Genomic DNA, 122684 nt, shown 5'->3' with positions numbered 1-122684 from the left:
TGTACCACAGCTGATCCTCCTGCCCTGAACCGCTTGATTCATTTGTCCATCTACACGGAGGATCCTTAAAGCATGGTCCCTATCAGCGTATCCTGGAGCCTGTTAGAAATGCAAAATCTGAGCCCCACCCCAACCTACAGGCACAGAAACTCTGGGCGTGGGGCCCACCTGGGTTTTCACAAGCTCTGCGGTCCTCAGTAGAGTGGGAACCACTGCCCGGCAGGACTTCAATCTCCCCCTCCCTGTGTTTGACAGCCAGTAGAGGACATACTTGATGCTTCTGTGAATTTTGAGCTGTCTTCACTGAAGGAGCTTCTCTGTTGCTGCTGCCTGTTGTTGTTGTTGTTTTAATGTTTATTTATTTTGAGGGGGGTGAGGGGTAGACAGAGAATTCCAAGCAGGCTCCACACCGTCAGCACGAAGCCCAATGCGGGACTCAAACTCACAAACCTGAGCCGAAACTAAGAGCTGGACGTGTAACTAACTGAGTCAGGTGCCCCTGCTGCTGCCAGTTTTTTTTTTTTTTTTTTTCAACGTTTTTTATTTATTTTTGGGACAGAGAGAAACAGAGCATGAACGGGGGAGGGGCAGAGAGAGAGGGAGACACAGAATCAGGAACAGGCTCCAGGCTCTGAGCCATCAGCCCAGAGCCTGACGCGGGGCTCGAACTCACGGACCGCGAGATCGTGACCTGGCCGAAGTCGGACGCTTAACGGACTGCGCCACCCAGGCGCCCCCGCCAGTTTTTGATGATAATCTTTCTCCTCCACTCTGCTTCCTCCCCTCTGCACAGGCACGTACACCCTCAGGCACGCTCACACACACACACACACATATATCCAGCAGGACCGAAATATCAATGGGTAAATAATGATAGTAAATTGGGGATTTCGATAGAAACTGACAATATGTAGACAAAATGTTCCAACCACTGGGATAGAGTTCTCACGTTTCCAGACTTGCAGTGATAAATTCAGTTGCTGCTAGCCATATTGTACTGTTTTCTTCCGCTTGTTACTTGATTCATTCAAAATTTTAGTACTTTCTATTTGCATGACATATGTTAAATGTGAGGGGAAAATGTATTTGGGTTTATAGTTTATCAGGAAGTAGAGAATATGTGCAGAAATAACAATACAAGCCAGCCAGTGATAAATACATGAGAATCATCTCTAGTAAAAGGTTATGGAAGCCTGAAGATGGTGGGCAGCATGTATTAGGGAGGAGGACATCACAGAGGACTTCATGGAGGAGGTAGCATTTGAATGAGTCTTACAAGGAGGCAGGGTTTTGACGTGGGGGGTAGAAGGGAGTAAAGAACATTCTAGGCAGAAGTGGGGAAAAGATAAAGGCGTGGCAGGGACTCTCAGTGCATTTTGTTTGGGCCAGGGGTTATTTGAAGGTGATTAGAAGGAAATGAGGCTACACAAGTAGGTCAGGGCCAAAAGGAGAAGGATCTTCAAACACCCGCTAGGAGTTTGTTCTTTATCCTGAAGGCAATGGGGAGCCACTGAAGGGTTTTGAATGAGGGCAAGGCTTGAGCAGGGCTGTGCTTTGAGTAAAATTAATCTGCCATCAGAGTAGGAAGCAGATTGAAGGGGAGGTGGGGAGGCTTTGTTTTTATTTTGTAACTATTTCGCAGTGGTATGTTGATACATTGACCAATCATCTTAATGTTCAATTAGGAAGGAATTGCTTTTCTTATGGTGGTCATTGGGTTTTGAAATAAGCTTCCAGGGCATAGATTATTGTCCAGGGGAACACAGTTCTAATTTTATAACGAGGAATCTGCAAGAAAATGGAAATTGCTTAACAGAAGGGCTTTATAGGAAACTTCCAGAACTCCTCCCTTCTTTGTTTTTCTTTTCTAACATTGTCTTTTAAACAAAATGGATCTGTATTCATTTTACTCAGGAATGACCTGGTAATGTCAGGTCACATAAAATCTGAATATCAAGCACCTGAAATGTGGATCTTCCATGCTGCTTTTTTCTCCTCCAAGCTGTTTTCCCTCTCAGTCACTGACTTACTTTGTTAGAACACCTGAATCTAAGTCAAGGATCTGCCTTCTTCCAGTGGTGGCTCTCGTGGGAATAGTTGTAGCAAATTGGAATGTCATGAACTTATAGATGTGCTGTGACATCTAGTATTTGTAGCAGGAGATTGGTAGGAGTCAAGGCGAAAGCAGGGAGAGCAAGTGCTGTGTGGCCACATAAGATCACGCACATAAGAGCCTGAACGTGGGGGCGCCTGGGTGGCTCAGTCGGTTAAGTGTCCGACTTTGGCTCAGGTCATGATTTCATAGTTTGTGGGTTCTAGCCCTGCGTCGGGCTCTGTGCTGACAGCTCAGAGCCCGGAGCCTGCTTCAGATTCTGTGTCTCTCTCTGTCCCTCCCCCACTTGTGCTCTGTCTCAAAAATAAACACACACAAAGAGAGCCTGAACATGTGTGATGGCAGTGGAGACGGAAGAGGAAACACAGGAGATGTTTGGGGGTCACAGTAGCAGGGGCTGAGAGTGGTTGGGTTCGAAGGGAGGGTACAGAGACTCTCCAATGCCCGGGTTCCGGGCCTGGGAAGATGGGGGATGGGGGCAGTGGGCATTCATGGTGCTCCTGATGTCCATGCCACGGACGCCCCAAGGTGAGCTGCTTCGTGTCTGTCCCAGGAGAGCCGACAAGACCTCTGAGCCCTCTGCCAGCTGCAGACACGGAGTCCAAGGTCAGACCTTTGAGACTTTCCAGATGTGCAGGGGGGAGTGAGGGTGGTGGGGGGACAAGGGGCAGGGCTGCTGGTGGCCGGGGGCTCACCACCGTGCCATCCCCCTGGGAGCCTGTGCTCCATCCCTCAGAGCTTGGATTCTCTTCTCAGAGCCTGTCTCTCTGATCCTAACACAGGTGTCGTTGTGCACAGACAGAAATAATGGGGACTTAAAAAGAGATGAATTCAGTTTACTCCCTAAACCCGGTATCTGGCGGATCAGACCTGTCGTTTTGAGTCTCCTGCCTGTCTGTGCCCAGCGGCCCTTTACACTTGTGCCCAGAGCGCAGAGATGGCTTTATCGCCTATGGTTTATGCCTTACATTAAACCAACTGCTTTTCCTGGAATGTTCGATGGTTTCTTAGCATATTCCGAGGGTTCCAGAAAGAGGATGAGCTGTAACTTACCCATTCTCTGGGTCTGTTGTTTGTTCCCCGACCTCAGAGATGGTGCCGCACCGAGTGTCTGCGGCCTCTGCTTCTCCTCCTCCCCTCAGGCAAAGCTCGGGCCAGGGTGGTTTCTGTGTCCTTTCAGAGCGGGGTGATCCCAGCCGGCCCTTCTCTGTGAGGTCAGGGACAGGAGGCAGAATGCTTCCTGAGGGCGGAATGTCTGGTTTCTGGGCCCCGCGGTTTTCAGTGACCTACGTCTGAGCCGAGGTGGCAGTCGTTGACCGTTGTCGACACCACTGCCCGCAGCTGCCATCCCCCGACAGCTGACCCGGTTCCCTGCATGTCGTGCTGTGAGCTGGGCTATTCTACAGGGGGGAGGAGAGGTTTCCGGGCACAATGCCTAACTGGGGCTTAATTAAGCCAGCCAGGAGGTCCGTCGGTTTGAACCCTCACACGGGGTCCCGACTGGCGGGGGGCGCCTGGCGCTCTGGACTCCCTGACAGCCGTCAGCCATCCCCAAGCCCCGTGCAGCCATCAGCAGGACACATGCTGCCCTGCTGGCTGGCAGGAGCTGTTTTGTAGACTCTCTGGAGCATTTCAGATGTCCCTTTCCTGTGGGCCCCACACTCTGCCTTGGACTGGCCGGCAGTTATTTATCCACACGCCTTGCCGTCTCTCTCACACTGTGAACTGTCCCAGGGCGGGGACCGTGTCTGATTAACCTCAGTCTCTTCTACCACGGCCAGCACAAGGCCCAGCTGACAGAGGTGCTTGATTTGAATGAAGGGCATTGATTTGGGACCAAATCTCCTGACTTGAGACGGTTGCAGACCCTTCAGACTGGAGTCTGAAGATCCGGGGACAAGACTTGAAAAATGCAGAGACCGGGGCCAGCAGTCCATGGCCAGTGCCGAGTCTGTGGGAGGACGAGGACTTTCAGGGAAGACTCAAGACCTCTGTGGCCAGGAAAGAGCCTGATGTCCCAGGTCACTGAGGCCGGAGTCCTGTGAAGTGTGTTGTGCCCAGCTCTGGAAGCCGTTCCGTTTCTGTGCTGCAGTGGCGGTGGCCGCTGTTTTCCAGTGTGATGGATTGGGGGTCCCGCCTTCCTTCCCCAGCACAGACCATGGAGTCCAATCCAGCTGCTTCCTTTGAGCAGCTGCGGGAGTCCTTGGACTGAATTTCCCAAGCACTGCTCTTGCTGTGGGTTTTGTTGGTGGTGCCTGTGGTCTCAGACATGCCCGGAAGCTACTGAAAATTAGTTGGCGTGTTAACGACATTTGATGCATCAGTTGATAGTAAAGTAAAAACTAAGTCTCGGCTTTGAGTTTATGTTCTGCAGTTTTGTTGAATTATGTCCAGATGGTTGTCGAGAGAATTTTTCTCAACAGATGAGGGCATTTGCAAAAACCAACAAGTCTATGGGGAGACAAAGAACTTCACGCTAAGGACTGTGGGACATGATGGCATCTGAGCTGGAAAGGCCCTCAGTGGCTTCGAGGCCAGCCCTGGATCCTTCTGTGGCTGTGCAGGAGCAGGGGGTATGTATTATCATGAAAGTGCCAGCGGCCAAGTCTGTGATCCCTTTCAGGGTGGATCCTTTGGCTGTCTTTGTCATGGGTTGGCCGCATATTCTTTTGGTAAAATGTAGACACATAAATTTTACCTTTTAAAAGCCATTTAAGGGGCACCTGGGTGGCTCAGTCGATTAAGCATCTGACTCTTGGTTTCGGCTCAGGTCATGATCTCACTGTTCATGAATCTGAGCCTCGCGTTGGGCCCTGCGCTGTCAGCCTCCCTCCCTCTCTCTCTGCCTCTCCCTGCTTGCACCCTCTCTCAAAATAAATAAAGAAAAACCCAAAAAAAAACTAAAAAACAAAAACCATTTAAAAATGCACAAGTCAGTGGCATTAAGTACATTCACAATGTTGTGCAACCCTGTCCTCCATCCAGTTCCTGAACTTTTTCATCACCCCTAGAGGAAACCCTGTGCCCATTAAAAAGAAACACCCTACTCCATCCTCCCCTGAGTGAGCGGCAACCACTAATCTGTCTTCTGTTCCTATGGATTTACCTTGATATTAATGTAAATGAAATTGCACATCATGTTTTCCTCTGTGTTTGGCTTCTTTCACTTGGCACAAGTTTCTGAGGTTTATCCATGCATGTGACAGTACACCTGACCGTGTGTAACTTTTGACACCCCCAAAACTTAACTACTAATAGTCTACTGTTGACTGGGAAGCCTTACTTTGAACATAAACAGGCAATGAGCGTATTTTATATATGTATTATATAGAGTATTCTCACAATAAAGTAAGCTAGAGAAAAAATGTTTTTAAGAAAATTATATGAAAGTACATTTACAACAATGCACTATATTTGTTGGAAATAAGCATGCGTGAGTGGAGCTGTGCAGCTCAAATCCATGTTGTTCGTGGCTCAACGGTCCACACATAGGAACCTAATTTGCATCTAGAACCCTAGCAGAAATGGAGTCTGGAAATCGGTGTCTGCTCTCCAGCCTCTAGTTCCTGGAAAGCACCCCAGGAGACCGGAGTGGAGGCTGGCCGTTGCCCAACCTTACCTGCCACTGGGGTGGTGGAGTCGGCATCTGGAGGGGCGATATGTGGAACAGGAATGAGACTCAGAGAGACTTAGGTCCGTGCCTAGTGCTCAAAGTTAGATCTGGGGAGCCAGGACAAGTGACGGAGGGGAGATGAAATCCAGTTCTCCCTGGAAACGCGACAGGAGGAAGTTCACACGGCAGCTGGGTCATCCATGAGGGAAGACACAGTGGAAAGGAGTCTCGGGTGATTCATTTGGGACAGGCCATCCTTGTATTTCTTCGTGTTCTGGGATGTGGTTTTCAGGCTGCTTCTGAGGTGAGGCCATGCCTGCAGTGCATGTTTCCAGGTGGCTGTGGTTTGTCTCGTTTGTTTCCAGTCCTCGGTAGTGGGTGTCAGTACATCCTTGTCTCCCTCCAGCAGAGGGGTGAGCAGGAAATCTAAACACCTCGTTTTTCTTTAAGCTGTTGTGAAAATCAAGCGTGTGACTCTGCACCAGGAAAAAGAAGATCCTTACGGATCTCTGGGAAGCGAACTAGTGGCTCATAGGGTAGACTGTGTTTTCATGAATACATTTAGGTTCTGATGGGTTGGACACTGTGAGACTTAATTTCCAGGAATGGTCGGCTCCTAGCATGTGAGCAGGATTCTGAACCACCTCTGTGCGAGTAAGAGAGCAGCCCGTCTTCAGTCACTCAGACAGAGGCATGATACTGACAAGAAGTCTGGGATGACAAATAAATACTTGGCTTGGCTGACCACAGGTGTACCTTGCTAAATGTAGGGGGTGCGTTCTCAGGGGCGAGCTGAAAAGCACATTTCTGTACATCAAAGGGTCTGTGGATCAAAAGGCTCAAAAGGGGGGCCCTTGTTCCACCTGAACAAGTCTTGTGAGAGAGAACCTAGCCCAGTACCTGGCGTAAAGCAATCAGTGTCTGTTAAATGAGTCATAATACGTGAACTGCGCCTTCTCTTCATGGCAGGGATTTTAGGCAGTAACACTTGTGAAATAATAGAATCGTACTAGGTTTTTTCCTTCTAGCTCTAAAAACCCATTTATTTACTAATACATTCACAGAGGATACCTTAATCCCACAAAGTTTTTTTTGTCAAAATGTCTCCTCATGTCTTTTCTTTTTTTTCCTAAATGTTTATTTTGAGAGAGAGAAAGACAGAGTGCAAGCCAGGGAGGGGCAGGGAGGGGGTGGGGGATCAGAGAGGGACTGAGGATCTGAAGCGGGCTCTGCGCTGACGGGCTCAAATTCATGAACCATGAGATCATGATCTGAGCCCAAGCCCTTAACTGACTGAGCCACCCAGGTGCCCCAGATGTCCTTTTTGAAGAAAGGAAGACCATGGGCTGGATGCTTGTACCGTTAGGGGGATTTTCAGTTTGTGGAATAATCTCAACTTTTGGGTGTTGGCTAGCGAAGTGAAGTCTCTTCCCGGGAGGGGAGTCTCTGCCTGTGGCATGGACCCACTGGACACTGGAACAGTGATGAGGTCAAAGAAGTTATGTGTAACACACTTATAGGGGACCCCAACTGGAAAAAGCTAATCAGATAAAATTCTTTAAAGTGTCCTCTTTAAAAAGCTTCTGTTTTTACATAATATCCTTGTTAGAAAACAGTTGTGAGAATAGTGCAAAGAACTGTATATCCTTTACCTGGATTCTCGTGCTGCTGAAGTGTTGTATTTATTATTTGTTTATACATTTATAGATTTCTTTTTGTGCCTTTTGAGAAAATTTGAGAAAAGCATCCCACCCTTTTACCTGTAAGAACTGTAGTGTGTATGTCTTTTTTTAAAAGTTTGTTTATATATATGATATATATATATATATCTCATATATATAACATATAAAATGTTATAACATGTTTATAACATACATATAAATATATATAAACATATTTATAACACATAAATGTTTATAACAAAATATATGTAACATATAAAAATACATATTACTGTTTAATATTTACTAATTTAATTTATGTTTAATATCTAATTTATTTTACTTAATTTAATGTTTATTTTTGAGAGACAGAGACAGAGAGTGAGCAGGGGAGGGGCAGAGAGACAGGGAGATACAGAATCTGAAGCAGGCTCCAGGCTCAGAGCTATCAGCACAGAGCCCGATGCAGGGCTCAAACCTACAAACCATGTGATCGTGACCTGAGCCAAAGCCAGACGCTCAGCTGACTGAGCCACATAGGCACCCCATTTATTTAAAATTTTTAATGTTTACTTTTGAGAGAGAGAGAGCGAGTGAGTGAGCATGTGCAGGGGAGGGGCAGAGAGAGAGAGAGGGAAGGAGATGCAGAATCTGAAACAGGCTCCAGGCTCTGAGCTGCCAGCACAGAGCCTGATGTGGGGCTTGAACTTGGGAACAGCAAGATCATGACCTGAGGTGAAGTCAGACGCTCAACCTACTGAGCCACCCAGGTGCCCCAAGTTTATTTACTTATTTTGAGAGAGAGCGAGTGAGCACACAACCATGAGCAGGGGAGGGGCAGAGTGAGAGAGGGAGAGAGAATCTCAAGCAGACTCTCTGCTGTCAGCACAGAGCCTGACGTGGGGCTCAATCTCCCAAACTGTGAAATCATGACCTGAGCCAGAAATCAAGGGCGGGACACTGAACCGATTGAACCACCCAGGCGCCCCCTGCACTGTGCATGTCTTAGGAACAAGGCCTTTCTCTTATAGCTACAGCACATTCATCAATAGTGGGGAGACAGAAACAATACTAGCAACTAGTCCTCAGTTCATATTCAAATTTTGCCCACCACACTTCTTTGGTTTTGTTTAATCTATCTGAATCAAGAGTAAGGTCATTTATTGTGTGGGGTGTCCGTCAAGTTGGGTTTGTCTGGTGTTTCCTTGGGTTTAGATTCTGGATATACATTTTGGGCAGGAAAATCAGACATGGTGCTGTGTTCTAAGTGCATCACAGTAGAGGCACATGATGTTTGTCCTGTACTTGTGATGTTAACTTTCATTATTTGATTAGGTTGTGTTCTCTCCATCATGAAGGCACCATGAGTTTTAGCCCTAGTTGATTCTTGTTGAATAAGTTACCAAGATGGTTGCAGTATGGTGATTTTCTAACCCTATCATTCATTTCTTACACAGAGGAAGCCCTATTTTCCCTCCTGTTAAAATGTTTTTGTTCACTTAGTTATCAGGATAGACACGCCGATTCTTATTCTATGAACGTTGTTACTATCCTTTATTTTGAGGCTCAGATTGTACCACATTTGGCCAATTCGGGTTTCTTCGAACTAGCTCCTGTATCCCCATCATTTTAAGGAGGTTCCTTCCTTTCTGGACCAAGATAGTCCAGCCATCTTGTACTTTCCCTGCTCTAGCCCTGGAATCAGCTTTTTACCCAAGGAGCCCAGAGGGCATGAATAGTGGGCCAAAACCAAGAAGTGAGACACAATCCTGACAATTAGGATCTTTAGCTGCACTCAGGCAAGAACAATGTTTCAAGAAGATGTTGACAGTTGTGAGTTTCTCTGTACTAGCAGGGCCATAGCTAGGCTTGACTTCATTTAAAAAGAATGCTAATCACGGTGGAGGGGTTCTGGAGCCCCATGGTCATAAATGCACTGTACAAAGCTCAGGACAGGGAGAAAGAGCTAATGGGATGAGCATGTTCAAATAGGAAGAAACTGCTTAGGGTTGGAACAAGCCCATCAGGCCTCATGGGAGAGGAGACTTCGGAGAGGAGACTTTCTTTGTGCTGTCGGAAGGAAGGAGTGGCAAGGTGGACCCAGGGCTGCTGAGGACCGTGTAGGGTTATTGCTGTTCTAAGACACAACTAGCTCTTGTCTGGTCTGGCCGTACTATGTCTACCATTCCCTGTACTCAGGATCTCCTTTGGACACCAAGGCAGTGGCCTCAACAGGATTTGGAGACCTGGGTGAAGCTGTGTTGGTCTTTGTTGTGTTTGCACACTCCTATCAGAAGGCATCAATGTTTGGGCCTGGCTGGCCAGCAGGAAAGCCCAGGGAGGCCACAGTATAAGCTGTTGACCTGATGGGGGCAGCTGACCTGTTGCATTCCGTACCAGGGTTAAGCCTTCACCAGTGACAACTCAGTGAAGGGGGCCCTTAGCTACTGCAGGCTGAAAGCAAATGATCCAGGGAAACACAGTGACCTTAGAGAATCCTATCTTCAGATCTAATTGCTATGCACAGAGCTGGGACATACCTCCTGAGATGCAGGATAGGATTCTTACGTGCTGCCTTTGGGCTCTCCCAGACACACCCAGACTACTGGAGTGGGTCTCGAGAAATGACCAGGATGGGGAGAACAGTCTGCAAAGTGGCATGTATGAGAGGTGGCCAAGAGCAGAGCAGACCCCAGAGGCATAAGGATGTTGTCTGTAAATCTCTGGAGAGTTGTCAGGGAAGAGATGCCCTTTGGGGGCTCTAGAAGGTAGAGATGCTAGGAGTGGTGCTGGGTTTATTTCTTCATCCATCTGTCCATTTACCCATACATCTACCCCTGCATCCAACACTGAGTGTTGGTCTACGTTGGGCATAGAGGATCAATTGAGCATGACTTCACAGAGCATGGGGTAGGGGATCAGACAAATCAACAGAGTTTTTTAATACAGAAGATTCAGTGCCACCATGAGAATAACCTGGGGTGGGGGTGGGGCATGGGCATGAGAGCAAGGGTTGGGGAAGGACTTAAGGGAGATTGAAGGGATTGGTGTTCTGTGAAGTGATAATGAAGTAGGATCCTGAAGTATGGGTAGGATTTAGCCAGGGAGATAAGATTTTGGCTCACTTAAGGACAAATAATCAGAATGGGTTCTCTTGGGCGGGTCTGCCCAGCTGTGTAGGACAGCAAGCCCTGCCCACTCAACTGTGGTGTGCAGGCCCTGCAGGGCAGCGCCCTCCTCACTCTACTCCAGCCACAGGAGGGCACGGATGGGTGTCTCACCTCCAAGTGACTTGGCGGAGATGGGCACTGTGTGTGTGCGCGTGTCTCCACTGTTCCTTTTTCTGCCAAAGCTTTATGCAACAGCCCTATCTACCCCTCTCCTGCCTACAAGTTCTTAACATTTGACAGTGAACTTTCACCTGCTGGACCTTTACAGGCATTACTATTCAGAGCCTCAATTCCTTCTGTGAAAAATAGGGCAATGACCTCACCGAGTATTAGGCATACTATGGATGGAACACAATTTTAGCGTATCAAAATACATGAGGTTCTGCTGGCCAGGATAAAGTGCAGTAACAATTCTCCCCAAATGTATCATTTCAACAAAGGCTTATTTGCTTGTGGTATCACGAATATTTTCATTTTAATAGTTTCGATGTGTATTAGAAAACCCTAACTTTGAATTTATAGTAGTGATGTAAATATGTCTTTTTAGTTCAGCAAAGTTAAATGTCCTGGATAGGGTCCTGGAATGGAAAAAGAATACTGGATAACAACTACAGACTTTAGTTACTAACAGTGAGGCAGTATTGGTTGATTGTGACAAATGTACCACCCTACTGTAAGACGTTAGTAAGGGGGAGACTCAGGGTGGGGGTGGGGGATATGGGAACACTGTACTATGTATGTGCTTATTGTGCTGTAAATCTAACACTCTTCTATAAAATAAAGTATTAATTTAAGGAAAAATATTAAGTATTAACTTTCTCCTTAGGTGGCATGCAGATACGGCAAAAACGAAGATGCTGAAGCTGGGAAAATGTGGTTCCTGATCTCGAAACCGTTTGCAAACTGTCCAGTCCGCTACACCGGGTACTGTTATTGCTGATCTCCACAGCCCACGGGGTGGGGAGGGCCACAGTATAACCCCCGACACATGGGAACCCAGACCCTGGAGCCCGGAATCGGAACCTGCTGAATGGACAGGACATTCAGAGCATCTGTCTCTTTCAGCGGAAGAAACAGCAGTGCCTCAGGAAGGTGAAGCAGGGAACTGCATCCAGCTGCCCAGGAACCCTAGCATGTACCCAGACCGAGGCAAGTCCCCCGAAAGGGCTTCTTTTAAAATATAAAACTTTATTGTGGTTGCAGAGATTTTCATAAGCATTTGGTTCACAGAAAAGTCATTACAAAATAATAAAGGCAGCATTTTGTACAGCGACTCACATTGGGGCCACCAGAGAAGTGCAAAGGACAGTGCTGGGGACAGGAGGGGCCCGTGTCTTGTGCCCAAAGTCCTCGGGGAGAAGCCAGCTACTACCATCTCCAGCTACCCCTCCACCCCACCCAGGTGAGCAGCACCGAGGGCCCGGTGGAACCAGCCTGGGAAGCGAGTGGCAAAGTGTACCACAGCACCCCCTATAGGCTGGCGAAGGCCCCACATGAAAGGCCGAGTGGGAGGGGGTTGTCCAGGCTGAGCTGCTCAGTGCTGCATTCAGCCCCCGTCCTCAAGCAGGTGGGATCTGAGCCCACCTGGCTCTGGAACCTAGACACATTCACAGTACAGTTCAGTAAAGCCCTTTAGGAGGCCCTTCCTCCCCTCCCTCAGGCTACTGACCCCACGGCAACCCTGGGTTGGGAACTGGGGACAGACTGAGGCCAGGTCCTGCCCTCAGGGAGCTCACAGGCAGGGGCCTAGAAAACTCCAAAGCAAGGCAGAAAGTGCTCCATACCTGAGAGGGGGCAGAGAAAGGGCGGTGGAGCCTCAGAGCGGGAAGGGCGGAAGGCGCGGTCACTGCAGGGAGGGGAGCTCTGCGGAGAAGGCAGTGTCTCAGCTAAACCCCCGAAGACTAGGTGGGGTGTGGACAAGTGCAGATGGTGAGAAGGGCATGCCAAGAAGAGGACAGAGCATGAGCCAAGGCACAGAGTGGGGAACCGTGGTAGGGTCAGTAAAGGCAGGCAGTCATCCATGAGAGAACATGGACACAGACAAGGGGCCCTGGGCACCTCCATCTCCACCAGTCCGGTGCCCAGGAGGGCGGCTGGTGTGGGTACACGCAGGGCCTCGAGCCAGTATCCTCCTGAGTTTGGGAGCTCCCTGAGGGCAGAGTGGGGTCTCGTGCATCCCTGCCCCACCCAGCCGGGCACCTGGGCTGCTGAAAGGAGGACTTCTCCACACGGCCTTCCTCTTTTCAGCAAGTCCCTTGTCATTGTAGGGCAGCCTTTCCAGAGGGCTCCCTGTCCCCCTCACAGTTCATGTTCAAGTTGAAGGGAACCAAGCTCAACTCCTCCAGCCTCTGCAGATAGCCAGGAGCGTGTGGCCACGTGCTTGTAGGGATCGAGAGAGGTCCAGGAAAGGGGAAAATTCTGGGGCAGCTATCTCTCTCCACCTTACTAGAATCACCTCCTCCCTCAGGAGTAAATGCTCTTCCCTGACAAGAGTCTGGGTTTGGTGTGTGTAAAACAACACTTCCCTGTCATTCAGAGACCTGACCAAAGCTTTAGTATCGTTTTTCCCCAACTCTTCATAACTTCTATAAGAGCTTGAGTGACAGGAAACCCACCAATCTGTTTCTTTTCTCAGTCCCCAGGAAGCCCGGAAGCCTGTTTTCTCCAGGGTGCAGTGAGTAGGAGGACTGAGAGAGGCCCGGAGCCCCTCAGCTGCTGCTGCTGCTTTCATCCCGATGCTGCCTTGACCTCCTAGCTCGGCTGAACACCCATCAGAGCCCGAGCCTGAGCTTGGGTATGGGGTTGTTGCTCCTGGAGTCTTTGCACCGCCCTCAGCCGCCCCACGCCGCGGCTCCCCTTCCTTACAGAATGGTGCAGAAGACGCTACGATTGCTGTGGTAACCACCTTCCACGCGGGCAGTGATCCTGGTCGCCATGGCCGTCACCTTCTGTCCACTGTGGGCTGTAGAGGGGCCTCGGAGAGAACTTTCAAGGTGAGGCCGTGCTGGTGGGTTCACCAGGCGCCACGTATCAGACCTAGAGGTGCAAAACGACAGTCTGTGAACTGTGAGAGTCTGGAGCATTTGCTGAATGCCCCACACCATCTCACCTTAGGCTCGAGATCCAGGTGTTCAAAATCTGGGTGTCGGTTCTGCCTCCAAATCAGTGATAGCTCAAGGAGGTGGGATGTGTGGGAAGCTAGGGGGCAAAAGTCCTGCATTCTAGTTCCAGCTCTGCATGTAACCTTGGACAAGTAAGCCTCAACTTCCCCATCTCTATAAGGCTCTGGAGAAGGTCGGTGACTTTTTCTATTTCCCTCCTAGGTGTATGACCTGCGTGTATACAGAAGCTTTAGTCATAATCACCTAAAATTAGGAACTACATACCCTTCAGCTGACAAATGGATAAACAGTGTGGTCCATCCATACAACGGAACGCCACTTGGCAACAAAAAGAATGAACATGTGACACCACGGACAAATCTCAGGTGAATTAGGCTAAGTGAGAGCAGCCAGGCTCCAAAGACTACATACCGTGCGATTTCCTTAAATGACATTTTGGAAACTGCTATAGGGGACAGGAATGGGTAGGTTTCCAGTCCCTCAGGCTCTTACAGAGATTTTGAAGGGTCAGGGAAAGCTTTGGTCGGGGCTTTCTGTCATTTGAGTTACAAGGGACCACCTCTTGCCCCAAATCCTAAGTTGCTTAAGCCAGTAACCATATGTTCTGTGCATTTTTATGGTGATTCTGTAACAATGAGTAGGACTGTAAAGGTGTGGATGGTGAGGAGCTAGCTACTGTGTTCAAAGATTTGCCAGCATTTGAGTCTGGCAGCAGACAGCAAGCTTGGACAGGAAAATTAGGACTCAACAGTGCATGGTGGATGATGCAGGCTGCCAGGTCCATGCTATCTGTATCCTGGGGTCTCCAAAGGGACAGGAGGAAGCAGACCCCAGGGAGTCCACGATATGATCTGCTGGGATCATATCTGCTTTTCTGTCCAGAAAAGATTAGAATTCCTACTTTTTTTTTTTATAAGTTATGACTGTATAAAACATATATGAGGTTTCCTCAATATTTTTGCTGAGCGTGTGTAGAATTAAAAAAGGAATAGAGATCATTACTACAGGAAAAGGGGACCCATCAAAGGTTTCTGACCAGGGCTGTGACATGAGCAGAGCCGATTTAGACGGATGCATCTGGCAGCCAGGGCTGTCACCAGTGCAAGAGGAATGTGGCAGCGGTGGTGTAACAGTTATTACCTGTATAACCAGTGTAGCAAAGCACCAACCAAGCAGAACAGAGTCCATCCGTTCACCAGCAGAACAGCACCTTGGCAACAGGGGCCAGAGGTCAGGGTGAAGGGTGCTGAGATGTGAGCAAGGGTGATGGCAGTTGGGGAGAAAAGGTGCCAGGTACAGGCACATTTCAGAAGCGGAATCAAGAGGACCTAGTAATGACTGACTGAACTCTGATGTTAGGGAGAGATCGGTCACAGAGGTTTTGCTGCCAGAATAGATCAGAGGGTGAGGTCACTGAAATGGGGAGCAGGGAGGGACAGGGAGGTTCAGGGAAGATAAGTGTGAAGCAGTTGTACACAGAGGCAGAGGTATCATAAATAAGTGACAGCAGCAGCAATGAACGTCTTTGTAATACCTCAGATCTTGTGCTAGGTCGCGTGATTTGACTGTATCTTAAATTGGTGCTACAAAGCAGACGTTGTTAACTGGATTTTACTAAGACTCAAGGTGTTGAGTGCCTTGCGCAAGAAACTGGCAGAGCTGAGATTTAAAATCACACCCCCCTGACTCTTAAAGCCTGTTCTCTCCCAAGGAGGCAGACGCAGGTCCTCAGCACCGGCCTGACTAAAGTCCAAGCACGGGCCTTTATCTGACCAGAGCCAGAAGCTGGCAGGACTGCAGGGAGCAAGGACAGCCAGCATCACCGGGCCTGGCTTCTCTAGTCGCCTCCCTGTGGTTCTAGAAGATTGGTTTAGGCAGATCCCAGACACTTACTTCTTCTTGAACACCAAGAACTTGTTGTTTTGCATGATACATTCTCGGTTGTTTGAGATCTGCTGAAAGATCGTCTTGCTGGTCTTGCCCTGGAAGATGATGTTCTCCTGCACCAGGGCCTTGGCGCGGCCCCGCACTGCAATGCCGTAGGCCCGGAATGAATGGATCCGGTTCTTTATTACCTGGGAGAGACAGCCAGAGCTTGTCACACCCTGGGGACTTCCAGACTGGTTGGGGAGCCAGGTAAGTGAAATACCAGTTATAAACCTGAGGGGTAAGACACTGCTAAGGTAGGTCAGCATTGAGCCATGGGAGCTCAGGGAAGGGATATTGAGATCAGGTAGGAGAACCAGGGAAGGCTTCCCGAAGGAGGTGATGGGTAAGTGGTAGAAGTTTACCAGGTGCAGAGCAGGGAATGGCTGCTCCAGGAAGAAGGAACAACGTACAAAGGCCTGGCAGAGAGGAGAGACTGTACCAGTGGCAAGGACCACTGGCACCTCGACTGAGGCAGGAGCGTGTCCCTGCTCCCTTCCTCTGCTTCCATAGCGCCCAGATGCAGAGCCCAGGAAATTCTTTACTCCTTGCCGGAGTCACTACTCATGAAGCTGCAGAGCCAAAAAGAGGCCTCGGGATGGTAATTTCTCAAGTGTGGGGACTGGGTCAGATTGGCACCCAGTGCAGTGCTTTGCATAAAAAGGGAGCTCAGAGCTCATCTCTTGGGGGGGGGGGGGGGGGGACAAAGAGGCAGAGGAGCATATAGGAAGTGCTGTGTGAGGTGGGGTGGGGGGGAGGTGGGAAACAATAGTACCTCCGGTGTCCAGACAAGGGGTACCTCAGACAGGCTGGGGGTCAGGGAAGGCTTCCTGAGAAAGTGACAGCCCAGCTGTGGGACTGAGGCAGACAAGGGGGAGGGTACCGCAGGGACGCAGGGAATAGTGTGCACGCAGGCCCCCTCATGAAGCACCCAGCGCATACTAGGTCCTGTGGGAGATTGTTCTGTTAGGGGGAGGGGCTGAAATAGCCCTGAGCTGGACCTGGAGACCACAAAGATACCCCTGGACACACCCCCATCCTAGTTCTCTGCTGGTTATCTCCTGTCCATCCTTCAGGGCTCAGTTCACATTGTGCCCCTTCCTGTGTGAAGCCCCACCTGTGTCTACCAGGCTGGGTTTGCACAGGAGGAATGATGTCCCTTGCAGTGCCAGGTGCCTCGGGCTTCTCAGTAGAGAGGGTGCAAGGGCTGTCCTAGGGCTGGGCCCTGTGCTGGCACATGCAGCGCGCGCACGCACACACACACACACACACACACACACACACACACACACACACCTTCGTGTCGGACCTGGGCAACAGCTGCAGCCCACTGCCCCGGTTGCCAATGATGTCATTTTCGATGACCACGGTGCTGTCGCCCTTGGTGATGATGCCATGGCCTCTGTTGTCATAGATACCGTTGCCCCGGAGCTCCACCTTGCACTGGGCCTCGACCTTGACCCCACTCTGCCGGTTGCAGGAGATGCTGTTGCTGGCCACACGGGTGAGCTGGCTGCTCTGGGCTACAGTGATGCCTCTGTCTCCGTTAGCATGGATCACGTTGGTGAGGACGTGCAGCGCCTCGCTGCTCTGGACGTACAGTCCTGAGGCTGCGGGTGGAGGGGTTAGGGAGCAGGGTCAGTCCTGACAAGGGCAGTCAGGAAAAACCCTGGTGGAATTGTGCATCCCGGGAGAGAGGTGGGGCAGAAGAGGCAGCAACACTCGGAACCAGCCCTTGGGAGTCACATCTTTCAGGATGGATGACAAACCCAGCAGGAAGAAACCCTGGAGCATCAGGGAAATTCTGTTCCTTCTGAACTAAGTCCTCAGTAAACAGGAAAAGGTGATGAAGGCTGCTTTGGCTCAGCTGCCCATGCGGCTCTCCTGTGCTCGCCTGCTCCTACGATATTGTCATCTGTGATGGGGCGCTCACTCCCTGCTTAAGGCTGCCTGTTCCTCCTCCAGACAGGTCCACCTGCTGGACAGCTGTTCTGCATGTTTCTCTTCTTGTACTGAGATGGCATCTGCCTCCCTATTGTTTTGGGAAATTTTCTTTACAAGGGAAATTCTGTAATTTTATTAAGCTAAGTATCTAAAATGTTCGAAATTTGGGAAAGAAAATGATGTTTGGGGTTGTATATGCTTAGAGACACTACATGGTTATAGAAAAAAAACCCCACAAAATCAGCAGGCTTAGAGCCACGTGGCTTGGTCAAAAAGAGACAGCATGGCAGGGGGACCTGGAGGTGAAGAGGAGGAGGACTCCCCAGTGGTGATATCCACCCACAAGAGCAAGAGGCATCGGGAGGAGGTTGTGGGGAGGAGGACACCAGGGGTCACATGGGAGTCTGCAAATTCCAACCTCTCATGCCACCTGCCTGTTGCTTCTGCCTGGTGGAGAAGAGCAAATATAAATCAAATATCTGTGAATTTATGTGGCTTTGCCTGTCCTACTGGACAGCATGGCCATGTGGAGAAAGCCCTGAACTAGGAGTGGACAGAACTCATCTTCTGCTGGCTCCCACTCTCCCTGCCCTCTGCCTTCCCCAGGACAAGAGCTCGCTAGTGTCCAAGAGCCTTCTTTTAACAAGACTTCCTTCATCAGCCCTCTACAGTGGCTCTAATCATCCTTCAGGTTTGGGAGCCCTGGAGTTAGATCAACTCTGTAAGTTGGTTTTTTTTTTTCTTTCCAAATTTAAGATAACCTGTGGATTTAAAACCCACTCTTACTCTCTGTACAAGAAAGAAAAACCGCCAATTAAACCACGATATGCCATCAATTGGAAATGCACATTATTAGATGCTAAGATGTGGGGAACGTGTCTCAGATTGGAAATATATATGCCAGGTGTGGGATATGGGATCTGCTGGGGCAGGGGTGCTGACAGACTGGGATTCAGCTCCGTGCCTCAAGTTCATAGCCTGTCGGAGTTGACAAAACAGCCACAGAAACATATCCAGTCCCAGGCCCCCAGGAAGTGCCAGTGGGGTGAGAGGGTAAGGGTGCATTCATAGTGGGCCTTGAACTTCAAGTTGTTTGGGATGTGTGGATGGGGGAAAGGAGATTTCAGGGAAGAGAAACAGCATGAGCAAAGTGAGATAGGGTGGATTTAAGTTCAGGGAAGGTGATGGCCAGAGGTCCGGGGTACTGGGTAAGTGGCCAAAAGCAGTAGCCAACCAAGCGGGAAGGGTCCTTAAGACAGTGTGAGGACGGAAGGCTCTGGAGCAGGGGATACTCACCTCCGTTGTGATTAATACTGTTGGACTCCACGAGAGCTATGGCGATGGGCCGGCGCAGTGGGTCATCGTCCTTCTCCAGCTCTGTCTCCCAAAGGATGGCGTCCCCATCCTCGCTGAAGTTCTCCTGGGCCCCGTGACCTCCAGGGAACTCACCAGAACCCTCCTTCTGACTAAACACTGCCACTCCATACAGGCCATTGTAGCTGACGTGGTTGCTGGTGACGTGGGGCAGGCTGGACGACATCATCCACACACCACAGCCCTTATTAGCTGGGATGGTGAAAGGGGCTGGTCATGGACACTGAGCAGCGGGTGAGGCAGCACCCAGTGTCTCCCCAAGAGGTGAAGCAAAGATGGCACTGGCCTGGGAGACAAGAGTCCCTGGCGTGCTAATGGCCTTGGACAAATCACTTTATGGCTGGAGGCTTCACCTTCATACAAGAGGGTAACAACCAGGTCAGTCTCACAACCAGGATACTTCCATGGGGTGTAAAAGTGCTCTGAGAACTGTCAAGGCCACAGTTCCAGAGCACAGAAGCCCAGAGTGACACTGCCAGAGGGTCCTCAGAGTTCACCCAGCCCAACCCCTTCCTGCATAGAGATGAAGGTGGCCTCAGTTTGAATGCCAGCCCTATCACTTCCTAGCTGTGTGACCTTCAGCAGGTTATTGAACCTCTCTGTGTCTCAGTTTCCTTATCTTTAAAATGGGGTAAATAACAATAATTAGAGATATGGTCCAGAGAGTAAGGCTCTGCTCAAAGTCACAGCATGAGCAAGAACAGTTTCTTTTTTAGGACTATCCTATTTCTCCCATTCTATTTCTAGTTCTCTAGATCAAAAGAAAGGGGTAAGAGGAGTCAGATGCCCACATCAGTGCCTAAATGGCTCCATCCTTACACAACTCCTGACTTTTGTGATTTTAGATGGGGATGAAGCTCTCTGTTTCACCGATCCCGTGGGTTACAAGGTGATTTATGAGAGGCTCTTGTACTCTGAGAGGGACTGTGTGGCTGTGGCCTGAGATCAACCTGTTCTTCAGGACGTCTTTGAGGCCCAGGGAAGACTGTAACTTTCTCAGGACCCACAAGGTAAGGATGGAATCTGGGCTTCCTGCCTCCCTGGCTGGGCTAGACCCAAGATCCCTTCCCCCAGGAACATGCGCCTCACCATAGATGGTGTTTCCTTCTATCAGTCCTTTGCCTTCATCTCCCACGACCACACCATCTGAGTAGCCGAAGCAGATGAGGTTGCTCCTGAGGACGGGGACTCCTCCTCGACGGATGTCTACACCTCCCCACTGATTCTCACGGATGACATTTTCTACGGAGAGGCAGAAGAGAGGGTCAAGACCCAAGGACCACCCACACTGGCCATGAGGACTTGGACAGCTGAGAGAAAGGACCTTCTGGACCAGGACACCAGGCCTTGCCTTGTCGACAATCAGCATCCTGAATCTTGCTTGGTATTTGGCTTTTCAGGGACTTGAGTGCTGTCTTCTTTCCTCAAGGGCAAGGTTTATATCTTTCTTGTGCTCTCTTATATTCCTAATACCCGCTGTACCCAGTGGCCTTAAGGAACAACAACTAAGAATAAACTGGCTTTAGAGTCTCTGGACCAAGGCCAGGCAGGGCTGCCTGTTCTGGGGCTGTTTCTAGGAGGGCTGAGGCAGAATGCAGCCATTCCCCCACCAGCCTGGGGAGGCACAAGCTGGTCCTTCTCAGGCTCAGCTCTGGACTGACCACAGCCTTCCTCTCCTCATCCACTACCTCTCTGGGAGTGGGCCGAAGAGTCACAAGTCAGGGGGTTGGTGCTGGGATACTGATATTCCCAATACTACGCTGGGCAGACTCTCAGTCTCCTGAGACTGGAGTGCAAAGGCCCAGGAGACCCTGTGTAACTGGCCCCTTCCCGCCTCTGTGACCCTGTCTGACTTGTGACTCCCTGCTCCTCCTTCACCACACCCAGTCACACCAGTAACCTCCCTACTCCCCAGGCATGCCAACTGTGTTTCACAGGTGGCCCTGCTTAGAATTCCGGTTCTTTTCTCAGGCTTTGTCCTGTCACCCAGGTCTGGCCTTCTCAGAAATGCCTGCCCTGACCACACAATCCTAAATACCCACATAGTCCCTCTATCACTATATTTTAATTAATTTCAATAAATTATTTCAATTATTGCATATAAACATAACATTTTACATATTATATATTTACATATAATATACATTTATGTAAATATATCAGTTAATAATATATAATTATCTCTAGAGCACTTATCACTCACAGATACGCCTCTTGTGTGTGTGTGTGTGTGTGTGTGTGTGTGTGTGTACATGTTTATTTTCCCCTAAAATGTCAGGAACCCAAGGGTTACTGTTCACAGAACTGTTCTGTTCACTGATGTATCCCCATCTCCTGCATACCTTGTGTGTTCAATAAACATCTGATGAATGAAGGCAGGATTCAGTCAGAGGGATTTACTGGAGCAACCTCTTTTTATGTCCCAGGTATGGCTATGCTCCGTGCTGAGGCTACAGTGATGTACCACACCGACTTGATCCTTGTCTTAGCGAACTTACCGCCTTATATTAAAGGAGACTGACCTTACACAGATCCCTAAGAAATTAAGTAAGACATCCCACAGAGCATGCCTGCTGGGTACAGCGAGTATTTATGTGTACAGTGGGAGGTCTGGGCAGGCTTCCCTGAGGAAGTGACATTTAGGCTGAGACCCAAAGGATCTGCTCGGCAGGTGTTGGCCAGGTGGAGGGGAAATGAGGATGGGTTTCCTGAGCAGGCATAAGCCCATACAAAAGCCAAGAGGAAGGATTCAGTTTGTGTGCCATAAATGTTTCTGACAGTGTTATGTGAGCCTTCCAGTGAGATCCTGTAAGCAGCGGGCCTGGCAAAGAACAGACACTCCCTCCCTGTTAGCCCTCCTTGAGGCTGGCATGGCCAGTGTACAGAACAGCAACGAAGACAGAAGGTGGCCAGGCTGTCGAGGTAAAGAACTGGGCAGGGACAAGGCTGGGGATGTTGGCTCAGCTGCTGCTTGCCTGGTTGGCCACGGCTCTAGGCATTTCCCACCCTTACCTGTGATGAGGCCTTTGCCATTCTCGTTCACTGCTATGCCAGCTGCACGGCCCTTAAAAATGTGGTTCCCGCTAAAATGCAAGGAAAAAGAGTAAGATGAGACCACTATCATATGTCAAAGCCAATGCCTGCTCAAGGTGACTACCTTCTTTTGTGGCCTTCCCCAAACAACGCGAGTCCACAGGGGCATAAAGCATTTCTGCAGTCCTAGAAGCCATTTATAAATCTTTAGTGAACTTGCAGACAACTTGATCCAGAACTAAATCAATAACTATGCCATACAATCACAATGCTACTCGAGTTTCTGTGGCCTCTCTTGACTGTCGCTCACATGCAAGCTGTTTGAAACGCATGCCATCGTGGTGCACAGGTGACAAGTCCACAACTGGTCATGTCAAGAATTCCTAGGAAGCTGTGTTAAGCTGCTTTGGGCATGATTTGTGCCCAAAGCTGAGTCAGAGTCTCTGCCTGTAATAAGCCTACAATCCCTGTTCATATCCAACAGCTACTCTTTATCTTATTTTCTGTTAATCACCTATCCCCTGAAAGACAACATAAAATAATGACATGCCTTAAAAAAAGAAAACCAGATTTTTTAAAAGGGGGTTTTGAGAGTATCAGAGGATGTGTATGTGAGACCTCATGGGCTGGCTGAGCCACATGTGGACGATACAGGAAAACATGCTCCTGCTCAGAGAAACACGCAGCCCTTACTGCCATGGAAAGGCCTTGCGAATTAAACACCAGACGCCTGAGCATGTTAAGGACATGCATTGTCTCTGCACCTCAGTTTCCCGCCTGTTAAAACAAAGCCAGTCACACCTGGACATTAGCACAATTGGGTTATCCCTGGAGGACACACATTTGCTGTTTGTTATTTTTACTAACAGGAATGCTGTGACCTCCTTTCTTCTTAGAAGGGCACCCGCCTCCTCTCTTAGGAGACAACCCTCCTACTTGCTTCCATGTGGCTGAGGGATTTAGGTCCAGTATTCAACCGGCTCTTTAGAGCCTAACTCAGGGCCTGGCATCCAACAGAACATTACTGAGTAGGAGCTGGCTAAGTTTTCCCATCTCCTAGGGCAGGGTCCAAATGGTTTACATCTTTGGGGAAAAAACCCGGCAAAGTATGTTGATGCTGGGGAAGCCAAATGTCAACTGCACCTACCTATGCATTTGAGTGGAACAAGAGAAATCATTTGTTAAAGACATCCCCATTTTTGCCCTCAGATCTAAAGAGTCTGTTTTGATCTGGTTACATACAATTCAGTCAGCAGATGGTTACTGTGGGTTTCTAGAATTCACGGTCGGACATAGTCCCTGGGCTAGGGCATCCATATTTATGAGAGCTGTGCCACAGCAGCAAATGCATGGCTGGTATAGTTTAATACAAATCTCACCTCCAGAAGAGACCCATGGGCACTTGGAGAGTGTATGTACGCAGGGAGAGCAAAACAAAGATAAAAGAGGGATCAGAAAACATTTAGGAAAAGGGGACAGATCATTGTTCCAAGAACCAATGGTAGGATGTTTATGGCAGATGAGACAGTTTGAACCCTGTGCTTCCTTGAAGCCAAGGCAAAAAGAGAAACACAAAGGGTTATAAATCTGTCACTGGCAAAAAGACTGCCATGGCCTTATCCAGGCTACTTCGGGGATTTCAAAATTCATTCTGTACCCTCCCCCAGATACCTACCTTCCATCACAAAGAAACATAAAGGGAAAAAACACAACCTATTCTCTCAAAGAAATTCTGGTTTTTTGTTTTTAAAGATTTTAAGTAATCTCTACACCCAACATGGGGCTTCAACTCACAACCCCGAGATCAAGAGCCGCACATTCCACTGACTGAGCCAGCCAGGAGGAGCCCCTCAAAGAGATTCTGTTTTAAAAACCAGGACACTGATCTGACTGTAACAGTCCTTGCTCAGAACTCTTCAACAGTTCCCTAGCACCCACAGGGTAAAGTCCAAACTTCCCAGATTTGGTGTGTGACTGCTATGACAAATTACCATACACACAGTGCCTTAACACAAATTTACTACCTTCTTGTTTAGGAGGTCTGAAGTCCAAAATGGGTCCTACAGGACTAAATCAAGGTGGCAGCAGATTTATGTCCCTTCTGGAAGGTCTATGGGGAATCTATTTCTTGTCCTTTCCAGCTTCTACCGGTCACCCATACTTCTTGGCCTACAGTCTCATTACTCTGACCTCTGCTTACTACTGTCACATTTCCTCCTCCCGACTGATTCTCTTGCTTCCCTCTAAGGATCTTTATGATTTATAGAAGAGCCTACCTGGATAATCCATGATGGTCTCCCCATTTTAAGGTTATTAATTTAATCACATCTTCAACATCTCTTTTTCCATGAAAGATAACATATTTGCACGTTCCAAGGATTAGGAAGTGGATTGATCTGGAGAGTCATTATTTTGCAGATCATACTCGGTATCAGAGGTTCTGTGTTCCAGCATCAACCTGCCTTCATAGGCTGCTCTTCTACTCAATCTTCTGGGCCTCTTGTGGCAGATGCACCACATTTAATACCATTTTTCCAAGACACATCCTGGAATTTCACTGCCCCTGAGCCCAGAATGCCATCTCCCTGGCCACAAAATCCTACCTATCCTTTACACACAACTCGTGCCTTCTTCCCCTGACTCGCTCAGCTGAAACTATGGCTGGCTCCTCTGTCATTCTGTCACTTACACAAAGACCTATTAAAGCACTTGTTTTGATGAGTCTCCCTCATGGTTGTGTGTCCATCTCCAGCATGAGACTGTAAACACCATGGAGCAGAGACTGTTCTTACACACTTTTTATATCACTGTCCCCTTACATAGACAGTAAACACTTACATGTGTGTTAAATCTATAGCAAGCATATGTATAAACACATACTCTTAAGGTAATAATGCAAAAGACGGAGAAAGAACTCTGTGACCACTAACTGTTTTCAGTAAGATGTCTGTAACAGTCAAAAATAGATGCCTAACTAGGGCGCCTGGGTGGCTCAGTCAGTTGAGCCTCTGACTTCGGCTCAGGTCATGATCTTATGGTTCGTGAGAGCTGCGTTGGGCTCTGTGCTGACAGCTCAGAGCCTGGAGCCTGCTTCAGATTCTTGGAAGAATGTCTCCCTCTCCAAAGAGGGATGTCTCCCTCTCTCTGCCCTTTCCCCGCTCATGCTCTCTGTCTCTCAAAGATGAATAAACGTTAAAAAAAAAAAAAAATAGATGCCTAACAGTAATAGGACTGGTTCAAAAATTATGGAATACCAAAAAGATGGAATGTTCTGAAACTTTCCAAAACTGATAAACGCCATGCAACAATATGGAAAAGCACATCTGGAATAATCAAGGGGAAAAAACACTTCAGAATATATTTGCTGCACATTTGTTCCAGTTATTTTCCTAAAGCAAGACATAACTGTGTGAGTCTTCTGTTTAAAAATTTTTAAACGCCACCTTCCTCAGCTGGGTCCACATAAGGCTTCCTCCTCCGGCCCTGAGCTTTCTTCTCATCACCCCTTCCACTCTGCCACAGAGATATAGATCATGCTGCAGCAGCCACAGGACCCACAATTTTCTGGGGTAGTCCCAATTTAAAACATTTTATACCAACATCACAACTTGTGTCAGACATGTTCTCAAGCCACAGTGGACTATTAGCCAACCCCTGAATCTGCCGTGTTCTGCTGCCTTTGTTCATGCTGTTTCTTTTACTAGGAATGCCCACTCCCATATCCATGACAGTCCATGTTCTACCCACAGTTCAAAGTCCAACTCTAACGCCCCTTTGTAAGGAGGCCTTCCCACATCCCCCCAGTAGAATGGTTGTCTCCCTTGGGAGCACTTCAGTAGCATTTATCAGCCTGCCCCATTCGAGAGCTGGGATGGCAGCCCCATGCTCCTGGCAATGCCACTGCCCCTTCTCGCCCAACAACTCGCATGGCTGATCCATCACAGCACGCTTTTGTGCTGAGGCCAGATGCAGCCCCTGGATCTTAACACAGCATCTTAGGTAGCTGCTTTCAACCGAACAGAGTTGTCAGGTAAGTGGAAATCTTTATGCCGTCTCTGTCTTAGAGTTATTTCTGGTCACGTATGTCTTCCATGCTAGAGTGAGCTCTGGGGGAGCAGAGTGCTCCTCTGTTATCATTATTAGAGGTGCTCAGTAACGTCTGCTGAGGAGAACTGGTAGGAAATGCAAACAAAAGCGCCTGTGTTACTACAGTGGGATCGGGGTGGAGTTTCCTTTGCTTGCTTTGCTATACTGTTGTTTCAGTAAACAAAAATGTTTTCAAATGGAGGACAGTCACAGTGTAGGAAGCAGAGATCAGGGAGGAAAGAAGGGACCATGGCTGAGGATGGTCTGGGTACAGCACACATACCTCACGACTGGATTTCCGTGGTACAGGATATAAATACCAGCCTCCTTATTTGAAAAGATTTGATTGTTCCGGATGACGCCTTTCCCATTGCCAAGGACAACAATGCCAGAACGAAGGCCGTGGTGGATCTGGTTACACTGCAAGGGAACAGGAGACACCACAGAAGACAGATCAGACCTGCCAGCAAGAAACCGAGTGCTCAACTGCCAGCCCACAGCAGGGCCGGGGTGAACACAGTGGAGAAAGTGCCCCTGAAGCCCCTGCCTAGCACATGACGAAGTGAATGGGCCACGCTGCTGCCCTGGTGCACACATGCGAAGCTGTAAGTAAGAATCCAGAGAGAGGAGTCTTCAGTGCCCCGCCTCTTGCTCTCCATCTGCAAGGCATGCTACTGAACACTGCTGAGCCTCCAGAGTCCTCCAAACACAATACTCCAGCCAGGCCACACGGTCCAGGGTCCAGGGAGCTCAGCACCCCACTACATGACAATGTTGGCCACGTGCAGTCCCAAGCGGGCCTTGGGAAGAGTGAGAGCCATTTGGCTCCTACTCCCCACTTCCCATTCAGGGAAGGCCTGTGGAAAGGTGTGGCTCTGGGGAGCCTGATTGTTCCATGGGGCATGAGATCACAGAAGCTGTATGTGCTACAAACAAAGACCCTTAGATTTATTTCGAATATCTCTTTGTACGCATGGGGATGCTGGCCGAAGGCCATACGGTATGCAGCAGAGCCAGATCTGAAACCTAGTTCTCCTGCTTCCCAGTTAGCTGCTTTTGTGCAGCGACATTTTCAGGTCATAATAAATGATAATAAAATTGTTTCACTCTGTTAATTTAGAGCCTAAATACATTCCTATACTTAAACCAGGAAGTTAGCTGTTTCTCTTCCAAAACGATTTCACAGAAGCAAAGTTCTAGTTTGCTTTAAAACGTTCCACGCTGTAAGCAATCCTATTCTTACTCACTTTCCAGATTTTCTCCTGAAGGATTTGGCAGACTCACCAGGGCAACAACTGCCTAACACAAGTCCCTCACACGGTTGTGAAAAGCAAAAAGCTTGGAGAGAGAAGCGTAAGCAGTGGCATTTCCATCCCCACACCCTTTCACGAAGCCAGGACAGAAACATAACGCCCCCTTCCCCTCCACCTGCTAAACTGGCCTGTCCCCTCTGTCCCTGGGAAAGCAAACTCCTCTCATTTCTCTGGCAACAGTGGCATTCATTTCCTCAGGCAAGGCCGTGCATCAGACGCCAGCTACATGGCAGAAATACAGTGAGAGGAAGGGGCTGAAAGAGGACGCTGGCTAGGCGTGTCTTTTTAAATATAGTTAGGAACTTTCCTTCATCTGCATTGGCGAGGGTGGATTTTTTTTTTTTTTAATGTTTATTTAGTTTTGAGAGAGAGATAAGGAGCACATGGGGGGTGGTGGGATAGAAAGAGAAGGCGACAGAGGGTCCGAAGCAGGCTCTGTGCTGACAGTGGTGAGCCCAACGTGGGTTTAGAACTTACAAACTGTGAGATCGTGACCTGAGCCAAAGTTGAATGCTCAACTGACTGAGCCACCCTAGGCACCCCAAGGGCAGTCTAATATAATGGGTTAAGAACATCGATCCTGAGTCAGGACGGCCTGGATTCAAATCCCAGCTCTGTCACTAGTTGTATGATTTGGGGAGGCATCTTTAGTGTCTCTTTATGCCTCAATGTCTTTATCCATAAAATGGAATATTAATTCTACCACACAGGGTTGTGTAAAGATTAAACCACAAATAAATACATACATACAAAGTGATAAGCACTAGGCATAAAGGCAGATATTATTTTTTCAAGGCCATAAGAAGTCTGGGCCATTCCTTAGGTCCTGGAATATGTGTCTCTAAGGGAAGGCCTGAGCAGAAAAAGGCCTCTCATGTCACTGGTCCTATCTTCTACCATTTCAAGTGGCTTTCACATTGGTGTAAAATCAAATCCACATGGCTTCCCAACATTCATGAGACAAATAAATCTTCAGAACTAAACATCATAAATGTCCTTTTTATAGTGAAGAATGATCTAACGTTTTAGTTAGATCCAGGTATCTTGCAGGGCAGATACAGTATCTTTATTCTTCTCAAACTCAAAGCCAACCAGAACCTACCAGAGCTGAGGAAGTGCTCTGTGACATTTCCCTGTCTATCTGGTCCTCTTTTTTCCTGACAAGGAGACTGTAGGGAGGTGATTTATTCAAAGCCATTCCTATTACGTGAAGAAAGAAGACAGAGAGTCACAAGGACACACAGAGAAAAGGCCAGGAACCACTTGCAAACAGGAAGCAATATAAATTCAAGGTGGCAACACTTATTTAAATAATCTCAGAAAAGGCTTCTGAAAAGAAGCTACTCTGAAAAGAGCATGAAGACAGAGAAAAGTACCAGTATGAGTGGGTTGGACTTTTTCCGGATGTCTACTCCTGCCTCCGCATTGTGGTAAATGTTGTTGCCAGCGATCAAGCCTCCGCCCTCCAAGCGAAGAAAGATGCCTGACGCTCTGCAGCGGTGAATGTCATTCCTGAGCATGACGATCTAGGCAGAAAAGAGAAAGCCATTTGTTTTCTTGTCACAGGTTTTTTTAAAAAACCTTTTTTTAAAAGAACACCTGAGTCCTTTCTTTACCATCTGCTCCCTCCCTGCTATTCCACTAGCAGACAAGGATGGCCTCTTCCCACCTGGTGTGCTCCCAGGAGCTGAGGAGCTCTGTGCCCTGCCTGCCTCTGCCCTGTAGGCTCCTTACCAGCTACAGTGGTTCGTTAATAAAACCTGGACCTAAGCTCAGCCCCGTGCCCCGTGTTCACAACTTGTGAACAGAACTGGCTCAGGGAATGGAAAGGACCCTCAGAGAAGATGGGATTTAGTGGTCTTCAAACTCTACATGCACTGGGGTTACATGGAGATCTCCCCAGGTTCCAAGGGCACAGCTAACAACGAATGGAACCAAGGTCCACATGTGCCTTTGCTAAAGTCACTTGTCTGAGGGGTGTCTAGGTGGCTCAGTTAAGTGTCCGATTCTTGATTTCTGCTCAGGTCATGATCTCACGGTTCATGAGATCGAGCCCTGTGTCTGGCTCTGCATTGATAGCCCCAGAGCCTGTAAGAATTCTCTCTCTCTGCCCATGCCCCACTCACGCTTGCTCTCTCTCAAAATAAAGTTTAATAACATAACATAAAAAAAAATAACAATAAAATAAAATAAAATTCACCTGCTTGAGAAAGCACCTGAGGATAACCTCCCCACTTTCCCTTTCACTTTATAAGACAAAGGCCTATTCTTGTCCATTCTGAATCTTTCTTGGGTGTATTATCCTGGGGTGCTCCTTAGTTTGGAGTTCTAAGGGAAACAATTAGAAGCACTGGTACAAGGAAGCATTTAAACAAGGTACTACAACCCAGCACAGAGCTTATTTAAGGGAATGATTGCCATTTACATTTTCTTTTTATACTTAATAGGTATAAAGATTCAGAATATATTTGTATTGTTCTAAGCAATTGCGTATTAATAGTAAAAACATATTATATCAGGATAAACTGTACACTACTAGTAAATAATAGACTACATTAAAATAAAAGTCTAGGGGTGCCTGGGTGGCTCAGTTGGTTAAGTGTCTGACTTCGGCTCAGGTCGTGATCTCATAGTTTGTGAGTTCAAGCCCCACGTTGGGCTCAGTGCTGGCAGCTCAGAGCCTGGAGCCTGCTTCAGATAGATCTGTGTCTCCTTCTTTCTCTGCCCCTCCCCTGCTTGCACTCTGTCTCTGTCTCTCTCAAAAATAAATAAACATAAAATAAAATAAAATAAAATAAAATAAAATAAAATAAAATAAAATAAAAGTCTAGGAGGGTAAGGTACAATGGAAGTCCAGTTTCAAAGGGAAGCTGTTTAGGACAGAGAATGCTGACCAGAGCAGTCACTGCTCCCCCACTTACAAGAACAGAATCAGATAATGCACAAAAATACAGCCTTTCTTGAACGTGTCAGAAAACTGAGGTTGCAGGGCGGCCAACAAGCCTGAAATCCAAGGAAAACAGGCACCTCCCAGGAGACAAGATGGGAGCACTTGCCTGCACAGCTGCATATAGAGCCACATGAACCGGTAAGGATTCAGCTACAGGGTTCAGTGCATTGTTGAAGGCCAAGTGTGAACCAGTGTGAGAGTGCAGAAGCCCTGGGAGTAGGTGTATCCACTTCTCCAGAGACCTTGTGAGATGCTCACAAGGAAAGACCGGGGGACAGGACAAGAGACTGAGGACAGATAGCCTCCCACATGGTGGAGGCATGGGGGAAAAGAAGAGCAGCTACTACTGTAGGAAAGTACTAAGCCCCTCTTTGAATTTTCTCTCCAACTTCCCTGTAGAACAAGTCTTCAGCAGTGGGGGGAAGGGCAGCAAACCCTGTCATGGAAGGGAAAGAGAAAACCCCATCTTTGGCCCAGATATTTAGAACCTCCCTAATGCTGGGGGTGAGGCAGGACCATTGAAAAGTGCCTACTTCCAAGACCCATAGACACAGCACCTGCCTAAGACTAAGGACAAACTGGGACACAGGAGAAAACCTCCCACCAGCCCAGAGCCACAAGTGACCACAATCTGCTGGGAGGGGTGAGACCATGGAGACAATCCCCCAACCCCCTGAGAAACAAAGAGAAGACCCTAAAAGCAGAGGAAAAAACCAGCATACAGTAAAGAAGAACATGAAAAATGCTGAGGATAATCATAACAACAAAACCTGAACTAGCTTAATCCTGACTAGACTGACCCCAAACCTGGCCCTCTAAAGGCCTAGCATGAGAAGAGGTGTGCCCATTTCCACACATAAATGTGATTGACCTCAATTTCTACTTTCCCAGATACTTGACTTTCAACTAAAAATGGTAAGATACACAAAACAGCAAGAAAAACATCACAGTTTTCTTTGTGGAGTCCCAAGCAACTGGGCTTTCTGCCAGCCTTACTCTCCTGGAGATGTTCTAGAAGGCAGGGAAGGGTGGCTGCCCTCTGGCCACTGGATCAAGGCTTTGCTTCTAGGCATGGGACTAGCTCAGCAGGTTCTGCACTCCCTGCACGCCCACAGCTCCTGCTTGTATGAACGCCACTTAGCATATAATTGTACCTGATGCTGGGTACTCATGAGAAACCATGGATTTTTTTTTTTTTAAGTCAAAAATCAGGAATATCAGTTTCTCAGGTTCCTTGCTAGAGACTCACAAGGAACTACAGGCTGCACAATTTCTTCCCAAAGCCTCTGGAAGCAACAGTTCAAAAGGGCTCCAAGTAAGGCTGTGTAACTTTTCATTTCTCCTTTTCGATGACTCTCAGCTACCACCTGCTCCCAAGTCTGCATGGCAGGGTGCATCTCTCCAAAGCTCCAGACCCAGGAAACCAGACAGCACCTCTGCTAGATGTCAGAAATGCTCCAAACTCAGCATGCCCGGAACTGAACTCAGCATCTCTCTCCATGTCCTAATCTCCCATGTTCCTGCTATTGTCTCAGCCACTCAGGCCAGAAATCTAGGCCTCAGGGCTTTGACTACTCCCTCCTAAAGCCCTCCTTCCTACCTCTCCAGACTGCCCTGTCCCCTCCAGTTTCTGAATCACAATTCTCCACTGCCCCTCATTGATCTTGCCTCTTGCCTAGTTCCCCTCCATTCCATTCTCCAGACAGCTGACAGCATGAGCTCTTCACATACAGATCTGACCATAGTTTTCTGCTTAAAATCTGTCGGCGAGTTCCCATTGCCTCATGGCAAACTCCAATCTCTATGGCAAGACCTCTGTGCCTCAGCTAGCTGACTCCCTTATCTCACAGCCTCCCCTGAACCTCTGGCCGTCTGAGTTACTTGTAACTCCCTAAATGCGTGGTTTCCTTTCTCATATCTGGGCCTTCACACACACACCTCCACGGTCTCATAGCCTCCCCTTGCCAACTCCTACTCCTCCTGGGAAGCTCAGCCTGGGCACTGCTTCTCCAAGAGACCTTTCCCTGAGGCTGGGCTCCTATGCCACCCATGGTACCTCCATCATAGCATCTCTCACACCGGACTTTAAAAAAATAAACAAAAAACATTTGTTGAGCACTTGCTATGTGCCAGACATACTACTAAGCACTTTATATATATGACCTTAGTTCATCCTTACTGTACCTTGGAGACAGGTAGTATCATTAGTCCAAAGGACACATAGCTAATGAGGGGCAGAGCCAGAATTTGACTCAGAAGCCATACCCGTGGTAAGTATACTAGGTGGGAGGGTGGGGGGAGACCCTCCTGGAGGGCTCGGACCAGATCCTATCATCGCGGTACCTGAGAGCAAAACTATCACCCACCCTTTTTATCTGACCATTATCTCTTATTTTCTATAGGCTGATATTGTGCTTTCCTGGTAACATCATCTAAAATCCTCTTTGGAAGTGGACTGGGCAAAATGCAATTAAATGCGATTGCTGCTAACTGTTCTAGAGGGCTGCAGAGATCTGCAAGACTCCCATGTGACACATGTGCAGTGCCCCTCAGCTTACTAGGTGCTTTGGCAATATTAAGGTACCGGATCCTCACAAACCCCAGTGAGAGAGGCAAGTCAGGGAAGCTTGTTTCCATTTTACAGAAGAGGACAGTAATGCTCATGGTGGATCAGAGGAGAGGCAAGATTCAAACTCAGGAGCTAGGCCATGCTTTCTTCCAAAAGGCCATGTCTTTCCTCTGAGAGGCTGTTCCTGTGCTCAGTGGCTTGTAGGATCTGTAGACTGTCCTGCGGCACCCTGAAGAGCCTGCAGGGTGATGACTGTATCAAGGGCAGGATGGACTTAGCATAAAGTCCAAATATCTCATAGGGGCTTTTCAGGCCCTGGGCAAGGTGGCTTCTGCTCATCTCCCCTGCCTCATTTCCAACCACTCCTCCCTCCCCAGAACACTGTTGAATTCAGCCCCACACCCAGGCCCCAGTGCAGAATGTTCTGGCTGCCTAGAATGCCCTCACTCTGTACCCCCTTTTCACCACATGCACACTATTTTGCTTGGCTGTCCACTACTCGTCCTACAGCTTAGACACCTCTTCTAGGGAGCCTTCTCTGGTTTGGATCAAAGCCAGTAATCATATGTCCCTCAATTTTCTCTCACCCAGCTAAAGAGCCCTTGTTCCTTCTTCTAGGACTAGGGGGACATGGTTGAAAGCAGCATGACATAGCAAAAGGAGTTGGAAGACCTGGGTTCTAGTCTCAGTTCTGCCACTAACTTGCTGTGTGACCCTGAGTAAGTCACATTCCCCCTCTGGGCCCTGTTTCCTCTTCTGTAAAATGGGAACAATAGTTTCTGCTCTATCCAAACCAGATGATGGAACATAAGATAAGGGTGTGTTAGAAGCTTGTATAAAGATGCTTTAAAAAAAATAGCCTTCCTATGTATAGCCACAGGAGCCTATCTCATCAATCAAAATCATGTTCCCAGTGACCCAGGAAGGCCTCATGAATTTGCAGAGTGAGCCTTATGACAGCACCTTGCTGTTATGTATACACCGCACTGCGTAAGTCAGGTTCCGGAAGATGTTTCCTTCCATCTTGGCTCGGCCATAGGAGCAAACGAAGACGCCTCCCTTTCCGTCCCGGAAGAGGCACTTGCGGATGAGGCAGCCCTGCACGGAGCTGGCCAGTGCCATGGCCTCCTTGTCCTTCTGCAGCTCCTGCTGCAGAGAGTTCAGCACTAGGCAACTGGGCAGCTGAATGGATGCTCCTGGAAGTGGTGGGCCTAGAAAGGAGCCCCCCAGTACAGGGCGTGGGCCTTGCACTTGGTAGGACAGTCTGTATGTGAGCTGGTCCTCGTCCTCATCCTCACCACTAGGACTCAGGCCTCCATCGCTGCTGTCTGGGGTCTGGGCCACCCTTTCCCCATCACTGCCCACCTCTGCCTCCTGTGAGCCAGCCTTGGAGCCTGGCTTTGGGGAGGTAGAAGCTGGGCTGGTAGGGCTTTGGCTGCCTTCAATGACAATGTCACAGGTCCTTGGGCTCCAAGCCTGGTCCCTGCTCTCCAGGTCCAGGGACATTAAAGAGTCAGAATCCTCCGTGGGTAGCACACTGGGGGAGGACTTGATAAGCCCTAGTAGATACTTGTAGGCCCAGTTCTTGTCTGCAGATGGGTGGCCCTCCACAGTCACAGAGTTGTTTTCACTGCCCACAAATTCACAGTTTTCCAGGACACACAGGGGCACATTGTGCAGGAAAACATGGGTGTTTTTGAAGGTGCAAAACTTCACTTGGCAAGTGCCTGGGCCATGGACCTGGATATGCCCATTCTCAAAGTTGCAGTTGTCAAATTGGACATGACCCGATGTTGTCTGAGGAATAAAAAAGAGAGAGTGGATAAAACAGGGATGAGAATTACTTTGTTAGGCAGTACTCTAACTGCTCTTTAAGGAGGGTGGAGCACGGAGAGGCCATTTGTCCTGCTGATCCTATCCTCCGCCCCCCCCAACCCCCCGCCCAGGGCATGTGTCAGGCCCCCGGACAGGAAGCTGCACTGCATCAGAGCGGTGAAAATTTGGAGTTGCCTGCCTTTCCCTCCTTCTAATCCCAAAGGGAGGGGGATGAAAGTAGAAACGGATAATGGCAGGAAAAAGTTCACGCCGTGCAGCAGGGCCCTTCCTAAAGACCTCAAATATGAAGTAAATTCTCCCAATACTCAAGAAATGCTTAGTGAGAACATAAACTTTGAGGGGTAAGGATGGGGAAGAGGGAAGAAGCTGAATGCTCAGAAGGATGCTGTGTGAAATGGATCAATGGTAACCAGGAGAAGGAATGTCACTATAGAGATGATACGGAATAACAGGGACAGCTTTGAACTGTGAGAAACACAAGAACTGGCTGGGATTTGAGCATGACTTTACTGTGACCCCTGAAGGGGGAGGGAATCCTAAAGTGGTATCTCGGTTATGTGAAGGAAGTGTGAGGTCACGAGGTGCTGTGCTAGGTCTCAACCCTTCAGCCCACTTTCCATTCACCATCTTCTCTCAGCCCTGCAGCACCCCACAGAGCATCAGCTTGGTGTCTGAACTTAGGACAGAGCCAGGCAGAACCCCGAGGGCTAACAGAAGACAGGCCAGGAGGGGCTGAGCCCTGCCTGGGCTGGGGCAGGCAGTACGGGATGCCCAGCCACAGGTACTGGGAAAGAATCCAGCCTGTCTGGCAACTGGAACATAGCAGGGACTACAGCAAAGGACAGCAGGCTACGTCCCTAAAGAGGGGGATGAGGTATGCTGCCACAGCTGGGCAGCACTGAGCAGTGGTTAAGATGGGCTCTGGAGTCTGACTGCATGGGGCACTCCCATCTCTGCCTCTTTCAAGCATGTTACCTTGGATAGGACTTCACCTCTCTGAGGCTCAGTTTCTTTGTCTGCAATAGGGGGCTTACCAGCTAACGAAGCAAAAGGTGGAGAGCCAGATACAAAGTTGGCACCTAATAAAAATTAGCTATCATTACCTGGGGTCAGGGACACAAAGGACAGAGACTCCTCTCGGGGAGGGAAGTGCTGAACCCCACAGCACCACTCCCCTGAGCCCCTCAGCTCCCAGGCCTGACTGAGAAGCCCAGCCACTCTGTATTCCTGAAAAGTAACTGTTTCTGGATTTCATGCTAAATGCCACCAGATGGATTTGAACTGTAAAATGAGGGAATGTTCCATGATTCCACTGAGTGATCCAGACACATCCACCCCATGAACAGTTTCTACATTCTCTAGCAGTGACCACCCTTGAGAGCCTGGCCTGGACCTTACTTGCCTTACCCTCTGTAAATTCTTCCTTATGGCTAAGTTAATTTTTTCTAGCTGCAATTTAAGTCTATTTTCTTTTACTTGGTCCTCTCTGTAGATGAACACCAGCTCTCTGGAGATGCACAGCTGTTGTTAGGGTTCTCCTCAGAAGTCACTGAAAACTGCTGTGAAATCACTCTGGCCTTTGCATTTTTCAGGCAAGGTCATCCTAGCCCCTGTCCTGTTTTCAGTTAAAAGACAATCATGAGTGGAGCACTGATACATGCCAAGCATTAAGCCAGATGGTGGGCTGGGCTACAGAGAAGTGTTAAGGCCAGGCCCCCACCCTATGAGGGTCTGCAGCTGCACTTCTAAGGGGGAAGGAGAGGCTGAAACCAACATTTTACCCTCAGAGTAAATGGAAACATCGAAGGTCTGGAATCAAACTTTCTTCTGGGTCTACAGACCCACATAGGAATCGTTAATCAGTCCTTCTGAAACAATCTAGGCCTAAAAAGTAGGCTTTTAGGTTTCCAAGGAATCCAACACAATGTAACTTCAAAGGGGCTTACAATTTGAGTTCTGGATTTCAGTTCTAACTTCACTAATTATGCATTTGAGAAAGTTACTTAGCAGCATCTCTGAGCTTTTTAGTGCCCCTCACCTGCAAAATGGGGATCCCATGTGTACTACCTACCACGAATGTTTGTTGTGGGGATCAAATGAAGTCACCGATGCAAAGTCACCTAGATTATCAATATAGGCTTTGGATCCTAGCTCTGTCTCTTACTATGTCACTTAATCTTGCTGAGCCTCAGTTTGCTCATCTAGAAAACCGGATGACACTACACATCTTACTAATGGCTGTAAAGCATACGCCAGGCACACAGTCAGTGCACCATAAACGAACGACTGGTAGTATAGCGATCATTACAAACGTGAGGGACAATTTGTTGTTACTGGTAGAATAGTGGCAACATAATTATTATTGATTAGGTACAAAGTTTACATATTACAATGTTTCTATGCAAGGTAAAGCTGTAAACCGCTCTGCCAGGACCTACCAACGCGTCAATACATACGTTGCTTTGAATATAGCCTGTGTGCTCTGTGTTACCAGAGGATATGTGTTGGGCTGGTATTTCCTGAGCCTCTCTCAAGTCACTCTTGGTGAAAGCCTGACCTTCCTTGATCCTCCTTCACAGGGTGGGGCTGACATGCTAAAGGTCATTGGTCCTGCATAGCCTCCCCTGGCTTTGTCTATCTCTGAGCATGAAGTGTTGTTCTCTGCTTCCTGCGACCATGTGGCATACTCCCAGACCTGGCTTTCCCACCTAGCTACTCCCCTGTGGTTCAAGTGCGTCCAGTGGGTAAGAGGAGTACAAAGCAGTTCGGGTTCTGAGTCCTTGGCTTATTTTTTAATACAGTTTTGCCAGGAATAAAGCAGAATGTTGATTGTTACTGTGCCCATTTCTTAACTGGTGCAGAGGAGCGTGTTACAGGAATAACGACAAAACTCTTAATTCCAACAAAAAGGGGTTGCAAACCCACTAAAAAGAGGCCAAAGCCCAGGGTCAGGACTGGAGAGGCCACCTATCTGGATATGGACACCCACCTTAAACATGAAAGGGGAGAACCAGGCCGGCATGAAGACAAGGTTGCACAGGCGTGTGGTGGAGCAGTGCTGATCAATGCTGGCTAGCAGGGCCACTTCACCCAACTTCCCGTGGCCTACGATCTCCACGGGTACCTTCAGGATGATTTCACCTTGCTCTTCATACACACCTGGGAATAGCACAATTCGGTCATACAGGCTAGCCATGGCCAAGGCACTGCCCAGGCTGTCAAACTCATGGCCTGGCCCAACACTCAGGGTACGGCGTTCCCTCCTCCGGCGAAATAGAGAAAAGCAGACAGAGGACTCCAAGTCCAGGGCGTTCTTGGTCCACGTCTTAGAGGCAAGGTAATGTTGCTTGAAGGCCTCCCTCCAAGACTCAGGCTCCACATCGGGCTGGTTGGGCCAGTTTGGGTGGCGGCATTCGGTGCATCCCAGACACAGCTGCCGCCAGCGGGTGCTGTCGAGACTGAGGATCAGGTCATACCAGGCTCTGCACACCAGGCTGCAACGGCCCAGGTCGGGAAGGTGCAGATAGGCTAAGATCATGCGCCACAGCTCCAAGGGGAGACCACCGGCCTCCATGGTCACCTGGGAGCAAATACAAAACCAAAGAGTTTTTGTTGACCCCTCTTACAGTTCCTTTTTTTTTTTTTAACATTTATTTATTTTTGAGACAGAGAGAGACAGAGCATGAATGGGGGAGGGTCAGAGAGAGGGAGACACAGAATCTGAAACAAGGTCCAGGCTCCGAGCTGTCAGCACAGAGCCCGACGCGGGGCTTGAACTCACGGACTGCGAGATCATGACCTGAGCCGAAGTTGGCCACTTAACCGACTAAGCCACCCAGGTGCCCCCAGTTCCTCTTCTTAAAATATTCCCTGCCTTCTCGTGACCCCAAGGGTGTGCAAGAGAACAGGGCCCAGCCAATCATAGAGCTCCATCCCCTCAATCAGAATCCTCCTCTGGGATTGTTCCACCTGGAATCAGCAGGCAAGACTCTCTTTCCTCTTGGTCAGAAACTGTAAGGATATAACCCCCAAACTGCTGTTCAGCCATTTTCCCCACTTGTGGAAAGAACCTTGTGGGTACCAGAGCCAGGCAGAGATGAGGAGATGAAAGATGAAAATTGAGAAAGAAAGAAAAAAAGCGATCACATGTATATGTGTCCTGGTGGTACTGACTCCACACTCCTGAAGCTGCTCTGGAATATGCAGTTCTTTCCTCACTTCCAGGAGGTACCTCAATGGCCTTCTAATAAATTACCTTTTTTGCTCAAGTTAGTTTGATTTGGGTTTCTATGACTTGTAACAAGGTTTTGGACTAATACAGAAGGGAACCCACCTTTCACTGTTTCAGTCCTAGAGCTCTGGACTTCCCAGACTCCCAGGGAAGGGACCTCTATTTCTTCACAGCAAGAGGAATGAGAACTGAGGCAGTGAGTGTCCGTCTGTCTGCCTCTCTTCATTACCAGATCACATAATTACACTGTACTCCCATGTGAGGCAGCCTCAGGAAAGACTGATGCTGGGTCAGGCTGTGAGTTTTGGTCCTGGCTCTGTGGCTGGTTACTGATGCAACCCTGTGTCCTAAACACCTACCATGCTGGCTGCCCAGCCATCTGCGCCCTTGCTTTCTGCCCCACCAACAATTTACCCCACATGTTTAGAGATGCAGAGCTCCCTGGTAGCTCTGTCTGTGGAACACTACTCCCCAGGCCCTTAGCAGCATATAGCTGGGATGCTGGATGGCTCCAACTGGACCACTGAAATCTCCACTGGAATAGGATTTGCAATTCTAGAATCAGGTTGACTTCTTTCCTGAATGGAGAAGAATGAAAGGCTTCTTTCCTGAGCCATAAACTCAGGAAGAGTTGCTAATGACCATTTTCTTTGGGGCGGGGAGGGGGGGAGGAAGGGCAGAAGAAGCTAGTCTATATTGAGAGAAGAACGAATTGGAGACAAAGAAATGAGCAGAGAAAAGGGCAGAAACCATGCCAGTTCCTCTATGACACTCCAGATCACTGCTCCAGCCTATGCTTAAGGCTCAGCTTTATCCTTGCCTTTTGAATTCCATCAGCTAGCTCTGTGCTCTTGTGATAAATTCTCCTTTTTGGTTAAGTTGGCTTCATTGAATTTCTGTCATTTATACCTAGCTAAAGCCCTCTCATTTATGAGTGTCAATTTCCCCACCTAAAAAACAAGAGGACTGTGTTAGATGACCTAGAGCAACTTCCAAGTCTGAAACCCTATAAAGGCTCTAGACAACTAGAAACTCAAACTGGAAATAGGGCAGACTTCACAGCCAACTGTAATCCAGTTGTTAACCTCTTCAGGGCCTTGGTTTTCCTCCCCATTTTATGAAAATGATGATCATACCCGTCACCTATCTAGGCCCAGGAAGGCTAGAAGCACAAATGTGTGATTATGTCTGCAAGATTTCTGAGCGTCATCGTGACAGGTGTGACTTTACCTTTACAGATTGGTATGAGGGCCTGGGTGGGTAGGTTTTTCTATAACAATCACCCAGTGACACTTTACTAAGTCCTCAGCAGCAATGGAGAAAAGCTGGGCTCTGGACTGGTAAGCATTACAGAGCAAAGACTGGGCTCCTGATAGCTGTCACTCTCTCAAATGAACACTGCTTTATTCACAGTGTGAATGGGTCTCTGTGACACCCATGTCCTGTTCCTCACCTCCTTCTTTAGCCATACCTCTTAGGCTTTTTAAGACAAAAGTGTTTTTGTTTTTGTTTTTTTAATTTATTCATTTCAAGAGAGCAAGAGTGAGAGAGAGAGAGAACTAGAGGGGGAGGGGTAGAGAGAGAAGGGACAGAGGATCTGAAGCAGGCTCCAAGCTGACAGCAGAGAGCCCAATGTGGGGCTTGACTCATGAACCATGAGATCATGACCTGAGCCGAAGCCAAATGCTTTAAGCTAAGACTGAGCCACCCAGGCACCCCCAGAAAATTGGTCTTCCCTCCTTCTCTAACTATTGTAAGAAAGTATGTATAGCTAGGTGATCATATCCCTTGGCTTCAACTACAAAATCTGAATCTCTAGCCCCAATAGTCTCTCTCAGGCCTTCCATACATGGGTACCCAATTGCCTGCTGAGCATTTCTATCTGTATGTTCCACAGATACTAAAAATTCAGCATTGTATCCAAACCAGAACCTCAACTTCCACTTTTGGCCATGACAAAATAACTGGAACTAGATTCTCCCTCCTGCCATGAAAAACTATAAAGTTGCTCTGGGGGCACCTGGGTGGCTCAGTTGATTAAACATCTGACTCTTGAATTTGGCTCAGGTCATGATCTCAAAGTCATGAGATCAAGCCCTGTGTCAGGCTCCATGCTGAGTGTGGAGACTGCTTGGGATCCTCTCTCTCCATCTCTGCCCCTCCCCCCAACTCTCTCTCCCAAAATAAATAAATAAACTTAAAAAAAAAACTATAAAGTTGCTCTGAATATATGCTTTCAGGCACTGAACAGCAAGCTGTGCAGGGCTGTAATCTTGGAGAGAAGGGAAACACAGGAGGGGAGCGTGTGACTGTTCTAGCTTTCACTCAGGGCACCTTCTCATAGTGAGGTAGAGAGACGATGCCCAAGCAGAGTGGCAGTCTCACTGAGCAGGAAGATCTGAGTTCTGTGATGCTTGAGTGCCTGGAATCTGTGAGGCAGGGTGAGGTGGGTGGGCAGTTTCTTGGCTCAAGGCTGGACTGCACAAGCACAGGGCAAGTCTTCATGGGACCTAGTAGAGATCACCTGCTACAGGGTAAATGGGGATACTAGAGATCACACAGAGCTGGGAGCCAATGCAAGTCCAGTCCAGAATATGGAGTCTCACACCGAGACTCAGAAAGTACATACCACAGGGACATACTCAAATTGGAAGAATAAAAGCAAGCCTGATAGGATCAAAGGGTTCTGCCAGTAACTGAACTGTTAGAATACAATTTAACACTCAACAAAAACAAAAAGACAACATAATCTAGACCCCCTCAACACGTCAGCCACAAGACAGTGTGGTATGGGCATGAGGAAAATAGAGTTCAGAACAAATATGTGTACTAAGCAACTAACTTTTGACAAAATATCAATGCAATTCAATGGATAAACAAAAGTCTTCATCAATTGGTGTTGGGAAACTTGACCTACATATGAAAAAAATGAACTTTTGACACATACCATATACAAAAATTTAAGACTGATTTTAGACCTCAGCACAAAAAACAAATCTATAAAGCTTCTAGAAGAAAACATAAGAAAATATGCAACCTTGGGATAGGCAAAGATTTCTGAGAGCACAAAAGGTACTAATCATAAAAAGACAAAAATCAATAAATTAAAATTTATCTCAAAATTAAAATTTTCTGCTCATCCAAAGGCATTATTGGGGCGCCTGGGTGGCTCAGTCGGTTAAGCATCCGACTTCGGCTCAGGTCATGATCTCACGGTCCATGAGTTCGAGCCCCGCGTCGGGCTCTGTGCTGGCCGCTCAGAGCCTGGAGCCTGTTTCGGATTCTGTGTCTCCCTCTCTCTCTGACCCTCCCCTGTTCATGCTCTGTCTCTCTCTGTCTCAAAAATAAATAAACGTTAAAAAAAAAAAGAATTTCAAAAGGCATTATTAAGAAAATGAAAAGACTGGGGCACTAGGGTGGCTCAGTCAGTTGAGTGTCCAACTAAGGTTGTGATTCTCAGTTCATGGGATCAAGCCCAGTGTCAGGCTCTGCACTGACAGTGCAGATCCTGCTTGGGATTCTCTCTCTCCGTGCCGCCCTCCCCCATCCGTGAACGTGCACACATTCTCTCTCTCAAAAAAAAAAAAAAAGAAAAAAAAGTTAAGAAATGAAAAGACAAATGAAAGAACAGGAGAGAATATTTGCAGTGCATGTATAGGACAAAGGGCTTGTATCCAGAAAAGATCAAGAAATTCTACAGCTCGACAACAACAACAACAATCCAACAAAAAACAGGCAAAGATTTGAACAGAAACTTCACAAAAGAAAAACTAATGGCCAAAAAGTTCAAGAAGAGCTGTTCAACATCATTAGTATTCATTACTTGATTTATATTAAAACCATAATGACAGAGATGTGTGTGTTACACTCACTACATTGGCTGAAACTGAAAACCCTAAAGGCATCAAAGCACCAAGATGTGAAGCAACCAGAACTCTCACACATTGTGGTAGGAGCATAAAATACTATAATCACTTTAGAAAGCTAGTAGTCTCTTCTGTCATTAAACATACACCTATGCTATAACCTAGAAATTTACTGGAGATAAATGAAAATGTACACCTATGAAAAGACTTATATCAGAATGTTTACAGAGGCTTTGTTCATAATAGTAAAATAACCAAACAAAAACTGGAAACAACCCAAATGACCACCACCAGAAGAGTAGATAAACAAATTGTGGTGTATTCATGCAACGCAATACTATTCAGCAGGTAAGGAGATGAATTACTGACATATACAATAGACAGGTGAGCCACAAAAATATGTTAAGCAAAAGAAACCAGTCACAAAAGACAACGTATTGTATGATTCCACACAGGTAAAGTTCAAAAACAGCCAAAATAATCTATAGTGATAAAAATCAGAACAGTGCTTGGGGTGCCTGGGTGGCTCAGTTGGTTGACCGGCTACCTCTTGATCGCCTCAGGTCATAATCTCACGGTTCATGAGGCTGAGCACTGCCTCAAGCTCTGCATTGACAGAGTGGAGCCTGCTTGGGATTCTCTCCCTCCCCACCCCCCCTACAAAATAAAAATAAACTTAAAAAAAAATCAGAACAGTGCTTAAAGGGGTCACAAAGAAACTTCAGGAGTGAAGGAAATATTTACATCTTCACTGGTACGTGAGTCACATGGGTGCAGACATCTGAAAAAACTCACTGCATTGTATGCTTCTGTTTTGTGCATTTTATTGTATGCAAACTATCTCAATTTAAAAAATAGTATAGATTATCATCTCTCCACCCCTGTTCTACCACCTTTATTCCATGTCCCAATTAATGGCACCACCATCTTCCACTGCTCCTGTTGGTAACTGATTTCTTTTCTCTACTTCTGTCCCAGATAGTCTCTCGAGTCTGGTATTTCCACCTCCTTTAGCACTCTCAAATCAGTCCTTTCCTCTCTCCACTTTCTGTCACCATGTTGTTTCTGGCTTCACCATCTTTAGTTTGGATTACCACAGGTGATTCTCAACTGGTCTCCCTGGAACCAGCCCTGCCTCCTCCATTCAATCCACTTCACATTCAGCCATCAATGGAATCTTTTTAAAATATAAACCTGGTCATGCCACTTGTCAGCTTAGAATTCCTCAATGGCTCCCCATGGCTTCCAGGATAAAACCTAGTACAGATGACAGGTCATGAGCTTATCTATTTCTCGAGCCTCACCACTGACATTTGTCCCATCTATGCTACTCTCCCAACACCACCTTGTTCAGAGGGCCTTTCTTCATCCTCTCTCCTCAGACATTTAGTGGCTCCTCTGGCACCCCACAGCCATCTGAGAACTGTTCTATCACAGCCTTTTTAAAGTGTAAATCAAGGGGTGCCTGCATGGCTCACTTGGTTAAGCTTCTGACTCTTGGTTTCCTCTCAGGTCATGATCTCATGGTTTGTGAGTATGGTCCCTGCATTGACAGCATGGAGCTGCTTAGGAATCAATCAATCAATCAATCTCTCTCTCTCTCTCTCTCTCTCTCTCTCTCTCTCTCTCTCTCCCCCTCCCTCCCTGCCCTTTACTTCTCATTCAAGTGTGCTCTCTCTCAAAATAAATAAACTTAAAAAAAAAAGTGTAAATCAAAATGGATTACACAGAGCAAATGTAGAGTTTAGTGAATTGTTTTACAAGGCAAACATCCTACTAACCTACATCAAAAAACAGAATTTTGGGGAGCCTGGCCCACTCAGTAAGTGGAGCATGTGACTCTTGCTCTCAGGGCTGTGAATTCAAGATTACTTAAAAAAAAATGTTAAAAACAAACCAGAATTTTGTCAGCCACTCTAGAAGCCTCCCCATGTGCCCCATTGTGATCCTCCCCACAAAGATACACATATTCTTGATTCTGTAGTAATCACTTCCTTAGGTCTTTGTGCTTTTACCACCTAAGTATGTTTCCCTAGATACTAGAATCTGTTTTGTCCTCAGGTTTTTAGGTTGATGTGTGTTTGATTCTTGTTCCACCCACAGGTTCTCCATCCATCCTCCTGCCCACCCCCCCTTTTTTTACAAGTTGCCTGTCGAAGAACCTCAACCATCTGACCAGTTTCTCAGTCTGAATTTTGCTGACTATATGCTTTCTCAAGAGTTCAATTTGTTACCCCATCGTCTGGATTTCCTGCATATTGGCAGCTGGATCCAGCGGCTTCAGCAGGCTCAGGTTTGATCTCTTTAGCAAGCCTACCAGTGGCATTGTGTCTTTTTATCATAAAGTATCCACAATCCTGGCTGTCTCTTTTTTGATGTTCGTATTCACCAATGCCCAATGCTTAGATACATAAATTTACTGGAGGTAACAAAATGGTGATGCTCTACTAATTGTATCACTGGGTTCATTTCTTTGCTGAAGTAATTGCATTAGGAGATGCTGCTCCTCATCTAACATTTGGTTATCCAATTTTACTGTACACTTAGGAAAGGCCTCTTTCCTTTTATTTTCCAGGTTTCAAGACAAAGAACTAGTTCCCTGTTATTCTTTGAAGGTAACTAGCATGTGTGTGTGTGTGTGTGTGTGTGTGTGCACGCGTGCGTGTGTGTGTGTGTGTGTGTGTGTGTGTAAACCATTAGTACAAACTCATGGCTTTAAACCTATTTTAAAGGGTTCAAGTCTGAAATTACTATTCTTACTGAAGCTCAAATTGAGCCATCTTTGGCCTCAATTTGGTTCCTCAGTCATTTTGATACAACTTCAGTCATCTTTGATAGCTTCCTTGCTATGTGGTGTCAAGATGTCCCTGACTCATTTTTTACATTTACTGCCCAGACATGGCATCAGACATTTCTCTAAGAATTTGTGCTTTTTTTTTTTTAATGTTTATTTATTTTGAGGGAGAGAGAGCACAGGTGGGGCAGGGGTAGAGAGAGAGAGAGAATCCCTCTATGCTCTCAGCGCAGAGCCTGCCATGGGGTTCGATCCCATGAACCTGAGCCGAAATCAAGAGTTGGACGCTTAACCAACCAAGCCACCCGGGGTGCCCCGAATTTTTTTTTGAAGTTTTATTGAGATAATTGTAGATAACTGTAGGTCCACATGCACTTGTAAGAAATAAGAGACAGCTCTTGCTTACATTCCTAGTTTCACTCAGTGGTAACATTGTGCAAGACTATGATCACAGCCAGCATAGTGACACTGGCACAATCTACCACCTTAATCAGATCTCCCGTTTCACTTGTACTCATTTTTGTGTCTGTATTACGTTCTATGCAATCTTACCACCTGTGTCGGTTCCTGTATCCACTCCCACAGTCAAGACGCCGAAAAATTCTGACACAAGATCCCTCGTGTTACTCTTTTATGATCACACCTACCACCCTGCTGACTCCTCTTCCCTGTTCTTAATCCCTGACAACCATTCATCTGTCTCCCATTTCTAAAACTGTGTCACTTCAAAGATATGTGTAAATGGAATTATACAATACCTGATCTCTTGGGATTGGCTTTTTTGCACTCTGCATAATTCCCTGGAGATTCATTCAAGTTGTGTGCATCAGTACTTTGTTCCTCTGTAAAGCTGAGGAACATTTCACGGTGTGGATGTGCCACAGTGCACATCTGCAGAATCTTGACAAGTGCATTCACGCATATAATCTCAAACCGTATCAAAAATAGAATATTCCCTCACGACTCTTCTGTCAATTCCTACCCTAAATCCCAAGAGGCAACCATTGTTGTGACTTTTCTACTATAGATTAGTTTTGTCTGTTCTAGAATTTCATATAAATGGAAACACGCCATATGTATTCTTTTGTGTTAAGACTTCTTTTGCTTAGTATAACATTTTTGATACTTATTCATTTTGTTGCATGCATCAGTAGCTCGTCCCTTTTTATTGCTCAGTAGTTATTTCATTGTACATTAATATATCACAGTTTTAAAAAATCAGTTCTCCTATAGATGGAAAACTGAACTGTTTCCAATTTGGGGCGATTATGAATAATGCTGTTAGTATTCTTAGGCAAGTGCTTTGTGGACATATGTTTTAATTTCTCTTGAGTAAATACCTACAAATGGAATTGCTGGGTCTTTTTTCCAAAGAAGTTGCACATTTTACACTCTCACTGAGAATGTGTAAGAAATACTGTTGCTTTACAACTTCACTACCATTTATGGTTGTTGGTCTAATTCTATCATTCTGGGGGGATGTAATGGCATCTCATTTTGGTTTTAATTCTCACTTCCCTCATGACTAATGATGTTGAGCACTTTTTCATGTACTTACTGCCATTCATAAATCTCCTTTTAGAAGTGTCTTAACATTTATTTTTTTTCTAGTTGGTTTTTTTTTTATTATTCAATTATAGGACTTTTTAATGTAATCTTTGCCAGACAGATGTTTTGTGAATATTTTCTCCCAGTCTGTAGCTTATCTTTTCATTTTCTTAAGGGCATCATTTGATGAGAAGTTTTAAATTTTGATGAAGTCTAATTCACCTTTTTAATTTTATTTTTTAATTATTTGAGAGAAAGACAGAATGTGAGCATGAGTTGGGGAGGGGGCAGAGGGAGAGAGAGACAATCCTAAGCAGGCTCCACCCCCAGTGCAGAGCTTGATGTGGGGCTCAATCCCACAACCCTGGGATCATGACCTGAGCTGAAACCAAGAGTTGGATGCTCAACCAACTGAGCCACCCAGGCACTCCTCACCTTTTTAAAATGATTCCTTTTAACTGAGAAGCCTTTGCTAATTCCCATGTCATGAAGATATTCCCCCATATTCTAAAAGTTTTGTGGTTTTAATTTTTACATTTTGATCTATGATCCATCATGAATTAATTTTTGCTATGGTACGAGGTAGTGATTGAAATTAATTTTTTATGTGAGTATTCAGTTATTCCAACACCATTTGCTGAAAAGAACCTCCTCTCCCCAGTTGGTTTGTTTTGGTGCCTTTGTCAAAAATCAAATGACAACAGTGTGGGTCTATTTCTGGGTGATTTATTGTTTCATGGATCTATTTGTTAATCCTTATGACAGCACCACACTAGCACTATGCTTCTGACACTTTTCCTTTTATGAAATGTGCTTCTGGTGTCAAGTCTAAGAACACTTCACCTAGCTCTGAATCCTGAAGACTTTCTCCTGTGCTTTTCCTAAATGCTTTATAATATTAGTTTTTACATTTAGGTCTGTGATCCATTTTGATTTAATTTTCAATTAAAGTGTAAGGCTTAGGTTGAAGGTTTGGGTTTTTTGTTTTTGTTGTTTTTTGTTTTTTGGCCTATGGTTGTCCAACTGTTCCAGCACTGTTTGTGGAAAAGACTATCCTTTCTCCATTGAATTGCTTTTGCACTTTTGACAAAAATCAGTTGAGTTTATTTCTGTCCTGGTATCTTTCTTTTTTTAATATTTTTAAAATGTTTATTTATTTTTGAGAGAGAGTGAGACAGAGAGACAGAGAGGAGGGGCAGTGAGAGGGAGACACAGAATCTGAAGCAGGCTTCAGGCTCTGAGCTGTCAGCACAGAGCCTGACACGGGCTCAAACCCATGAACTGCGATGCGAGATCATGATCAGATGCTTAACCAACTGAGTCACCCAGGTACCCGTATCCTCGTATCTTTAAATGGAAGCACTATTTCAAGACCACAACCAGGGTATTAATGATGTTTACTTCCACCCTGTTTCTAAGGCCTCTCAGTAGACTTCTATTTCCTCTATTAGATTGAGGGGTTCTTTGGGGATAGGGACTGGATACTTTGACTTCAGAAGGCTCAATACCTGGTCTGACCCTCTTTTCTACTCCAGCTATTCAGGACAACAGAACAGACAAGAAAATCATTCTAAGCAACAGGATACCTAGTTTAGGATACTAGACAGGATATTAGACAGGATACTCTAAAACCAGGTCCACTCTCCCCAGATACAACAAGAGTGAGACTGGTTTTTCCCAGGTTCTGGGTTCTTACAGGAAATGATGACAATAAGTAAACCAGAGGAGATAACTACATGATTTATTATTACCCATAACTGACTTGACCAGAGTCAATGGGAAAAGAAACAGGTCAGCAGAACTTTTGGTAAGATTAAGTTAACCCTTCTATATATATTTAACTCTCACAGAACTCCTTCTTTCCCTCACGACTTCCTATCTTTGCATTCCACATCCCTCTCAAACTTCTTCCCAGACCTTAGGTGGCTCTGCCTCTAATTACTCATTTCCCAATTTAAATGTTGCTCTTCTCATTATGATGTCATTTGCATGAAGAAGGAGCTCTGATGCCAGGGCCACTCTGAGTGGGTTAGATGTAGTTCAGTCTCAATTAGGCCCTCTCTTCCAACTGTTTTTGGCTCACTTCATTCATAAGATAACAATAGGGGTGTCTGGGTGGCTTAGTCGGTTAAACGTCCCATTTTGGCTCAGGCATGATCTCATGGTTCATGGGTTCAAGCCCTGTGTTGGGCTCTGTGCTGACAGCTCAGAGCCTGAAGCCTGCTTCCCATTCTGTGTCTCCCTCTCTCTCGGCCCCTCCTCCATTCATGCTCTCTCTCTGTCTCAGAAATAAATAAACATTAAAAAAAAAAAGATAACAACAACAAAATTATTTTGCTGTTTTCCCATTAGGTCTTGGTGACCTGTACAGGGTTCTCTGAATTCAGTGACTTCATCTATCACATTGCTTCTAGCTGGTCTTGACCCTTCACACAGTCCCTTTCTTGTGACTAGCTCAGATACAGCCTCCTTCTCCCAAATACTAGATGCCCCTCTAATCGTCTGTGTCCCATATGGTTTACATTTATCTTTTTCAATTTTTTAGCTCCCTATTAGAAGGAGCTCATTTATAATACTTTTTAAGCTGTCTTTGCTTCGCCTGTTTTTTCTTTATTATTTTGCACTTCAATGTAAAATCATCAGAAGAACACTATTATCCTCATTTTAACAAGTTCCTATATGAAAGCATGTAAATTATCAACCACCCAAGTATTTCTTCCCAAAGGGTTATCTTCTTCTTTTTTTAAAGTTTATCTATTTTGAGAGGAGGGGGGGTGCAGAGAGACGGAGAGAGAGAATCCCAAGCAGGTTCCGCACTGTCAGAGCAGAGTCCAATACAGGGCTCGAACTCACAAACCGTGAGACCATGACCTGAGCAGAAAACCAAGAGTTTTGCCTTGTGGTGCACAGGAGAGAGGGGCACGAAAGAGAAACAGAATCCTGCACCATCAGCGTGGAGCCCAGTGTAGGCTTGATCTCACGAACCATGATATCATGACCTGAGTTGAAATCAAGAGTCCGACACTCAACCAACTGAGCCACCCAGGCGCCCCTTGAAGGAGCATCTTTTGATCATTAAGAGCTTTGACTTATCTCTTATGCTCCTTGTTCTTTGTCTCTACCTCCCACTTCCCAAGTTATTAGCTTCTCTGATTAGAACTGTATGGTGTTCTTCCTGGAAGCACCATACACTGTGTACTTTCTGACATGTACTTTCTGACATGCCTTATCCATGATGTTCTTTCCTTCCACTAGGGACAACTCTGATAGCTGTTTGAGAGTGGATCAGCTAACCTTAAGGGACCTAACCTGTATAGACTTCCAGGTGAGAGACTCCCATATGGCCTTTTGTAGATCTGCCCGGTAGGGCCTCCTCTGGGACCCATTGCTAATGGTCACTATACCCAAATTACAACTACTCACCCTGATAACCACATCTTACCTCACTGCTGCCTTGAACCTTGTTCATTATATAACAGCCAACCTACCGTATGTATGCCCCATGTGACATCTCACAGCACCCAGCACTGTCAACTTCTATCCCAGATGAGTTTTCCCAGTTACCATAGCAGTCCATCAATAAGCAATACACTGGGTCACCACAACTGCATTATAGAGACTACAGCAAGAACCAAACATACTATCGAATACCTGCACAAACTACATGCTTAATTATAGTGTTTTTAAGTAAACGAATAAGCAGAGGTCAATTTCCATCATGCCCCCACCCCAATTTTTAGTTAATTTATTTTTGTAAACTTACGTAAATTTACTATGTAAACCCAGTTTCAAAGACCTTCCCTCTCCATTCAAGTTTCCTGTATCCATACAGAAACTCCCGTGTAGAAATTCTTAAAGTTCCAGGGTGAATAAAAAAAATTAAATAGGGGCGCCTGGGTGGCGCAGTCGGTTAAGCATCCGACTTCAACCAGGTCACGATCTCGCGGTCCGTGAGTTCGAGCCCCGCGTCAGGCTCTGGGCTGATGGCTCGGAGCCTGGAGCCTGTTTCCGATTCTGTGTTTCCCCCTCTCTCTGCCCCTCCCCCGTTCATGCTCTGTCTCTCTCTGTCCCAAAAATAAATAAACGTTTGGAAAAAAAAAAAAATTAAAAAAAAAATTAAATAATAAAAATCCCTTTTATTCCTTGGTTCCTTTGTTTTGTCAATATAGCCCTTATGGAGTGTGGGGGATACTGGGATGAGAAAAAAGTGATAGAAAATGGACAACCTAGGATAGAAAGAATTGGAGTACTGCAGCTTACAGAGCTCAAAAGGAAAGAACATCTTTTATTTTTTTGAGAGACAAAGAGAGAGCATGAGCCAGGAGAGGGGCAGAGGGAGAGAGAGAATCTTAAGCAGAACATTAAGAAAAAACATTTTTAAACCAGACTTGGTGAGACTTCCCATAACAGTGGTTCTTAAAATGTGACTCTTGACCACCTACCTCAAAATCACCCGGGGCCTGTTCCTAGCTCCACTTCGCATCTTCAGAATGAGAATCTTTGGAGTGGAACCAATTATCTGCATGCTTATCAGGCTTCCTGGTGAATGCATAAAAAGGGCCCCTATTCCAAACTTTGGTGCAGCATCCTCAATGAATGGCTCTCCTCAACTTTCAACCTTCTGGGTGATACGGCCCTCCTTGTATCATCTTGAAGTCAGAAGACCTGGACCGTGTTGTATGAAACCTTGAGCAAGTCACTTAATACCCTGGGCTACAGTTTCCTCATATATAAATTGGAGACCTTGATACTACCCCCAAAGGACAGCTGTAAGAATGAATAAGATCCAATGCACCTTGTGTTGGTAATCAGTGCTTTTCACCAACTATTCCCAGTTTCCCCTCCTGGGCACTTGATGGGATTGCACCGGTCCTTCCTATGGTTGGGTGGGGCCACATAGCTAGTATTAATCAATGAGTTTTTTTGTTTTTTAGAGAGACAGAGACAGAGACAGAGAGAGAGAGAGAGAGAGAGAGAGAGAGAATATATTAGTTGGGGAGTGGGGCAGAGAGAGGAGAGAGAATCCCAAGTAGGCTCCACACTCAGCACAGAGCCCCATGTGGGGCTCGATTCCACAACCCTGGGATCATGTCCTTAGCTGAAATCAAGAGTTGGATGCTCAACCGACTGATCCACCCATGTGTCCCAATCAATGAGTTTTGAGGAGAAGAGGTATGTGCTACTTCTCGACTATGCAAGATCATCCAGAGCTCTGTTTTTCTCTGGCATAGCAACTGGCAACATTTGCGATGATGGCTACTCTGGTAGGATAAGCAGAATCCCCATGCTGACCCAAAATAGACGCATACCATTTATAAAATATAATCCTTTGTTTTCGGTTAAGGCACTAAGAATCTGGGGACTGTTACTATAGTATAACCTAGCCCTTCTCGACTGATAGAGCATGTGAAACTCTAAAGGGCACTAGTATGAAGCCCTTGGACACCATGAGATTGCCCATTCCATGGCTTGTCTGTAGCAACTTCAGCGTATTTCCTACAACTGAGCCAAAATCTAGCTCTTAGTTACTTCCTCAGTTAGTCTCAGTTCTGTTACCCCGGGACCACTGGAATTCTGGTCTCTTTTACATGTTGCATGTTTGGCATAGGCCTTGGATGCCAAACTTAGAAGCTTGTACTCTGTTTAGTGTAGGTTGCTCAGGAGGGGAGTGGCCTGATCAGAGCTATATTTCAAGGAGATTCATCCAGCAGAGGTATGCCAGGTAGAACGGTGAGGGCAGAAACTCACAACTTTGCAAATATAAAATGACAGTTTCTTTCCCTTAGGATGATGTGAGGGTCTCCAGGGGATTTGGGGCAAAGGTGCCTGCCAGAGAAACTATTGGGACTTCAGTTTGCTCAGGATTCCAAGAAGCCTACCCAATAGTGGAAAGCTAAGGGTCTCGTAGCAGGCCCGTCAAGGGAAGGAAGACATGCCAGCAGGGGATTTTCTACCCTTCAGCACTTGCCTTCCTCCAAACTTGGCCATGTCCTCAATGCTAGCAATCCTCACGGGCTGAATCTAGAATGAGGCTGACAATTCTACCCTCAGAACCCCTCTGAACTCAAAGAGTATTTCCTTTTATTCAACTGTCCCATTCCCTGTTGTTCCATTTGGCTTTATTTACTGTATCTTTACACTAATCCATGGGGATTCATGCAGCAGTAGGGATTTCCATAACCAGGTAACAAAAAAAAAAGGTATTCAAGTTTTGCCCTTCCTTTTTGCCACTGGGGCCTCTGAGCTATGGAATTAAAAGTAACAAGTGTCCCCCAGGGCTATGCACCTGGAGTGTGAGCCTGTAAGGAGCTGGAGAAACGACAGTGGGCACTTGTTTGGGATAGGAGGGAGCAGGTCCTGTGGTAGGGCTCAAGCTGTTTCCCTTTGTGTGTTCCCAAGAGTGTGAGAACTTAGGGCTTCTGTGTGGCACCCTCCTAACCCTCTGGGCCACCTGGTGTCCCCAGACTCAGTGGGTGGGCAGAGGCCGCCCTCCTGGGAGGTGAGTCCCTTAAGACTTGGTTCTCAGCAAGCAAGCTCTACTGCTTCCCAGCCCTGTGATTTTGAGACAAATACTTTAACTTCTCTGAGCCTATTTCCTCATCTGTAAACAGGCTAATGATGGCTGTCCTGCAACACCTCATGAGGATTTAGAGAATTTCCAAAGACAAATAATCGTTTATTCAACAAATAGTCATAGATTGTTTACTGTTGTGCTAGACATTATTTTAAGTACTAACAAGGAATAAACAAGACAGAGTCCCTACCTTTAGAGACAGACAATACATTTTAAAAATAATAACACTGGGGAGCCTCTCAGCACAGAGCCTGCTTTGGATCCTCTGTCCTCTCTCTCTCTCTGCCTTTCCCTGGCTTGCGCTCTCTCTCTGTCCCTCTCAAAATAAATAAACTTAACAAATAACAAAAGCATAAATGCTATAAGGAGAAATAAAGCAGGCTAAGGGGTATGCATGCACATGTGCCATTTTAGATAGCATTGTCAAGGAAGGTCTCTGAGGAAGTGACATTTGAACAGAGACCTGAATGACATTTAAAGTCACGGGATGGGATGAGATCACTAGAGAGAAAGAGAGAGAAGTCTGATGACCAAGTCCTCGCCAGCCTAACACCTAAAGGGCGTGAAATGGAATAGGAGTCAGCAAAAATCGGGGGTGAATACTGGCCAGTTTGCTGTGCGTCATGATGGGCAGGCAAGGTGGGGTCAGGACTAAAACCTTTAGTAACATCTATATATTTCACCTAGGTTTCTGTGAGGGGATTTGTGGGGTGGGTGGGAGGGACACGAGGGAGTGCGGCGTTACACCACAAGGACTACCCGTGTGAAACGCCAGAGGGTGTATGCAGATGTAGACTGGCCAGGTGACTCAGTGTCTGAATACCTACCATGAGGAAATTCACTGTGATGAATTAGACACACTCTCTGCCCTCAAGGAGCTTATCTTTTTCTAAATAATGTGCTTTTCTTTATTGTGTACCTCTCCTGAACAAGTCTCATAAGGGCAGAAACTTTATATCATTGCTTTGTATTATGCCTGGAACTCTGTCTTGCCCGTCATAGGTGCTCAATAAACATTTACCAAATAAATGAGTAATCACCATCATCATTATCTGGTACATTAGAATAGCTGAGACTATTAGCCACAGAATTCCTTCTGTGACATAGATCCCTATGGAATAAAAAAATAAGTAAATAAAACCCAAGTACGTAGTCCACACTTACAATGTATAAGACTGTGTGGTGAACACTGTGAGCAAATCAGGAATAAGACAAAGATCCTATCCTCAAGTCTGGTAGGAGACAAAGGTATCTCTACCCCAAAAAACAACCCCCTAAAAAAACACAAAACCACAGTATATGTGAAAAATTACTCAGCTGCCATAAGAGGGAAAGCCTTTGTTTAAAGACTATAAATGTGACCTCCAGCTAGGGAAATCAGCCAATAGTAACAGAAAGTAACAAAAACAGCAACAGCTACCATTTACTAAGCACAAATATTTGAAGGACACCACATTAAGCATTTTTCATGCATTATTTCATTTTATTCTTTCAACATTCCTTCAAAGCCCTACAACTCAGAATGCTGTTCCTAGGACCTAGAAGCTGGTTAGAAATGCCAACTCTTGGGAGTCGGTAGAATGTCCGACTCTTGGTTTTGGCTCAGGCCATGGGCTCACAGTTTCATGAGTTCAAGTCCCATGTCAGGCTCCGTGCTGGGATTCTCTGTCTCCCTCTCTCTCCTCCCCTCCCCGACTTGTGCTGTTTCTGGCTCTCTCAAAATAAATAAAAAAGACTTTAAAAAAAAAAAAAAAGAAATGCCATATCTTGGGCACTGTCCCATTACCAATGGATCAGAATTGCCATTTTAACAAGGATCACCAGGGCACTGATGGGCACACTTATGTTTGAGAAGCACTGACCTAAAGTATTACTGTCTTCATTTTACAAATGAAGAAACTAAGTCTGGGAGAAACTAATGTGACAAACGACTTACCCCAAATCACTTTGCTAGAGTGCAGCAGAATCCCCTTGTGAACCAGGTCTGACCCCAAAGACTAGGTTTTTAACAAGAGCGGGCATCTGAGCTGCACTCTGAGATATGGGTAGGGCTGGGGCATCCAGAGAATGCAGAAAAGGAGACCATAGGCAGAGGAAAAGAGTGTCCACAAAGCTGCAGGGTAAGAAACCTCTAGCCAGGCTGAGTACACGGGAAGAAGCTCAGTCTGGCTGCAGCTCCAGAAGCCTGAAAGAGTCAGGAAGAAAGACCAACTGATCGGTTCACAGAGCTTTCGTTAACTTGGAAGTCAGTGGGGAACTGTGCTGAGTTCCAGCACAAAAGAACCTACCCCATAACAAGAGGACTCAAAAGGGACTCAAAAGGCTTCTAGTTTGGGTTCTGCGACTCCCTCACTGGGTAATCTTGAACACAGGGGACTCCACAACTCAGCTTTGCACATTATGCAAACAGCTTTCATGTTCTTCATTGTTTACTGAAGAAAATGCACTTACTTCCTACCCAGAGAAGACCACATCAGTGTCAAAATGGCAAGAATTTTGCTTTTAATAAAGAAAAAATGCGAGGCGGGGGGAGGATCTAGAACAGCTCAGAACTCTAGTATGCACAAAGGGGGGAAAAAGATATATCTTCTCACATTACGAAGCATACTAAACACCAGTGTAAGTAACTACACACTGTATTAAGCAGTTGTAACAGGTTCATGATTTTAGATCTTTCTTCAAATAAAAGTAAACTTTTCTAGAGTTCTGTGGATTTTAGTCTGAAAGCACACAGAGTAAAATACTGTAAACCAAGAAAGAGCCCTGCATATATACCTACACATGTACTATTGGAAATGAGACAAAACCTAAAACTTTGAAGATGACAAACATCTCAGCTGGGCTTTTCATCATTTCTTCAAACCTCAGCTCTTCAGCAGCCTGAAAAATAACCAGCTGTTTCTTATTTCAGCTTTGAAATTTGATGGCACAGACCAGAAGGCTGTGTTTTGATGTGTGTTTGGTGTTGAGCGTGGCTGGGAGCCCTGAGGGCCCTCTCTCCCTCCTTCAATGCACTGCCCATCCATTGCTGTTCACCTACAGAGTGCACTGGGATGGGAATCCCAAAACCTGGGTTTTAGTCCTGATTCTAATAAACTAAGTGACCTTGAGGGGGCAGGAAAAGGTGTGTTGAGGACTAAGTACCAGGTGCTTTTTATGTTATCTCAAGGAGCAATTAACACAACTTAAGAGGCAGTGGCTTCTTATCCACAGTTCCAGGAATAAAGTGCCTCTGCTCTTCAGTTAGTAAGCAAGACAGCTGTGGTTCCTAACCTGGACTGAGTCCAAAGTCTCTGTTCTTTCCACTACAACAGCCTGCCTCCTGGTTCCCTTCCTGAGATTCGGGGGTTCTTAACTTGTGAAATCATGGTAGAGGACTTTCTAACCTCACTTTGCAGACACATAAACTCACAGATCATGAAATATGAATGAATTTAATCTTGCAATTATTATGCAGTGTTAGAGCACTGGGACTCTTGGCAGGCACAGTGTGTAGAGGGAACACCTGACCAGCTCCTTTCTCACCACCTCCTGCCCCCCACTCGACCACACACCCGTTCCCAGCCATTTCTCCTTAATCAATCTCAGCTTGAGGCAATTCCACACCAAGTGATTGTTGCTTTACACCAGAAATTACACATTCAATGGAGTCAGACCATCCTATGTCTCAGCTTCCTTATCTATAAAAGTGGGGATAATAATACCTTAGGGAGTTGTTGTGAGGATGAAATGAGGGAATGGATGGAAATCACTTAACATCGTGCCAGACACATAGCAAACACACAATAAATGGTGATGAATTCCTTCTCTCCTAGGACCTTTTCTTTCCCTAAATGCCTTTCTTTCATTGTAATGCATTTGAACCAACCCTCCGAAATCTTAGAAACAAAAATTAATTATAGGCAATAAGTTTGGGTTTTCTGTAGTGAGGTCAGGAACAAGGAGACCAGGGAGGGAGGGGAGCTCCCTGGCCAACAATGCAGACACTGACACCAGGCCAAAGAGTGGGTGTGTTCTTTATTGTAACGGAGCCAACAAGTTTTGTAGCTGCTGACCATCCAATGACAAAGAGAGTGAGTTTTCTTTTCAGAACAAGTCATCAGCAGCAATGGAAATTCAACCACATGGGCACGGCTCCCAAGTTCTGAATATCTGTTCTAGTGAGTCTTCTGATCACAGCAAGTGCAAATAAGGGGTGGGGGGTGATTTATCATAAGGGTTTGTGTGGACTATAAAGGATTTTATAGAATAGGACCACAGTAGGGCTGGGTCTCCCAGAGTCTAGAATGAAAGGGCTGGATCAGCAGCTAGCCTGTGGGTCTTCGCTCACCACATGGCTCAGCCGCTCAAGGGCTGGCTCCAATCTCCTTTCACCTGGAGTCTCTACGCACTTTTCTCTACCTCAGTGCTTCTGCTTCCTCATAGTACCAGCTAGCCAGGACTCCTCAAAGGCCTGACTCTACCTCATGGCTTCTCTCTACATACCATGTCAGCTTCCATTTCTGTAGCTAAGTGCTCTTCTATAATTCCCAGTTCAAATTTCTAAGAACATGCATCTCTTTTCCACTAGTTCATGTCATATCACAGGTCCTTGGTGAGCCTAGGAATTGGCTGTTTTTAGGTCTGACATCCAGCTCTGGCCCAGTAAGTTCTGTCTAGGGAGCAGGGACAGAGCAAGATCTTATGGTAGAAAACATGGTTATGTGGGGATGACGTGAACAGAAGTTGTGGATGTAGAAGTTTCTCTTAGAAAGGCCATGGGAATGGCAAGCGCCACGGCTGACCTGTTGATTACACCTCAGCATATCAGACAGGCTCACGCTAGTTCTCCCTCGTCTCTGCTGCTGTGGACTACCAAGCTGTCCTCAGCCAACAATGCCAAAACACCCGCTGGCATTGGTTGGTGGTGAAGGAATGGTCTGACCAGACTCCTCCTTCCCTGTCAGTGGGCTCATGAGGAGGTGACGTCCTCCCACTTTTCCTTGTAGAGTTTGAGTTAATTCCGATCACATCCTCTTTTTTCTGCATGTCACTCTTCCCAGCCACTACTTGGCACAGTGGACTGTGGTGGCTGTCACTTTTGTCTCCCAGCACACCTTCCCTCTTCTGGTTCCTTAGAGGAGCTCCACACACTCCCGCTCCATTTAGTCCAGTTAGAGGTGGGGCTGTCATTCATAGTGCCTCCGCCCTCCACCTCATCCTTGACCCAAAGTAGAATCAAAAAGATCCCATCCCTCCTGCCAGGGATGGGGACAACTCAGAAGAGTTCATCTGAGGAATGAAGCCGGATTAAGACAAGCAAGGCTGACTGACTGGGAGAGATGGAGAGGAGATAGTCCTAAAAAGATTTTTTTGAACTCTTGGATCCAGCTATGCAGTTTTATAAGCAAACAGATTTTCTTGTTAGAGTTCAGAGTCCTGACAAAATCCTATCATTTTCTCAAGTAAATTCTTTGCTCTCTCACCTTTTTCCTCCCTCATTACATTTGTTCCATCTGTGGGTCCACATATGTGTCTAATCAAAGCTGGCACACTGTGTTACAACTAGTCTACCACTAAGCAGGATGGGGATAAATAAGAGATCAAGTGGTCTAAGGTCCCCATACCATCCAAAAAAAGCATAGGGATATTTACCACTCCATAATTTATCAACTTTGGTTAAAGTTTGAAGGGTAACCATTAAAGAAGAGCAAGTGCAAAATGTCCAAACTAGAAAAAGAGCAAGTGACTAAAACTATCCCAAAAGAAGGGAAGAAAGAGCTAGAACAAAATGGAGTACTTGCAGGACAAATACATTAAAAGCATAAAATACGAAGACAGACGTAAACCTAAATACATCAGTGGTTATATTAAACAAATATAGACTAAATTTTCCAAAGAGACAAAAACAGGTGATAAAAAAACAAAACCCACATGCTGCTTATAAAAGACAAATCTAAAACAAATAGCACAGAAAGGATGAAATGAAACGGATGGAAAAAGATATACCTGGCATAGACTCACTAAAAACAGTTGGTGTAGCTACACTGGTATCAGATAAAATAGAATTTAAGGCCTCCCCTCCTCCAAACAAACAAACAGACAAACAAACAAACAAAAACCCACCATTCTTTTACTAGAGATAAAAAAGGCAACCTCATAATGATAAAAGGTTAATTCACCAGGAAGATATAACTTCATATTTGTGTACACTTGATAATAGGGCTCAAAGATATAATGCAAAAAATTAAAAGGTGAAATAGGCAAATTCATAACCATAGTTGGATATTTTAACACATTTCTCTCTGTAATAGCTAGAATAGATAAAAATAAACTAGTAACAACAAAGAAGACTGGAATATAATTAATAAATTTGAATTCAATAACTGCTGAAGTCACATTACTTTCAAGCACACATGTAACATTTATAAAAATAGACCACAAAAAGAGCCCTAACAAAAATCTCAAAGGATTAAAATTATACAGAACAAACTCACTGACCATAATCACTTAAAAAAGATAACTAGAAAATACTTGTATGTTTGAAAATTAAGAAACACATTTCTAAGATACCTATGAGTCAAAGGGGAAATCACAATGGAAATTGGAAAACATCTGGAAATAAATGACTAAAATACCACTCTGAGCACATACTAAGTACCATCTGGAGGACAATGTGCAGCCTAAAATGGAAAGAATAAAAAGGACAAAAATGAATGAACTTTTCAAGAAGTTTGGGGAAAAAAAAACCCAAAATATTTCCAAGGAAAGAATGAAAAAAGAGCAAAACTTAATGAAAGAAAGAGAAAACCAACTTACTATGGAGAATATCAGTGAAGACAAAACTAGTTCTTTGAAAGTAACTTCTAGGGGCGCCTGGGTGGCGCAGTCGGTTAAGCGTCCGACTTCAGCCAGGTCACGATCTCGCGGTCTGTGAGTTCGAGCCCCGCATCGGGCTCTGGGCTGATGGCTCAGAGCCTGGAGCCTGTTTCCGATTCTGTGTCTCCTTCTCTCTCTGCCCCTCCCCTGTTCATGCTCTGTCTCTCTCTGTCCCAAAAATAAATAAACGTTGAAAAAAAAAAAAATTTAAAAAAAAAAAAAAAAAAAAAAAAAAAAAAAAAAGAAAGTAACTTCTACTGAAACTAAAGAATTAAAGGGATAAAATATAAAAATGAACTGTAATGAGAAGGGGGACATCTCTACAGACACTGAAAACATTAAAATAACAAGGAAATATTATGAACAATTTTATATGAATTTGAAACCTTAAAAGGAACCAATTCCTGGAAAAATACCACTTGATAAAACTAAAGAAGAAAAAATTTTAATTGTGTTGGAATCATTAAAAACATTGAATCTGGGGGCTCCTGGGTGGCTCAGTTGGTTAAGCTTCAGACTTTGGCTCAGGTCATGATCTCACGGTTTGTGAGTTTGAGCCCCGTGTTGGGTTCTGTGCTGACAGCTCAGAGCCTGGAGCCTGCTTCAGATTCTGTGTCTCCCTCTCTGTCTCCCACCCCCACCCCACACTCTGTCTGTCCTTCTCTCAAAAATAAACATTTAAAAGAAAAAACCAAAGGGATGTCTGAGTAACTCAGTTGGTTCAGCATCTGATTTTTGCTCAGGTCATGGTCTCACGGTTCGTGCGTTCAGGCCCCACGCTGGGCTCTGCGCTGACAGCTCAAAGCCTGGAGCCTGCTTCAGATTCTGTGTCTCCCTCTCTCTCTGTCCCTCACCTGCTCACTCTTGCTCTCTCTCTTTCAAAAATAAATAAAAATTAAAAAACATTGAATCTGTAGTCGAAAATAACACAACAAAAGAAAATACAGTTCCAGACCCTGATGGCTTCATCACTGAGTTCTCCCAAAAACTCAGGAGACCATGGAAAAGAAACTAGAATGGATGGTGGAGGAGGAAGATAACGGCTTTAGTTACACTTTTTCACTAGCTACAGCAGCAGAGATTGTAATTTGTCCCACTAACTTTCCTCTAGTAAGTTTTCCCAGAATTTGTGACCAGGGAGCTGTATCTGGATGGAGTAAATTTAACAAAAGAAAAGAATGTATTTCAATGGAGTGTAGAGAATACTATTAGTAACCTAACCAGTGTCTCTTTACTAGCTAGCATCCTCCAGATGGAGTGTCACATAGGGACTCACAGATGTCCCTTCAGAAAACTGCCACTTCACCTGGTTATACTTCTCCCCCACTCCTGCCCCCAATACTGCTTCCCTCATTCTCCTTTTCCTGAGCACTTTTCCCAATATACCACTTGAACAAGAATCCCCATTTCAGGCCCTGTTTCTAGAAAACAGGATCTAAGATATCACCATTTAAGAGGGTAAAAAGAGAGTCACAGAATAGGAAAAGATACTTTAAAAACACATAACTCGGTGCGCCTGGGTGGCTCAGTCCGTTAAGCACCTGTCTTCGGCTCAGGTCATGATCACGTGGTTTGTGAGTTCAAGACCCATGTCGGGCTCTGTGCTGACAGCTTGGAGCCTGGAGCCTGCTTCGGATTCTGTGTCTTCTTCTCTCTCTGGCCCTCCCCCACTTGTGCTCTGTCTCTATCAAAAATAAATAAATGTAAAAAAAAAAATTAAAAAAAAAACACACACATAACTCAGGGTGTCTGGTGCCTCAGTCTGTTAAGCAGCCAACTCTTGATTTCGGCTCAGGTCATGAGCTCAGGGTTTGTGAGTTTGGGCCCGGCATCAGGCTCCACGCTGACAGTGCTGGAGCTTGCTTGGGATCCTCTGTCTCCCTCTCCTCTGCCCCTTCCCTGCTTGCTAGTTCTCTCTCAAATACACTTTCAAATTTTTTGAAAAAAAAAAAAAAAAAAAAAAAAAAAAACTTAAAAAAATCCCATATAACTGACAAGGGACCACTAACCAAAAAAACAAAAACAAAAAACCCAAAAACCTCCAAAAATTAATAAGAAAAACTGAAAAGCAGGCAAAAGGCTTGAATTAGGCAGTTCACAAAGAGGCCACCCAATTAATCAATAAAAAAAGTGCTCAACAGGGGCGCCTGGGTGGCGCAGTCAGTTAAGCATCCGACTTCAGCCAGGTCACGATCTCACGGTCCGTGAGTTCGAGCCCCGCGTCAGGCTCTGGGCTGATGGCTCGGAGCCTGGAGCCTGTTTCCGATTCTGTGTCTCCCTCTCTCTCTGCCCCTCCCCCGTTCATACTCTGTCTCTCTCTGTCGCAAAAATAAATAAAAACTTTGAAAAAAAAAATTTAAAAAAAAAAAAAAAAAGTGCTCAACATTAGTTATAACCAAGGAAAAGAAAATTAAAACCACATAGGATATCACTCTAGGCCCACGAGAATAATTTAAAATTTTTAAATAGACAATACTGAGTATCTGCAAGGATACAAAGCAGCTAGAACTCTGACATGCTGCTGGTAAGAAAGTAAACTGCTACAATCACTTAGAAAACTGGAGTTATCTAGCAAAGCAATTCCACTTTGACATATATAACCTAAAAGAGCTTCACAAACACAATAGCAAATGTCTAAGGATATGCTTGGCTGCACTGTTCTTGGTATTCAGAAGCTATAAGCAACACAAGTATCTAAACCATATGACACAAATTCAATGTGACATATAACATGAAACACTGTTAGCAATGAAAATAAGTGTGGTAACCTCATGGATGCAACACACAAACAAGTATGGCAAAAGAAGCAAACACAAAACACACACTACGGTAGGATTTTCTGTAAGAAATTAAAAAACTAGTAAAATTCAACTATACCGTTTTAGGGATGCAGATATAGGTGACAAAACTACAAAGAAAAACAAATGGTTATCACGTAAGTCAAAATAGTGGTTTCTTCTGGGAAGGAGGTTATGATTTGGAAGGGAGACTACTGAGTATTGGCAATGTTCCACTTCTTGACATGGGCGGTGGTTCCCTGTATGTTTCCCTTATGCACATTTGAGAGGTTTCCTTGCATGCATTCTTGTTACAGCTAATATTTTTAAAGTTTAAAATAAAGTCAGTGAAACAAATATATCAATTATTGTTTGATTCTTAGAAAAGTTGAGGTAATTTCATTTTTAAATTAAAACCTTGTCCCCAAATCTTTAACAGGGTATATACCACTTAAATTTTGCAATAATGCCTACTTTTCTCCACTACAGGTGGAGAAATGGTCTCCTGGGAACAGATCGTTTTTGCCAAGATTTACCAGAGGACCCCTCTTATACATGAAAAGTTGAATAGGCACACAAAGTTCTGGGGTAGCTAACTGCCATTCCTGAGAATCCTTGGTAGGCAGAATCCTGGAGGGAAAGTAGAACCAATTTGCCAAAAAGCCCTGGGTTAGGGTAAGGAAAGGACTGAATCTCCAAACCTTGACAAAAGGTTTGAAAAATAGGGAAATCTAGGTGGTCTGGGATGACCCTGACAAAGGCTGCTAGCACAAAAGGGTCCCATATGCCCCCAAAGGGAACTCATGGGAGGATTGGGGAAACCCAGCCTGGTGACATGCTCAACACACTGCCCAGAGTGAGGTGCTTTGGGGAGAATGGCTAAGCATGTGAGCACAAACTAAAAAAAGCTCTAACCTTGGAATCCAAGCATGGGATCAAGCTGGCGGGAACCTGGTCCAATAAGGGCGTTGAGCAGCAGTGACCACACATCCTTGGACCGTGCAGGACAGCTCTTCAATAGTGATACCATATAGCTGTGTCAGAAATAACAAGGTGGATGGACTGCTCAGACTCTGCAGTTCTCTCTCCTCTGGAGAGTGGAAGACTGACTTCTTTGGATCGTCTAAGCTCCCAGGAAGTTTGAAAGTAGGAGATATTGGAATTCTCACTAATGAGGGCATTAAAGGACTTAGGAGATGACTTGGAAAGATAAATTTTTGACTGCATTAGAACCCAACAGGTGAAACAAGACACACAGGTTAAACATCTGAAACAAACTCTTAATCAAATGGCTCTATTATCTACCTTTATACATGCAATACCATATGTATGAGTAGGAAACTAATATGTCACTCACTAAGCTAACACAAAGAGGGAAATGAGAGAAATTAGCAGGCATTTCAAACAGGGCCCATGACAGGTGACTTAAGAGAGGGTTCATTCACTAAGACAAATGGAAAGAACAAGGGCTTCTTGTACCCTCTATTATTACCATGTGGCTGAGGCACATAAAAGGAACTGGTTTCTTTCACATCTTCCTTGAAGAGCATCATTACTATGTGATGTCTTCTTGGTTGCCGAGGACACTCCCTCTCACCTGAGAGCTCTTGCTGGCTTCTAATCCACACCTTTATCAGAGCCCCACAGATCTGCCTGCCTCTTGCATGTGGGAATGTCCACAGATTATTCCCCCAAAGATTCCGAGTTCCCCAAACCAGGGTCTATCTTCGTTTTTATCTGTTTCTGCTTATTCCCACTCTTCTTGGGCCTGGAACCAATACATATTCGTTAAAGGAAAGAATAAAGGAGGAAGGAATAGTATGAACGCACTGCAACTGAAAAAAAAATTGAGGGCCACCACCAGAGTACAGACACCCACAGCGAACTGGGGACTGCTTGACCACATTTTACTTAACAGCTACTTGTGCTATCATAAAAACAATTCTTCTGATAACCATGGAAACCAAAACGAAGGCACTGTGGCGAGGGTGGCTCTTTTCAGAAATAATACACAATAAGAGGCCTGAAACCAGAAAGACAAAGAAATCCAAGTGCTCCAGGCCAGAAGGAAATCCTTTCCTAAAAGCCCTGACAAAGCAGCATTTTCTTCAGTTTCCAGAGGTTTCAAGAAAGGCTCAGGGACTGCCTTGACAGATCATGAAATAATTCAGACCTCTCTATGTGCTTCTGTCTCTTGGGGCCAGCTGCTAAGGCAAAAGCTCGCTGGGAGACAGAACTTATTGTTATCATAAAATGTACTGAGAACAAGCAAAGGGAGAGAAACATATTTCATCTCTAGCTCCTAGTAGGTGTACAAGCACACAGTAGGTGCTCCATAAATACCTGCTGAATAATGAAGAATCAGGTTAGGACTAAGGGGAAGCACAGCATCTGGTTAACAGTTGTGTATTCTTTCTACCACCTAGGGCCAACAACCTGTTGGGTGCTGAGGCCTGAAGTCCTGTCCTCATTCTGGGTCCAGTTTCTCCATGTGCAAGAGGAGACAGCTGGATTAGACAGTTTCCCAGGCATCTTCCTACTCTAACAGTCAATCACTGTACTGTGCTTTTTTTGGTGGCAGCACATGCCTGGCACTTTTCTTTCCCCTCAGAGGGAATCTGATACCCATCTGCTCCAGTACATTAATGTTCCCATCCTGCCTGACTCATTTGGTAGGAACAACAGGTTCACATGCCAGTGGTAAATGAGAAGGCAAAGGGGGCCCAGAAAGAGAAACAGGGAAAGGATCCCACTTGGCCTCTTTCTTAGGAAACCAAAGCAGCACTCTTTTTAGGACTAACTATTGGGAAACTGAAGTGCGATTATTCTAAACACCTCTCACGCGAAGCACTCTCTAGCTTACTAAATTAATTGAATAATATTTATATGAAAAGGACTATCCATTGAACATTTGTGTGCCGGACACTGTGCTAAGCTCTTTATACTGAACCTCACAGCAACCTCATGAGCTAAGTATTATTATTATCGTCTTTTAACAGATGAGGGGTCTGTCTGGCTCAAGGTCAACAGCTGGTAACTGGTAGAACTAGGACTTGAACCCACGTCTAACTTACTCCAGAGTTCCGGCTCCTCCCATCGCTTTCCCACCCGTGCTCCGCCGTAGTCCTTTGAGGGAGGCAGAGCAGGTGTTACCACCTTTACTTTAAAGATGGAGAAACAGACTCTCCGAGAGGCTTGCGATTTGCACAAAACACAGGGGACACTTAATAGTAGCTGCCCGGTCCCAGACCAGTGCCCCAGCATTCCCGGGAGGGGGGCTCTTCCCACCCCAGGAGTCGGCTTCTTCCTCTTGGACTTCGCGTACACACTCGCAAAACCTCAAGGCTGAAGGCAACCGAGGAGATCCACCTTTCCAGCCGGGTCGTTTTACAGGAGGGGAAAACGAAGCACTAGGCGCGGCTGAGCCTCCAGGTGCCAGCAGAGCGCGGGGCCGCGGGCGGCCTGAGGGCACCCTCTCCCGGTCCCGCCAGGGCCAGGTGCTCAGCTTCTGCCAGGACCGAGCGGCGCCGCCAGGCGCCCGGGCCGCCCCCTGCTCCGGGCCCCGGGCATCCCGGGGACGCGCGCGGAATAACTTCGCCCTCAGCCTCCGCGGGCCGGCCTTCTCTTACCTTGCCGGGAGCTCCCCGGAGCGCTCGCCCACAGCAGTCCGGGCCGCGGGAGCCGAGCCGGAGCCAGAGCCGGAGCCGGAGTCGGAGCCGGAGCCGAGCCGCAGCCGAGCCGTGAGGACTGCGGCGCTCGGCCAGGGGCGGGCGGACGCGGTGCGAGAGCCCCGCCCGGAGGCGGACAGCTGCGGGGCTCGTGCGGGCGGGCGCCGTCACGTGACGCGCGAGGCGGGGGATGCCGGGAGCCGGGCGGGCTGGCGGCCGTAGCTGGGCTCCCCGACCACCGCAGCGGACAAGGAGCCTGGAGTCTCTGCAGGGAGGGGAGCGGGAGGGAGACGCCGGGGGCGGGTGGGTCCTCGGATGCTGCCAAGTCGAGCTTGTGGAAGGACGATTATGGCTTGTACTGCGTGGCCCCAGAGGGGCAGAAATAGAATCAGTGGGAGGAAACTGCAGGGAGGTATGCTGGGGTCAATATAAAGATTCTTCCAATCATCAGAATTATCTGTCAAGATAATGGGCTGTTCCAGGAGGTGGTGAACAACTCGGTGTGCACGCAGGAGCGGAGTTCATCCATTCAACAAACTAACCACTGGCTATGGGCCAGGCGATATATTGGGAGTATGTATTAAATTCTTATGTGCATAGGGTTTAACACATGCCTGGCACATAATAAATGTTGCATAGGTGTTGTTGCTGCTGACATTATCATGGGCACAGAAATGAACGAAGCTGATATGGCTCCTCTCCTCCTGAAGCTAAATTCTTGAGCGGTAAGGTAGACAATCACATACCATTTAAATAAACATGTATTTAAAATTATAGTTCACCGAAGGAACCCTGATTTTAAATTATGGGGCAAGGGAGCGTGGTCAGGGAAGACTTCTCAGAGGAAAGTAAGGGGATAGCCAGATCGATGAGAGGCAAGGAAAACCTCAAGGAAGGCTTTTGGGTGGGGTGCGGGGGCCAGAGGAGAGGACTGCTCTTTGGGTAAATGTAAGATGTCCAGTTCGTCTGAAGCTTATTGTGTTAAAAGAAAACAGTGTAAGTGAACTTAGGTAGGTTGGTGCCAGATCATGCATCACTTAGTAGGCCATGATAAAGGATTTTAAAATTTTATGTAAAAGGAAGCCACTGAAGTGGTGGAGGGTGTGGGTGGTTTGGTATCTTTTAAAAATAGGATGCTGGCTACTATGTGGATAATAGACAAAAGTAAGAGTGAAAGCAGGGAGCTTGGTTAGGACTTGGACTGCAGTAATGATAGTGAAGACAAAGAGGAATAGATTTGATGGTTTTTGTTTTTGTTTTTTTTTTAGGTAATCAAACCGGTTTGATGTGGGGTCATTAAGGGGATTCCTAGTCTAGCTTAATCCACTGACTGGGGCCCATGGAGGTGCTATTTATTGAAATGGCTAACTACTGTAAGGGGAACATATTTAGAGGTGGGGGAGATTAAGAAATCACTTTTGGACTTGTTAAATTTAAGATGCCGTGTCACCAAATGAAGTGATCAAAAAGGCAGTTGGATATAGACCTCTGAATTTTATTTTATTTAAAAAAATTTTTTTAAAACATTTATTCACTTTTGAGAGACAGAGAGAGACAGAGTATGAGCGGGGGAGGGGCAGAGAGAGAGGAAGACACAGAATCTGAAGCAGGCTCCAGGCTCTGAGCTGTCAGCACAGAGCCCGATGCGGGGCTCAAACTCATGAACTGTGAGATCATGACTTGAGCCGAAGTCGGATGCTCAACCAATGAGCCACCCAGGCGCCCCTAGACCTCTGAATTTTAAAAGAGAATGTCAGCTACAGAAATCTAACTTGAGAATACTGTGAAAAAGAAATTATTGCACCGGACTGAGGTAATAGCTGACCCCTGTGGTCCCATTGACCTCTTTTAGTCCCTGGTTCTATAGAATGTAGTCTATAAAAAAATGTATTCCATCTGTTACTACCACATGATGAATTTGGTATTACAGATTCTGGATGAGGCCCAAGTTACCATGCAGCTGCTTTCTTTTACAAATTGAAACAAAACAAAACAAAAAACACCCTAAACCAAGCCAACAATTTCTTTTGAGCAAAGACACAAAGCTGTACACACAGTAGCCAGATATAGTAGAAAGACCACTCTGATTTAGGTCAGATCAGAATAGGGGTGGTTCACAATACAATGAGCTTGATGATTTATCTAATTGATGACTGGCAAAGGTGTGACATGTTTAATCCTTTGAAAAGTGTCCCATTGTATGAAACTGTCAGTCTAGATATGTGTCAATAAGCAGTCAAAAGCCTGACTTTCTGGATTTGTGCCAGCCAACATTGTTTTGGTGTTTCTATAGAACAGCTAAGCCCTTCAAAAGAGTGCAACAGCAACTCCCTACAAGAGCATGCCGTCTGCCTTTCCCAATAATGATGCAAGCCTCGGTTGCTCCACGGAAAATGTTAACTTTAGGTACTTAAATATAAGAACATTTGCAAACTGCAACTGAGTTCTCCTTTCTGACCACACCTCGTTCATGTATGCCTCTATTCTAGCACTTGCTGTCTACTGACTTCTCTCCTCTATTAGACTAGAGAGGACTTGCTCATCTTTGCTCAACTAGCACAGTTGGTATTCATTGCAAAATGAGTAAGTAAACATGCACGATCTCTTCAGCCATGTGAACTTTATTTACCCTGCTTTATAGAAAGTGAGGCTGACTGTGATTTGTTCAGGGTCCACATAATAGACGTGTCATCCCATTGGCTGCCCAGTTATCTGAACTCCCTACATTTGGGAATTCCTCATCTTTGAGATCTTTCACTGTAAAAGCCAAAAATCCACTTATTTCCTCTGCTTCTCCACATGACCTGGACACTACAAATTAGATATTCCTGGACCATCAGTTGGAAGCCAGAGACAACAAAGTGGAGACTTGGCATAATTCTTTGGTGGCCATGGCAAACAGCAAGATGAAGTTCTTAGAACACTGGCTGTCAGGATAGTGCAGGGCTCTGGGTCTGTGGCTTTGGGAAGTGGTGGCATCTAATCCTCAGTAGAGATCTCTTCACTGCACTGGGTTGTACTCGGTGACCAAGTAACAAGGAGTGATGTTCCAGTTGCCTATCTCCAAGCCTGGTTCTCCAGGCCTCCTGGTGTTGCTAAATTACCTATAATCCTTTCAATGAGTTACTTTTCTCTTTAAATCTACCCAAACTGGATTTGGGTGTTTCAAGTAAAAAAAATATGACTCATATAGTCACATAATTAAGAGAACTGAAGCTAGAACTGAGGACTTTTCACTAATTCTAGTGTTCTTTCCAAACCAATAGACCTCTACCTCCAACAATGCATTTTTTACACTACATATTGGTGCCTCGAAATCACTCGGTTCACCATTTATCCTTTTAGTGCCAGTTGATTAACGAATATTTCAAATGACTGCCTGGTGAGGCAATTGCCAGTACAACAGTGTGAAATGTAGCCGTATCAGTCAGTACAGCTGCTTAGGTAATGTTTGTTTGTTTTGCAATTTTGTCCTTTATAGACAGAAGTGGAAAATGAAGGTACTATGACTAATATGGCTGAGAAAAAGATGAAAATTATCAGGTGTGCTTAAAGCACATCTTTAGCCTCAGTAGAATGCTTACTGGATTAAAGTCAGCTGTGTTTTATTTGTGACGGAAACCGTTTAAGAGCGTTTCATGCAACACTTCCGATACTGTGTTTAAAAGGCAAAGTAAGTGGTTTTGTAATGTTTTTACATCTCAGTAACAAATCAACTTTTCAAAATGCGATTTCTGGGGCGCCTGGGTGGTGCAGTCGGTTGAGCGTCTGACTTCAGCCAGGTCACGATCTCGTGGTCTGTGAGTTCGAGCCCCGCGTCAAGCTCTGGGCTGATGGCTCAGAGCCTGGAGCCTGTTTCCGATTCTGTGTCTCCCTCTCTCTCTGCCCCTCCCCCGTTCATGCTCTGTCTCTCTCTGTCCCCAAAATAAATAAATGTTGAAAAAAAAAATTTTTTTAAATAAAAAAAACCAAAATGCGATTTCTATGGTTTTGTGAACTTGTATAAACGTAGGCAAGTGGCACCACATAAGCATACCTGTAATACAGCACGCGTTTGGCCCTGCGTGAAGTCCATAACACAGGGCAGGGAAAAGACCTGGTGCTTTATTTGTAATTTCCTACTGAAGCCAAGAAAACAGGTTACTGAGCGTTGTTCTTGTGTAATTTGGAACTGCAGTATATACAGTAGCCAGCAGATGTCAGGATGGGATCTCTTTCGAGAAAACAATAAACAGGAGTTTCTGAAAGAACTGAAGGTTTTCTTGTTCTTCTGTGCTCCCCACTCTTCAGTCACACTGGCCTCTTTCTTTAAACACACATGCTTTAACACTTTTTCCAAGGCTCCTCATTCTTTTATCTGGCCAATTGCTATTGATCCAATCTTCATGTAAGGCTTCCTCAGGGAGCCCTCCCCAGCCCAATGGGTCAGGACTCCCCTATTTCAAGTTCTCACAGCTGCCTGCACTTCCCCCCCACAGCAGCTTATATAATAGGATGTGTAACTATTGATGAATTAGGTAATGTTTGCCTCCTCTGCTAGAATATAAGCCTCTTAAGGATAGGTACCATGACTGAATTCCTTTCTGTATCCCTCAGCTACCAGTGCCTGCTACTCTGTAGTTACTGAATAAATACCTGTGAATGTGAACCTCCACCAACCAAAATGGGAATATTTCTCTGAAGCCTGGACAGCGGGGATTGTCTGAAAAGTCACTAATTTTTCCACCTTCAATTCAGTAGTCATTTATTCAGCCCCTACTCTGTAAAGATATTATGTGGGACAGAAAAATATGTGAGATAGCACTTGTATTCAAAGAGTCTTTTGGGGCGCCTGGGTGGCTCAGTCGGTTGAGCGTCCGACTTCGGCTCAGGTCATGATCTCGCGGTCCGTGAGTTTGAGCCCCACGTCGGGCTCTGTGCTGACAGCTCCGAGCCTAGAGCCTATTTCAGATGCTGTGTCTCCCTCTCTCTCTGACCCTCCCCCGTTCATGTTCTGTCTCTCTCTGTCTCAAAAATAAATAAACGTTAAAAAAAAAAATTTAAAAAACAAAGAGTCTTTCAGTAACAGAAAAAGAGACAAAACTTTGTCCCATAGTGGCAATCCCTACTATACAGTTTCCATGTTCAGATTCTTACTCATTTCCATTAAAGAGCCCTGTCTGCAACCCACCCCACCTTGGTCACAGCAGTTGAGTTCAAGAAGGAAATCTTTCTTAGCTTCCAAACCTTTATCCTAATCTGCTGGGATAGTTCCTTGACAATATGCTTTTAGCTTTTAAGAACAGCACTCAGACTCCCATTGTAGGTTTTCTCAAGGCTAAATACTTCTAATTCTTTCAATCATTTCTCTTGTACCATGATTTCTGGATACCTCCAGTGCTCTCTACTCTGGCAAGTTGGCTGCTCTTGAAGTATTTGTCAGATCTGGGGACCTTAATGTTGTAATTTTACAAATGCAACCTAAAATTGCTTTCAGTTTTAGTTTTGACTCTTATTCCTAAACCAGTCCAGAATCTCAGAATTGGAAGAGGCCTTAAGGTAAGCTCACTCACTGCTACCCAAAGCAGATCCTGGACCAATTAAATCACCTGGATGCTTTTAAAAAAAGTGATTTCTGACTCCACCCATAGATTTTTTTGTTTAAAAGCTTCCCATGTGATTTGGTGTGTAGCCTGTTTTGGAAAGCACCTGTGCACACGATGCCTGACACTGCCTTATATAACACACTCATTACCAGTGTTCTTTTCCACTGTACTTGAACCTCTCCTGTGGCAGGGGCCCACCATCAAGAGGTACCTGTGTATGAAAATCCTTCCAACCATTCTTAGTATGCATTCTTTGATTCCCAGGTATCCGACACGCAGGGCCCATTTACTCCTAAAATTGTTACGTGAACAGAACATCAGTTCCCCATAAACACGAAGACACATTTATCCTTTTCTACCAAGAAACAAGTATTGGGGCTCCTGGGTGGCTCAGTTGGTTGGGCGACTGACTTCGGCTCAGGTCATGATCTCACAGTTGTGGGTTCGAGCCCCACGTCAGGCTGTGCTGACAGCTCAGAGCCTGGAGTCTTCTTCAGATTCTGTGTCTCCCTCTCTCTCTGCCCCTTCCCCGCTTGCACACTGTCTCTAGCTCTCAAAAAGAAACATTTTATATGTATATATACATACATATATGAAATATACTATTTTACCATTTTTAGACATGGATCAGGAAGAAGGAAATAAATGATATTTTGAGTCTGTATTATCTAGGGCAAAGTTTACTACAGTGCTTGCTAGCCAAAGTGAAGGTTAGCTTAAAATGGGAAAAGTAGATGTTAAACTAAATGCCTTTCCCTTCAACCCTTTACCAGCAATCATTGTTTCACTAAGCTAGTAATATTTTATTAAGGATATTTTATCTTTTGTTTCATTTGCTTGAGACCAATGAAAACAACAGTTATGAAAATTGAGCATTTATAAAACTTTAGTTGACATAAAGATTCAATAGTAAGCCTATTAAATTTTACTCAAAAGTACACTAAAATCAAATAAAAGCTGAGTTTTTACTAATGATATTAAGATGAGCAATTCATTTCACCATTTCCTATATTTCCTTGTTTTAATTCTTTTCTATCACATTTCTAAAAACTTTTTTGTAATATTTGTTATTTTAAATTATCTATATATTGCTTCTCTGTCATCAGTTCAAATAATCAGAGGCAATGCAATCTGAATTTTGGGAAGAAAAGCATCTTATAAACTCCCATTGCTGTATGACATCCAGCAGTAGTCTCCATGATGTTTCCGCACTGTCCCATAAAAATTAGTCTTCAGTCTCTTGGTATCATGAACATATTTTCTTTAGTTAAAGGCGAAAGATTTATGCGATCTGAAGAGAAACCAGAGTATGAACATATTTTCAATTAGCGATTTTCTTTCCTCCTAAATGAACGTACAAATTGGGGGAGAATAAGTCGTGGGAGTAGGTCAAATGTGGTCCTTATCGGACCACACCATACATACTTAGCTGTGAAACCAACAAACTCTTAACATACCATCTCTTGTGCTAACAGCACATTGATGATATTTCTCTCTTCAGAGACAAAACGAATGAAGCCTATTTTGCAGAACAGGAACTCCATGGAAACTGAAGGAAGGATATTTTGGGCATACAAAGAGGTGTTCAGGGCTACTGCTCCACTGTGTTCACTCCTACAGTTGCCCTCAGCAGGACTGACCCCTCTATGTTCTTCCTGTCCACCAGCTACTTCCTGCCTTTCCCTTCTTACCCAGCTTAGATGCCTTGTGCATTATTTCAATCACTCCCGACCCTGTCATTTCACCTCAGCCATGTGACAAGCCCCAGCCCTAGGTGAATCCAACTCTCCACCTTCTCCGAGCCTGCCTCTGGACAGCAGAGCAGTGCTAGAGAAAAAGCCCACAGCCAGGCACTGCAAATTCATAATCCAGGATCTTAACTGGGGTACCAATTTCATCTGACAAGCTTAGCCTTTTGGCCTTTTCTAGTTAGCTTACTCTCACACTTCCCGTAACTAGTTAAAAACTTCTCCACTCTATTATTCAACGAATAATGAGTGCCTGTGAGGTACCAGGCAGTCTTCTAGATACTAAGATACTACAGTGAACGTAATAGATGAAATCCCTACTCTCATCAAGCACATACTTAATGGACAGAGACAATTAACAACATAAATAAGGAAAAATATCTTAAATGCCATTAAGGAAAATAAAGAAGGGGGTTATAGAGTGCTGGAGAGGTTGTAGTTAAAAAAATGTTTTTGAAATACAATTTAACTATGGAAAAAAAGTCAGTAAGCGTACAACTTGCTGGATTTTCACAAGTTGAAAAATCCTATAACTTATAAAAGAGCTGGGAAAGGCCCCACTAAAAAAAATGCCATTTAAGCAGAGACCTGAGAGAAAGGGAGTGAGGCAGTTGAAAATCTAAGGGAAGGGCATTCCACACAGGGGAAATGGCCAGTGCAAAGGCCCTGAGGTAGCAGCTTGTGAGTTTGGGGAAGCAAGGAGACCAGTGTAGCTGGAATGCAGTGAAGGATGGAAGAGTCATAAAAGACGAGATCAGAGATGTAATGAGGACCAGATTGTATAGAACCTTGTGGGCAACCAGAAGGACTGTGGTTTTTACTGAGTGACATCGAAAACCACTGGAGAATTTTAAGCAGGAGAGTCAGCAGTATCTATGCTGTAAATAGAGGAGGTCTGAGGACTGAAGCCTGAGGTATTGCAAGTTTCAGGTCAGAAATGAAGGGAAACCTACTAAAGCATTTAAAGAGTGGATGAGTGAACTAGAAAGGGTGGCAAGAAGGAAAATCAGGAAATTCGTATTATGGAAGGCCCACAAGGTGGTTACAATAATGAAATAGTGTTGAGTGCTGCAGATCGGGTGAGACAGGTCAGTGTTAACCTTGACAAAGAGCAGTTTCAGAGGATCACTGGGGATGCATGCCTAACCGGAATGGGTTCAGGAGATCACCAGAGAAAGGATATGAAAATATAGAGCACTTTACTGAGGTGTTTAACTGTGAAAGGGAACAGAGAAATGGCACAGTACATGGGGAGAGTAAGGATTCAAGAGGACTATGGTGGATGTTGTGGTGAACGACTTAGATCTCAACTTTAGGACCAAGGTACTCATTCCCCCAGCACCTTTTGAGTGCTGGCTGCTGATGGCTCACAGCTGCAGTGGTGCACACATTGCCTCTGGCTGATTTTTTTTTTTTTTTTTTTAACATTTATTTATTTTTGAGACAGAGAGAGACAGAGCATGAACAGGGGAGGGGCAGAGAGAGAGAGGGAGACACAGAATCTGAAACAGGCTCCAGGCTCTGAGCGGTCAGCACAGAGCCCGACGCGGGGCTCGAACTCACGGATGGTGAGATCATGACCTGAGCCGAAGTCGGACGCTTAACCGACCGAGCCACCCAGGCGCCCCTGCCTCTGGCTGTTTTACACTACTACAGAAGAGCCGACAGCACAGAGCTCACAAAGTCTGGAGTATTTACCATTTGACCTTTAACAGAAAAAGTCTGCCAATTCCTGCTTTAGTGGCTTCTTTGATGACCGAAGCTACATGTAGAATTTATCAAGTCATCAAGTGATAGCAAAATAAAGTAAAATGTCTAGCTCAATTCCTTTCTATACTATCCACAACATTCTCTGGTGCCTGATGTCATAGCTAAAGAGAGATGCTTAGCTCAAGCAAAGGAGGGGAAAAAGAAAAAAGTTCAGATTCCTACACTTGTTCTTCCTTCCAAATCTAGGCCCAATTTTGCCCACCTATAAACTACGAACACACCGTAACTGAAATGCTAACTTCACAGAAGAATTTCAAAGAGCAGTGATAAAACAGTTTAAAAAGAAAACTTGTTGGTACCAGGAAGAACACTAACCTAATTTAGGAGCAAAATTCTCAGTTCATATCCCTTATGAAACTTGTTTGTGGAGTAACATTTTCTCTCAATTATCTGCATTTCTTTCTATGCTCCATTTTAAGAGTTTACAAAACTCAAATCTGCTATGGTTCTTTACTATTTTTTATTACACGTTCAAGCCAAATATATACACATGGCCAACTGTTGTCTGCTCTACTATTTCTGAACTGTTTGTTGTAAGTATTAGTCTGCCCTCCCAAAACCAGGGAGTTTATGGCCTGAATTTTATTTTATTTTTTTTAATTTTTTTTTCCCAACGTTTTTATTTATTTTTGGGACAGAGAGAGACAGAGCATGAACAGGGGAGGGGTAGAGAGAGAGGGAGACACAGAATCGGAAACAGGCTCCAGGCTCTGAGCCATCAGCCCAGAGCCCGACGCGGGGCTCGAACTCACGGACCGCGAGATCGTGACCTGGCTGAAGTCGGACGCTTAACCGACTGCGCCACCCAGGCGCCCCTATGGCCTGAATTTTAAGAAGTCAGTCATAAAAAACTGCACCATCACTTTTCCTTTATTCTAGCCTGAACATATGCTGGAATTCAGGGTAACAATCAACATATTCCAAGAAAAGCACTTAAGGATAGAGCATAATCAACATCCATTAAAAGCCCCTAAACCTACTTATTAGCCATCAAATCTTCCAGAGTCTCAAACTCCATCTGTAAAATGGCATTAACACTGACTGTTGAAGTTTATATAGAATTAGAATATAAGCATGCTATCTCACAGCATCTGAAAATATGAATGAAGCCTACTAATGCAGTGAATGCCAGCACAAATCACTTCTAACCACCTTATACCAAACACTAACCATTAACAATAAATAGCACTTACCAAATGTCAGGCATGGTGCTAACTGCTCCTCTTGCATTCTCTTACCTTACGCTTATACACTTTGAAGTGGACAAATGTTCCTACTATGCTAACCTTACAGGTAAAGAGGATGAGATATAGCGGTTTACTTGCTAAAAGGCATCCATCTCCTGACTGTCGGAATCAGGACTCAAAATCAGGTCTGCATGTCTTTAGAGTCAGTGATTGTGACCATGGTGCTAAATACTGTACCTCTTTAGGTCAGGAATGGACATAAATTACTAACATGAAACACAGCATCACAGGGTAGAAATACATGCTGTTCAGGTAAAGATGGTAGATTGAGCACATGCACCTACTTCCATTCCCTCCCAAAATTCCATTTAATGACAGCAAAGATTTTTGTTTTAAGCCATGAACCTAAATGAATGGAAAAAGAGAAGAGGAGATAACATCAAAAAGAAGTTGGAAAGCGGATGGACAAGTAGTAATTAACATGGTAGACCCAAGAAAACTGAATCCTGAGTCAGCAGTAGAAAAGCAAAACAAACAACTCAATTCACATCACAGAATCCTTAAAAGGTTCAGAAACTGGTGCCTTCATAGACCTTTGGAAGTAGGAATGAAGGGGTAGGCACTAAAGTGAGAACTGGTTGAAGGTTTAAGTATTCAGAATGCTCTCTGCAACTTACAGTTAAGCAGCCTCTTTTCCCTAGCTCCCTCCCCAAATCAGAAGTTTACTTTCTGAAAAGGGTAAAATAGAGGGTTCTTTGGATTGTGGGATGCCGCCAGGCAGTTATGGGCACAGGTACTGTACTCAATACAGAGACTCAGTGAGCAAATGCATACTGGACAGGAGATAAACAAGATACAAGATACAGAAACAAAAGATCCAACATGGAAAACAAGGAAAAGGAATTCCCAGGATTGTGGTAAAGGGAGATCCCAGAATAGAGCCATCCATCAGGCACAGGCGACTATAGCCCAGACTGAGACAGGTCAGAAAGCCCCAGTAAAGACTTAATCGGGAAGACGAAACAGCACGCTTGATGAAACTGAACACTGTGAACAATGTAGATATATGGCAAAGAGTCTAGCTGATTCAGTTTTTAAGTTCATAGAAAATGAAGCCTCGGAAAACCAGAAAGATGTACAGGAAGGAAAACAAACATGGGCGCCTGGCTCAGTCAGTTAAACATCTAACTCCTTCCTGGTTTTGGCTAAGGTCATCTCAGGGTCAGTGGGTTGGAGCCCTGAGTCAGGCTCCATGCTCATGACACAAAGCCTACTTGGAATTCTGTCTTCCTCTCTATCTGCCCTTCCCCCGCATGTGCACGCTCTCTCTCTCAAAAATAAACATTAAAAAAAGAAAACTGGCATTTAGAGTCCTCATGAAATTAATTCAAACGAAAGCACACAAATAAGTACATTGGAAAGAAGAAGAAATGAGAAGAGGTAAGAGCGCTGGAGGTAAGGATAGGAAAGAGAAGTCAGTAGGCAATGTCTACAACAGAAAAATCACAAAGTACCAATACTAACATGCTATTCAAAGACAAAAGTAAATATAGTTACCTAAATATACCAATATAGCTACCTAATTTAGTTACCTAAAAAGAGGTGAATGTAAGTTGCCTCTACAAAGAAAGTTAAGGACTGTCCTCTTCCCCTAACAAACTTAGAGAACTATTTGACTTAAATTATAGCAATTTTTTCCTTTGGTGGAACTATATATTCCCAGCTTCAAGCAGTAATGTTGCCTTTCACAAAGACTGCTTAATAAAATAATTTCACTCTATCAGCATTAGCAAATCCTCCAGTCCAAAACAAGAGTAACTCAAATTAACGTAGTTTGTAATAAACAATATTAAAGAGGTCTCACCAGTGATTGTTGGTCTGCAGCAAAAAGCAGGTTAAGAGAAATAAAATCCAATTTTTTTCTTAGTTGGTATTTTAATTAAAAATATAGACTAATGGTCCTGGGCTTAAATGTTGTTGTGGCTGTGTGCTGGCTTCTGTAAAATATAACTAATCAAAAGGAACTCTTCAACAAATATATTCCAGACAGAAGTAAAAAGGTAAACAGAAATGACTAACAAGACAGTGCTATTGCAGACATAATTCCCTTATAATTTATACTTGCTAAAAAATGGAGTTTAACATTACTTACAATTAATTATATCAACATTCACAGAGGCTAAACATCACAAGCATATGGGTGTACCATCACCACAAAATGTCTTTACTTCTCAAGCAGTTTTAAATTTTAGCTATGAAGGTCAGTTACCAGAGGCCAAACTTGTTCTTAATTAGTAGAATTTTTATGTCCATTCAGAGTCTCTTACATCTTCCGGGGCCTATTCATTTGCAGATAGAAGTAGAAGTTGTAACCGGGTTCCTCTTATCATGCATTCACATGTGATGTTCATCTTCATATGCTATCCAGTTTCTTTAGGATAAAAGGTGCTGAAAGAAAAATAAACATCCAGAATTTCAGATCTATCAGCCCATAAGTTATATTATGGAATTTGTAAGACTGGGGGGAAAATCTTACAGATTTGGATTTAGTTCAATACATTTTTTAAGTGACTCCAAACGATGGCCTGCACAACCCAGTAAGAGACCCCCTGTCTTTCCAGTGTCATGAAGCTCTATTCTAAGTTTTTCTTACACTGTATAAAATCTTTTCTCTAGGAAGTTCTCCCTCATAGGGCCATAAAGAGTAAATTCAATCCTCTTTCAAAGGACATTTTTTTATTCTGGGTAATTTAACTATCAAAGGAACAAAACACTTGAAGAAACAAATTGGCATTTTCCACCTTTTAAAACCTATTTGAAAAAAGGCAGAAAGTGGGAGAAAACACTTAACTAGGTAATGAGGAGAGCCAGACACACATTTAGGTTCTCCCAATGATTAGCTATATATCACTTATGCAATCCAGATCACCTATGATATAGGTGAACTACTTCAGTTCAGAGAGAGAGAGAATGTGTGTGCACCCATGGAGTAGGAGCAGAGAGAGACTCTTAAGGAGGCTCCACGCCCAGCCCGGAGCCAGAAACCTGAGCTGAAATCAAGAGCCAGATGCTTAACCGACTGAGCCAACCAGGTGCCCCAGTCCTACTTCAGTACTTATGGGGGTCTGGTAGGATGGTACACACAGAAATGTCTAGAAAAAAAAATGCTGTCATAGGGAGCTAAAGAAGTGATATTATTGTCCTGTGTAAAAGCGCTGTGGCCTGGGGCGCCTGGGTGGCGCAGTCGGTTAAGCGTCCGACTTCAGCCAGGTCACGATCTCGCGGCCCGTGAGTTCGAGCCCCGCGTCAGGCTCTGGGCTGATGGCTCAGAGCCTGGAGCCTGTTTCCGATTCTGTGTCTCCCTCTCTCTCTGCCCCTCCCCCGTTCATGCTCTGTCTCTCTCTGTCCCAAAAATAAATAAACGTTGAAAAAAAAAGTTAAAAAAAAAAAAAGCGCTGTGGCCAAAATAAGCACACGAAAAGAGGTTTAACATTACTAGTCACTAGGAAAATGCAAATTAAAACTACAGTGACCTACCACCTCACACCTATTAGGATGGCTACAATCAAACTGTCGGCAAGGATGTGGAAAACTTGGAACCCTTGTGCACTGTTTGTGGGAATGGAAAATGGTACAACTGCTTTGGATCAGAGTATGGTGGGTCCTAGGAAATTAAAAATAGGGTTATCTGTAGATCCATGTTAGAGCAGCATTATTCACAGTAGCTAAAATGTAGAAGCAACCCAAATCCAAAAACAGATGACTGGAGAAGCAAAAATGGTATACGACGGAATATTACTCAGTCTTAAAAAGAGATTCTGACATATGCTATGACATGGAGGAACCTTAGGGACCCTAGGTGAACTGGAATAAGCCATTTAGAAAAAGACAAATACTGTATGATTCCACTTATGAGATCCTTAAAGAGATGTCAAAAATCATAGAGACAAAGCTTCAGTTTTACAAGATAAAGAGTTCTAGAGATGGATGGTGATGGTTGTACAACATTATGCATGTATTCAATACCACTAAACTACACACTTAAAAATATTTAAGATGATAAATTTTACCACAATAAATTAAATTTTTTAAAAAAGGGGAGGAGGCTGTGTGGCCAAAAGAGCTGCCAGAAGTATCTTCTCAATACCCATAACGAAAGTAATAAAACATATTGTAAATATTAAACTGAAGACATTGAGATCTGTTGAAGGCTGACAAAGGTGGCAATATTCCCAGGTATCTCTACTAATTCTTATCAGACAAAACTGTAACATCCATCAGGTGAATGGATAAAAATGTGGCATATCCACACAATGGAATGTTATTTGGCAATAAAAAGGAAGGAAATACTAATACACGTTATAATATGGATGAACTTTGAAAACATCATGGAAAGTGAAATAAGCTAGACACAAAAAGTCACATACTCTACAATTCCATTGGTATGAAATGTCCAGAATAGGCAAATCCATAAACATGGAAAGTAGATTAGTGGCTGCCAAGGGAAAGGGAAAGGGGAAAGTAGTGAACAGTTAATGGGCATGGAGTTCACTTTAGAGTTAAAATGTTCTAAAATGGATCGTAGTGATGATTGCAAACTCTGACCATGCTAAGAACCATTCATTATACACTTTATTTTTAAATTGCTTTTATTTTAAATTAAAGTATAATTGACATACAGTATCCCTATTAGTTTCAGGTATACATCAAAGTGATTCACAACCACAAGAAATTATTATAGTATTATTCTCTATGCTGTACATTGCATCCCTGTGACTTCTTTTATAACTACAAGTTTGTACCTTTTAATCCCCTCCCCCTATTTTGTCTATTCCCTATCCTATTCCCCACTGGCAACCACCAGTTTGTCTATTTATGAGTCTGTTTCTGTTTTGTTTGTTCATTTGTTTTTTTTAATGCTTATTTGTTTTTGAGAGAGTGAGCGCAAGCAGGGGAAGGGCAGAGACAGAGGGGGACAGAGGACTCAAAGCAGGCTCTGTGGACAGCAGAGAGCCTGATGTGGGTTTGAACTCAAACTGCAAGACCATGACCTGAGCCAAAGTCAGATGCTTAACTGACTGAGCCGCCCAGGTGCCCTGTTCATTTGTTTTCAAAGATTCCACATATAAGTGGAATCATGGCATTCATCCTTCTCTGATTTCACTTAGCATAATAACCTATAGGTCCATCCATGGTTGTTGCAAATGGCAAGGTTTCATTTTTATGGCTAAGTAATATTCCACTGTAGACACACATCTTTATCCATTTATTGGTAGACACTTAGGTTGAACTGTACACTTTAAATGGGTGAACCATATATTATGAAGTACATCTCAATTTTAAGAGTGGCAATGTGGAACAGTATTCTGTAAGTTTTTTAAAAGAAAACCAATTCATATCAGATACAAAGGTGACTGAAAAGAAACAAGTATTTTACTGGCAGCTAAGTCAACAAAAAAAAGGTAAGAGGAGAAAGTTAAGTTGGGAGTTGCAAAAAGCTGTTGAAGGAGGACGACTTGGGAGTTTCTATTCAGCAGGGCTCCCTCTCCTGGGGAAGCAGAGTAGTAGCATAGTCACTAAAGGGTTACCAGGCAGGCTTCAGGAGCTCTGGCCTAGGCCCAACGTGAGCCTTCCACAGGGTGACCTTGGAATGCCTTCATCCCTGCCAGCAATACACAGCAAGGTGCAATGAAGAGTACTGAACTGAGAACGGGGTATGTGTGTGTGAGCAAATAACTTTTGAGATGCGTATCAATAAAACTACAGAAGTGACCTACAAAGCCCAAATCTAATATTCAGTGTGCCTTTAACGCTGATGTTTTGCGTTAAGACCCCCTTTAAAGGGTGAGTTCTCACTTGCAAAAGGGATATACAGAATCTCTGGCCCGGCCTCCTTCACAGCGCTGTCAAACAAGTTTCTGCCAAACATAAATTCAAATAAGCCTTCAGGTATTATTATTAATGCTATAAACTCCTATCCTTTTATTCTCATTCCTTAAAAACCAAAACAAAACACCGCAATTATTTATTTCACCCTGTGTATTAACAAGCAAAACTTCTTGTATTTCAGAGATCAGCACTGAAGGGAGGAAACCTGGTAGTAGGAGCTCTAGATTCTAGACCAAGATCATTCACTGAATCGCTGAGTGACCTTGAGCCAGCCATTTCTCTGCTCTAGATCTCCGTTTCTGTCTACAAAACGTGGGAGCCGCTAAGGAATGGGGGGGGGGGGGTATAATCCCTTGAGGCTCTTTCACTTCAAGCTCTCCTAAGGCAGGGCGAAGCTGGACGATAACCCTCGCAGTCCGGACCACCGCGTGCACTTCTGTACCCAGACCCCGACCCGCAGACCCTAAGCCACGCATGCGCCCGCCACTCTCGACGCGCATGTCCCACGCTCCCTGCGACCGCCCAGTTCACTCCGCTCAAGGGCCCCCAAGGACTATAGGACCACAGTTAGGTGGGTGGTGTCCGCGAGCTTCCCGCTAGTCTCACGGCCGCAGCCTGGAAGGACACTCACTGACTCGCAGCAGGGCCACGTAGATGAGGAAGTTCCGTATGGAGGAGATCACATCCTCGCGCATCTTCCGTTTCATCTCCTCGGGGTCCAGCTTCGGCGCGAGGCCCTCGATTCGGAACATGCCGGCTTTCCTTTTTGCACTACCAACTACCACGTTCTGCTTCTCTCAGCGGCTGCCCGGCACCCGGAACTCTGTCCTATCCCATTTCCTGTTCCCGCCCCTTCGTTTTCGCGCGCGGCGACGGGAGGCTGCGAGGGACAATCCTCGTTCGGGCCGCGAGGTTCTGCAGGGGGCTGCCTGAAGGGGGCGGTCGCAGTCTTAGCGAGCGGTCCCCCTGGCTGTTTACACCTTCGTCTTGAGCTGGGCGCGCCACAGCGCAAAGTGCTTTTACGCCTCAGAGGGGCGAAACACGTAGATACCACTATAAATAATAATAATTACCGTTCTACGCCGGGAACTGGATATTAAAACCTTCATTTCCTAGATGAGAAAACTGAAGCACAGAAAGCTTTAAAAACAACTTGCCCCCAAATACTTTAAAATACCTTAGGGGCGAAAAAAGTGTTGAGGAGGGAAAATGAAACGGTATTAGCAAAACGTTGTAAATTGCTTAAGCTTGTGATTAACATATTGTTTTAATTTAGTCCATTTTGAGTATGTTTGAAAATTTTCGTAAGTTAAAACAAAAAGATGAAGATGATGACACTTGCTTGAGATTACACAACTAGTAAATGCAGTAGGGTTTATTTATTTATTTATTTATTTATTTATTTATTTATTTATTTATTTATTTATTTATTTTGGTGAGACAGAGTGCAAGCAGGCAAGGGGTAGAGGGAGAGAGACACAGAATCTGAAGCAGGCTCGGAGCTCCGAGCTGTCAGCACATAGCCCTACGCGGGGCTGGAACCCACCAAGTACGGGATCATGACCTGGGCCGAAGTCGGACGCCTGACCAACTGAGCCACCCAAGCACCCCAATGCAGTAGGTTTTTTAAATAAATGTTATTGTCATCCCCATTTTATTATTTACACATTTATTTTTAAAAATGAGCTCTATGTCCAACCTGGGGCTTAAACTCTGGACCCTAAGATCAAGAGTCACATGCTGTACTGACAGAGCCAGCCAGGTGCCCCTGCAGTAGGGTTTTATATTTAGACTTGTGGGACCCAAGCATAAAAGTTTTCAACTCCATATTATTGCCGTATTCTCATTTCTGGTTTTAAGTGATCCTTACAAATTATAATATCGGTACAGTAATATATATGTATAAAACGAATTCAGCTCCCTTCAACATTTTACAAATGAGGAGAGGGAGGCTGAGAAACCAAGTGCACTGCTTAAAGTCATTCCGCTAGTGATAGGCAGGGGCAGGGTTCTAATGCAGGTAATCATAATGCCAAGTTGAATTCTCTTTCCCTTGCACCTCTGTTAGTCTTTAACGGTTAGTGCCTTCCTGGATGGGAATCACTGGGCTCAGGAGGTAGAGGTTTAGTGCAATCAGATTTCCTGCCACAGATTCATCAAAACAGCGCTGCCCCAAATTTTGCATGCCAACTAGCCGTATATCATTTTTAGACACAAATTAGATAACTGAATTGCTCACATATTTCAAAACCAGAATGTACCTTCTAGATTGCCCACTGCATAGCAACAATGGATTTTGGATAAATTAGAACAGTAATTTACTGTGATAACTGATCACTAAAGCATTGCTGCCCACCTTCCTGGTTGACAGAATATAAAACATTGGGGCAAGAAAGAGAACTCATCTGTGCATTCAGGCTTTAGTAACCCCTTCTATCTATAATTCATGCAGTGGAATAGCAGAGGCAACTCTGGAATGGGAGGGGCTGACTCCCAAGGAATAGCCTCCATCCAACACATTGAGAGTGTTGAAAGCCTGCACTGATGCTGGAAAGTGGCAGGGGCTGTGGAAAGAACCTGAACAGGAAGACTGGAGACATGGCCTCTAGATTTGGCACTGACACTATCAAGCCATGTGACGAAGGACAAGTCTCTCTTTCACTGCAACTCCATTTCTTTAGAAGAAGAGAGAAGGGAGAAGATATGATTAAGTGCTCTTGAGAGTCCCTTTCAGTTCTAACAGTCTAAGCATTTTGAATTCTAATTGTGTCATTTGTCATTTAGGGCATTCTGGTCTGAAGTATATGGATATCAAAATATTATCAAATGTGGTCGGTCAGACGTCAAAACAGCCAGTGTGTATTTTCTGGGGTAGGGAGACTGTAACAATAAGGTACATCTCATCCGTCTGAATAGTGAGGCAAAATGAGTTGGCAAGGAATGAGTTCCTACGTGTGCCAGTAACTTAGATCCCTAATGCTGAGTTTAGAAAAACAGCCCTCCTATAGAACTACCAGTTTTTCTTTACTGAGATGCTTTTGAGTAACTTGCCTGAATTCACAGGGAACCAAAGAGGGAAGAAATTAGCAGAAAATCGTGTATCTTGGTAAAAAGACCCAATTTTTAGCATTTGAATTTTATTCATCCAATGCTGTGTAAAGCAGCACTTGACCTGACAGGTGATGTGGAGGCAACTAGCTGACCTGATAAAAGGCAACATTATTCTCCTAACAATTCTCTTAGAGAGGCTTTGTGCTTGCCAGCCTACCTGTAGAGAGACAGGAAGGTAGTGGATAGAAATAAGGAACAGTTGGTCTTGAGGTGAGGAACTGGTTCTGGATACAATCTAGGAGGGCGAACTGCTCCTGAACTATTTCAGAAATGTTCATCCTGGGGGCAGCCAGGTGATTCGGTCGGTCGAGTGTCTGACTCTCGATTTCAGCTCAGGTCCCAGCATTGTGAGAGTGAGCCCCTGCGTTGCACTGCACACTGGGTATGGAGCCTGCTTGGGATTCTCTCTCTCTCTCTCTCTCTCTCTCTCTCTCTCTCTCTCTCTTTCTCTCTGCCACTCCCCCACTCTCACTCTCTCTGTGTCTCTCCAAATAAATAGGTAAATATTAAGAAAAAACAAAAAGAAATGTTCATCCTGATGAAGCCTGTCTTCCCCTTGCCTGGCTCTTCTAACTTGTAATGGAGGAAACTCATTAAAAGAGGTTAGGCTCCTTTCTTTGTCTTTCTTTAGTGCCCCTCGTGTTTTGGGGGTGGCATGTAAGTGGTGGTTCGTTTAAGTGAGGCAAACGGAGAGAATGTACTTCAGAAAGTTAACACTGGAGTGAGCTGTGGCACAGCTTGGACTCTTCATTTTCTTCCTCATTGCAATGATCAGGGGTTTGGGACTGATCTTTAAAATCACTTGCAGCTCAAAAATGCTGAAATTATATGTTCGTCTTTTCCTGTTCTTCCTTCATAACCTTGCATTAAAGGCTAAAAGCAAAGGATTCCCTATGATTTTGCCATGAAAAGCAAAAATAAAAACTATACACACATAATTTAATATTGATATTTGTGTTAGTCTGATCATAGAGGAAATGGTAGCTGATGTCATAGCCTGTCTTGTTTTCCATTTTGATCCCAGGAGGGCTTTAGGAGCTATTTCCTTTGCCTCAACTTCACAGACACTACAGCACACAAACATACAGTGGGCACAATTTATCCATGAGAAAATTAAATGCTTTAATTTCCATCATTGGGGAGGAATTTGTATTTATAAGATCAGAGATTGATAGATGATTCATGATTGGGGAATAATTCCAACATGTAATCACAGGAACCTTGTGGTTTCTAATGTATAGGGAGCTATAGGCCTTGGGAATCGAATATTTGAACCCCTTCATCTGACAGATAAGGATACTGAGGTCCAGAAGGAACCTAGTTAGAGGTAGAGCTAGTTGGAACTGAGGTAGGTCTCTGGGCTCGCAGTTCAGCACTTTTCACCATTACCTTGCAGCTTTAATACTTTGTGGATATTCTCATTGATGATCTTCCCCTCAGAGGTAAGGACTGGAAGAATGGGGTGTTGTTCAACTTCAGCTTGGGAGGGACAGGATAAAGCCTTGCTGCTCTTCATCAAGAGGCTGATGGCAGTCCTTCTTTCCATGTTTCCACCCCTATCACAGGTAGTTAATCTGGACTGTTCTGTTATCCAGCTGCACACCTCTCCTTCCTCATTCCTTCAGGAGATGAACATAGGCTGGTGTTCCCAAAATAAACTTTGTTTTGAAGTTCACTTAGGACCCGACATGAACGAAACAAAGATTGGGACAAGCAAAGGATTACTCTGTGATAGATGTTAACCGGAGTCCTCACCCAGCAGCTGGGATAACTTACTTCTAGAAAGTACTGCCCAGCAAGAGTCATCTTCAGGAAGAGGGACTTTTGGAATTTAACAGATGAGTAGAATTTTGATAACCTTCATCTCCCTGGTATTGGCTTTCCATAATACCCTATTCTCTGTTGTAATTTGGGGGGCTTTGTTGTCTGGATGATTCATGAGTATTTGATCTTTCAAAATAGACTGTAAGCACCTCAAGTACAAGGAACATGCACTTTAATCCTCCAAACACCTGAGGACAGGTATTTATACATAGTAAAAACTCAGAAAGTACCCCTTGAGTGGATGAATGAATGAACGAATGAACTTCTTATCTGCTAACTTTTCAAATTAAAAAATCAGTTGCATATTACACTGAGAGGAAATTATCCCCCAAAGAAACTTACCCAAAATTCTACATAATATTTTTATTTAGTGATTTGTTTTTCACTGTTTTTGTACAGTGTGCTTTTGTTTGCCTAAATAAAAATCAGGTAAATAATTGGGGCGCCTGGGTGGCTCAGTTGGTTGAGAGACCGACTTTGGCTCAGGTCGTGATCTCATGGTTTGTGAGTTCGAGCCCCGCATCGGGCTCTGTGCTGACAGCTCAGAGCCTGGAGCCTGCTTCTGATTCTGTGTCTCCCTCTCTCTCTGCCCCTCCCTCACTCATGCTCTGTCTCTCTCTGTCTCAGAAATAAATAAACATTAAAAAAATTTTTTTTTAAATAAAAAAAAATCCTGTAAATAATCTTATCATAGACAAAATGAAAGAATGAACCTTAACATTTACTTGCTTTATTTATAGCCATACAATTATATGAAACCCATTTTATGCTTTTAATAACTTCTTTTTCCACAAAATTACTTGTTTACTTTTATGAAATTTAGAAAATACATAATTAAGGGAAAAAGAAGAAAAGAACAGTCCCCTATAATCCCACAACCGCTACTGACACATTGATGATCATTCTTTCAGCCTTTCTATTTCTATTGTACACATATGTAGTTCTTTCTCTTTCTCTGTGTGTGTCTCTGTGTGTGTGTGTGTGTGTGTGTGTGTGTGTGTGTGTATACACCATGTATGTATGTATGGACCATATAGTATATGATATTTTAACTTGCATTTTTCATTTTAAGTTATATTGACTATCTTCCTATATCTTTAAATATTCTTTACACATTCTTCCAAACATCTGTAGACCTTTGAGAACTACAAACAGGGGATGGGAAATTTTGTTTGTTTTTAGAAGAGGTTTGCTTCCTTGTGCTATAAATTCTAATTATTTTGTAGCAGGAAAAGTAAAACATACACAAAGCTTAGTTTGCATTGACAGTATTTTTTTTAATTTTTAATGTTTTTTTTTTTTTTTTGCGAGAGAGACAGAGAGAGAGAGAGACAGGGTACGAGCAGGGGAAGGGCAGAGAGAGAGGGGGACACAGAATCCAAAGCAGGCTCCAAGCTCTGAGCTGTCAGCACAGAGCCCAACGCGGGGCTCCAACTCATGAACCCTGAGATCATGACCTGAACCGAAGTTGGAGTCTTAACCGACTGAGTCACCCAGGCGCCCCAGCATTGACAGTATTTAGAGCACATGATAATTGCCAGCCATCTCCCTGCAGAGATTAGAGAGTTGATTTTGTCACCACTCCCATTCCACCCCCATTACACAAAAACACATGTATATGCTGTGGAACTATGTTTATACCGCTTGGTATAGTTTCTTATTTTTCAATAAAAAGTGCCTTTTTCTTGACTGTAGTGTTATAGGCGCTCAATTAATATTTATACAGTGAAAGAAGGGGATTTATTGATTCAATGATTATAGCTGCACCTTCTACACTGATAGACAAGCTCTCATCCATGTCAAGAGCCCTTTGACAAAGCAAAAAGTGAGCTCTTTATTTCCAACCTCCACAGGAAACAAAGGTAAGGCTATCAGTATCTATTCTCCACACCCTGTCCCTAACATTTTCAGGATGACAGACCTGCCTGATAAAAGCCAATGCATAGATACCCACAAGCATATTTTCTTATCTTAGAAAAAAAAACAAAACCAGAGAGCTTCCTAAAGGTAGCAATACCTTTTGTTATTGCATATTACAGTTGAATTGCTATGCATTGTACACATCGTAAATGAAGGAACATGCCAATCTTCCCATCATGTAATGTTTAGAATTCAGTTGGGGAGAATAAAGGCCAGGCCTTATTAAGTGAAAACGTGTCCTAACTATCTGTTCCAGAGGATCTCTCAAAGTCCTTGTCTGGTGCTTGGCCCCTACCTCCAACATCCCTGCTTCTACTTGAACATGACCAGTGGCAGTGAGCTCACCACACACTGGGCAGTTCCATCCATCTGCAGATAGGCAGCTCTTCTTCTTAGAGCCATATCTGCCTCTCTCTACCATGTTCCCACTGGTTCTAGTTACGCCTTCCACAGTGTCAAAAGCAAGTCCGATCATTCTTCCTTATAGATGTATAAAGGCAGCTGGGTCTTCCTTGATGCTCATTGTCTCCAGGCTAAAAATAATTTTTGCAAAATTCTCTTAGAAATTTCCAGTTTTCCCTTATCTACCATGTTAACTTTCTAGTTACCAATGATGGAGTGATTTACTCTGAGCTATCTGGCCTCATCCCCTCCCCACTAATTGCTTTCCCAACCCCACCCCCTTATCTCTCACAACAAAGGGGACATATTGGGTCCTTGGCAAGGACCTCTGAGATTCAAAACCAGAAACTCTTTATTCCTTACTCAGAATTATCCTTGAATAAGAAGGTGTGCCTGGGTTATCTGTCTCTTCCCTCAGAATGCTCACAGTGGTAGACGGAATTCCTTGACCATTTTAGCTCCCGGACGTTTGTGTTGTAAAATGAAAGCCAGCTGTAGGAAGAGTTCAGGAGAGGTAGTATGGTTGCAGACAGAAAAATATGGACTTTGGAGCACAGGTTAGGTTTAACTTCCAGTTACCCCATGAAGTTTTTGTTTTAATTTTTTAAAAAGTTTTTAAAATTGTTTCTATTTATTTTATTTTATTTTTTATTTTAATAATTTATTGTCAAGTTAGCTAACATACAGTGTATACAGTGTAGTCTTGGCTTCGGGAGTAGATTCCCATGATTTATCCCTTACATACAACACAGTGCTCTCATCCCAACAAGTGCCCTCCTCAATGCCTATCACTCACTTTCCCCTCTCCCGGCTCCCCCATCAACCCTCAGTTTGTTCTCTGTATTTAAGAGTCTCTTATGGTTTGCCTCACTTATTTTTCCTTCTCTTCCCCTATGGTCTTCTGTTAAGTTTCTCAAATTCCACATATGAGTGAAAACATATGCTATCTGTCTTTCTCTGACTGACTTACTTCACTTAGCATAATACCCCCTAGTTCCATCCAGGTTGTTGCAGATGGCAAGATTTTATTCTTTTTCACCACTGAGTAGTATTCCATTGTGTGTGTGTGTGTGTGTGTGTGTGTGTGTGTGTGTGTGTATGCCACATCTTCCTTATTCATCCGTTGATGGACATATGGGCTGTTTCCATAATTTGGCTATTGTTGATAGCGCTGCTATACCTCAGGAAACAAGAGACGTTGGCAAGGATATGCAGAAAGCGGAACCCTCTTGCACTGTTGGTAGGAATGCAAACTGGTGCCACCACTCTGGAAAACAGTGTGGAGGTTCCTCAAAAAATTAAAAATAGAATTACCCTACAACCCAGAAATAGCACTACTAGGAATTTATCCAAGGGATACAGGAGTGCTGATTCACAGGGGCACATGAAGTTGTTTCGAGACCTTGTGACAGAAACTTTCTGGGCTTTTGTTTCTTCATCTGTGACAGAGAGATCTAATATCTACTTCAAAGTGTTGTTTTACAAGCTGAATAAAATGATGTACTTAAAGTGCCTGGCCTATGATAGGCATCCTATTAATGGTAGCTACTACTAATCATAAGATACAATTTTTCACTAGAAAAATTACAGCCTCAGCGCACTCTAAGTGGAACAAGTAATTTTTTTTACTGCAACAGTACCTACTATTATTTGTCAGTTTCATTTCCATTCTCTTTGGCCTCCAATTCATAGTAAATATTTTTAAAACTATGACCCATACTCCAAGTGCTCTTTCCCTACCTACTATTTATTCTGTAGCCCAAGGATGGATTGGATTTTTGCCCCCCCCTTATCTAAAACTGCTTCAAGAGAAGCCCTTATTGGCAAATTCAAGGACACTTGTGGGCCCCTGCCCCCCTGAATAATTTGATGCTATTGGTCACATGACACTTTCAGGAAAGGTCTCTCCTCCTAGCTTCATGGATACCACATTCTTCCAGTTTTCCTCTAGATGCTCCCCATCCTTCTTCCACAGCTCTTCCTAGGGCCAACTCCTAAATGGTCCGTTTCTTTAAGGTTCTTTCCTGGGCCCTCTTCTCTTCTATACTCATGGACAATCTAGTCTGGCTTCAATTGCCATCCTTAAGCGAATGATTCACCACATATGTCTCTAACCCATAATTCTCTCCAGAAACGCAGACCCGTATATCCAACCAACCTATTGACTTCGCTGTTTCCTTGGATGTCCGATGGGTGCTTCATACATCACTGTTCAAAGTGGAACCAATCGTCTTCCCCTTCTAATCAACCTTAACTCCTGTGCTCTGTTGCCTAATGATTGATACCACCATCCAGTCCCTCCAGCTGCCAAAGCCAGAAATCGGGAGTCAAGCCGGAGCCTTCCTTCTCCCTTTGGCTCTATATCTAATTAACCATCACGTTTATCAATTCTGTCTCCTTAATATCTCTAAAATTCATTATAGTTTCTCTATCCTTTCCACCACTATTTTTGATCAGGCCATCCACCAACTGGTCTTTCTTCTGTCTTATCCCTGCAAGTGTGTTTTCCGCCCTGCCTTCTAAGTAACCTTTCTAATACAGTTTTTATAATGTTAGTCTTTTGGATAAAATACTTTAATTATTCCTCATTGCCCTCAGGTAAAAGGTACAAATGCTTTAGTCCTGTGTAGAAGGCCTTTTATTGATCTGGTTCCCATCTTCTTCACTAACCTTAACCCTTTCCACTCCTCTTCCCATACTTGGTGCCTCTTCTCCACTCTTCCTCTATCTGCCTCTTTCCCTCACAAATTTCCCACCTCCACCTCCACATACTTCTACTGGGTATTCCCTGAACTCACCAAACTCTTAGTTCTGTGTGTGGTTTCCTTTGTATGTGGTTTCCTTCATGATTAAAATGATTTTTCTTACTTCTTCATCTGGCTAACTCCTAGTGTCATTCAGAAATCACTTCAGATGTCACCTCCTTCAAAAAGTCTCTACTAGTTTAAATTAATGTTCCAATGTTGGCTCCTCAGTTGTAAGAAATATACAACAGTTATATAAGATGTTTATACTATGAGAAACTGGGGTGAAGGATATATGAGAACTCTCTGTATTATCTTTGCAACTTTTCTGTAAGTCTTAAAACTATTCTAAATGGAATATTACTCAGCCATAAAAAAGAATGAAATCTTGCCATTTGCAATGACACAGAGGGAGTTAGAGTGTGAAATAAGTCAAAGAAATATAAATGCCATATGATTTTACTCATATGTGGAATTTAAAAACAAAACAGATGAACATAGGGGAAAGAAAGATGAACATAGGGGAAAGAAGCAACAAAAAAGAAAGGGAGGCAAACCGTAACAGTCTATTAACTACAGAGAACAAACTGAGGGTTGATGGAGGGATGTGGATGGAGGATGGGCTAAATGGGGGGATTGTTATGATGAGCACTGGGTGTTATATGGAAAGTGATGAATCACTAAATTCTACTCCTGAAACCAATATAATACTATATGTTAACTAACTAGAATTTAAATAAAAACTTGATATACAAAAAATTATTCTAAAATAAAAAAGATCATTTAAAAAAGTCTTCACTAACCCACCTGTGCTGGCTTAGCTGCTGCTTCTGTGTTCTATAAGATGTGTGTCTGCTGTCCTCATGTCAAAGCACTTAGCACAATATCTGGCCCTTGTCCATGTGCCTGTCTCCTCCACTGAAAAAGGATGGGAATCATGTTTTCCTCATTGTTTATTCCTGATGCTAGCATAGTGCCTAGCAAATGGGAAATGTTCACTAAGTATCTCCTGAGTAAATTTTTGTTGTTAAATAAGTTGGTTTGGGGGGGGGGGGCGGCGTGCAATACCAAGCTTTTGCTGTAGGGTAATCTGAAATTACAGGCCTAGAAAAAAAAAGAACTTAAAAGTATCAGACATTATAAATGACTCATCAGACTGCTTGTGTCTCGGCAGGACAAACTTGGCAGACATGCCATGCTGGATACACCTGAACATCACATGTGTCCCTACACACTATGTATGTTTCCAAGAGAGTCATGTGGTGTTCATTCCTCTGCAGGTAAAGAGCCTCAGGCCAGCTGAGTTGGGTTAGTTCACTCTGGGTGAGCCTTACAGGCTGCTGGCACATCCCAGGAGGGTGTGGACTATGTGTTGAGTGCATGAAAGCCAACTAGGGCATAGAGCAAAGGAACCAGTTGGAAGAAGAATGACATCACAGGGAGATGAATCTCCAGTTTGGCAATTCTAGCCCCAGCTCTTTCATTAATGAGCTGTGTGACCTTGGCCAAGTGTCTTCCTCTTTGTAGGCTCCAATGTCTGTATTTGTAAAATGAAGGCGTGCATTAGCCTGTCTCCAATGTCTCTTCCAGGATTGATGCTCTGGGATTCTGTGACCAGCGTGTGATGTGGACACGAGTGAAAGGAAGCAGGTAAGTGTGTCCTAGGAGCATAAGGCAGTTGAACCTTTGGTTCCAGGTCAGCAGCAGTCCTCAGCAAAAGAACCCAAGCTAGGATAGAGATTCAAATCATCCTGGAAGTAGAGGCCTCTGGGGCACAATAGCTCACTATTGTGTCTTGAGGATCTAACTTAAATCTGTCAGAAGGAAGCAATTCTAAGGATTGGAGCAGGTGAAGGTGGGTGGCAGAGGGGTGGTAATTTTCACTTAATGATAAAAGGACAACATTTGGGGAAAGTTTTTATGTTTATTGGCCACTAGTTTTGATTATTTTCTTTGCACTGAAATGATCCAAAATGTTAACGTTAGAGGTGATGCAAGATGTACCACCTGGAATGTGGCTGGGGCAGGCACGACAGCAATGCGGTGTTTTTGAGTGGAACTGTTAAGTGAGTGAATTGAGATTATTAGGAGGTTGAGGCTATCAAATCATGGAAATTCAGTATTGCCTTGGCCAAGTTAAAAAAAAAATCCAGTTTATTTTGAAGTTTACCTGTCTTACATGGGTGGTAGTGAGTTTGATAATTAAAAATTCCTTGGGAAGTGCAAGGAAAAGTATGTATTTCACTAACTGAATGAATACATCATAACAAACCATTACTAGTTAAGAAGATCTAGAGAACTTAGGTAGAGAACTTAGGGTGAGTAGAGAAGAAAATAACATTATGATTCAAAAAAATTCCTGGGAGTATTCTTTTTGCTCACTGTTCATGGGAATCAGAATTCCTGAGAGGTGTGTGGAAACACCTGCCTTTGTCTCTGAAAGAGCTGGAAATGTGTGGGTACAGGTAATGCTCAGGCTCCTGGCTCAGGATGACTCCTTTCAAATTTGTTGACCAAGAGTTTCCTTTTCTTCTTAGAAAAATACACGATGATTCAGTTGGGTTCAGAGGAGGTAGATGATCACTTAACCTCTTAAAGGCTATGGATTTGAATCCTGGTGGATAAGGTACCAGTCAAATGTTAGAATGGAGATGCATTATTCTTGACCCTCAGCAGTGGAATGGGCCGGGAGCAAAGAAATACCCCTCCTGAGAGATAAGGGAACCAGTCAGATGCAGAGAGAGTTAAGGGAGATGGGCCAAGCTTTAGGCCCCCCAGGAAGAGGAGCCAAAAGTCACAAATAGTAATAGTTAAATTTATTGAGTATTTACTCTGTGCCAAGCATGGTTCTAAATCATAATTCTCATAACGAGAATTATAGTAATAATTCTCACACTAGCCCTTTGAGGCAGGCTCTCTTATTTCCATTTTCTAAATGAAAAACTCAGGTAAGAGAAATATTCACCCAGGGATAATCAGGTGGCGAGTGGTAGAGCCAGAATACAAACCCAGGCAGTTCAGCTGCAGTCATTGCTGTTAACCACTTGTGCCCTGGTGCATATATAACCTTTCAATTGACTCTCATTCTGTGTCTCCGGCATCCATCCCCGGGCTGAGAAAGTAATGGACTTTGTTGAGTATTCTTGAACTGAATGGAACAAAGTACACTCAGCCTGTGCCGAAATCTGGTACCTGGAGTCTGTGGGAGGCCCTGTTTGGCTCAGCACAGTGTGGGGTGTGCTGAGTGTGAGCCAGTACCTGAGGTCTGGTGGCAGAAGCCCAGTCCAGCCAGCTGATGTGGGATCATGGGCAGGATTCCCCCTTCCTGCACAGGAAGGGAGAAGAAATCCATGGACACTCAGGAACCCAGGGCTAAGGAGTGTTAGGAGGCAGCCTGGCCACCCCAATCATGTCTGAGATCTCACTCTACATAACCCCTGTGCTGGGCAATGGCCACTGTGGATATAGAGTTGGGTTGTGCACATTCCGTGCCCTCCAGGAGCCCCATGTCAACACTGAGAAGGACTGCCTCTATCTGATAGGACCCTGCAAATTGCTTTAGGATCCCTGTCCTGTTTTGTACAGCCAGACAAGACTAATTCTAAATCCTATTATCTCTCTTGCTGGGATTTTATATATTCAGCCTAGTGTCTACTAACTGAATTCAGGAGACAGGTTGTATAATTTTCAGACTCCTGGACGGACTTTCTGGATCAAGGATATAAGGGCTAAGGTGATGGCAAGGCTAAGTAGACAGAACTTGCAAAAGGACTCTGCAATTAAAATGGTTAGTGAGATTGTTGAGTAAGAGAAAGAAGAAGGAAAGAGGAAAGAAACCTACTCATATATTCATAAAGCTCTAGGACCTACTTATCCCAGTAGGAGATGAGGGCATTTATCCTCAGCGTTAGCTGTGGAAACTTCTTTTGAGTTAGGTCTCTTGAACAAAGGAGAGATTTTGGTAGGCTAGGGACTCATTTGGTGATCAAAGTGACATCCAGTTGCCTGGATAGTCCCAGTTTATGCTTGTTACATACAGTGGTGGTATTATTTATATTGCCATGTTTCACTTAGAAAAGTATCCTGGTTTGGGTGATAAATTTTGTGGTAATGCTGCCCATAGACAAAAAACACTTGTATTATTCTGGTGAGCCAGAGTTCTGAATTTTAAGCCCCAAAGAGATATTGGGAGTATAAACACCTCTTCCTGGATAGCTTTTTCCTCTGTCACCACCATGCCTAAATGTGGACAAAACTCCTTTTCCTCCTTAGTTTTGCTGGAAAAATGTAAAACCAAAAGTTACTTAAAAATTAATGGAAAACAGAAAATATTCCCTTTAAAATAAAAAGAACAGGGGCACCTGGGTAGCTCAGTCGGTTAAGTGTCTGACTGCAGCTGAGGTCATGATCTCGCGGTTTTGAGTTCCAGCCCCACATCAGACTCTGTGATGACAGCTCAGAACCTGGAGCCTGCTTCAGATTCTGTGTCTCCTTCTCTCTGCCCCTCCCCCACTCGCTCTCTGTCTCTCTCTCTCTGTCTCTCAAAAATAAATAAACATTAAAAAAAATTAAAAATAAAATAAAAGGGAAAGAACAGACACAGGCTACAAATTCACCAAATTCTTGCCACAGATCAACTTGACTGGTTCAGGTTAGACCTCTCAGCTCTCCTGCACCTAGAGTTCTGGGACACACAGCCAGAGAGAGGCTGGGGTGGGGGACCTGTAGGAAACCCGCATGTCCTGCTGGGCTATGGGACCCCAAGGTATTAGTCTCTGTGGGATCCCTTCCTGACTCCTGGGGGAAAGGAGAGAGAAGAGTTATTTTCTCATGTGGAGCCGCCACTGGAAATCCACTTGAAGCCTGGTCACTGTGAATGTAGCAATTATTAGAAACTTGCAAAAGGATCAGGGAGAAGGAATGAATTGGTGTTTCATGGAGTTTAATTGAGCATTACTCTGCTCATTAGCAGCAATCAACGCAGTTTATGTGGCCTCATTTACAGATGGAAGAAAACAAAGATTCAGGGAAAAAGCCTTTCTTTTGTGTCTTTTCCTCTGTCCTCCCTCAAAAGTGTATCATCTACCCCGTCTGTGGTGTTGTGGTGCTATTGCTAAATCTGTGATTGTACGTGACCTTAGTCATCTATTACAGATGCATTTTTGGACTGTTTGAACCGCTTCATCACCTCTTTCCTTTGAATACAGATGGAGATTACGTGGTTTATTAATAGATAATTATTGAGCATTCGCTCTGTCGTAGATGTTGAAGAGAATTACAGGGTCAAGGATTTTATAGTTAAAATTCAAAAAAGATGTAAAAAAGAATGAGAAACCTCAGGATCTTGTTTAGGTTTTGAGGCCAGAAGTTCAGTGATTCAAAGATCAAGAAGCGTGTGATAAAACCACACCAGCTCTGTTTCTACTCTCAATGTAAAATAGCTAAAGATCACTGAATAAATTAACACAAGATAACAAGAGTGTGCCTCTCCAAGAAAGTTCCTCTAAGAAGCTTGCTATTTCAGGAAGACATGAGTTGTGACCTTTGTGAATCAATTTTAAAATGAACAAGATGAACTTGTGACCAGCGATTACATCTGCAGCTACTGAAATCAAGACAGGGTAGTCAGTCATTTGTTATGTGTCCTTCCATTTAGCCCTCCTGTGTCCCAAGGGACCACATGAACAGTCTGGAAATGTCTTCCCTGCAGGGTCCTTGCTGATATTCAATTTCTCCTGCTTCATTCTTCACATCAGACCCTCTCCAAAACTCGAAATAAATCCTGGGTCGATGGAGGAACACACTGATTATTTAAGAAATGTGACATTAATCCATCTACAAAGGCTGTTGAATGCATGCAAAAGCCTTCTAAATTTTAAACTCTGGGAGCTAGAGACCAATTCCAAAGTCACTGCTATTGCTCAAGACTCTTCTTCTGCAAATCATGCCTGAGAACTGACATCAGAGACAATAATCAATCTTTTATTTTGTTATTTAAATTTCTTATGAATATAATTTATTGTCAAATTGGCTTACATACAACACCCAGTACTCATCCCAACAAGTGTCCTCCTCAATGCCCATCACCCATGTTCCCTCTCTCCCACCCCCCATCAACCCTTAGTTTGTTCTCTGTATTTAAGAATCTTATGCCTTGCCTCCCTCCATCTCTGTTTGTATCTATATTTTCCCCTTCCCTTCCCCCATGGTCTACTGTTCAGTTTCTCAAGATTCACATGTGACTGAAAACATATGGTGTCTGGCCTTCTCTGACTGATTTATTTCACTCAGTATAATCCCTTCCAGTTCCATCCACATTGCTGCAAATGGCATGATTTCATTCTTTCTCATTGCCAAGTAGTATTCCATTGAATATAAAAACCACATCTTCTTTATCCATTTGGCAGTTGATGGACATTTAGGCTCTTTCCATGATTTGGGTATTGTTGAAAGTGCTGCTATAAACATTGGGGTACACGTGCCCCTATACATCAGCACTCCTGTATCCCTTGGGTAAATTCCTAATATTGCTATTGCTGGGTCATAGGGTATGTCTATTTTTAATTTTTTGAGGACCCTGCACACTGTCTTCCAGAGCAGCTGCACCGGTTTGCATTCCCACCAACAGTGCAAGAGGGTTCCCATTTCTCCACATCTTTGCCGGCATCTGTAGTTTCCTGATTTGTTCATTTTAGCCACTCTGACTGGTGTGAGGTGGTATCTCAGTGTGGCTTTCTTTGACTTATATTTCCCTGATGATGAGTGATGTTGAGCATCTTTTCATGTGTCTGTGGGAAAAGCAATCACACTCATAACTTTATAGTAATGATAGAAATGCTGACTGAAAGTGTTTAAGTTTTCATTAAAATAATAGCTAAAATATGGAGCACCTGGGTGGCTCGGTTGAGTGTCCTACTTCGGCTCAGGTCATGATCTTACGGTTCATGAGATCGAGCCCCACCTTGGGCTCTCTGCTGACATCTCAGAGCCTGGAGCCTGTTTCAGATTCTGTGTCTCCCTCTCTCTCTGCTCCTCCCCCACTCATGCTCTGTCTCTCCCTCTCTCAAAAAAATAAATAAAACCTTAAAAATTTTTAATTAAAAAATAGCTAAAATATATCAAAGGCATATTGTGTGCCAGATACTGCACTGAAAGCTTTATATGCATTGTCTTGTTTCCTCCTTCCTGTAATAAGTATTATTTAGTAGGCATTACTGTATTAGTATTCCAATTTTACATGTGAATATTATTACAGCCCAACCTCCAGAATTCCAGACCAGATATCCAACTGTCTACTCAGCATCTCTGTTTGGATATTTAATAGACATCTCAAGTTTAAAATATCCAAAACTTGGCTCCTAGCATTCGCCCTTTTATTCCCCTTCTTCCAACAACCTCGCACCCCTTCAGTCTTCCTCATCCCAGGTAATGGTAACTCCAGCCTTTTGGTTGTACAGGCCAAAACCCTCGGAGTCAGCTTCGACTCCTCTCTTCTGCTCATACCTCACGTCCAATCTGGTCAGTAAATCTGGTCGCTGCACCTTCAGGCTATTCCAGAATTTGACCACTTCTTACTCCTCTACTATAACTTCCTGGTTCAAACTATGGTCCTCTAGCCTGGATGATTGCGGTGACCTTCTTCTGCCCCTGCCCGTTTCAAGTGCATTCTCATCACGGTTGCTGGAGTGTTCCTGTTAAAATGAAAGTCCAAAACCCTCCAGAAGCTTCCCATCTGACTCAGTGGAAATCAAAAGACCTTGCAATGGCCACAAAGCCTCATCAGGGGCCAGCTTCTTTTCTGATCTTTACCTTGAGTTTACAGACTCTGAATTTTATGAAATCTTTTGTTCATATGTGAATCTGTGTGTTCTTCTGGAGGGGGGGTGGCCCATGTGGCTTGTCACCAGATTCTTGAAGGATTCAAAGTCTCCCAATAGCGTAACAATCTCTGCTTGGAGAAAGCTTTACACTTGAAAATCACTTGAAATTTACACTTGAAAATTTAAAGAAGGGATTTATTTGAATTATAAAGTGATTTGGAAAAGATTCTTTGTTTGATGAAAGGAGTCACTGAAAATGTCTTGTGTGTTTGCAAGACAGTGAAATTGACAAAATTAAATATATGCACTTATTTTAGTAGACTCTTTGTGACCCAAATGTATCAGTTCTTTTTTTTTCTTTTTAAAATTTTTAAAAATATTTATTTTTGAGAGAGAGAGACAGACAGACAGAACACGAGTGGAGGAGGGGCAGAGAGAGAGAAGGAGACACAGAATCCAAAGCAGGCTCTAGTCTCTAAGCTGTCAGCACAGAAACTGATGTGGGGCTTGAGCCCACAAATTGTGAGCTCATGACCTGAGCCAAAGTCAGATGCCTTAAAAAAAATTTTTTTTTTTAACGTTTATTCATTTTTTTGAGAGGCAGAGACAGAACATGAGTGAGGGAGGAGCTGAGAGAGAAAGAGACGCAGAACCTGAAGCAGGCTCCAGGCTCTGAGCTGGCAGCACAGCCTGATGTGGGGCTCGAACCCATGAACTGTGAGATCATGACCTGAGTTGAAGTCGGATCCTTAGCCGACCAAGCCACCCAGGCGCCCCCGAAGTCAGATGCCTAACTGACTGAGCCACCCAGGCCCCCCCAAGTGTATCAGTTCTAAGAGGATTCAGAATAAATCCCACTACCATAAAATCTATGTGTAACAAAAAAAAATGTTTGAGCCTCCAGCTAACAGTCTCTTATTTTAAATAGTATCAAACCTGCGGGCATAGCTTTGGGCCTGTTGTGCTGTAGTTGGTGTAGTTGGTCCTGTAAGGGGCTGTAGTTGGAAACATATTTGACATATTTCCGTACCCAGAGGCTAATACAGAGCTTTGGCACACAGTAAGCCTTTGTTTTCCATCTTCTGTATGCTGTTTTCCCTTTACCCCTCATCTGAGAATTTGCAGCATTTTACTGATCTGGTTTTTATGAAACTGAACCCAAGGTGATTCTGTCACCGAAGGAGAGAGACCAGTGATTCATGTGGATCGGCCTGGATATGGGTTCTTGAGCCACTGAGACCCCAGCAATGCAATTCTCTCCTCCACTGGACCCCAGCATTTGTGCCAAATATGTTGAGGCCCTTGTCTTTTGTGTGATTCCCTTGACCATTTATAGGCGTAGAAACTCTGACCTATATCCCAAGGGTGTTATGTGGATTAACCAGTAAACCATAATTAATTGCAAAGTAAACATTAATTGTTGTTATCACCTTCATTTCCGGTCTGGGTTCCTGACCCAGAGAGAGAACTTGCTCAGTGGCTCTCTGTGGGAGTGCAGAACACCTCACAGACTTATGAGGGATGAGACCTTCTTTGAAGTGTATTAGGAGTACTCCAAAATATTTTAAAGTACTTGAGTTGACGCTGGAGACATGTTCTGTTTGTAAGTGACTGCAGGGAACCAAGTCACTGTCCCTAATATCAGAAGGGCTGCTGTGGTGGATACCATGTGGATTTGCCCTTCATTGGCCCAGAGGGCAGAACTGGGACCAGTGGGGAGGCAAATGTTAGCCCAAGAGTGGGAAGAACTTTATTTTTTTAATGTTTATTTTTTTTTTTAAATTTTTTTTTTCAACGTTTATTTATTTTTGGGACAGAGAGAGATAGAGCATGAACGGGGGAGGGGCAGAGAGAGAGGGAGACACAGAATCGGAAACAGGCTCCAGGCCCTGAGCCATCAGCCCAGAGCCTGACGCGGGGCTCGAACTCACAGACCGCGAGATCGTGACCTGGCTGAAGTCGGACGCTTAACCGACTGCGCCACCCAGGTGCCCCAATGTTTATTTATTTTTGAGAGAGAGAGAGAGAGAGAGAGAGAGAGCAGGGGAAGGGCAGAGAGAGAGAGGGAGACACAGAATCTGAAGCAGGCTCCAGGCTCTAAGCTGTCAGCACAGAGCCCAATGTGGGGCTTGAACCTGTGAGCCACAAGATCATGACCTGAGCCAAAGTTGGATGCTTAACCGACTGAGTCAAGGAGTAGGAAGAACTTTAATAGCTAGAACAGTTCAACTGTGGAAACAGCTGCCTGAAAAAGCAGGAAGTTCTTTCCAGTCATGGAAAAACTCAAGCAAAGTTCAAGAAAATTGTTTACTTGCCATGTGCATGGCATTGGTCTAAGTGCTGGAGGAACCCAAAAGTGAACTTGGCAAGTACCATGCTCTTAGAGAACTTCTGGTGTAAGAGGGAAGATAAATCCATCCTTCTATCCATCCATCCATCCCCCATCCATCCATCCATCCATCCACCCATCATCCATCCATCCATCCACCCATCATTCATCCATCCATCCACCAACTCACCTACCCAGTCAATGAATATACGTTGAGCATCTACAATGTGGCAGGCGTCTTAGCACTGGGGATATAGCAGTGCACAAAACAAAGATTTTTGTTTCTTCATGTGGTCAATGATACTGACAACAAGAACCCCTAAAGCATGAAGTTAATGTCAACCTTTGAGTATGAAATTAGAAAAATTGAACACGAAGCAAAATCAGTCAGTGAATGGGGATATAATTATACCTAAGAAAGGTTAAATACAACATATGGTATCATACTTTGATGACTGGGAAGACTGTGGTGTAAAGGAAGGTGGTCTTCCTGGACCTGGAAGACAAGGGGGGACTGAGGAAAAACATCAGTGAATTTGTTCCTAGCATTATCTGAAGGCAGGATAGTTGACCAAGGACTGTTGCAGCTCAGTGACATTGGTCACTGAGATCATTCAATTTATACTCTTTCAAGCACCCTCCTCTTCTTCTTCTGGCTAAGTGCCAGCTCAGGTTTTGACTGAAATGTAACTTTCCTAGAAGAATCTTGTTTGCACTCTGACATCACTCTGTACTTCTCCTTAATGGCACTTATCAGAGCTTTGATTTATTGTTTCTCAGTGTTCATCTTCCCCACTAGACTGGAAGCTGCATGAGGGTAGAGGCCCTGTCAGTCTTATTTACCACCATATCCCGCTGCCTAACACATAGAGGCACTGAGTAAATATTTGTTAAATGACTGAATAAATAAATGAAAAGTTGAATGAATTTTATTTCCCAGGAAGATTTTCCTATAAGGGAAGAATGCTCTGAGTGAAGAAATGACTTTTATTTCTGGAAATCTTGGAGACCTCACTCTTACTGTAGAATTCTTTTTTGTTGTTGTTTTTTGTTTTGTTTTCTTTTCTTCTCTTTTCTTTTCTTTTCTTTTCTTTTCTTTTCTTTTCTTCCTTCTCTTTCTTTTTTTAAATTTACATCCAAGTTAGTTAGCATTTAGTGCAAAAATGATTTCAGGAGTAGATTCCTTAGTGCCCCTTACCCATTTAGCCCATCCCCCCTCCCACAACCCCTCCTGTAACCCTCAGTTTGTTCTCCATATTTATGAGTCTCTTCTGTTTTGTCCCTCTCCCTGTTTTTATATTGTTTTTGCTTCCCTTCCCTTATGTTCATCTGTTTTGTCTCTTAAAGTCCTCATATGAGTGAAGTCATATGATTTTTGTCTTTCTCTGACTGACTAATTTCGTTTAGCGTAATACCTTCTAGTTCCATCCACATAGTTACAAATGGCAAGATTTCATTCTTTTTGATTGCCGAGTAATACTCCATTGTATCTATATACCACATCTTCTTTATCCATTCATCCATCGATGGACATTTGGGCTCTTTCCATACTTTGGCTATTGTTGATAGCGCTGCTATAAACGTTGGGGTGCATGTGCCCCTTCGAAACAGCACACCAGTATTCCTTGGATAAATACCTAGTAGTGCAATTGCTGAATCATGGAACTATCTTACTGTAGAATTCTAACATAATATGGAGAATGTGAGTGAGCAGGAAATGAACTATGGGACTTAAGAGATGGAATTGCAATTATGGAAGTGATTATGGAAGACAGGCCACCTGACTTGAGTCTTGAATAGAAGATGGGATTTGGCCTATGGAACTGAGGGATGGAGGGAAAGAGGTTATTCTAGCCAGAGATGGACAGCATGACCAAAGATATCAAGTTTGGAATTCAGAGGGCAAATAGAGATGTCAGTTTAGTAATTTACAGGGAAAACTATAATTGGTGAAGATATCAAATGCTCAAGTCCTATGATAAGAGCATTCTAGCCTTGTAAGCAGGCTGCATAAGAAGTCATGTTATAATTAGGTGTCAGGGGCACCTGGGTGGCTTAGTCGGTTAAGTGTCTGACTCTTGATTTTGGCTCAAGTAATGATCTCACTGTTTGTGAGATCGAGCTGTCAGTGCAGAGCCCCGGGTCAGGCTCTGCACTAACAGCAAGGAGCCTGCTTGGGATTCTCCCCCTCTCTTTCTCAAAATAAATAAACTTAAAAATATTTAAAAAAACAATTAGATGTCAATTAATTGATTCACAATAAAAAATATAGTTGTCAAAGGATGCCCAAGTCCAATGACTAGTGTATTCATTTCCTGCAAGTGGATCTACATGGGAAACCAAAGTGAAATCAGAATGCTTGGTAAGCTTACAGTTAGGACAAAAGGAAATCATTAAAAGGATGTTTAGAGACATCTGACTTAGACTTCTTTAATAGGAAGGTACTTGTCACCAGAATTACCTGGGTCACCTTCTTAACCAGAGTTACTTCTCTGCCCTGTATGGTATTAGATGGATCATACTAGGGTTTGCCTGTCTGACCTCCTTTCCTTGTTTTTTTTTAATTAAACATTTGTTGTTGTTGTTGTTGTCAAGTTAGCTAGCATACAGTGTAGTCTTGGCTTCAAGAATAGATCACTTACATTCAACACCCAGTGCTCATTCCAACAAGTGCCTTCCTCAATGCCCATCACCCACCTCCCCAGCACCCCACCCCCATCGACCCTCAGTTTGTTCTCTGTGTTGAAGAGTCTCTTATGGTTTGCCTCTCCTTGTGTTTTCATGGCTAGTTAATATCCCTTTTGACTGATGCTTTACTTCAGCTATATTATTACTTTCAATCAGATTTCATCAAGTTTTCCTGGTCTGAGAACCATTCTGTTTCTTTAAGGTGACTTAGCAAATCTCTGCTGTAATCAATTATGCGTTAATGTCCTCATTAAACTCTCAGAGGACAATCTCATTTCTAATTCTTTCAGGATCACTCAGTGTTGCCCCTAGTACTGACAACACTTGCCAGTGTTGAGATTCTAGGGCACCCCAAGTCCCAGGTGGCTCAGAAAAATCTTATCTAATGTCGTCAGAATTTCACCAACTAGATAAAACCTCAGTGATAATAACCCCTGCCATTCCATTCATGTGCTTCTTTGCAATCACGATACATTTCACACCTGTTATTCTATTCAGTCTTTCTAAGAACTCTTGAGGTAACAAGGGCAGGGATTGGAGTTGCTCATGGTCACATAGTTCACAAGAGGCAGCGACAGAGCTCGGACCTCAGATTACTTTTGAGTACATCCTGCTGCTTCACCAAGAAAGAGAAGAGAGTTTTCTTTTAAATTCCCCTTACACTGCTAAGAAAAACCAAATAACACTATTGTTTCATTTATCCACTTGAAGGTCAAGCACAGAAGTCAGGTGTTGAGGCTTAGCATGAAAACTATGATTGAGGATTTTAGTATCAGAACTAGGACTTGATTAGCAGTACACATGCCCAATCCATCCCTACCTCAAGGAAGCAGAACAGTGGGGTTAGACGGACCCCTAAGGGCAGAGCTGGCAGGGGCCATAGGAACATAGACCAAATCACAGACTGGAATGCCCATCAGCGAGTCCAGAGCTGGAAAAGAGAAGGCCAGTATCCCTGAGGGATATTGTGACCAAGCTGCAGGGAAGATAAGGTGAATGGCCCCTCTCAGCCTTTCTAGAATCAAAACATTCTTTCCTCTAAGCACTGTGGGATATACAAGGTTATGTTCTTAACTCTTTGCTTCCCTGTCTCAGATTTCACAGAGACCACCTCTCTTTATGGTAATGACTGTTAATGAGCACCCGCATTGTGCCAGACTTGGGACTGGGTACATTATTTTGCTCATAACAAGCCTAAAAACTGTATTGCCTGTGTCCTACACCCAAGAAACTGTAACCCTTAGAGGTTAAGTAACTTGCGCCAGGTCATTCACTAAAATATGATGGAAATAGGGTTCTAAGCAGGTGTGTTTGGATGAAAAACTCAAGTTTTTCTTTAAAAAATTTTTTTATGTTTTTATTTTATTTTTGAGAGAGAGAGACACAGTGAGAGCAGGGGAGGGGCAGAGAGAGACGGAGACAGAATCTGAAGCAGGCTCCAGGCTCTGAGCTGTCAGCACAGAGCCCAACGTGGGGCTTACACTCACAGACTGCACGATCATAACCTGAGCCGAAGTTGGACGCCCAACTGACTGAGCCACCCAGCGCCCCAAAACTCAAGTTTTTCTTATTGCATCATGCTGACCCTCAGTACATTCATGTCTCAGAAGGAACTGTCAAAGTTCAGGCCTCTTATGTCTTCCATTCCTTCTGGTCAGAGTGATGAAAACAAGAGGTAAGAGAAAAGCAGAAAGTGATGTGTTTAGTACGCACTAGAGCTGGACTGCCTGGGTTCGAATTCAGACTCTACCACCTGCTGGCTCTGTGACTGGTGGCAAGTCTTAACCTCTCTGTGTCTGTGTCCTCACCTGTAAAATGAGGATAATAATAGTACTCGCTTTATAGAGTCATTGTGAACATTTAAGTATGCTATTATAACAACGGCGCTTAGAAAAATGTTCAGCACATAGTAAATGCTCAGTAAAATTAGCCATTATCTTTTGGTTAAATTGAGATCTTGATCTCAGTCAATCTGACCCCTTCATTGGATTTGAGAGACGCTGCAGCCTCATTAATTCCATAATTCTAAGCCATCTCTTGAGGTGGGTTACTTCCTGGATGGGCCCTCTCAACCATTTTAATAGATCCCTACTGATGTAAATATCAGATCTCATCTAGAATTCAAGGGTCACACCATGGGTGGTCCCTACAGTTGGCCACTGCTGTACCCTCCTCCTCCCTATCCTAGAAGTGCCTGCCTAAAGTGACTGTGGGTTTCCTGGAGAGTTGCCTTAGTGTGGGTCCAGGCAGCCCTCTGGTCTTTAGCCTTCCCCACGAGAGCCCATTCTTCGCATGCTTTGGAGCCCAGCAGGCTCCCTGAGTCTTCTCAGTCAGTGGTGTTCCAGATGCCAGAGCTGGCATGAAAGGGTGAGGCAGCCCCAGCTGACTCCAGAAAGGAAACCAGGTGTGTCCATACAGACAGCTGCAGACCAATTAAAATGGTGCATGAGCTAATTAAGGACAGTGAACAAGGCATCACTGCTCTGAGGATCCCCAAAAATGCCAGGGAAGGACATTCTTGGGTAGGAACCTTCTATGACTTGGAATTGGATGACTTAGGTGACAAGATTAAAACAAAAAGGACAAAACACCTGCAAGACATACATTTATATATCCAAATTGATTCTTTGATGCAGTTCAATTTCAGAAAGATTTACAAAACCTAATTAGGGCAGAGAATAGTGCTGGACATTACAGAGATACAAATGGGTGACACTCCATCCCTGACTCAAGGGTATCAGTTCTCCCTACGGCCACTTCTCACCAGCGCCTATGGTCTCTCTCACTTGGACTGTTGTAGTCACCCCCTAACTGGTCTCCCTAACTCTTAACCTTTCCTCAACCACAATCTCATAAAACAACTTTGGCCACATACTTGTCACTCAAAATGGCTTCCCACTGCCTACATGTTAAATGCAAATACCTTACAGTATTTAAAGTCCTCACGGATTGGTCCAATTTAGTCTTCCCAGGTTTTTCTCTACTTACACTGCTCTTCTCCACCATGTATCCTACATGCCAGCCTTATTGGTCTACTACAATTCCTTCAAACACCCTGTCTCCCTTCTTTCCCCCATCTTCCTGCTTTCCCTGAATCTGTCATAAAGCACACCATGCCTTCCTTTTTGTCTCTGACAGGAGAGGTCTTGCTCACTTTTCAAAGCGTACCTCAATACTGCTTCTATCCTAAAGCATTCCATGATGTTGGCCTTCTCTAATGGGATGTCATCGATCCCCACAGTATCCTCTATTGCACTTGGTTTAACCTTCTCTTGTGTCACAGAATTCTTCTCCTGTGTGTTCCCTGAGGGAGTGAGTCTGGGATTGGTTTTGTCATTTTCTTCCCCCGCAGTATAGCTAGTACATTACTCATGTGCAGTGAATTATACTGAATGGAATGGAGGAAATAAACCCAGCCCAAAGTGACTGATAGAAGCCAAAATGCCACAGGGTTCTCTGACAGAGCTCCAAGGTGGAACAGAATTCAGGTTGGAACGGCAATGAAATATGGTCACAACAGGAAAAACTGGGAAAGGTTTTGTTTTCTCACGTAAACCTTCCCTCATTTCTCCTCCTCTTTGGCCCCCAATTGTATTCACAACCCAGTACTGTAAATTGGATGCTAATGTGTCTGATTTATTTACTAGACTATGTAAGATTCTTGACGGCAGGGACCAAGCTTTAAATCCTTGTTACATTGGTATGAAATCCAGTGCTTGGCACTTAGTAGGTACTCAAAAAGTATTTGTCAGAGGAGGAAAAAGAGGGTGGGAGGGAGGGATGGGAAGGTTTATTCATGTAGAGATGGGACAGGGTGAAGGCCGCAGAGAACTGAAACCAAAGAGGCACAGTCCTATGTGGGGATCCTGCCACATTGTCTTCGTAGATTAGCTTGATATAGTGAAAGTGCTCACTCGCTACATACTGTTTTCTGTAGGGGCTGACACTGAGTAATAAGAAAACACCTTATATTCCCAGCTCCTTCCCTCCCACTTCCCCCCACATCCGGGAATTGGTGCAGATACATTCCTCAATAGAAGACAATTAGGAGGCCGTTGGCAGCTGCCCTCCATCCCTGTTCTGTAACAGAGGGTCATTGTGATTGCTGAAATTTCACTAGCACAAAGGCCAGTGGGTCACTTAGGGTAGCTTAAAAAAAAAAATCAAAGTTTTCTAGATGAAGATGAAATTCCTTTTCCCTTGCTTTTAGACAAATAGGCAAAATTGGGAGTGGAACACTCATTTTTCTCTGTCTCTAGATCAGTGGAAGGAGCAGGGGATCTGGCATGACTGAGAGCCGAGCATAACTAACATTTTCACCACTAAAGGCACACAACTTAAGACAAGTGCCTTAATCACTGAGACTCATTTTCCTCATCTATAAAATGGGAAAAAATAGTATCTTTTTCAAAGGACTGTTGTGAGAATATCACATGCCACAAATAATTTAGTCCAGCGCCCCATATAGAAAAATCCCTAAGTGAATGGTAGCTATTGATCATCATGATTATTTAAAAAAAACTATTTAGGGTAAGGATTCAAGGGCTTAGCAAAGTAGACAGCTGTTATATGATATTTGAGAAATCCTATTAGAAGTTCCAGTTGTCTGGTAGGGCGGTTTTAGAGCACTTGGTATTCCTTTCAACTCCTGTTTTCATTTTATCCTGTCCATATGGCTGTGTTTATATGCTATATAAAGTATGTTTGTTTAGCAATAATTAAATTCCTTTCTGGCCCCTGTTTATCCCCAGCTTGTTTCCTACCACTCCTGGCCCTATGGACTGGGAACACATGATAAAGCATCTCCTCTACTAAAACATTTTAAAGACTTGTGTTTGCAATAGGTTTGCAAGAACTTTGTGACTTGAACTTTGAAGAATACAAATCCAAAGAGACAACATTCTATGCTTTGGGCTAAAAAAAGTTGCTATAAAAAAAGTTACTGTCCAATATTTTCATTATTTACTGTAGCTTTTCATGTTATGTTTTCTCAGTTTGCTTGTTCTCCATTTTGGTACAGAAAGTGAAAACATTTTTTCACATGTATCTACAGTGATAGCTGGAAGAGAGAGAATGAATTGATTCTCCATCATAACATTTGATAGCAGGAAGGTAAAGAATAGAATAGACGAGGAAGAGAAAAGAGGTTGGAAACAGGAACATTCCACACTAATGAAGACTTTCAGTGACTGTTGGCCAAATACCTGAATCAATTGTAATGGAGGGTTAGACTACAAGTTCCTGCAGAGAATCCAGACGTGGTAGCTACCAGATAGATCAATTGTGAGGCAGCCCACCTAAAAGAATCTGGATAAAGGATTGAGCAGAAAAGTGGTTACATGACTCTTGGGGCTGTCACTCACATCAAGGGTCAAAAGATACCATTGTTGAGGCTTTTGAAGAGGATTTCTTTGGAGGGAGCAGTGAATGTGCTAAGTGCCACTCCCACCTCAGGGAGTAAGGAGTGTAGGTGCCCACCTATCTCATCCTTCTCTCAACAGAACCCCTCAGAGCTTGGGCTGCATCCCCCACTTCGAGGCCCAGGTGGGTCTGAATCCCACCCTGGAAATTTACACAAAAAAGAACAGGGATGGCTAGCTATTGCTTTGGCAGTGGAGCAAAGGAGGTTGCTGCTGCTTCCTGATTGGCCAACACTCCCAGAATTTGTTAGGTTAAAGAGTGCTCCAAGGGGCAGACATAGGCCCCTGAGGGGGAGAGCTAGAGTGTGAAGCACCTTAGATCTGCTTAATAGGGAGTCAATAAATAGGCCCAGCTGAGAAGCTGGATGGGGCTAGGTGATTTCTAGAGCCTGAGGCAAAAGCTTCTGTCTGAATGGATTGTTTTTGCTTAATTAAAGGATCCTCAACTGAGAGACCACCAGAAGTGGGGGGCAGGTCTTAGAGGAACTCACAGGAGTAATACCTTATGAGAGAAAGTTCTAGGGGCGCCTGAGTGGCTCAGTCTATTAAGTGTCCTACTTTGGCTCAGGTCATGATCTCACAGTTTGTGGGTTTGAGTCCTGCACCGGGCTCTGTGCTGACAGCTCAGAGCCTGGAGCCTGCTTCAGATTCTGTGTCTCCCTCTTTCTCTGCCCCTGCCCTGCTCTCACTCCGTCTCTGTCTGTCAAAAAGTGAATAAACGTTAAAAAATACATATTAAAAAAAAAAAAAACAAAGAAAGTTCTAAATGACTGCTAGCCCTAGAGGGTATGGTGCCATGTTACCAGGGTCCTAATCAAAGAAACACTTTCTGCCACCTTCCTTCTCTCTTTCTCCAGAAGGGGTCAAAACTCCATTTAGCAAGATGGGAGTATAAAGAAGGAAAGAGAAGATTCATAATGTGGTTTCCCACCTGCCAAAAGCCCCCTGAATGAGATTAGAAATTTCTGTTACTACGTGGATGTGGCTATTTTAATTTACTGAATTGAAACTGTGTTTATAACTGTGACTTAAAGTGAAGGAAGGACTTTTGACTACCTAGGAGGGACCACCGAAGCCCAGGGGCATGCTTGAGTTTCTGTCCAGAGGCAGAGGAAGATCTCCCCCCATTTCACCCCTGGTAAGTTTAAAAGGCAGTAGGAGATTAAAAAGAGTGTTTTCATTATATTCCATGAGTTTTAGTCGTTCAGCTCACTGGCTACAGAATGAATATGTGAGCAGATGGATAAATGAATGAATGAGTATTGTTTTTATTAGGATGCACTGTGATTTCAAATTTAGGCCTTTAAAAAATTAAATTCTTGTAACATTTTATTACCTTTGTAGTTGTACGTGGGAGACTATTCTGTAGCTCTTAGCTATATTAAGATCTGATGCTGAATTAATACCACTCTGCCTGTTTCCTGTTAACTCAAAGGCTGTAGCAAGTGGTGTCAGCAACGTGTTTGTTAAGCCCCCAACCTCCTTTTACTCTTAGTACCTTCATGACCTGCTTAAAACATCAGCCAGCTGCTCTGCTGAGAAGGTGCTGAGAATGCATTCGTACTCAGGTGTAAATGAGTTACAGAAGTGGCTATATGCTTATTTCCGGAGACATTTTTGCTTGAACAGTCAAAGTGCCTGAGTTCAAAGAAGGGCAGCCTATGCCTTCATGGTGGGGCAGGCAGCAGGCAAGGGTCAACAGAGATTTCTCTGGGCAGGGGCATCCCAGCTCCTTGGGGACCATCCTTCATATGCCCCTGAGCTCTGGGCACACGGGCAGCTACCCCAGTGTATGCCATCCTCTAGCCTCACTTGCCCTACATAGTGAATGCGAAAGCATGTTGTATAACGTACCATGTGAATGTGAGCCGGTGTCATTATCATTGTTCTTTAATAGCTGGAACTCCTGACAACACACCCATAAGTGTTTCTCAAAAGGTTAGTTACCCACACAGATGCCTCTGCTGTCCTTATCAAATTATTTCCTTATAATTGGAATTTTCTAGTATCCCAAAGGGCTAGAAGCAACTCTCACCCATCAGACAAAGTGCTAAAAATCACAGGTTTAGCACCTCCCCTCCCCGCCCCATGGCATTTCTTCTTTCTCCTTTTCTACTTCCACCTGCCCAGAAGCATTTCTGCTTCAGATCCTATCAGTCCCATCTTGCAACTGAAGCAAAAACTCTCGCCTTGCCTGAGCTTTTTCTGTGTGTTCAAAATGATAAGAAACAGCTGTCCTCGGATTAATGCCATCATCCCTGTTATGATTCAGCCATTCAGCTTGTGGCAGCAATTGTGTGTTAGATGAATGTCTTTCTAAATTCAATCACCCCAAAATAAATACATTGCAGTAGCCTCATTAAACAAAATTGGATGCAAGGAAAGGATGGGGCTGACTGATAGGAAATGAGAAAGAAGTAGAATATTTCAAAGCTGCACGCATCCAAGTGCCCTTCAGAAACCTCTTCCAGGACCTTGTCAGCTTTGGCACATCTAGGTTTTTGTTTGCTTGTTTGTTTTTAAAGATGCTTATGTATGTGGTACCATTTTCCCCAAAGAGATATTTTTTTGAGAGATCTTTTTTATTTTTTATCTTATTCTGTTTTTTAAATTTTATTCTGTATTTTTATTTTTAGAGATAGTGCATGCATGAGTGGGGGAGAGGGGGTGAAGGGGAGAGAGAGAGAGAGAGAGAGAGAGAGAATCTTAAGCACAGAACCTAATGCAGGGCTCAATCCCACAACCCTGGGATCGTGACCTGAGCCAAAAACAAGAGTCAGACGCTCAACCAACTGAGCCACCCAGGTGCCCCAAGAGAGATCTTTTTATAAATGAAATAGTATATATTCATATTAAGAGACGGTCACACAAAACAGGCAAATATGCAGGTGTGTTCATATACGGCATCTCATATAAGACACTTAGCGGGCATTATCCAGCTTGTTCAGCTTATTCAAATTATTCTAAAGTCTAACCACAGTAGATGCTGTGTTAGGTGCTGAGGGGATATGAAGTTGAATCCATTCATGCATTCATTTATCCAACAGATATTTGCTGTTACTGTTCTGGGCTATGCCCTGTGCTCATCATTTGAGGTACCACCTTGAACCAACTGCCTCTGGTTGAGAAAGAGGCTTCGAATGGGCTATGGGATAGTATGGACACAGATAAATGTACTGAGACGTTCAAACTGCTAAGTGCCGTAAGAAAGGGATGCAAAAACACCCATGAGAGTTTAGGAGAAAGTGGTTGTTTATCTCTGTAAGGAAACAGAAAAATTTTCAGGCAGGAGGCAACGTTTGGGCTGGACCTGGAAGTCTGTGAACAGTTTCAAAGTTAAGGCCTTTCTAGACGAAGGGGATGGTGTAAATAAAATTAAGACCATATATTTTGGAGAGGGGTTGAGGAACAGAGAGCACATGCACACACAGGAGAGTTGTAGATAAGGCTGGACACACAGGTGAGAGCTCTGCATGCTGGCTAAGGAGTGTGAACTTTATTCTATAATCATTTGGGAGCCATTGCAGAATGACATAATCAAGTCTGTGCACCAGGAAATTTAGTCCAGTAGCAGGCTGTGGATAGAATTGATTGGAGGTAGGAGGTGTTAGAGATGGGAGTCTACTCAGGAGACCATCACAAAAGTTCAGGCCAGGGATAAACAAGGGCCCAGGGTAAGATTGTGGCAAATAAGCACTGGAGAAACAGACATTAATTATTAAAAGGGAAAAATCAATGAGTTCGTGACTGTGGATGTTTTAGGCTCACTGTGTTCCTTTGGGCATTAGATTTATTTTTACAGGTTAGAGCTACGTGGGAGAGACCTGTGTGTGGTTCAGGGTCCTAGCAGGGAAACAGAATCTAACTGAGGTGGTTCAAGAGATTTTAATGAAGATAACATTTGCAGGGGTATGGGTGGCATTAAGGAAACCAACAAGGGAGGTGAGGGACCCAGACATTAACAACAGGGGGAAGCTGTTAGCACCCCGGAGGGGGGGGCAAGGGGAGAAAATGGTATTACCAGTTTCCAATGAGAGCGGGAGTCATGGAGGTGCTGTGATCTAGAAAGCAGTCAAGAGAGAAGGAAAGAAATACCCTTACCTCTGTCTGTTGCTGCCCTTTGGTTTGCTGCTTCCTTTCACTGGCCAAACTCTACTGAAAAGGTGACTAGTTACAGGGGTGAGTCTTTCAGGGCGCAGAGCAGGGGGAATCATGGGCAGAGGTTAGGGGGGCAGAAATACTTATAGGGCAGAGGGTAAGGGGGGACAATGGAAAATAACCAAAATCCAGTGCTAAGGTGTGCTTGCCATATGTTAGGGAATATTTAATGTCTTGGAGCTCCTTAAATCCTAGGGATTTCAAACAAAGGGGTTTCATTATGAAATCTGATTCTAATATGATAGTTGTCACACACTTAATAATATCACATAATTTCACTGCTGAATCTGTTTGTCTATAAAATGATGCTATTTATTCCTGCTGTACTCACTCTATAAGGTAATTATGAAAATAAAGTGAGATAAAAGTTATACACATATTTTTAGATTAATTTTTGGCATAAATCACTATTAAGATGTATAGGATTGTTATTGTTGTCTGGGATCATTCCTTTTCATTTATGGTGTTTTCCACCCCATCAGCACAGTGTCTGGCCCAGAGGACTGCTCAATCAGTCTCGGTAGCATTGAATCAACTTGAATTCTCAGCACATACACTTTCTCCCATGATTCACCCATGATGCCTTTCAATTCAGCTTTATTACTGTGGGACTTTTTACCTCGTCAGTGTATTCCACTGCCCTAATACCTGTCGGGAAAAAAATTAAGACCCCTCTTAGGATTAAAATCACTGGAAAATATTAAACTTCACTTCAGCAAGGGAAAAGTTCATCATATGTTCTTAGAATGAGGCATCATTAGTAGTTTTGACCACATATCCCAGGTCTGGACACAGGCTTTGTTACCTGAATTTACTAGCTTCCTTTCACAGCCTAAAACTGCTGCACACACTGATTTGGAGGAGGTGGCAATTCGAAAGATGAAAAACCCTCCAAAGCTGTATGAAATCTCTAAATCCCACGCGTGAAAAGACTCCCTTCTTGTACCGTAATTGCTTTTCTTAGTCTGGCCCTCAGGGATAGGCCCTAAATGAGATACTAGGCTGGTTCCACCTCCAGTACTTATGGTTTTGCATTCACATGTCTGATTCCGCGGAAATATGTTAGATGAAATGCAGGCAGAGAGCTCCCTGCTGGGAAGGCATCTGAGGAAGTCCGGCGCAAGCATAGGGAGGCTCTTGTATTGTCAGGAGCACTCCTCACCAGCTGGTCCCAGACAGCACAGACAGATGAAGCCACCCTCAGGAGAGGGCCCACGTCGCCTGAACCTTGGGTGGTTCTTCAATGTTTCCGGACATCTGTGGGCCACAGACCTGTGCCAGGGACATGTCGATACGGTTGCTTCCAGAGCCGAAGGACCTGGAGAAAACGGTTAAGTAGCTGCAGGAGCTGCAGGTATAGGGCATGGAGAAGAGATAACTAAGGTGGGGAGCACGGTGTGGTTTTCACCCTGCAGCCATCACAGGGAGGCAGGGGCAGTGTCCTCCTTGCCTGGAAGGACACCTCCTTTCACCCATGGCTTTGCCCCTCCATGCCCAGCACTCCCCCTTACTAGGCTGGCCGTGTGAGCAGTGCTACTCAAAGTGTGGCCTGTCCAGCCACAGCATCAGAATCACCTGGGAGCTTCTTGAAAATGCAAATTAGAGGCATCAAGCTGCAGACCTACTGAATAGGAACCTCTGGGGGCCAGGCCCTGATGTTTGGGTTTGCGCAAGGCCCCTAGAGGATTCGCGTGCTCTTTGAGAAGCACTGGTGTAAAGTACAGATATTGCTGGGCTGTAGAGCGTGCAGATCTTGAGAGTGAAATCATATGCAGAGAGGCGACTGTTTGCCTTCATTCCTCTTAGTGGAACAAGTGGAACAGAGCTTCACACGAAATGGGCTTCTAGAACGACTTCCAGTTCCTCCATCTTCACGCCACCTTGGCTAATCCAGTGTTTCTTACATTTGCCCAGAGTTGTTTCTGTCGGCTTCGTGGTCCCAAAGAAACACAGCCCCTTCATTCTCCAATCTCTCATCTCCAGCTGGAAACAGTGGTCTCCACACTCCTCCGAATCCCAGCCCGATCCCTGTACCTCAGTACCCCGCGTTGTATGACTTCCCTGGTCTTTCTCTTTCCTTGAATCCCAAGACACCCCTTTGCTTTCCCCCTCTTTTAAGTTTTCCTGTTTTGTTCCCTACCTTCTTTAATTTCTGAAGTCGGAACTCTCCTGACAAAATTTTATTTCTTCCTCTTTATATCATCATCCTACATCACTGTCCCCGCTGGGTCCTCCCCTTTCATCTCCAGCCGTTGTCAGGTTTCCATTTTAGGCAACTCAATTTTATTTCATCATGACTTCCTCCAAAGTGGGTTACTCGTATGTAAGTTCTTTATTTTGGGGGTATGTCCTCAGGCACGATGATGGAGTTGCCAGATTTTGGCTGGGAAAACAGCCCATACTGGCTACAAAGCAACAGGGAGAATGAAAGGCTCCTATGAGTTATCAACTTATTCAACTAACCCTTACTGAGCACCTACACACTGAGTAGGATGTGTATTAGATGCTCACGGATAGAAGCACGATGGATAATGGCACTGTTAAAAATAGGATGATGCTCAGACACAAAAGCAAACCCAATACTGGAAGACCCCAATTACTAATGAGACATATTCCTTTGCACATAGTAGACACTTAAGAATGTCTTTGTTAGGGGCACCTGGATGGTTCAGTCGGTTAAGTGTCCAATTTCAGCTCAGCTCATGATCTCGGGGTTTGTGAATTCAAGCCCTGCCTCGGGCTCTGTGTTGTCAGCTCAGAGTCTGGAATCTCCTTTGGATTCTGTTTTTTCCCTCTCTTTCCACCCCTCCCCTGCTCTCTCTCTCTCTCTCTCTCTCTCTCTCTCTCTGCCTCTCTCTCAAAAACAAATATTAAAAAATTTTTTTAAGAAAACATTTTTGTTAAATGAAGAAAATAATTGCTAGACTAACATGCCTTTGATTCTGCACGTCATTTCACCTGATTGCTGTGAATTTGGGTTTCCACAGAAAGTTCTTTGGGTAGTGTTTTATATTGTAGGACTCTGTGCACCAATGCTTCCGGTCATGCTTGTCTTCCTTCTGCTTCTGCGATAATGGATGGGGCAGCAGCAGGATGGAGAGTCTTACTGGAAAATGTGAAGGAGACACTTGGACTCAAGACAAAAAAGAATTTGTAAACATATTAGTCTTTGGGGAAATTGTACTGCAAATTGCTCTGAAGAATGTAGACAGAGAGAAAAAGGATGGAGCAAAAGGAAGGGTGAAGAAGGAGAAATCCAGTTTTAAGAACAAACAGAAATAATGGCTTAGATTGGGTGGGTTTGTTGCACCAATAAACCTAATGACTCAAGGAGTCTCATTTGATTATTAGCAGCTATCTTTGAAATTTAAATATAAAACTTAAATGTTTCAGTACAAAGTGCTTATCAGACCATTTAGCACTCCTCTCTGGGTTGGTGACTGTTGTAGCTACCTGAGAGGAGGCCACATGGTGTAGCATCACGAGGAGGAGGGACTTCTTCGGTCTCCTGGTTCAGCTTCCCCGTAATCTCACGGTGTAATCTTTGGCAAGCTCCTTCCCTTCTCGGTGCTCCAGTTTCTTCGTAAAATGAGTAGTTTAGACTAGGTCAGTGGTTCCAAATGTGTGGTCCCTGAAGCAGCAACATCGGCATCATGTGGGAACTTGCCAGAAATGCAAATTCCTACTGCATCAGAAACTCCCTCCAGGTGATTCGAGTTGGACACTCCCCAGACTAGTCCTACTGTGTTTCTATAAATGAACTATCTGAAGCACGTAGAGCACATGGAGGCAAGTGAGTGCTCTCGTCCCCCAATTCACAGCTGTTTGGTTGTGGGGTGCAGTGGACCTGCTCTGCATGGGGTCGGCTCAGCCGCAGTTCCCATCCTTCCCTCCCTCCAGTGCCAGATGGCCCGTCGCAGGCACACTAAGTACACGTCTCGGGCACTAGCAAAGCAGGGCTACCTACCAATGGTATTTTTGTTTGGAAAAAACATGATACCTGATGTTTTCCAAAAAGCATTAAAGTATTCCTCATAGGAAAAATCAGAATGTTGTTAGGCCTCTTCATTTTTCGTTTATAGCTTAGTGCTTTTAAAAAGTAGTTTGAGGGGCGCCTGGGTGGCGCAGTCGGTTAGGCGTCCGACTTCAGCCAGGTCACGATCTCGCGGTCTGTGAGTTCGAGCCCCGCGTCGGGCTCTGGGCTGATGGCTCAGAGCCTGGAGCCTGTTTCCGATTCTGTGTCTCCCTCTCTCTCTGCCCCTCCCCTGTTCATGCTCTGTCTCTCTCTGTCCCAAAAATAATAAATAAACGTTGAAAAAAAAATTAAAAAAAAAAAAAAGTAGTTTGAGGGGTGCCTCAGTGGCTCAGTCGGTTAAACAGCCAGCTTCACCTCAGGTCATGATCTCATGGTTCCTGAGGTCAAGCCCCACATGGGGCTCTGTGCTGACAGACAGCTCAGAGCCTGGAGCCTGCTTTGGATTCTGTGTCTCCCTGTCTCTCTCTCTCTGCCCCTCCCCTGCTCAGGCTCTGTCTCTGTCTCTGTCTCTCTCTCTCTCTCAAAAAAATAAACAAACATTAAAAAAATTTAAAAAGTAGTTTGAAATTCTCAGGGCAGGGATGGGACATGATGTGCACTATATAACATTTTCAGTGTTAGGGTATTTCAAGTTCTCCGTCCTGTCCTGCCTTTCCCCTTGCTCTTCCTTAAGGTATGCAGGAAGTAATTCACCATACTTCACAGACTCTAAGAAGCTCACCTTTTTACCTCTGAGACTGGGATGTATCTTACAATTGGTGGCGCCTTAGGTCCAAGGAAATGTGGTATATTGTTGATATTGCTGATGTTCCTTAGAAGTCATTCTGTGTCAGGCTCTTACTCATAGTCTTCCCTGAAGTCTAAAACTCTTGTATAACTCTTAAATCTGGAATGAGAGTTCATGGCCAGTGTGCACCATGGTTCAGGCATTCTGACAAACTCAAGTAGAAGGGATTTATTTGGTTCTTTGCAGAGCTCCCACAGTTGTGGTGTCCCCTAGGTTATTCAGTACTGGACATAAGCAGCTTCCTCTAGGCAACTTGACTACTTTTGGACAATGACTAATGTTCTGGAAGACAGCATAGCAGGGGGAAATGTCTTAGATGCACACCTGTCATTAAGGAGCTCACATTTGTAGTGGACACTACGTGGAAGCCAATAAGGAATAATAATGTAATATGCTAAATGCTGTAACAGAGGCAAATGGAAACTTCTATAGGAGGGACAAATTTAGTCAGTGTGAGTTTGCTGGGTGTGACTTCACAGAGGAGGTGACAGCACCTGGGTCTTGAAGAAGAATAGGAGATCACTAAGCGGAAAAGGAAGGCAATAAGAGCATGCCCAAATGTACTTGGGATACACTTACAGTGAGTGCATTTTATGGCATTTAGATTATACCTCAACGAAGTTGTTTTTAATACCTTTTTAAAGGAAAATGCTTCGAGCCTAAAGTGCACGGCCCATTTGGGAAATGATGAGAAAAAAGTTGTGACACGCGAAGAGGGTGCTGTGAGGGGTGAGGGGTGAGGGAGGAGGATTTGGTTGTAGTCAGACTGGGAAGTTTGGTCGGTCATACTAAGGAGTTGAAGAAATTTAGGAGATGGTATTGAGTAGAAAACAGAGATTTGGAAATCGGCAGGATAGACTGTGAGGCTGTGGGATTTGTCACTATCAGCCAGAAAAAGTTGCCGTCATTTAGCAATAAATGTAACTCTGATTTCCTTGGCAGCCCAGGCAAGAAGAAATGTGTGGTGAGTGAGATAGCTTTCATTAAGTGATAAAGGGAAGCAAGTCAATTTGTCAAAGGGACAAATTATTTTCCTAGTGCTAAACTCTAAGGAATTTCTAATGTGCGCTTTAATATCGGGTCTTTGAACAGTACATTTTAAAATAATAATTTCATGGGGCACCTGGGTGGCTCAGTCGGTTAAGTGTTGGATTCTTGGTTTCCGCTCAGGTCATGATCTCATGGTTTGTGAGTTCGTGCCCTGTATCAGGCTTTGCGCTGACAGCTCAGAGCCTGCTTGGGACTCTCTCTGTCTCTCTGCCCCTCCCCTGCTCATGCTCTCTCTCTCTCTTAAAACAAATAAAAAAACATTAAAAAATTAACAAAATAATAATTTCACATTTCTTTATACTAACTCCTGACCCTATGGCGATGGTGACTGGGTGATGCGTCTCTATAATTCTACAAGTCAGGGCTCATTAAGTCTGGTGGAATGACTGACTGACTCTCAGAGGAAGTGGGAGGCTCAGTGCTCAAGACTCCCTGCTTCCTGGAGAGGAGACTGACCCAAACCCCAGCAACTGGTGCTGTGCTAAGTCATTAAGGACCCGCAGGGCAGGCGGCATTGCAGCGATAGTGGTGGAGAGGGGACACCCTGCAATTAACTCATCATGGGACTTTGGATTAAGTAACAGGAAATCTAAAATAACAGTGGCATTAGCACAACATGGATTAATTTTCTCTCATGTATTTTCACAAAGTTAGCTCACCCATGTGACCAGCAGCCAGATAAAAACAGAATATTACCTGGAAGCCTTCTTGTGCCTCCTTCCAGACCTTAACCCTACCCAAGGGTAGCTACTCTCTTGGCCTCTAACGCCCACAGATTAGTTTTGTCTGGTTTTGAACCTTGTTAAGTGAAATCATTAGTATGTGCTACTTTCATCTGACTTCTGTTTTAACCTCTTTTATTGTAAAATCATACATAGATACAGAACACTGCAAAGAAATATGTAGTTTCATGAGTTCTCATGAGGGTTATATATAACAAGTTCTTGTAGCCTAGATCGGGAAGTAGAACTCTGCAGCCAACACAGGGCCCTTCATATGCCTGCTGTGGCCTCACCTCCATTCCAGTAAAAGTGATTACTTTCCTGACTTTAGAATGATCATTTCCTGGAATGTTTATACTTTTATCACCTATCTCTGCATCCTGAGACACTGTATTTTAATCCTGCCCATAAAAGATCTTGCCTATTAAAGTTGATTATGTTATTTAAATCTCTTTTAATCTACCAGCC

The 122684-nt window shown here is 44.4% G+C and overlaps 2 protein-coding genes across 6 annotated transcripts; both read right to left on the bottom strand.

The window, feature by feature from the left end:
* Nucleotides 1-11725: 11725 nt before the first annotated feature.
* Nucleotides 11726-67094, bottom strand: FBXO10 (F-box protein 10). 3 transcript variants are annotated; one of them, XM_047831363.1, is made up of 12 exons: nucleotides 66988-67075; nucleotides 64274-64392; nucleotides 37700-38290; nucleotides 33838-34671; nucleotides 28732-28881; nucleotides 26326-26462; nucleotides 21936-22006; nucleotides 20013-20165; nucleotides 18846-19115; nucleotides 16902-17215; nucleotides 15573-15754; nucleotides 11726-13614 (listed from the first exon to the last, which is right to left on the bottom strand). In XM_047831363.1, exons 2-12 carry the CDS (start codon nucleotides 64346-64348, stop codon nucleotides 13419-13421), a joined length of 2973 nt encoding a protein of 990 aa, XP_047687319.1. In that variant the 5' UTR covers nucleotides 64349-64392; nucleotides 66988-67075; the 3' UTR covers nucleotides 11726-13418. The 3 variants fall into 3 exon arrangements, with proteins under 3 accessions (XP_047687319.1, XP_047687320.1, XP_047687321.1); XM_047831364.1 differs by having other exon boundaries at nucleotides 11726-13593; nucleotides 66988-67073; XM_047831365.1 differs by lacking the exon at nucleotides 64274-64392 and having other exon boundaries at nucleotides 66988-67094.
* Nucleotides 67095-73440: 6346 nt separating this feature from the next.
* TOMM5 (translocase of outer mitochondrial membrane 5) lies at nucleotides 73441-84040 on the bottom strand. Of its 3 annotated transcripts, none has more exons than XR_007146477.1 (3): nucleotides 83837-84040; nucleotides 79644-79764; nucleotides 73441-73902 (listed from the first exon to the last, which is right to left on the bottom strand). XR_007146477.1 is itself a non-coding variant. In XM_047831116.1 (2 exons), the coding sequence occupies exons 1-2, from the start codon at nucleotides 83955-83957 to the stop codon at nucleotides 79730-79732; spliced, it is 156 nt and encodes a 51-aa protein (XP_047687072.1). In that variant the 5' UTR covers nucleotides 83958-84040; the 3' UTR covers nucleotides 79408-79729. The 3 variants fall into 3 exon arrangements, 1 of the variants encoding a protein (XP_047687072.1); XR_007146476.1 differs by having other exon boundaries at nucleotides 73449-73902; nucleotides 79469-79764; XM_047831116.1 differs by lacking the exon at nucleotides 73441-73902 and having other exon boundaries at nucleotides 79408-79764.
* Nucleotides 84041-122684: the final 38644 nt, after the last annotated feature.

This window comes from Prionailurus viverrinus, chromosome D4 (assembly GCF_022837055.1).
Source record: "Prionailurus viverrinus isolate Anna chromosome D4, UM_Priviv_1.0, whole genome shotgun sequence".
NCBI lineage: Eukaryota > Metazoa > Chordata > Mammalia > Carnivora > Felidae > Prionailurus > Prionailurus viverrinus.
The sequence above is the reverse complement of the archived record's forward strand: the minus strand, read 5'-3'. Positions and strand labels throughout refer to the sequence as shown.

What these genes read in the sequence shown, in the direction of transcription:
- FBXO10 (XM_047831363.1), bottom strand. Translation starts at nt 64,348, where the DNA reads ATGTGTGGTCACTGCTGCTCAACGCCCTTATTGGACCAGGTTCCCGCC. An exon ending in AGTCCAACCCACTCATACTG is followed by an intron (nt 26,463 to 28,731) that starts GTACTTTTCTCT and finishes GTTCCCTTGCAG; the next exon opens with TGTAACCAGATCCACCACGG. An exon ending in TGCCCAGGTCCGACACGAAG is followed by an intron (nt 15,755 to 16,901) that starts GTGTGTGTGTGT and finishes TGTCTCTCCCAG; the next exon opens with GTAATAAAGAACCGGATCCA.
- TOMM5 (XM_047831116.1), bottom strand. Translation starts at nt 83,957, where the DNA reads ATGTTCCGAATCGAGGGCCTCGCGCCGAAGCTGGACCCCGAGGAGATG. An exon ending in CGTGGCCCTGCTGCGAGTCA is followed by an intron (nt 79,765 to 83,836) that starts GTGAGTGTCCTT and finishes TTTTTCTTTCAG; the next exon opens with CACCTTTTATCCTAAAGAAA.